Source organism: Hypomesus transpacificus, chromosome 18 (genome assembly GCF_021917145.1).
Source record: "Hypomesus transpacificus isolate Combined female chromosome 18, fHypTra1, whole genome shotgun sequence".
Classification (NCBI taxonomy): domain Eukaryota; kingdom Metazoa; phylum Chordata; class Actinopteri; order Osmeriformes; family Osmeridae; genus Hypomesus; species Hypomesus transpacificus.
The window spans coordinates 1,473,563-1,605,237 of record NC_061077.1 but is presented as its reverse complement, the minus strand read 5'-3'; the positions used below and the strand labels follow the sequence as shown (position 1 = coordinate 1,605,237).

The 131,675-nt window shown below is 44.7% G+C and overlaps 2 protein-coding genes and 1 long non-coding RNA gene across 3 annotated transcripts; 2 read left to right on the top strand and 1 right to left on the bottom strand.

The window, feature by feature from the left end:
- Nucleotides 1-10,274: 10,274 nt before the first annotated feature.
- si:dkey-178k16.1 (protein 4.1) lies at nt 10,275-48,099 on the top strand. The gene is made up of 21 exons (XM_047040907.1): nt 10,275-10,445; nt 21,546-21,634; nt 21,912-22,067; nt 28,117-28,221; nt 29,127-29,169; nt 29,374-29,449; nt 29,690-29,908; nt 30,491-30,578; nt 30,887-31,039; nt 31,992-32,089; nt 32,449-32,624; nt 34,059-34,351; nt 37,565-37,717; nt 41,002-41,052; nt 41,485-41,868; nt 42,375-42,584; nt 42,839-42,898; nt 43,381-43,470; nt 43,616-43,696; nt 44,123-44,239; nt 44,321-48,099. Exons 2-21 carry the CDS (start codon nt 21,563-21,565, stop codon nt 44,324-44,326), a joined length of 2,631 nt encoding a protein of 876 aa, XP_046896863.1. The 5' UTR covers nt 10,275-10,445; nt 21,546-21,562; the 3' UTR covers nt 44,327-48,099.
- A 1,657-nt stretch (nt 48,100-49,756) lies between these two features.
- Nucleotides 49,757-112,967, bottom strand: cntn3a.1 (contactin 3a, tandem duplicate 1). Its single transcript, XM_047040842.1, has 23 exons — nt 112,505-112,967; nt 105,586-105,708; nt 98,510-98,642; nt 94,404-94,579; nt 85,288-85,383; nt 78,643-78,846; nt 78,120-78,222; nt 76,763-76,947; nt 74,116-74,255; nt 69,922-70,051; nt 68,648-68,798; nt 61,352-61,479; nt 59,217-59,392; nt 57,060-57,177; nt 56,669-56,827; nt 56,051-56,200; nt 55,622-55,692; nt 54,967-55,201; nt 54,467-54,582; nt 53,277-53,463; nt 51,937-52,049; nt 51,258-51,426; nt 49,757-49,923 (listed from the first exon to the last, which is right to left on the bottom strand). Exons 2-23 carry the CDS (start codon nt 105,638-105,640, stop codon nt 49,832-49,834), a joined length of 3,087 nt encoding a protein of 1,028 aa, XP_046896798.1. The 5' UTR covers nt 105,641-105,708; nt 112,505-112,967; the 3' UTR covers nt 49,757-49,831.
- LOC124481075 lies at nt 74,157-76,908 on the top strand. Its single transcript, XR_006957612.1, has 3 exons — nt 74,157-74,244; nt 75,411-76,159; nt 76,830-76,908. It is a non-coding gene; the product is annotated as an uncharacterized LOC124481075 (long non-coding RNA).
- Nucleotides 112,968-131,675: the final 18,708 nt, after the last annotated feature.

The following is a 131,675-nucleotide window of genomic DNA, read 5'->3' as shown; positions in this document are numbered from 1 at the left end:
CCGTCAAATGTATCAAGTCAAGTTTTACAAACCTCAGGCTTTCTCACTTGATTTTTTACTTTTTTTCTTCTTTTTTTTTAGGCAAGCCTAGCCACACACCTTGATTCCATGTGGATCTGAAGTGCAGAAGTGTCTTGCATATGCAGCCACGGAGGTATAAAAAAACACATTTGGTCCTATATTATTACCCCCCTGAATCCCTTCCAGAATCCCTTGGGCTTGGGTTTTGTGCCATACTTCAGCTCTCTAGTACGTTCCTGGGACTAAGCTGAATTCCACACAAATCAAGACCATATTCTGTTTTCACTGCACAGGCCATGGCTGTGGAGACAGAAAGTTGCCGGAGAGTGGTTCCCTGAAAGTGAATGCGGTTTGGTGGTCAAAAATGACATGTGTGTGCACCCTCCCTATGGCGTTTCTTTACATGACAGACCTTTGATAACTTTTTTTGCACTACTGTGTATGACGATGTTCACTCAATTCCAGTGCATGGAAAATTCTGCCATGTGAAAATTAAAAAACAGACATTTATTTTTAGGCCACAAGGGAGCATGTCTTACACATGCATACAGCATGTTTCACATCCAAATCACTCATGTAGAATTTATGACCCTGTGATTATCATGCAAAATAGACCCTCTTCCATGTCAATTTTTAATCCCGCTGCTTTAAATATTTCACAGTGTAATTATGCCCTCCTGGCATGTATCTGTCTTGCAGTGATAAACTGTGCTCTGGGACGTGAATTTTATGGAGTGTAATTCATTTCACTAGGAAATGGGTTGTTTTCTTTGGCTGTGGCCAGTGTTTTAATAAAGAACACTTTGGGAGGGCAAAACCAAGGGATTCGTCAACTTACTGTTTTGGGGCTGGGTGGGGTTTAACAAAGGCTTCATCGTTTATGTGCTGTGAATGAAACACACGCACAGACACAAACAGACACATGCACACACACACAGTTTAAATGCTTTAAAGTAAATCCCTCAAGTAGAAATGTTGCTGTGATTTTACATGTGAACGTTTCCAGACACTTGTGAGAACAAACACCACTGTCTCCTCCGCACTGCCAAGCGGCTTGTGACAGATGAAAACATCTCCTTCCCATACTTCCTGTTGTTTACACATCGAGAGGAAGTGTTCAGTGAAACCTGTCCTTTCTATGTCAACACCATTGGATGGGAAGCAAGGTTAAGATGGCGTCAGTTGAACATTCTGACAGCAGGCCTTCCAGGGTCCACTCCCACAAGGCTTGTTACATCATTTCCTGTTCGCTTCATGGCACATTGCATAGATGGCATGCCTCACACAACAACCTGAACACTGATGTTCCCTATTTAATTACTGGTAAAGAGGGACCTATTACTTAAGGAACATCATTTGACGTGAATTATTGGGTAGGACACCATGGCTGACTTTAAGAAAATGTGCCACTACCCTGAGCTGTATATTCAGGAAGTTCACTTATCTAAGCTCAGCATAGATGTAAATTTGTTCCGTGTACTTATATGTTATGTTATGTCAGGTGCTTGCCTTGTCTTGTCTTAAGAATGTCAGTGCCCAGTCTAACCTTGTGTTGTTCTGTGCATCTGACAAATAAAAGACTTGAACTTGAACTTGAGCTGTTACCAACAGCTCTGATTAGATGTTAACTGAATTTCATTGACTCTGTACTTGTACACAGTGAACAATGACAATAAAATTGAATCTATTCTAATATAATCTAAACACTCTTTCATACACTTCAATGAAGTGCATTTTGTTTCCCATCAATTACACATTAATAATAAAAACGACAACAAAACAAACCAAAGACTATCATTCATGAAGCAACAGTATCTTCAGAGTGCAGAAACATCCAACACAAGCGTTGAGAATCTCTGAGTCTTTGAAGCCACAATATGAGTCAAAGGTAAAACATCTTATCTCACACCCATCCAAGTTCAAATGAAAACCTTGCCCACAAATAGCACAGAAAATACCACAGCCTGGATTTGCTGACCTTGTCTGTGGCCTGGGCGTTATCACCACTAGAGAATGTGATGACCAGGGCATGACCTAAGAACCTGTTCATCACAATCTGCCGAGGAATGAACAGCGCCTATAAAATAAAAATCTTCTGGTTTTGGGATTCATCTCCAAACCCACACAGTGTTGGTGAGCATTGTAAATGGGGTTGTCGACAGTGGCTCATTCGGGGAAAACTCTGGATGTAGATGGATATTTTGATACGGGACAGGCAGCTTTGGTTGGAACAAAATCTAGGATTGCAATCCAGACAAAGCCATGGTTGCAGGTTTCAACAAGATCACACAAAAACAAAATCCAGTCCAGTACATGTGAAATTACACTGTGGGTTTAACATAGTGGTGAATAACTAAAGTGTTCACCGACATATAGCATCATAGGTGGATTCAATTGTAGACAGAAAGTACGAGTCTCTGAAGTATGTCAGATGGCTGAGTGGGTAGTGGCTAGTAGAAGGTTGCCGGTTAGATTCCTGGCCGTGCGAAATCACATTGTGTCCTTGGGCAAGGCACTTCACCCTACTTGTCTCGGGGGGAATGTCCCTGTACTTACTGTAAGTCGCTCTGGATAAGAGCGTCTGCTAAATGTAAATGTAATGTAAATGTAAGTATTAACTGCCAAGCCAAAAGCATCCTCTTTTACACAAACTCCAGAAATCTAGTCAATTTCCTCAATATGTGTTGCAATACAGATCTCTGCATGATCTTTGTGGCTTATGAAGTTATTGAAGCTTTCAAAAAAATAAAAGCCAGCGTTAAATTCTTGAGAGGGGGATGAAAAGAAAACAGATTCTTAAGAGAAAAATTGCCCAGTGTACCTCCTCGTGTGGCCCTGGGCTGAAGAGAGGGTAGGTGGGAGTGTTAATCACACCACCGTATTTCGACACCCATGTGCATGTGAAGGAGAATGAGTATGGTCATCAAACAATAACAATGTGGCTGGATCATGTTGATGAACAGGCAACAATGTGGTAAACCAAAACACATATCCCACATTCTGAAACGCCCCTTTCAGAATCAAAACTTGTCCAGATATGACATTGAACGTTTGTACTTTGATCGTTGTAAGAAATTGTGGCACCATGGAAAGAGTCAGGTGTGGAGCACAGGGAAAACATTAACACAATGTCTGCCCAGATGAAAGGGTTATAAGGGATGTTCTTACTCAGTGGGTTAGTGTAGTCATAGCCGCGGGAACATATTTGATCAGGGGGGTGCCGCCGTGGTGGATTTTCAAGTCATATCATGCAGCCCCCCAGCACCGCTAGATTCCGCGGCCATGAATGTAGTTAACCTTAACCCTAACCCTAACCTTAACCCTAACTCAAACCTTAACCCTAACCACACCTACCCTAACCCTAACCCTAACCTTAACCCTAACTCAAACCTTAACCCTAACCACACCTAACCCTAACCCTACTGCAGTAGGTTGTGCAACTCACAAGTTCAAATCCCCCTGTGCTCTACATTGCTTTGGATAAAAGGTTAAATGAAAAAATAATACTATGCTTTGTGTGTTTGTACTGTAGGCCCATGGTCTGGAATTGCTTGGCAATTGTTATGTATAATACAATCTATATCCCACTCTCACAATATCCATTTCCATCAGCGAGACATGCCACCCAGGAGTTTAATCATTACGAATCAATCTTGTTAATCTTATATTATCACAACATCAAGCATAAAAATAGCACATCTGCCTTTATTTCATGTGAGACATTTCATATCTATACAAATTGGTTAAGATGGAATGTCTTCATATTAAGTACATTTATTTACACTAAGCTGTCTGAGCAACAGAGGCCCAGAGATCGATTTGCAGACATAACAGGCAGAGTGCCAGCGGACAACTCATCCATTAAACAACGAGTAACTGATGGTATGGTTAGACAAGACAATTAGCATGATCAAGCTAATTGCTTTGGACACACCAGTTTACGCGTCTCAGCCAACTGACGTTTCAACCTTAGTGAGTCCTACTGTAGGCCTACTTTGAGCCTGTAGAAAAACAACCCTCGAACTCTCCTTTAGTGCCTATGCCTCGTCCTGTACTTACATTTAGCAGACACTTTTATCCAGAGTGACTTACAGTAAGTACAGGGACATTCTCCCTGAGGCAAGGAGGGTGAAGTGGCTTGCCCAAGGACACAACGTAATTTTGCACGGCCTGGAATTGAACCAACAACCTTCTGATTCACAGCCCAACTCCCTAACTGCTCAGCCATCTGACCTGTACTTAGCTCCGCACAGAAGAAGAAGAGACTGGTTTCCAGACAGGATATCCCATCAGACCACCGCTTTGCTGTCCATCAAGGACGCAGATCTCCAGCTGAGAACCAGAAGGACCCGAGGAGGTGGGCTCTTCTCAGGCTTTGTTGGCATGCCAAGCCATACATCCCCATGTCAGGTTTCTGCAGTTGTACCACAGACCCACAGGCTGTGGAATTATTTACATCAAAACCCACTGTGTTTGTTTTAGAGGTGGGTGGCAGAGAGAGGAAGAAAGGGTATACAGCCTGGGGAGGTTGTGGAACCGGTGGTGGAACTCCGATGAGACGTTTATTTACCTTTGGGTCGGGAATTCGAGTGTAGTGTTATCTCTTCATTAAGCAGCCCTTACAGTAATGACTATAATAATGACTTGGTGTAACTAAGGGCTTGTTGTTGCAGAAAGGTAAGATGGTTCAGTTACAATACATACATCAACATGGGCCGAGCCTTGCCATAAGGCAGGTTTCACCGTGCGGTGGGAAAGGGCTATCTCAACTCTCTACCAACACTGTAGCAATAATAGAACCTTTCAGTTAGTGTGAATTTGCCTTTCAATTTTTTCGCTACCGCATGTTTTTAACACTGTGTTCCAACGAATGGTGAGGTGACGGAATGAGGTCCTGGGAGGCAGCCATATTGGGTCGTGACGTTTGTGGGTGTGTCAATTGTCAGTAAATGATGCATTTTAAAAGAAGTGATGCAACATGTTCAAATTACCACATTGAACCTGTTGTTGACCTTTAACCTCAGTTGAGGCATTGTGATGCAATAAGAGAGGTCATATGACATCACAGTACTATCAACAAGGAGTGTGTGTGCCATGTAGGCTGAGGCCTTATTTCAGTGACCTGGAATCAAATCCAACCTTGGCCCTTTGCTGCATGTCTTTCCCTCTCTCTCTCTCTCTCTCTCTCTCTCTCTCTCTCTCTCTCTCTCTCTCTCTCTCTCTCTCTCTCTTTCTTTCTCTCTCTCTCTCTCTCTCTCTCTCTCTCTCTCTCTCTCTCTCTTTCTCTCTCTCTCTCTCACTCTCTCTCCCTCTCTCTCTCTCTCTCTCTCTCTTTCTCTCGCTCTGTCTTCCTCTCTCTCTCTCCCTCTCTCTCTCCCTGCCAGTCCTGTCACACTTCACTGAATATCTGTCTAAGAAAGCATGAAAGATGCCTAAAAATATGTATTAAACTAAAAAGTATGACAAGGATTAAATGATCAGACATACCCAATTCATAACAACAACAAAAAGCACATTTGATCACATTTTCCTTTTGGATAAAGGTATACTGGAAGATCATTTGAAACTGAATTGTTGCATTGAATTGGAACCATAGCTGAAAGCTGCAGTTATTCATGGAATACATCTATCTCATGGAATGTGTAAAACTGAACTTCCAATAAGATCAGGCTGAAGTTGGCTGCCGTGGTAGACATCTTGAACGAGCCACTTACTCCTATTATAAATGTATGGTCTTGCGGGAGTTAGATATTTCAAGGGAGAAGCGTCCAGAATTCCAGAACCGCCTTGAGGCGCGGATGACAGGTCACCGCAAAGAGTGATACGGAGACAATGAGGGTGGTCAAAGAGTGATTCAGCGACAATGAGGGAGGTCAAAGAAAGGAGGAGGACATCTGGAGTCACATCTTAGATGACACCAAAATCAGCTGAAAACCACATTCAATCCAGATCTTTCCAACAATCCAATCTTTGAAAGGGAATGCCAGGATTGAGACGGATGAATTTCCCACCTCTGCCAACAGTACATTTGGACCTCACACCTCTGAAACTGCACCTGATCTTCCACCTGCAGAATTGAGTTCAGTTAGTTGTTGTGCTATAGCAACTGTTATGGGTGGATTCTGGGTAAACCATTTTGAGCTCGAGTTTCACGCCTGAGGCTGTTATACTCGGCTCTTCCAACAGCAGGGACTGCCACCCCAGAATGACAAGCTCAAAGGATTTAGCTGTTGGTTTAAAGTTCCTTTGGAATGCCCAAGCTCATTTATTGGAATGAAAAGAACTAGTAACTATGGTATTCATAACGGTAACTTCACAATTTGATTTAAACCTCTGTGGTGCTGAGTTTGAAGTTACGCTGGGAAAACGTTTCCAATTTTGACACTCAATTCTCTGATCAACAGTGATTTATCATGCTGTCTCCACGGTGCCAAAACACAACAGTCATTCCAAGACTTGTTTTTACAGCTTACCTTGTCTCAACATTCATGTTAAGAGAATAGAACTCAAATTTGCTTTTAGCACTGGCCCATCTATTATATTTGATTCGCATGAAGCAATTAGATTTCCTTTCACTCTCCATCTGCATAATGAGAAATAATCTGCTCATAAGAGGCAGGTTAACAGTTTGGAGTCCAGATAAATTCATTTGTGTCTGGTCTGTGATTGGTGAAGTGAGTCAGCCAGGGACAGTCAAATGTCACAACAACACAGTGTATTAGCCCAGGTTGATAGAAAAAATCCACCTTGATTAGAAATGCTCAGGATGTTGTGTCTTTTCATTGTGAGACGTCTTGAAATTATTCTGTTTTCAAAACCTCTTTGCATCCAAAGCAACCATGATAATAGGATTCACTTTGCTCTTCGGTGAACCAGTAAGTCCTCTAACGAGGAATGTTGAATAATTCTTGTCCTCATCCAGATTTTACAAGTCATTCCATTGAAGAAGCTTTTTAGAGAAGGTTTACAATGTATTTACCTCCACAAACCTAAGTAAGAATTACATAAATGTTGAGAAAATGGGTCTTGCATGTGTTCCAACAGAAGTCAATCTAAATGCCACATGGATAGCCTTGAAAACAAAGGAACGTGTGTTTAACATGGGATTTTATGTAAATAGTATAAAAGTAAATCATCCTAAAAAATCTGAAGGTAGAATTGTAATCAAGCATGAGAAGGCATAGTTGAAGAGAATACCAGCAGTTAATGTAGTGGGAAATACTTATGCGGGTCACGGTTCTTACCGAGTCCAGCGGCCTCAGTGGAGACAAGATGGCTACACAGACGATCCGTTGACAGACTGGATGAGAAGGAACTCCACAATCTACATTCTGTCAGATGGGGTCAAGGGGGAAGAGCAGTGCGTGTGCGTGTGTTTACATTCCTCTGTGTGTTTGTGTATCTGTGAAGAAGCTCTGTGGCCCGTGGTGGCCTCAACGTTCTGCCAATCCACTAATCAATCAGACTCCCTCTGACTCTCGCTCACCTCGTGCAGGATGAAAAAGCGTTCAGGCTGATTCATTCTGGAAACAACCAGGAAAGGGAGGAGAGCAGTTTTTGGCCCGCAAACAGCTCATCAGCATTGATGTTGGATAAAAGCCCCTTGTGGTGCTGTCACACTCCCATCTCCTCCCACCTTCATCCTGACCTCCGTGAATATTTGTCTGCATTAGCTCACCTCCCACTTCACTGGTGCAACCTTACCTCGAGGTATCTCCTTGTTGATCCCATGCCCTTCTCTCCCTGTTCTGACCTGACCTTCGACCCCTAGCCTGAGCACTAACCATGGCGTGTTTCAGTGACCTGCGACCCCACACGTAATGAATCTTCTCAGACCTGTCATGTGACTTCTCCGCTGCCCTTTCAAGGCAGATCGGTTACTTCCCTGGGTGTCCATCTCGACTGTCCCAGAACTCCTCACCCAGTGTCCAAACCTCCGTTCCTTTTCCTGCCTGTGCTTCCTCTCAGATGAGGAGGGATCTGCGTTGGTGTGACAAAGGTCGAAGGTTAAATCAACTGTAGCAATATGTCTCATCTGAATGTGGACTCACACCTCACAGCAGATTAGCCTGAGGGGTATGATGAGTGCTAAAACAAAACAATCAACACAACACCTCGGGGCTGTTTGTGAATCTTGAGGGTGAAATTAAAACCATTATTTTATATTTGATGTACTTTCTTGGGCCAGGTCGTTGGGACTGATGCATTGTCACTTACAAAATCCATGCTGATGAAAAGGAAGATTTAAAACTAGTTCAACATGTAGCAATGGTGTACAAATCCCCTTGAATGCGGCAATGATTAGTACCAACACTCGCAACTGAGCACTATTTGCAGCAGTGTTACAGCTCTTGTATAATCAAATCTCAATGTATTGTATTTCTTCATAGTGAATCCCTACAAAGGTAATCAATTAGGTAATATGATGTCACCGATTAGCTGTTGTTTTTCTACTGTCAAATACTATTATTATTAGGGTTTTCCCAGGCAAATAATTAGAAGTTTCAAAACATGCAGACCAACTGTCATTTGTGGTCCAAAAAAGAACAGACTGTGGCAATGCTACAGATGGTACAACATCGCCCCTCTGTGGATGAGGATATATTCTGTATCTGTAAAAGAGTAAAAAAAGGAGAGACAATTCCACACAAATTAATGAAAAAATTATGTTTCTTTCATAACTTTTAGCATTTTGCAATGCTATCTTGTCCACTGAAACCTGAGGACATAGAAAAGTAAGAACAGATTGGAGTTTAGTTGCATGTTCCAAACAAATCCAATTCTCTGTCTCCCAGGAACCAATTTTGACATACAGAATTATTGGTTGAACTGCCCACTTCTTCCTGCACAACAGCTTTTCCAAATGCCATCATGCCCTTGAAAGCTCGGATGCTCCGGTGCTTAGATGCTCAGCTGTGCATATGTTTGGAGCAACTAGAGGAGAACCACCGAACCGTGACTGTAATTGATTTCCTCTATGCATTTTTGCATTTCCACAGTAGTACACCAGAGCACAGAAGCCAAGAAAAGGCATTCATTATCCAGGCTTCCTATGAGTCACCCACTGTAGCACAGTACATTCCCCCTCTTAGGTTTTTTGTAACTTACTGTTGCACTGTCGACTATTGAGAAGGCCTAGAAAATAACATGTTATTTTAAAGAAGCGGTCGGTATATAGCAATCATAACTAGTCACTCAACTAACACAAATACATCTGCCTTTGTACCTAGACGCTAGATTTGATGTTATTTTCACTAATTTTAACACCAGGATTGGCTAATAAGCTTTACAGATCTCATGTTTGTTCCACCATGTCTTGTAATTCATTGAATATTTTTCCAGAATAATAGTACTGGCAAATCTATCCATACATTCCAGAGAATATCAATCAGATTAACCGTTAACTTTATGCAGAGTGATGAGGATTGATTCACCATTAGGGGATGTCAAGTGTCCATGCATCAAAAGCCTGCATGTGGATTTGTAGCTGTGCTGTACTGACAGGTCCACAGATGAGGTCTGAACTGGCATCGGCAGGCCGCTGTATTGTTCTTTATTGCCCGGCTAAGACATCTGGGCTAGGTGAGCTAAATCACTCCGGCAGAGTGATTATGTAGAACCCAGAACTCAGCAAACAGAAGGGTTGACTCAAGTCTTGGTCAATTTGTTACAAGCAGGGGAGTAGCTCTCACAGACCGGATTGTGGGTAAAGCCTGTGGCCGCGCCGTAGCAGGATAAATAAATAAACATCGAGAACGTGTCAACAGAACGTGAAAAGGTTGCTTAATAAATCAAGAAGCCAGAAAACAAAACTTGCTATAGAAAAAATCGGAAGAATGTCACTTAAGCAACGCAATTTTGTCAGTTAATGTACTGTCTACATTTTTGTCTTAGTGTATTATAAATGATATCGTGAAAATGCTAGAAAATAGTCATCTTTCCAATTCACTAATGTGTCATTTAGGTTTGGCTACTCAACTATCAGTTAAGGACCGGTGTCAATCTGACGTGTAGGCTAAAATGTTAAGACACCGGCATATTTTCCGAATTACACTTTCTTGCTTCTGTTACATTGCACTTTGAATTTACGCGATTGATCATCATTTAACCCGGTGCCAGATAGCCCACTCTGACTGACCAAGATGCTCATGTCATAACCGGTAGCCTAGCTGTTCATAAACCACGCACGACGCAGGGAGTTCCCTTGAACCGCAAAAAAACGCCCCTCCGTCTCTGCCCCTCGCCTATCTCTACTGCTATTCTTGCCAGTTGATTTTCTCTGCAATTCTCCCGGGTTATCTCCCGTGACGGAGAAAAGGAGCTCCGGGGCGGTGGCGGCGTCCGTGTTCCGTTGCTTCGCTGGCCTGTAACCTCAATGGTCCAAATCAGGACTGAAGACTTGACATCCGGACCTGACAGGACAGGTAGCTCGCAGTGTATTGTGTATTTTCGCTTTGTTAATCTGCACGGTTGTCACAGGTAGAACCAACGGCACCGTTTTACGACTGCTGTGGTCTAAAATAATGAGAATGACATTGTGGACTAAATTGAATAGTTCAATTTTTAGATGAAAAGCTGTGCTCTAAACCGTGAGCTGACACCTTTCAAAAATACGGTAGCATAGCTTACAGTTTGTATGCAACTGCCAGGATAGAAGGTGTTTATCGCTTGAATTTGTGCTGCTTTCGTTGTTCGGTTGGTGATTGCATAGGTTAATGCATTTTTTTATATCTTGGTTTCGTTTGTCGATGGACTTGTGTCACATACATGCTTTTAAGGCGCTGCCAACGAAGCAGGTGCAGGGTTTATCAATGGGCGATTTTGAATGAATTGTACAGTAGGCTACTATTAGCCTACTTCCAGATGACTGTATGGTTTAGAAACGCTGTTCATGGGTCAGGACTTTCTTTTGTGTCCCTATTAGAGGATTCATTATTCTTAGCGCCCATCTGGCGCTCTCGCTAACGAGCTAATTGGAGTCTAAAGAATTGGTGCGGGTGTGGCAAAGGGGACAGGCATGCGCGCGCCGGGAGGTAGAGCGTGAATAATCCTGCCGGGCGCACCTAAACGCTACCGAGGAAATTGTTGCACTTCACAAACTCGCGCTAAGGGCTGCTTCCGTTCATGAGGTGAAATTGTGTGACAGCCAGGCACACTGCAACAATGACTAGCCTGACTATAAGAATATTATGTAATAGCTAACACCTAGCCGTTTTACCTCAAGTAATGCAAGGAACTTAATGTAGTCATACAGTTGCCTACAATGTGGTTATAGTTTGAGGCTTATGGTCATAATTCTTTCAGCGTGTATTGATTGTTTCCTCATATGGGTTTGTAAAATGTATAGCTTATTGATTACCTTAGGGCATGAATGTGAGTTAAGACTGAATCCTACCCAAACAATACAGATTCTATGATTTCATTTCAAATCAGGCAACTCATAATTGAACTAGGCTTTCTAGATTATTTTCAGACAAGCGAGTATCCTATTATAATCGTTACTAACAGCCTGCTGCTAAAGAAACAAAAAATCCACCTGAGCTTACTATCTAGAGTAGCTCTCCATGCCTCCACAATCCCCACAGGCCAAAACCTATTTTCTGGGTGTCTTTGTGTGTTTAAAGGTGTGTGTGTGTGTGTGTGCGCGCGTGTAAAGGTGTGTTGTGTGTGTGTGTGTGTGTCTGTCTGGGATGTGCCTGCTTCTGTATGGGATCCCCAGATTTTCTGACTTCCTCAATGTATTCCACCAAGCGTCCTTCCGTTGTTGTGTACGTGGATGATGTTAGTAGCTAGCCGGTGTGTCTGTGGAGAATGTCTGTGGAGAACTGCACTAGAGGGCTTTACCCTCATCTCTTTATTCTTTAATTGGAGCTTGTTCGACTCCCTTCTCTTTCCTCCATCTCCCTGCTTCTCTTCTCTCCTGTTTCCACTTCCTTATGTATGTTTTGCATTCTGTGCGTAGTCCTCCAAGCTAAACAGGAGGGAGGGAGCTGAGGGAGTCAGATGGCTGAGCGGTGAGGGAGTCGGGCTAGTAATCAGGAGGTTGCTGGATCGATTCCCCGCCGTGCCAAAAAAATGAAGTTGTGTCCTTGGGCAAGGCACTTCACCCTACTTGCCTCGGGGGGAATGTCCCTGTACTTACTGTAAGTCTAAATGAATGAAGCTAAATGACTAAATGTAAATGTAAACAAGCCAGCCACTTCTCATAAGTCCTCCCTCTCCTCAAACTTCAATTGGACAGTTGGTCAGCTGGAATCAAACATCAAGAATCAAAAATTCTAGCTAGACATTACATTTCAATTAATTCAATGGACGATTTTATTCCAAACGACATACAGACAGTGCAAATAGAAGGTGTAGCAGGCGATCAAGGGTCAAAAGTGGATAGTCTGGTATTTGAGTGGTCAGTTGTCATGGGACTAATGTGTAAGTGTCACGTTGAATAAATGTGTTTGTTCGTCTGTTATCACTGGTAACGGTAACATGCAATCACTTAAGGATTGAAGTGGTGTTTTTTCAGGATTAAGGGAACATTTATGTGTACAGTACGTGCCTGCAGTTGATGTGTAACCTGCTGTCTGCAATCTGTCATTTGTAAACAACTCTTGAAGGGGACGATTAAGTTGTGAATTTTGAACAACAACAACAAACTCTATGTGTGTGTGTGCGCATGTGCACGCCCTGCCAAGGTAACAGTCAAACACAATGTCTCCCCCGAGTCCCATTTTCATCCCTCCTCCTGTATGATCGATTGATATTAGTTCATTGAGCCTGTGCCAACAGCCAGCACCAGAGCATCTTGTTGAGATGGGTCGTTCACACAGCTGTGTCCTAAACACTTAACTTGACTGCGTAAAACACACACACACGTTTGCTTTATAGCTCTCTCCAACGACCTGTTATCGAAATGTACATTCTGTTCAAGGCAATCCCCCTTCAAAATGAGAAGCACGCCTTCAAGGACTAACAATCCATTTCGCCACCGGCGCAGCAACAGTCCACAAGCACAGAGGATGGACTGTACTGTACTGTGCATCATTTGAGCCTTTGCTGTCAGAAACAGATGACCTCTATCTGAACCCACATCCAGAGCAGTTAACAGATAATAAACGACTCCAGTCACCACCGTGCCCCTCACCAGGTCAACCCAATTTGTAGGAAACAACCCTTTCAGTCGGTAATCTACTTCCTCGTTAGGAAAAGGCTTTGATGTGAAGGGCTGCCGTCCTGTTCCGAGCGTCACAGCACTCTGCGACAGACTCAGCATGGCCTGCAATGTGTCCTGTGACCATCTGAATGGAAGCCGCCACAGACAGTGCCCAGTGATAGTTTCTAGAGAGGGAGAGGGATGGAGGTAGAGAAGAAAGAGAGAGGGAGAGAGAGAGAAGGGGAGAGAGGGAGACAGGGAGAGAGAGAGAGGGGGAGGGAGAGGGATGGAGGTAGAGAAGAAAGAAAGAGAGAGGGAGAGAGAGAGAGAGAGAGAAGGGGAGACAGGGAGAGAGAGAGAGGGAGAGGGAGAGAGAGATAGAAACAGGGAGAGAGAGGGGAGAGAGAGGGGGAGGGAGAGAGGGGGAGGGAGAGAGAGGGAGAGAGAGATAGAAACAGGGAGAGAGAGAGAGATAGAAACAGGGAGAGAGAGGGGCAGAGAGAGATAGAGAGGGGGAGGGAGAGAGAGAGAGATAGAAACAGGGAGAGAGAGAGGGAGAGAGAGATAGAAACAGGGAAAGAGAGAGAGATGGAGACATGTACGTCAGCCTCTGACAATGTCTCCAGGCTGTTTTCTCAAGTAATTTTCTGATGCGCCCGACAGACCATGTTAGGGTTGGGGTTACCATGGTAACTGCATCCTTAACAAGAGCTGCCTCTTTGTGTTAACTATCGTTCCTGGCCTTTCTGCCTTCCTTCTCTCCCAACCTCAGCCAAACTGAGTTACAGGGCCGGTGCTGTCATTCTCTTGTCACAGGGAGCGAATGTGAAAGTATGTTTTATTTTATTTTCTCGTTCCTGTGGGCTCTTGTGCAAATGATTGACTCTCCAAGTGAAGGCCTGCCATTGTGAGGCATCTGAAGATTTTTCGATTTGCTTCATCTGAGTGGCAAGACAGTGACAATAGGGGACTTGAGGGAGTGCCAAATGGTAGACAGGCGAGAGAGAGAGAGAGAGAGAGAGAGAGAGAGAGAGAGAGAGAAGCAATATAGCAAGGACATTGACTACTACCACACAATCTGTGCGAGAGTGCTCATCCTCGGGTACATGAAGCGTGACTACAACCATTGGGTTCAAGAACAATGCACTCTGGGAGATGTTGTCCAATATGTGGATCATAGGCAAATGACCTTTTACTCTGACACATGGATCGGCCCTTCGTAGTTCTATGCAGTATAGTTCCCTGGAACTACATTTCCCAGGGTGACAGGCTCATTAACATGAAGAATGATGGGATGCGCTGGAATGATTGGTAGGGTTATCACATAGCCGTCCTTGACATTTTCACAGCTATTGACTGCCAATGCCATCACCTTAAGTCGAGGTCTTCGTGTCAAACCCTCACTGAATACAGTGCCAGGAGGTTATTTGAGTGTAATAGCTTTCCACCCATACCTTAATATCATGTAAGAGTAATATGAGTTAGCACTTTTTAACCATTCCCCCCCGTGTTCACTTTTTGTTGGATGTGGGGGATTGTTTGGCCTTATTTTGAATTCCCTCGTTAGCTATCAGAGAGATGGTAGCTGTTGGCATGCTGAAACGAGGTGTCTTCCAAACTGTGCCTGTCTCAGTCTGCACCAGGTCAGTGAGCGTCATGTACAGAAGCAGAAACCCCCTCAGAGAGAACAAAAAAACGTTACAAATACACAAACCTCCACTGTCCTCCTGCCTCTCATGGGAGGCAGGTTGTAGGCTGCTGAACCAGGCAACACAGCACAACCCCACCAGGCATGCTCTCAACTGGCTGCCTGGTTGTATTTGCTGTCTGCTCTCAATGACTGCCTGCTTGTATTTGTTGCCTATTCATACTGGCTGCCTGCTGTTCCTTGCTGCCCATTTCCCCTGCTCAGGGGATGATGGCACAGTCTCATTGGCTAGGCCCTGATATCATTTGTCTCCTGTTGTGGCGTGACACAAGTCGTAGCCAGCAGACTGCTTGTGCTTGTACAGACTCTGCTCTCCCCAAGACTGCTGAGCGCCAAAGGTTTTCAGCATGCGTCTGTGTGTGTGTGTGTGTGCATGCGGTTTTCCCTCCAACAAGGACGTCTCACCATTCCTTTCCCTGCCCCCCCCCTAAACCACAGGGGCTGAAGCCAACCTCCACTCAGCCCAGATTGATGGACTGGCTGTAAACTCCATTAGAATAAAAGTTCTGATTAATAAAGCTCTGAGTCCGCGTGGGCTAGCATACTAAGCAGGGAATGTCATATTTTTTTTGTGGCAGCTCCCTTGATTGACCAATGTTCAAATTACAGGGTGTGGTTGGACTCTAAATGACAGATTTCATTAATGTTTTCAGTTTGTGTGTTACTGGACTGTATTGTATTGAAGTATGCAGCGCCTGTGATAATAGTAAACCTTTCGGCAGTTGGGTAGAAGTAACGGTGCGCCATTGTTATAATAAGGCACTCCATGGCATCAGGCATGAGTCATGTCTCCGTACCGCATTACCCATAATGCTTCTGCTCTCCAGGGCTGGCTGGCCAATCGGGACAGATCAGGAGTCCCTGTGCAATGGCCACTGTGAAGAGCTATGACAATAAACACAGAGGTTAGTCACTGTTAATCAAAGACACCACAGAGAGATTAGCAAGCGCCAACAAAAAAGAGGGGAAAAAAGCCATTTCTGTTCTAACGCCCACTATAGAATGACAAAATATACTCATTATCAGTATAGTTTTACACAGGGGCTGAGAAGAGAAGGGACGAGATGCCTTCAGATTCGAACGGTGTCCACAATGCCAATCGATTGAAGTTTGTGTCTCAAAGTACCCTGTAAATTGAAGGGATGCTGTCTGTTGAGAGAGAGAAGCCTTTTTCCGGAGCACTAGATTCCTTTCACCTTCATCAGAATCTCAGTTCTTTTTAGGTGGAAATTGAATCGCACTGAAAGGATAAGCCAGGGGTGATTTTGTGGGTCAGAATATCGAGACCCACAGGAAATGTTTATCCTCCAGCACTGCTGTGACACTGTGGGCATAGTCTTTCTGAGCAATTCTGTATAGTCACTACAACAAACCATTTAGCCAAAGTTATTTTTTGGGGGGGACGAAACGTAGATGACAAACGGTGTTTGACGACCTGCCGTATCTACCCGCTGTCTTCCCCGCGTCTTCGCTCTGCTGTGCGACGCTTCAGCTTCGGCCCATGTTTGATGGATGCCTCCTGCCTGCCTGCCACGCAGATGAAGGATAGGCCCCGGGATACGGAGACCCGCCCTAGCAACACATCCATTTATGGAGACCTGCAAATTGGCAGGGGCTCTGTGAGGATGGGCCTGGTGAAGACAAACGAGGCTGGCCTGGACCATGACGAATGTTGAATCATAGCCGACATTCCACCCAGAATGATCCCCCATCATTTCGGTTACCTTATAGGCATTTATCTGCGCGACCTGCCATCGATGAGTGCTGCTATTGTGGCGCTACAGTGCCCGTGCCCTGTATCCACAGTTGAGGTGGCTGGGGTCGATGTTTCCATAGCAAGAGTCTCAACTCCTGACTGCTACTGCTGATAGGGTTTTGCAGCCTGTCATTGATACTGAGATATCTATTCAGCTGGCGCTGGGTTTCAGTTGGAGGCTGGGCAGTGACTACTATCTCATCTTTGACTCTGGAACATACCAGAAAGAAAGGTCATTGCAGAGATACAAGGCAGACATGATGACGCTGACAGCAGTGACGGCGGCTTAGATCTGCAAACTCATAGCGGGGGTTTATGCAACAGTCAAGACGGCATGCCTTAGATCTGAATTCAGCATCACAGCCAAAATAGCCTACGTCTCCTGACTTTTGAATGTGTTTTTTAAGCTTGCTACAGAGACAGTTTATAAGATTTCCATTCAGAAGCAAAATGGTTCTTATCTTGTTAAGTGCCTTGTGATAAACATCAATAGGCAAAAGCATATCTCAAGAAAAGGAAAAAAACAAAAGGAAGTAATTGTTTTCTTATCTTTGGTGGTAGTACATTACAAGGCCCCTTCAAGGCTGAAACTGCTGTTCAGCTTCAGAGATGCAGAGCCAGAGTCCAGCCAGTATCTCATACCAAATACATTACTACTGAAATAAAGATTGTTAAATAATAACACCACCAAAACAAATTAGATGTGTGGGTATACTAGTGATATAATTTGTTTGCAATAAAGCTGATAAAAGTAGCAAGTCGGTGTCTGGCATGGCCGCTAGTTGGCTAATGCAAGTGTGTAGCAGGTGTTAATGCGTTTTAACACAACCTATCAAATCATCAGTGAACGAATGCCTGTGGATAAACAATGAGGATGGCTTGCAAAGCCTTCTTGATTTCTCTATTGATATGGTATTGACCTTCAGATGACGCTGTCTAATCTTATTATAATCACCTGGAGACCCTTTAGCATGATGAAACCTTTTGTTTGGTTCCCTGCTTACACTTTTCATTTTGACACGTACACACACACACACACAGACACACACAGACACACACACATACACACACACACACACACGTACACACACACACACACAGACACACACACATACACACACACACACAGACACACACACGTACACACACACACACACACACACAGACACACGCACACACACAGACACACACACATACACACACACACACACACACACACAGACACACACACACACACATACACAGACACACACACAGACACACACACACACACAGACACACACACACAGACACACACACACACACACAGACACACACACATACACAGTCCTACAAGAGGGTTAGTGTTAGCATTAGCAAATTAAGTCCTTATATTCATATAAAGTCCTGATGATAATAATAATCCCACCAGCATTACTCAAAATGCCAACATGTGTTTTGGATTTATCCAATATGCCAAGTTGGCCCCATTTTGTGGCACCTTCATAGCATCATTTTTTACCTAATTCTGGTGGGGTATGCTAGATGAAACCACAGATCTTTCACCTCAGGCACTGAAAACACCTTGGTGAGAAGTTTTGTTAAATGTTCTTGAAACCTGTTTACAAGGGTAAATTAACAGGAACACCTGTTGCAGTGAACAATCAAGTTTGTAGAAATGCTTCAAAGGATTGGATTTTTGTTGTTCCAGGACATCGTAGACCTGGGATGTTGATACAATTCCCATAATGCAACAGGAAACTACATTATTTCCTACTCTGGTACACATTTCAACAGTTTCTATGTCCAATTACAACCGTTTTTATTTTTTATACAGAAAGAATTTAGAGTTAACGGAAAGTTTTCAAAGAGAGAGAGAGAGCGTGAGAGTGAGATTATGTTTAATGTCAAGGAGGTTCTTTGAAGACAAGCTGTCAGCGGCTCGTTGAGAAGCCTCAGCAGAAAGAGAAAACAAATCTGTCTGACTATGATTACGTACGCCCTGACCAGAACAGGCGCGGATGTCATTTGACTCAGTTGCAACGTGACCCATATTAGACACCCATTAGCCTTCTTCACGTCTTCCTGACGCGTTTCAAATAAGCACCTATCCTCCTCCAAGTCCACTTCAGATCTTCCAGTGGACGTTTATGATAACTACAGGCTTGGCTTTGTCCCTGGGTTTCACATGAAGCCATAGAATGGATTTTAGAAAGATGTGATTGACTTTTTAGGGAGATTATTACATTGGAGAACACTTGAACTGGGGCTCCAGCACACTTTGTGACAAGGTGTTGAAATGTGAAAGAATGTATACCTACACAGCTGTTCAGTATGGAACTACTTTTTAAAGCTACATGCTCTGTCTGAATTTAACACCTTCCATTGAATAAACATGAGGTGGGACAATTGTATAAATAAATCAACATAGTAGTACTGTGTAGAACTAAATCAACATAGTAGTACTGTGTAGAACTATGTGAATAGGCGACTGGAAACTTCTCAATTCCCAAGAAATGAACGCATTCAAGAGTCAGAACGTCTCGTCTGAAACAAAGAAACAGCATCAAAAATCCCCCTTTGGGCTTTCAGAGCTCATAAAAACAAATGCAACAGTTGTTTGGTAGAGCTTCAACCACATGAATGTAAGGTGATAAGACCTAATTCATCTTTCAAAATGACCAGTTCTCTGAGAGCCCCCCATCAGCACCACTAAGAGAGGGAAGTTGCTGCTGGTGGGACATCTGCATCCTCTCCAGAGCCTGTTAAAACCAGCCTTTGATCATCTCTCATTATGCAGAGATGGGCGATATCGTTAAGGGGGGCAGAGTAGCGGGATGACCAAACCTCTCGAACGGTTAACCCAGAGACACATTCAGACAGCTGGCGGAGGAAAAATGTTAATCTTGGCTTCCTGCTCACGTTTGCGGTGACTCACCACCATGTCGTCCATTGTGTGTTTACAAGTGCGCCGGTAATTATTGAGCTGAATTAAAACATAGCTTTCTTCCCTTTCCAATTAAAGTTGTCCTACAGTTAACGTTTTCATCCTTTCATCCCAGCACTTTTCCTTTTCTTTAATCCCTCGTTCTCATTAGACACATCATCTCTTGTTCCTCCCTGTTCTCTTGCAGGGGCTTCTCATTAGCGCTAATCGGTTATTCACGCCAAGAACACCATTGGATCCCATGTAAAACTCTTACCTATTAGAGAACTGCTCAATAGGCGACAGAACCGAAGCACAATTTTCCATGCATTTTATGTCAGTTTGACACAGTACAACAGTTAAATTAGCAGTTGTTTACATGCTTAATATCCCGATTAAGCTCCTCAGAAGCCCCTTGCTTGAGCAGTCCCTACCGAGAGGAAAATCATACAAATTAAAAAGTAAAGTGTTTTTATCAAGCACACAATACAGTCAAAGTCAGAAAACCACTTACGGTAATCCTGGACTGCCAAAGCATGCAGAGAAGCATTGCATACAGTTTTTCTTGCAAGAAAAGCAGTTTGCCAGCATAGAGAAGTGAGCACCAAATAACACAAAAATCAAGCCTACTGAACAAGGAATTCATTATGGCCCACCAGTTATTTTTAACATGACAAAGAACGACCCTCTATCTTTAAAAAAAGGGGATTAAGACTGACCTCCGGACGAGGAGGAAATTCATCTATCTTCAGAAACATCAGCTGAAGCATAGGAAGGCTAGCAGCAGGCCCATTACTTCCCTTCCTCTTAATAATGAAGCCATAGTGTAACTGGAGGCTTTATCAGCCAGAGAGAATTCATCTTTCTGAGCTGTATAGCCACATACGAAGATCAAGTCTTTTTAATCAGGGAGGAAAGAGAAGCACTTTTTCGAGAAAAAAAAAGTGCAAGAAATGGTCACCTTCAAATGACAGGCATCATCTGTCTCCCTGTTTTCTCTTTTCTCGCTCACACTTTCTTTCTCTCTCTTTTTCTGTCACTATACGTTCCTCTGTTTCTTTCCACCATTCTTTCTCTACCCCTCTGATCTGGAAGATTATGTTTCCTGGGCTCTTCACCTCTCTCTCTGCCTCTCTACCTGTATCCCTGTTTGTCTCTGTACCTCTCTCCCTCTTTCTCTCCTTCCCTCTCGCTCTCTCGCTCTCTCGCTCTCTCGCTCTCTTTCTCGCTCGCTCGCTCTCCCTACCTCCCTCCCTCCCTCCCTGCTGTCTTGTGCTGTGCTGCAGGGTCTCTATCTGCTGTAATTTATGCTATCTCTTCTCTGAGTGTGAGGGAGAGGCTCCCGAAGCCAGCACTCTTCATGCAGAGTGGTCCTGTGGGAGGCTGAGCCCTGCTATACAGCCCCAGACCAATAGACTCTCTCTCTCTCTTTCCCTCTCTCTCTCTCTCTCTCTCTCTCTCTCTCTCTCTCTCTCTCTCTCTCTCTCTCAGTTTCTCTTTTAATTTAGTTTTTTACTCACTCACTCACTCACTCATTCTCTCTCTCTCTCTCTCTCTCTCTCTCTCTCTCTCTCTCTGCCTCTTACTTTCTTTCTCTCGTATCCCCTGGTTTTCTCTTTCTTTCTCTATCTTTTCCTCATGTATGCTCTCTCTTTCTCTCACCCCCTCTCTTCCTTCCTCCCTACCTCTCTCTCCTTCTACCTTGCTCTGAATGTCTTGGCTGCACATGTGAAAATCACTTATGCCGGCTGAGACTAATTGAAGCCACTACACAATAGCTGTCAGTCTTGTAGCTGATTGGACTTGACACTACCCTGTGTCTTTTCTGGACAATAATTGTAAACAATGTGACAGTGTTTTAGCACAAACAGTATTTTACAGAGGTGGGGACAGATGTGACCGTCCAGAGTAGAGTGAGGTGTGTTCACCAGCCAATGGGATGTGGCCTGTTGATAATACGGTGAGGACTGTCAGAAGTGTGCGAACGTGTGTTTATGTATCGTTTCAGGATTGTGAGCCATCACCATGACGACCGAGAAGGTTTTGGAAGGGGAGATAAAGGGTGCCATGGAGGGTGATTCTAGGAGAACCAATCAGGTACGAGCATCCATCATTCTGCGCGCCTCACATCCAATCATTAAGGGAGTATCCGGCGTAGAGATTGATATAATCCTTGAGCCTGTTTGGTTCCCTGGGGGCGAAACATGCATTATACATTTATTTTATACATTCGAGCAACTCGCACTCAACATCCAGTGAGTGAAGAACATTGCACAAACAGTTGGCTCAGTTTCAAAGGTAATAGTCAACATTCAAACTGTAAAAAAAATTATATAAATAAAGTCACATTTGAAACTGTGCCACTTATCCAAAGGATGATGTCACTAAGGTGTCAGATGACATGGACGACAGCTCAGACAAGACGCCCAGCAAATCCTCCAAGTCGCCCCAGAAGACGAGCAGGAGACCCAAGACTGTGCCCGTCAGAGTGACCCTGCTGGATGGGTCAGATTACGACTGTGGAATGGAGGTACGTACTGCGGCATCCTGCAGTGAAGGTTCTCTAGAGTCTAGAACAGTGGTTCTCAACCCTGGTCCTCACGTACCCCCTGTCCTGCACGTTTCAAATGAATGGTCGTTAACAGGCTTCTGCATAACTAGATAATGAGCCATTCATTTGAATCGGGTGTGTTGGAGCAGGGAAACATCTAAAACGTGCAGGACAGGGGGTCCCTGAGGACCAGGGTTGAGAACCACTGATCTATACCAGTGGTTCTTATCCTTTCCCTCAGGGAACCCCTGTTCTGCACGTTTTAGATGTTTCCCTGCTCCAACACACCCGATTTCAAATGCATGTTGACTATATAATGACCCATTTATTTAGATCAGGTGTGTTGGAACAGGGAAATATTTAAAACATGCAGGACAGGGGGTACTTGAGGACCAAGGTTGAGAACCACTGTTCTAGACCATTCCAACTGAGGGAGGGGCAACCAAGCTGGGGCCATGTGTACTGTTAGAGGGACCACTTACAGTAAACATTGTTGTCTGTAGTTTTCTTCACTGCAGTGAAGAAAACTACCCCCCCCCTCCCTTCCCCCCCTCCCAGACTGTGAGGAAGAAGATGATCCGACACTTTCACGATCATTTAATGCTGTGTACTCTGTTAGGGATTAGGTTTTGTGTTTGGGATACTTTGAAGAAGCTGGCTGTTAAAGGGCTATAATCCATCCCAGCACTTACATGAGGTCTCTCCTGGAATTTAATTTCAAACACATCTGAAGAGTGTTTGATTTGTTTGTCTCCTGTGTTTCACCCATGTCTGCACAACCTGTGAATTAGAAACCCGGTGAAATCATTAGACTTAATTGCTGTCTATCTACAGTGACATTAAAGGGACTACAGAGATAGAAGAATACAATGAGAGATAGAATTAGTGCCACCCACGGCAGCACAGTACAGTCTCAGTATGAAGAAACATCCTGTGGGAATTTAGCTTTACATTCACGATATGTGTGTTCCAAGAACTGGATCAAGTTTACATTTGAAAACACTGTGATGTCCTTGGGTTCGCTGGATTCTTGTTACCCAAAAAGCCAGCAAATCAATCCAGCTAGTGTCAACCGTGAAACAAATGCACCGCTTGTAAAATATTTTGAAACACTCTCTAGGTCTAATCGATTTTTCGTAACAGAGCCAGTTCTGTTGTGTTCTATATTTTGATGTAAAAAAAATATATAGCGTGTTAACCGCAATTTAAATATCTACCGTAAGCAGTTCCGCTTTGAACCGGTCTTTCTGTGCTCCGTGTGCTTGAAATTCATCCCCTGTCGTCCCTGGAGGAGGGGCAGGGAGGAGGCCCTTTCAGGAGATTGCTTACAGCCCTGCCATATCAATAGAGCGGTTGACTCAGCAGTACGAGCCCTCAGTGGGCCTCCCAGTCATGCTACGCACGCTACTGACTCAGGGAAACATGCTCTCCTCCTCCAGGGTGGAGAGGCAGTTTACACGGTTAGTGGGTGAGGTGAGGGGTGAGAGGTGGGGGTGAGGGGTGGGGGTGGAGGGGGTAATTCAAGTGTTATCGCACAGAAGGGTTTGTATGTTTGTTTTCAACTGTGGGTGGGACAGCTGTTGAATATGATTTTCTTAATTAAAAAGGGTAAAATGTCTTGGGAAATTGTGAGGTGTACTTGCGTCGGTTGCAACTGGGGGGATATTCCTTTTCATGTCAAAAAACAACAACAAAATAAATCCTTCCAGAATGCAATACCCTCAAATGCAACTTTCGTTTTATACACATGCGCAACTGCTCTTGCGTCACCCCCATCCACACTTAGAACTTGAGTCCCAATGTTACATTAATAGCTTACATAAAACCACAATAGACATTCTCAAACTGGTATATTATCCACTGGGGGTAGGACTGGGCGATATATCGAATATTGGCAATAATATCGCAATATTTTTGACGGCGATGTAAAATATTGTGAATATCGATTAAAAAAAATACAAAATTCTGGTCCTTGTGTTGCTTGTGTTTTAAGATCACCGTCTGGCTCCTCTGTGTTCACACACACACAAACAAACACACACTTGCACTCTCTTCTGCTCTCTTATTGTCCTGTCACATAAGGACCTCCGCATGAATCGTTCCATGTGAGGTCCATTTTGTCAAGTTGCAAGTACCATGTTATGGCAACTGCTTAAATTTGCACTACACATTTTGTACTTTGTAACAATAGCTGTTCTATCTAATTAGTTTTTGTTGTTTTCTAATGGGAGCGATACTGCAAAATTTGGTATCAGATCCTATACCAAGTAAATACAGGCAGTATTGCCAATACCAATATCGATACTTTTTACTTAATAAATCATCTTATTACTCTACTTTCATTTATGGGAAAGCTATGCCCCATAAATTATGAAGTGAATGCATCATCAATATGCAAATAATAACATTTGAAAATTCTAATTTTCATGATCGTTGAATGGTTTTGAGATTTGTACTTTAATTAATTGATCAGGATTATGGTCATAATAAAACACAGGACAAAGAGGTTTGTAAAAAATACTGTCAGTGTTTGCGCTAAAGTAGACTAGGTAAAACCGCTTCGTGCATCTAGCGATATCCACTCCAATCGTTCGGATATTTAATGGCATCGATTTTTCTTACTGATGTTCTGAGTAGGTCAATGCACGTAGGTTTTTGTGAAGTTTGTGACTATGTGACAGTGGCTGGCTCGTTAGCTACCGTTTGCTTCACTTTTCGCCTCAAAAACTTAAATTATGCCTAAACCGTGCAATGTAACCTAGCAACGTTTTCGGGGGGAAAAATGCACATTGACACCGACACAGTGTAGTGCTAAAACTGATGGACTCAAGGGATAATAATAATTACATAGTAAATATATTGAGATAGAATATCGCAGCGCCGTCAATAACCTTGAATATAGGTTGTGACAGATTTGCCGTCTTCAAAATGAAACATAGCCACGTTGTGAAATGAAACCCTGTCGCACAGTCATACCCCCCTACCTACGGTAAATGTTTTTGTTTTTTCTTCTCAAAGAAACGGTCTCAAGTTGTTTGAAAAATGCTATGGCTAATTAACTGCCTTAACGTGTAGGCTAGTAATCAGACAGGAGCCAGGGAAATAACGGAGCGGGGCTCAGGCAAGGCGGGAGGTGACGGGAAGCTTACAACAGACAGTGGGACTTAACACTATGGATCATGTTGGTGTCGGCATGGTAACCCTGGCCGCTGCTAAAGGTGACAGGAGTGTGGAGTGAGGCCGGTGGTGGAGATCTTGTTGTCGATGCCGGCTTGACCTCACCTCGTTCCTGCACTGCCCCATCGTCACCACGGTGACCTCCATGCAGAGTCTATGCAACACTGACCCACCCCTAACCTCCCCCCCTCTCTCCCTCTCCTCCTTCACACCCTCTGTTCTGGCATCAGAGACATTAAGCCAGGAGGGGAAATCCATACAGCTGATATATGGCTGCTCTTACTGTAGGTACAACCAGGGAGAACATATAATAGGGAGTCAGATGGCTAAGCAGTGAGGGAGTTGGGCTAGTAATCAGAAGGTTGCCGGATCGATTCCCCGCTGTGGCAAATGACGTTGTGTCCTTGGGCAAGGCACTTCACCCTACTTGCCTCGGGGGGGAATGTCCCTGTACTTACTGTAAGTCGAGCGTCTGCTAAATGACTAAATGTAAATGTAAATATAGTATGGGGGAAGGGAGGGATGGAAGGGGGTAGAGTGTGTGTTGGAATGTGAGTATATGTGTGCTCCTGTGTGTGTGTTTATTGAACCTACTGCATGTGGGAGATCAAATAAACCACAGTGTTGTACAGATTAAAAATTCCCAGAAGTCCATTAGTGTAATTGCATTAATGATGTGGAATGCCCAGCCGTGCTGTAATGATCTACACCAGTCAGGTAGCAGTCCACATCTTCTGGGATTGATGTTCTAGCTCTTAACATCAGGAGGTATTGAGGGAGCACAGCGCATTGTTTAATCTGTGACCTCAAGCCTCACAAACGCGACAGGAAATCTGGGGTTCTCGTCCTGCATCTCCCTACTGCACTGTCTCCAAGCTCGCCCTCTGATGAACATTACTGCGCACACACACACACACACCTTGATAGTGAATATTAGCGGCTTAATGTTTTTGGCTGCTCTTACCTTCCTCCTGTGCTGCCAGAGCGAACAGTTGAATTGATTTGATCCATAATTAATTACAGTTATACCATTAATATATGATTAATAAGAAAACAGCGGTCTGACTCAAATGAACCCAGTTGAAGAGACATCCTTTTCGTTTGAAGGTCTTTGTTTTAAGCCTCACCTTGAAGCAGCTGACAGCCTGGGAGCAGGCTTTAATATGACCAGCTTGTCACACAGCCTACAGTGATTTGCTGTGTATCTATGTTCAATACTGACACATCCTCTTAGACTGGCTGTGAGTGTGCATACACACACACACTGTCTGCTAGTCTGCGCACACACACACACACACACACACACACACACACACTGCCTGCTAGTCTGCGCACACACACACACACACACACACTGCCTGCTAGTCTGTGCACACAGACACACACACACTGTCTGCTAGTCTGCGCACACACACACACACACACTGCCTGCTAGTCTTTGCACACATACACACTGCCTGCTAGTCTGCGCACACACACGCACACACACACACACACACACACACACACACACACACACACACACAGTCTCCTTTCATCTTGTTTGCATGGTTCATGCAATCTTCAAAATAGATTTCTAGGATTACTGCAAATGGCTCCTTAAACAGAGAATAGAACTAGTGTATCAGAAATGTGATTGGACCCGGTTTGAAACGACGGCAAAATCTCATCACCAGAGTTGGATTGGCTGCAACGCTTGGCAGACCACCTCAAATGTGTGTTGCAATTTCATTTGACGAGAAAATCGAATATGTTTCCAACATTTCACAACGTTAAGTTCTGTTTTGCTACCGTCTCTGACACATCTCCTGGCTAATGTGTTTTGCACTGGTATGTTTTGGATTAAAGTAAATTCTCATATTTAATTAATCAACTGCCTAATTAATGCTTTTCATTTCGGCTCGCAATGACTGGCTACTGTACGGCTTTCTTAAACAAGATCCGAACAAAGCTCTGTGCCCTCACTACACTAGGGCACACACAGAGACAGACACACACATACACAAAGAGAAAGGCCCTATTACTTCTGTTTCCATGGTAACAGCTGCTGGGTAGCTCTGTCGCCGTAGGAGCCAGGTTTCCCCGGGAGACGAGCATGGCACACGCGCGCGCGCAGCATCTGCCAAGGCTGCATCTGAATCCCACTCAGTTGACTGTGGAAGCCCTGAAGGGTTGACGATAAGGTGTGGTCCTCTGACACGATTCCAGTCCTCTCCCTTATATAGACATACGGAGGCCCTGGTCCCTCCCCCACTCCTCAGGGAGGAAAGCCTATTGGGCCGTGAAAGTGTCTCTCAGCCAACGGAAGGGCGGGGTTTCAGTTTTTTCGGTAACGTTACAGTGATGAGAGAGGTTTTATGAGAGAAGCGGAAAGGAGATATGATGCTGTGAGGCGTGAACACATCTGCATGGTCTCCTCTGGTGCTCAAGCGGTCCTTAATGTAATCTGTCACATTCTGCGGAGGCTTTAATGGAGCCTCGTGGCTGTTGCACGACGAAACCTGAGACTGTGCTCAAATGAGAGACTGTTGCTTTGCATTTGTTTCACTTAAATGTTCTGTTTCATGGGTCCTGTTCCCTGGTGACTTCTGTTTGAAGTCTATGAATCACCAGATGAGTGAAAAACATCACTTGGATTTGATTGCTACTGTGTTGTTGTTTTGTCCCATCAGTGATACGATGTGAGCTCAGATGGTAGTAGAGATACTCAAGAACGTCTAAAGCATTTTGGATCATATCATGAGATATGACGACTTGCTTTCCCAAATGGGGCCAAATCACAGCAACCGTACGGCTTTCTTTAAAATGTGTGTGTTTGTGCGTGTGTGCGTGCGTGCGTGTGTCTTTGCAGAAGTTTGCCCGAGGCCAGGCCCTGCTTGACATGGTGTGCGGCCATCTGAACTTGCTGGAGCGGGACTACTTTGGGCTCTCCTTCTACGACACAGACAACACCAAGGTCAGATCCCTCCGCCCGCCCCCTCCATCCACCCAGGCTGGTTCAGACAGACCAGATCAAATCACCGCTCTCAGTCTCCCTCCACATCACTGAGAATCATCAATACTCCATTAGAATCATCCCTGGTATATACATGTACAGTGCTTTAAGCAAGCCCTCGCAGTCAGTAACGATGAAGTTATGTGCAGCGTTGCTGAACATGTATTGAAAACCGGAGGGAAACTGAAACTCCGATCCAGCTCCAGCTGTAATCTTTAATTTAACGATCACTCCAGAGATAAAATAATATTCGAGCTGCATCTGAAGGAGCAATCAGTTCCATCAGTCATACCTTTCATCAACAAACAACAAAGGAGTTGGGATAAGAACTGAAGTTGTTAATGAGCCGTCGAGACAAAAGAGAAAAATCATTAGGAGGTAACAATAGGATCTCGCCGAAAGTCTCGACCAAAGCCTGAGGTAGAATGACTCTTGGAGGTCACAGGAAGTGATACTGTAAGTACTGGTTGCCCTTTTAACAGGCAATTGGTGTGGTCTTCCCAGTGGTCACTCCCAGTGTGGGAGAGACACAGAGAAGGTTGCCCTTTGAATTGTGATTAAATGTGATTTGCCCTTTTCAAAGTACTGCGTGGTTGGTGTCGCCGTGCACTGGAACCGTCTCTCTGAAGACTCCAGTGACATTAAACCATGCACACTGGGCTTAACTGCCGTTTATTCCTCTCTGTCATGAAAACATAAAAGCAATGACACCGCTCATGGAAGAATCTGTTTCGTTTCGATCTCTTTAAGTATATTTTTGACCTCAAAAGATATGGTGACTCCAGGGCCTGTGAGAGAGGGAGTCCACTGCAGTGTTTCCCTTTGTCCTCTGAGGGTTCTTCTCCTTCATGTATCGTCTCTTTCAGAATTGGCTGGACCCTTCGAAGGAGATCAAGAAGCAGATACGAAGTGAGTGTATGAGTGTATTCTACCATACCTTACACCCTTCCTACCTAATACACACACACTCGCTCTCGCTCTCTCTTACTCTCACTCTCTTGCTCTCTATTACTCTCACTCTCACTCACTCACTCACTCACTCACTCACTCACTCACTCACTCACTAACTCTCATACTCATACTAAATGAACACTGTCTGATGTTTGTCCACAGTAGGCTCGTGGCACTTTGGTTTTGCAGTCAAGTTTTACCCCCCCGACCCGTCCATACTGATAGAAGACATCACCAGGTGTGTGTGTGTGACAGGTGTGTGTGTGTGACAGGTGTGTGTGACAGATGTGTGTGACAGGCGTGTGTGTGTGACAGGTATGTGTGTGTGACAGGTGTGTGTGACAGATGTGTGTGACAGGTGTGTGTGACAGATGTGTGTGACAGGTGTGTGTGTGTGACAGGTATGTGTGTGTGACAGGTGTGTGTGTGCCTGTGATGGCGTGTGCCCGTGCTGACCCCTGAGCGTGTGTCTGGACAGGTATCACCTGTGCCTGCAGCTGAGGGATGACATCCTGTCCGGCCGGCTGCCCTGCTCCTTTGTCACCCACGCCCTGCTGGGCTCCTACAGCGTGCAGGCTGAGCTGGGGGACTACGAGCCGGACGAGCACGGCCCCGACTACGTCAACGACTTCTGCTTCGCCCCCAATCAGACCCGCGAGCTGGAGGAGAGGGTGGTGGAGCTGCATCGTCAACACAGGTGAGGGGGGGGGGGGGGAAGGGGGTTGGAGTTGGGGGAGGGTTGTGACTTGGGGGGGGTTGTGAGGAGGTGGGAGGGGAGGAGTGGGGGGTGAGGGGGGGGGGTTGGAGTGTGAAGTGGGGGGAGTTGTGAGGTGGGGGGGTGGTGGAGGGGGAAGTTGTGAGGAGGTGGGAGGGGTGGAGAGAGGGTGGTAGGGGGGTGGAGTTGGGTGAGGCAGAGGGGTGTGACTTGGGGGGCGCTGTGAGGTGGTGGGAGGGGTGGTAAGGGGGTGGGCTTGGGGGAGGGGTGTGAGGTGGGGGGTGTAATGATGGTGGCTTGGGGCCGGGCTACAAGTCTGACTACAGACTGTTGTCATGGTTCTTGTTGTGATTTCAGTCGTTTTTACTGTTGGTTATGATTTTGGGGGGTTAAAGGTAGCTCAGCCTTTATCTGAAAACCACTTGAGCTGTACTGAATCATCCGTGTCCTACAGTTTCAGTGTCTCACTAATCCCTGATATCTGTACCTGTCCAGTCCTAGTGTGTGATGCTACAGCGTGTATGAGACACTTGACTGTAATCTCTACTGTATGTTGTGGCCTAGGGGCATGAGCCCGGCTGAGGCTGAGGTGAACTTCCTGGAAAATGCCAAGAAGCTGTCGATGTACGGAGTGGACCTCCATCATGCCAAGGTAGGGCCAAGCCCTCTGGAGCTCACCTGCTGACCCCGCTCTGACAGACTCGGACACACACTGTAGGAGTACACCACTAAACATAGACAGGATTGAGCACATTTGTATTGGATTTAACATACAGTACCAACCAAATACGTACACGATTAAACATCTGCAAGATTGTCCAAAGATGTACACGATTGAGCAAATTACAGTAAATCATTTGACCGGATGTTTACTGGATTGACTCTCCCCTCCCCCCCCCCACCCCCCCCGTTAGCTTCACACAAACCCTTCTCTCCCCCGCGCTGCTCTCTGATTGGCAGGATTCGGAGGGCATCGACATCATGCTGGGCGTGAGCGCCAACGGGCTGCTGGTGTACCGCGACCGCCTGCGGATCAACCGCTTCGCCTGGCCCAAGATCCTGAAGATCTCCTACAAGAGGAGCAACTTCTACATCAAGATCCGACCAGGAGAGGTGGACCAGACAGTAACGTCGCTCTTCACACGTGTTGTGTTCTACCTGACCTCACTGTTACACCACACACACACACATGCACATACACACATACACACACCTTGTCTCAGCACGTCACAACAGCCAGACTGACAATGACATTTGAAAATCGTTCAATGATTTTTATCCTCATAAATGTTAAAGATTTTTTGTTATAAATGTCTTTACTTGAAGATGTGTTGACGTTTTGGACAGTTACAAAAGGTTCAACCACAGCCGTCTGTGTTTCGGCTCCAAACGCTGTCGTGACTTGTTGTGCGAAGCTGTGCATACACATATCAGGTTACTTGGCTCGCTGCAGAGGAAATCAACACTTTGATGCTGTTATTTATAGAAGTCCAGATACTATTCTTACAGATGAGGCAGATGTGTTTTTGTGCTTACGGAGAAGAGAAGGGGAAGTCTTAGTCTGTGCTGACTTCAAAGCATGGTGGGCTCGGTGTAAAGATTTGCTTTCATGGTGTTTTTTTTTTTTTTTCAATTGACGTTGAGTTAGCGCCTCTCATTCGGCCGCTCTGGTTTCCAGCTCTTAAAGCGATTACGCGCCTCCGGTCCTCCTCTGTTCCCTGTCCGTCAGACGGCTAGCGTGCATGCTAATCTGACGCTAACATCTCCATACTGGATAGCGGAGATCTCCACTGCCTGTTCCTACCACTGTAGGGAACGACAGAGGAGAGCAGCCAGCCAACATGCTAGTCTGAAAGCTCTGCGGTGTTGATCAGGGAGGGCTGTATTTCTGCCGCCCTCACCAGACAGCAGTGCTGATGTCAGCCGTTCACAGTAAACAGACGGTAACTCACCAAGCAGGCCTCCACTCCTCCCTGCACTCCCTCCGTTTACTCCTCCTTTCTCCTCCGTGTCTTCACTCCATCCTTCACTCCCCTCCTCCTCCTCCTCCTCCGTGACCCCTCAGTATGAACAGTTTGAGAGCACCATTGGCTTCAAGCTCCCCAACCACCGTGCTTCTAAACGCCTGTGGAAGGTCTGCATAGAGCACCATACCTTCTTCAGGTAGGGAGACACACACACGCACACACACACAAACACACTCTACACACACACATACCTATGCGCACCCTCACAGACATTCCTACACGCACACGAGTGCACGTATACACACACTCGCACACGCACACCTACATGTGCACACGACACACCCACACGCATACTCACGCATGGCACAGTGCACGCTCCACTACACTGCAAACGCTCAGCGTCTCCTTCTACCTCAGTCCACTCCCCCCCCCCCCCCCCCCCCCCCCCCCTCAAAGAGGTCACTTTACACACACACCCACACACACACACACACTGCACAGCAGCCTGTATGAGTGGCGGCAGCCATGTTGATGTAAAACGAGCCTCTCCCATAGGCTGGTTTCCCCTGAGCCTCCTCCCAAAGGCTTCCTGGTGATTGGCTCCAAGTTCCGCTACAGTGGGCGGACCCAGGCCCAGACCCGCCAGGCCAGCGTGCTGATCGACCGGCCCGCCCCCCAGTTTGAACGCTCGGTCAGCAAGAGGCACCTGCTGCCTCGCAGCGTGGACGGAGGTGAGGCCCCCTGGTGGACCAGGTCTCTGGGCCGTGTGTCGCAGAGAGAGCTCCCAACCCTGTTCCTCACCCACCTCAGGGAATTGGATTCTGTTATTAATGTACTATTGATGGATATTGTCCGTGAGGCACAGCATAATATAGTTAAATTGAGTTCATAATAATCTATCTTTAGGTTAAAAGTTTAATGGAATTGCTGAAAGTAATTTGTGATTAGTTTGTGTCGTATGTGATGCGTGTAGCATTATAATGACCCATGCTGAAATGTTGACCTCTATGTACACCACACATAAACAGTTGTGGGGCCCAAGATGATGTCCTCACAAGGTACATTCTTTTTCTTTGTTTTCTGTCCTTGTGGGGACTTGTGGATCCTACAAGGACAGTTCAACAAGACCACACACACACACAGACAGATTGTCAATCCATCAGCAGGTATACTGTAGATTAAATCCCAGGCAGGGTAACCAGAGCAGAGGCAGGGAAACCAGACCAGAGGCAGGGAAACCAGACCAGAGGCAGGGAAACCAGACCAGAGGCAGGGTAACCAGACCAGAGGCAGGGTAACCAAAGCAGAGGCAGGGTAACCAGAGCAGAGGCAGAGTAACCAGACCAGAGGCAGGGTAACCAGAGCAGAGGCAGGGTAACCAGAGCAGAGGCAGGGTAACCAGACCAGAGGCAGGGTAACCAGAGCAGAGGCAGAGTAACCAGACCAGAGGCAGGGTAACCAGACCAGAGGCAGGGTAACCAGAGCAGAGGCAGGGTAACCAGAGCAGAGGCAGGGTAACCAGACCAGAGGCAGGGTAACCAGAGCAGAGGCAGAGTAACCAGACCAGAGGCAGGGTAACCAGAGCAGAGGCAGAGGCAGGGAAACCAGACCAGAGGCAGGGAAACCAGACCAGAGGCAGGGAAACCAGACCAGAGGCAGGGTAACCAGACCAGAGGCAGGGTAACCAGACCAGAGGCAGGGTAACCAAAGCAGAGGCAGGGTAACCAGAGCAGAGGCAGAGTAACCAGACCAGAGGCAGGGTAACCAGAGCAGAGGCAGGGTAACCAGAGCAGAGGCAGGGTAACCAGACCAGAGGCAGGGTAACCAGAGCAGAGGCAGAGTAACCAGACCAGAGGCAGGGTAACCAGACCAGAGGCAGGGTAACCAGAGCAGAGGCAGGGTAACCAGAGCAGAGGCAGGGTAACCAGACCAGAGGCAGGGTAACCAGAGCAGAGGCAGAGTAACCAGACCAGAGGCAGGGTAACCAGACCAGAGGCAGGGTAACCAGAGCAGAGGCAGGGTAACCAGAGCAGAGGCAGGGTAACCAGACCAGAGGCAGGGTAACCAGACCAGAGGCAGGGTAACCAGAGCAGAGGCAGGGTAACCAGACCAGAGGCAGGGTAACCAGAGCAGAGGCAGGGTAACAGCGCTGTGTCGTCCCCCAGCTTCCGCTCTTGGAGACAGCATGGACCACCTGTCCCAGCGCAGCTCCAGCGAGCGCACACAGTTCCTGTCCCGAGAAGACCTGGACCAGGAGGGCAGCCTGGACCTGGAGCACGACCACTACCAGGACCAGGACCAGGACCAGGACCAGGACCAGGACCAGGACCAGGACCAGGACCAGGACCAGGACCAGGGTCAGGGTCAGGGTCAGGGTCAGGGTCAGGGTGATGAGGCCTATGGTGTTGCCATGCCTTCTAAGACCATGGAGATGAAGGTACAGTACGAGAATAGAGCGGTACGTGTCTCAATACTCTCAGATCGTTCCCTCTACCTGTCTCTTCTCTCTACCTCTCTTCCCTCTACCTGTCTCTTCTCTCTACCTGTCTCTTCTCTCTACCTGTCTCTTCTCTCTACCTGTCTCTTCTCTCTACCTGTCTCTTCTCTCTACCTGTCTCTTCTCTCTACCTGTCTCTTCCCTCTACCTGTCTCTTCTCTCTACCTGTCTCTTCCCTCTACCTGTCTCTTCCCTTTACTTGTCTCTTCTCCTTTCTGACTGCTGAGTAGTGAACGTCAGATTTTTCCCACTTTTTCTGTCGTTTTTGAATCAAATCAGAGCGGTTGTGGAGGCCATCTTAGTGACCACAGTCTAGGCTCCCCTTCCAATTCCACACCTAACCTGCTGGAAAATCCAATCAAAATGCATCTGTATGGCTGTTTTCATAAGCAATGTCACAGAGGGCTTCACATATGCCCGTAGAACTGCACCACTGCCACCCTAAACCCACAGAAGTCCATCTGGTTTGACACAGTCGCAGTAGTCTGCTCTGCACCCTCAGTGCAAACACAGAAATAAAGCTTGCTCGTCTGCACCCAAACACTCCTTATCCCTCTCTATTTCTCCCCTTTGATTTCAGACAGTAATCCCTGTGCCATCTCACTCTCGCTAACTCTCTCTCTCTTTGTCGCCATCCTCTCCCCCTCTTTCTCTCTCACCCTCTCTCTCTCTTTTCGTTTCCAACCTCTGTCTTTCTCTCTCCTCTCTGTCCTCTCTCTTTCTCTCTCCCTCCCTCTCTTTCTCTCCCTCTCTTTCTCTCTCTTTCTCTCCCTCTCTTTCTCTCTACCCCTCTCTCCCTCTCTTTCATTCTGTCTCCTCTTTCTCTCTCTTATCTAAAAGTGGTACTTCTCTTGGCCGCGTCTTCTCCCTTAATCTGCTCCCGGTGTGTCTAACCTCCCCAGTCTTTCTCCTGACCTCTTTTCTTCCCGCTGTGCCCTCCCCTTTCCTAACAATCCTTTTTTTTCTTTGTTTCCTCGCTGTAAGATAACAGTACGAGCCGCACTAACTGCTTCTCTCCCCCCCCTCTCTCTCTCTATCTCTCTATCTCTCTCTCTCTCTCTGTCTCTCTCTCCTGGCCTATAGGCTGATGAGGCAGGCTCGCCCCTAGACTCAAAGCCAGAGGTATTTAGTCTGTGGTCACCGGAGTCTGTCTGTCTGTCTGCCTGCCTGTCTGCTCGATGGTTACAGAGGTAGCCTTGTGTCATCGTTGAGCATGGCCGTTCTTGTTTCACGTGTCGTAGTTCGAGGTGTTTTGTCTGCACAGTGTCATTGTTCATGCGTCTATCACGTCATGGCTGTAACGAGGCTCCATAGGATGCAAGTGTGGACAAGACCTGGGAGTCTGACTGTTGGGAGTCTGACTGTTCCACCTCTAGGTTCACGGTGGGATACTGTAGGATGAGCATGTATATATTGAACGTTGGGGAGAATCTCCCATACTTCCACCTGGTTATTTGGCATTCATCATTTGGCTTAGGCCATTAGCAAATTGAATGCGGTGCGGGCTAATTGTGGACAACGTTCTGTAGCGTTTACAATCCTAATGTTTACATTTCTAATGGAGGGATTAACTGGTATTAGAGGGATAAACAGAGGGTGAAGCAATGCTGTTCATTGGAGAAATGATCTGTAAACATGAAAGCGGTTTGATAAACATACAGTCGTGATCTCTCGATGAATAAAATCACATTATGGGTGTTATGGGGTTTATGTACGCGTTAATTTTATTTTCTGTTCAACAGCTCAAGTACTGTTGGAACCTCAGTTGTAAATATACACCTTTTACTGATTGCCTCCATCCGTCTGCAGGCATAGAATGCAATTAAACACATACTGCAGGGAAGTGTTGGTGCTGATTACATCAAGCAGATACGTGTTGCGGTACGATCATGCATACGTCTGTGACTCGGTTTATTCATTGTTATTTAACCGTCGGTTGGGAGAGATAAAACAGCCCTAAGATCTCCCACTCCAAACCTCCTGCACCAGTCGTGACGTCTCCGTTTCCATGGCTCCAATCACTGTCTCTGGGTGTGTGTGCGATGATGATTGCCTCTCTCTGTCCGTCCATCTGTCTGTCTTGTCTGTCTGGCCGCCTGCCTTCTGGAGTAACCTGCTGCCTCTCTGTCTCTGCGCGCCCCAACGCCAACGCCTGCCTCCCCCAACACCTACCTTTTCTTTTCCCTCAACCCACCCCCCCCCCCGTCCTTGCTCTGCCCCAAGCCCCTCCCACCATCCTCCCCCAACCCACTCCTCCCCCAAACCCCTCCCCCCCTTCTCCCTTATTCCTCCTCCTCCACCAACCCTGCCCCCCCCCCTTCTCCACTGACCCCCCCCCCCAACCCACCTCTCTCACCAATCAGCAGGTGCAGCCCTCCCCTGCTCGGTGCTGCCTGTGATCCACACCAGGGTGCTCTGTACCGTCGTCCTGTCTGTCAGAGCACCAACCAGCTGCTGCCTCACTGGACGTTTTAGTCCTGTCGCATGCTTTGGCTCCTCTTCAGGCTTCGGCCTGTGGAACGCACACCGCAAGCTGTTCCATCCGCTGACGTCCACCTGTTTCACACCAGGGGGAAATGTCTCTTTGATTAAATAGACGAGGGGCTTTTCATTGGTTTCACCCACTGAGAAAGCGTCGAAATGCCATCCATCACAATTGTATAGTCTCCAAGGCTCTGTTTTATTAATATGCAGGGGCATCAAACCCCCGAGGGAACACATGGAGACTTCATTAACTTTTAGTTGTGCTGATGAAGACAGATGTTATGCGATGACTGCACCGCTCAGGAAAACATCAGTTTGTTACTAATCTCCCTTTCACTGCATTCTAGTTCTCGTTCAAAAGCAGATCCAAAACAATGCGAAAACAAACTTGGGGTTTGAGAGCCGTATAATGAGGTCTGTAAACATCCAGTCATTCATCTGTCCATGAAGAGTCAGCATTAGTCTCATTGGCCTGCAAAGGGCAGAAACAGATTGGACATTTGTTGTTGATGTCGTCAACCAAATCGGAACGGACATGGAATTTATAATGAAAAACAGCCCCCGTAACTCACTGTGAAAACAGCACTTTCAACCCAAAGGCCATGTCCGGTTCGATTTGCTTTTGAGTGGCTCGCTAGCCTGCGCGTCTCTGACCTCTGAACTCTGACCTCCCTCTGTGTGTGGCAGCAGTTCCTGGACAAGCCGGAGGACGTTCTCCAGAAGCACCAGGCCAGCATCAACGAGCTGAAGAGGGCTCTGAGGGAGCCCAACAGCAAGCTGTCCCAGAGGGAGAAACGCCTGTCCTCGGCTACCCCTCCTGGAGGAACACCGGAGAGGAAACTGGTAAGAGAGCCGGAGGGAGGGGGAGGGGGAGAGGGAGGGAGGGAGGGAAAGGGAGGGAGGGAGGGAGGGAGGGAGGGGGGGAGGGAGGGAGGTGGGGAGAGAGGGGCAGAGGGAGGGGGGGAGGTGGGGAGAGAGGGGCAGAGGGAGGGAGGCAGGGAGGGGAGAGGGAGGGAGGGGGAGAGGGAGGGAGAGGGAGGCGGGAGGCGGAGAGGGAGGAGGGAGGCGGGGAGAGAGGGGCAGAGGGAGGGAGGGGAGAGGGAGGTAGGGGGGGAGGGAGGGAGGCGGGGAGAGAGGGGCAGAGGGAGGGAGGGGGAGGGGGGGAGAGGGGCAGAGGGCGGAGGCGGGGAGAGAGGGAGAGAGACAGACAGAGAGAGACACAGAAAGAAACACAGACACAGAGAGAGAGGGAGAGAGAGAGGGAGAGAGAGAGAGGGAGAGAGAGAGAGAGAGGGAGAGAGAAAGAGAGAGAGAGAGAGGGAGAGAGAGGGAGAGAGAAAGAGAGAGAGAGAGGGGGAGAGAGAGAGGGAGAGAGAGAGAGAGGGAGAGAGAGAGAGGGAGAGAGAAAGAGAGAGAGAGAGGGGGAGAGAGAGAGGGAGAGAGAGAGAGAGAGAGAGAGAGTGAGAGAGGGAGAGGGACAGAGAGGGAGAGAGAGAGAGAGGGAGAGCACCTCTCTGCCGATATGTTCCAACACTAATGCGGTTAAAATCCTTTAGACCATAACCAGTTCTATTTTTATTTATTTTTCGGTTCCCTGATGGTTATGCTGGAGGAATTGGCCTGTTGTTCGTGTCACTCAAACAATCTCCTTCCATCTCCCGGAAACAAACTCTGTCATGGAGGTAGTGTGAGAGTAGTGCATGTAGGATAACGCAACTGTTTACTTTATGTCAACATGTAGGCCACTGTGGAAGCCACATTGAGCGGAAAGCACCAGGGTTATCAAGGAAGCTTGGTGTCTGACTGGAACTTGGAAAAGACGTCCCTCTCCACACGGCAGTCCACTGCAGGGGAAGACAAGTTCTCAACCGAGGCTTGGCATGAGGTGACCTCTGAACATGGGCAAGCGGGCGTAGGAACAGAGGTGACCCTTCGTCAAACACCATGTGACTCTCTGGGAGCTGGAACAGTCAGCATGGGGTCAGAGTCCCAGAGAAAAGCACCCGTTTCAGCAGAACTCAAGGACGACACGAGCACCCAGGAAGACACAGCAGGAAATGACACGCATCCCTGCGACTCCGTGTCCTCGGGGAATTCCTGTCGAGAGAACGGCTATGACTCCCAGTCTGTGGAGAGCTATTACTCCAAACAGAAGATCGAAAGGGAAAACCTGAAGCTGAGGCAGAGTCTGCAGCGGGATGTTCATCGTCCTGAGAGGACCCGCAACGCCAGCGCCCAGCGAGCGACGGACTCCAACGATCAAAACCAAAGTAGCGACTCTGAGGGGAGCCGGAGGAGGGCGGAGACTGACGCGTCGGAGAAGAAAGAGCAGAGCGCAACGGGAGGCAGCCAACCCGTCAAACCCGGGAGCGTTCCATCGGAAGTTACCAGAATAGTTCCCCTCAAACCGCAGAGATCAAAGAAGTACCTGAATAAAGAGAACAAAGGGGTTGTAAAGCCTAGCTCCCCGGCCCCGACTGAAGAAGACGGCGCCGTGACCCCAGGGGCAGCTCGGATGATGACACCTACACAGGGCTCTGCTGTAACCGTGACGACGGCAGACGAGTTCACCTCAGTGTCTCCCTGCGCACGCTACTACACTCAGACGGGAACATCCGCCAGCAACCAGCGAGCAGAGATGTCGAGCTCACCTCACCGGCTGCAGACCAACTTCCTGTCCCAACAGGAAGTAGGGGTCATGAGAGAAGGCCCGGGGTGGATCCACTGTCGGGACGGTGACCGACACCTTCATGAGGACCACCTTCACACGTACCCTGATTCGAAGGATCCGCTCCCCTTCAGCTCCAAGGTCTCCGCCCACCACACGACCACGACTCCACCGTCGACCCTCCCCTTGAAGATGCAGTGGCCCTGGGACACGTGTGTGCGGAGCAGACACAGCACAGCCAACATGGACACCAGCCACATCCACTACCGGAGCCCCTGCCAAGAAACATCCAAGAGGAAGCCAGCGGTAACAAGTCGTCTGCCTTCACCTGCCTGTCCGTCATCGGGAATCCAAGCATTGCATGTGCTTCAGGCGATGCCCCACTTCCCACAAGCCTTGTGCCTTTTTTTTTTTTGTGTCTTTTTTTTTTTTGTGTCTTTTTTTTTTTTACCACTTCAATACACACACTTCTAAGCCCAGTGTATAAAAAGAGTCAGGTAAAAAAAAAAAAAGATCTCACAGCACTACACATCGCACAACGGCCGGGCGTCATCTCCAGACGGGACTCACGTTCATGACCCCGCTGGGCGGACGGTGTGTTCACTCCGCTTTCCCCCCAAAAAAGCTTCACATCTTGCTTGCACATTTCAGAACCCGTGGGCCTTACTAAGCAAAGTTTCCATTGCTTAAGCTTCTGGCCTCCTCCTCTCCCCCCTAACGTCTCCCTGATAACAGCTGGTTTCTCCTTCCAACATCACCCTCTTTCTTTCCTGACTAAAGGTGGTTGCTGTTGCAACAAGCCCACACACCTCCCACCATCTTCTTCTTTTGAAGCCACAAATGTTGTGAATGTTCTTTGTTTGCCAACAGCGTTTGGCCATTTGGACCGAATGTTCAGCTTTGGCAACTCTGCAGCTATTGACGGTAGTAACCTCATTACGGGGCTAAATACGCTGGCTGCAAAGCTGTCAAGTTATTCAGGGCTGAAGTATTCTTGCGCTGTGGAAGATTGTTTGTGTGTGAATACTTGATTCCTGAAACATCTCCTTATTAACTCCAACAGTGCATGGCATTACCATTGCACTCGCAATATCGACCTTGAAAATACATTAGACATGCATGCGACTGGCAGTAGCCTCAGGTAATGCTCATTTCATGTTGATGAAATTTAGCAAAGATGAATTATGACAGCATTTCTGTGTGTCTGTTGACTGTTATGGAGAAAAAAACTCCAGATACTAGTTAAAAATGTATTTTGCCAATCATATAATTCCTGGTAACATACAGTCAACATAAGTTTGACGATCAATGCAAACGATTCAATAGATCATAGTGGGACTTCTCTCTCTGAAAACACTGTAACGTGTAACACAACTCTGGGCATCACTGTTTGTGGAAAGCGACTTGCTTTTCATGATTAAAACATCCTTCTTTTAAATGTTCGCCTTTCCCCTTGCAGGAGACTCCTCCCACACCTGCAATTCATGAGGAGCCTCTGGATGAAGCTATGGTGAGTCAGCGCTCGCTTTCAGGGCTTCCACTTCATCCTCTTCTTTAGTCTCTGCCTCCGGGACAACACAACAAAACACAACTGAAAAGTGTGTTTTCATTCCCAAGACTCATCACTGTCACATGTCTTTCCTGGGGCGCCTGGGGTAGCTTAATGCACGTATCCATGTAGGCTGAAGTTTTACCGCAGTGGCCTGAGTTTCAATCTGGCCGTGGCCCTTTGCTGCATGTCTACACCTCTCTCTTCCTGACATACTCCATTTACAAACTGTCCATTAAAGCATGAAAAACGCCCCCCCCCCCAAAAAAAACAAACAAACACCTAATTTATTTCATTTTTTGGGCCATTACTTGTATTCCTTTCCCTGTGTCATATGTTTTATCCCTCCGTGTAACCCTCCCTCCTGCATGTCGTTCCTCGTCTGTCCTCCAGAGGGAGCCGTGGGAGCGACGCCTGGGCTCCGTGTCGGAGGACGACCCCGACCACGAGACCCTGTACCTGAAGGAAACCCACCTGGGCATCGAGCGCAAGTGCTCCAGCATCACAGTCAGCTCCACGTCCAGCCTGGAGGCGGAGGTGGACTTCACCGTGCTCATGGACCTGCACACGGGGATGGAGGAGTTCTCCAAGGGCATGACGGAGCTAGGAGGGAGGGACACGTCCCCGGACGGCGGCCTCAGCCTGGGCATCGACCTGCTGCAGGAGCCCTGCGAGCCCCCGCTGGTGGCGGTCCCCATCCCGGCCCCCCGGAGCAGCCCCCCCATGAAGAAGCCCCACCCCGGGGAGGAGGTCAGGCACGAGGGCAAGCGGCCGGAGGTAAACGGACACCGTGGGGTTGTGGGTTGGCGTCGCCGTGGCAGCACTCTGTTGTTTTGGTTTGAAGATGGATGGGTGGGAGTTTGTTGGTTTTGAGGACGCTGTTTTAGTCTCACTCAAGACTGTAAATTCAAACTTGGTGCATATTGTTGTTTCAAAATGTGAATTTAATCTAATGGTCATCCAAAACCTTTTAGCTTGCCAGAGCAAAATAATTCATCTTGCTATCATTTTCTTTCCCTCTGGCTTAGCTTAGCCCAAGCAAAATAACAAATACATTTAGTCATTTAGCAGACGCTCTTATCCTGAGCGACTTACAGTAAGTACAGGGACGTTCTCCCCGAGGCAAGTAGGCTGAAGTGCCTTGCCCAAGGACACAATATAATTTAGCACGGCCAGGAATCGAACTAACAACCTTATGATTAATAGCCCGACTCCCTAACCGCTCAGCCATCTGACCCCCTCACACATTTTTATCCGTTTTTTCCCCATCCTCTCTTCTAAAGCCTGTAGTTCCCAGAAAACCAAAGAGGTCGGTGCCTGTCGACAGAGAGCCCTCGCTGAGAGACGGTGGTCACATGACCCCGGGCCTGGCCCTGAGCCGGGAGGCCAGCGACGTCATGGCGCCCCACGGGCCCAGGAAGACAGACGTCCGCACGGAGACGCAGCCCAACGGCTCCGAGGTCACCACGACCATCGTGGAGTTCACCAACCAGGTACCTCCCGATCGCACAGCCACTGTCTGGAGACGGATATATGAACGTATTCTGTCAACATTCCTCTTTATTCATAAGATATGACGGGCAGGTGGTTGGATGAGTCTTTTCTAACGGATGGGATCAAGTGGAATGGATCATTCGCTGTTAATGTCATGGCTCAAACCTGTAGGACTTTGAAACGCTGATAAAACAGATGAGTGACTGTGCTGTGTGACTGGTTTGTAAGTGTTCAGGATTCCTGTGTGTTTCAGGATCAGTGTGTGACTGGACTAGGAGAGGGGCCCTACCTGACGAGAGACAGTGTGTCCCCTGTGAGTACAGACGCTGTCTGATCTGTCCCATTTGAACTCGTCGGCACGCTGAGCCAAAGGCCTCTGGGGCCTGAGCCTACTTTTCCCTCAGTGTTGGAGTGAAATGGTGAACCAGGGACCTGAATTCTGAATGTGGGCCTGGCTTTGTGTGGCAACTGTATCAGAATCAAAATCAGAATTGTGTTTAATCGCTTTAATAAAGTAAGTGGTCACAAACAAGGAATTTACTTTGGTGGGCAGGTGCATACAGTGAACATTTAAACATAATGAACAAAATAAAAAAATAAAAAAGGGCTATACAATAAAATACTAGGGCTATAATATAAAATATAAAAAGTATGTGCGTAGGTGTGCATGCACTTTCAGCGTGTGTGTCTGTGCGTGTGTGTTGGTGTGTGCACGCATTGGTGTGAATATGTGAATACCTTTGTGTGTGAATGTGTTTGTGTGTGTGTGTATTTACCTGTGCTCCATCCTGACAGGTGCACATGGGTTCTTTGGGAAGAGAAGCTTCCGGATCTCCCATACTGGTCGCTGAGAACGTTACCTCGGCAACCACACACGTTACCAAGGTAGCGATTAATTACATATATGCTAATAATCTTGGATACCTTTAGCTGCATTCTGTTGCTTCCTAATGTTAGACAATTCAGTGTGTTGAATAGGACTGTGTACATGGTGTGTTGAAGGTAGTTTTGTACCTGTGTTGTGTTGCAGACCGTGAAAGGGGGCTATTCAGAGACCAGGATTGAGAAGAGGATTATAATCACAGGAGACGATGATGTTGATCAAGAACAGGTGAGATGTCAAGTCTGCACTGCAACACATCCTGGGATCTTAGGGAACACAAGGAAAGCAACCCCTTAGGTATCCAGCAATATATAAAAGGATGAACTCTATATATGTGTCTATATAATGTAAATAACATGATACCATTAGCAACATGTCTACCATACGTCATTATCTTAAAGCGTCCTGGGATCTAAAGGAAGACTGAGAGGCCATAGAAGGTCTTGAGATTTGTAGTTCTTTAGAGTTCTGTAGACGGTTAAGTATTGCTACTCTGTCTGCTAAACCCTCCCCCTTTTATTTGTGTATCTCCCCCTCCTCTCTCTCCCCTCCCTTCTCTCTCCCCTCCCTTCTCTCTCCCCTCCCTCTCTCTCCCCTCCCTCTCTCTGCCCCTCCCCTCTCTCTTTCCCCTCCCCTCTCTCTCCCCTCTCACAGGCCCTGGCTATTGCCATCCAGGAGGCCAAGCAACAGCATCCTGACATGCTGGTCACCAAGGCAGTGGTCGTCAGGGAAACGGAGTCCTCGACGGAATCTCCGCGAGGCGTGTCAGAGGTACGGCGGGTCAGAGAGCTGTGGTGTGACTCAGCTGGAGGTCAGTGTGGTGACGCCTGCTTGTTTTCTTCTCTCCTGCAGTCATGATTCCCAGAGACAACAGCGCCCCCCTCAGGACCAGACATGTCAGTGCTGGACCTGAGGCTACAGTCCTACACACCTGACTACTGCCTTTTGAGCTCTGATACACACACACACACACACACATTCACAGACCCACACTCATACAGACTGACAGACACGCATACACTCCACACTAATTCCATCACACTGGAAAACTCAAATAAGCCAATATTGTTCCCGGATGTATCTACCCCAGAAGCAACATGACTCATTAAAAGAAAAAAATCCCTTTATTGGTTAACCTTTCCCTTGCTTTATGCATTATCTGGCAGTGAATGGGTTAATCACAGACTGCAGTGGCTCGATGGACATTTCAGTAAGAATATTAGAAGGAGGAGGAGAGGGGGGTTAAATACAAAATATAATTTGAGCTAAAAGAAACTACAATATTGTTTAACATGTTAAAAAAAGAAAAGAAAATAGGATTAACCTGGATTCCAGATAACTTTATCTACAAGTATTCCCCCTTTAGAACCTTCTAGAGACGTAAACCTACAGTGAGCAGTGTGTTCCCGCAGTGTTACCTTACCTGGTGTGGATGAGGATGATCCACACCCAGGACTGGAGTAGTGAAGGCGGTGAAGCAGGGTTATCAAAGATGGAGTCGCACTTGGAGATTTTCTACTCTCTAAACTGGCTATGTAAAGAGCAGCCCCACCACGCCCTCCTCCTTCCCTTCTCTCTTCCCCCTTATCCCCTCTTCCCCTTTGGCCCTCTTCCTCCTCCCTCTCTCCCTCTCCTCAGTCCTCCCTTTCAATGTTCCCTCCAAAAAGTTTTTGCACTGAGCAAATATAAATCTGTCTAAGCGCAAACCTCAGTACTCTGAGCAAAGTTTGCAGAGAACCCCGCTAGCTTCTTCTTAGATAAATATATCAGAAAGCTTCACCATCGCTTGTGACCGTTTGAAGGATTTCATCCAGCCATTCATGTTGAAATGTAAAACTGCCCCGTTTTTTGGGGCGCCTGTAAAGGTAACGTTTCCTGATGTTCGTTACTAGTCAAAGGCTTGAGCTGAGCCCCACGGTTGTTGTTCTGTTAAAAGCTTGCGTGTAGCCTAGAGTGACATTGAAATGCATGAAGTGGACTTCGCCGCATTTGGCCGATCAACTGAACATTTATAGTTTTTCTAAAATAATCCTTAAAAAAATACAGATTTTATTTTGTGCGCGGTCTGAAAAATCGAGTGCGCGGGTCCTTCAACTGGTCTGCGCGGCCGCGGACGCATGCAGCTTAGAGGGAACATTGCTCCCTTCCCCCCTCTTTCCCCTACTCCACTCCTCCCCTCCTCCCTCCCCCTCGCCCCCCCCGCGTCTGACAGTGACTGGTAAACTGTCCGAGGGAGGTCCAGAGGATGCGTGAGCACCTGCCTGCGACGCTGAGGTCGCTGGGACGGACGCCTGGCGGGTTCCGGAGCGCCAGATGGGCCGAGGCGAAGGCGTGACACGGCAGGTCACACGCCAAGGTCGGCGCCGAACTCTTCTCTCCGTCAGCCCCGCAACTTCCTGCTCACGTGCACGTCTTGTTGCAAGGCTGATGTGGGTTACATTCAAAGAACTGTCACCTATTATATTGTTAACCCCCCCCCCACACACACACACACTCAAACACACATACATACACACAACCAAACTAACTACCAACTGTATGGTGGAATCTCAGCAGTTACTACCCTGGACAAGTAGATTATAGATGTTACTGTATTCTTATGGATTGTTTTCATATTGCAGATGTTGTAGGTGTGAGAAAGTGGATTTCTGTGAATGGAGTGGTCATCGCATGGCCACTGGTAGATAACAGATATTATGTGCCAGGTGTGTTTTCATAAAGTGGTGAATGTGTGACTACTGAGCATGTCTGCTCCTTGGTCCAGACAGGCACCTGAGATGCAGAGCATTCAGCTGGAACACAAGTTTGTAGGCCACCGATTTATCAAGTTCAAATAACGTAGATTTAGAAAGAACTTAGCCAAATAGGCTCCCATTGACACAAAGTATTTTAGAAATATCCTTGCATGACGAATACTTACATTATGAAATTGAATTGCATTATTTGATAAGATAGTAGGAAAATTGTTTTCTTCTAGGTAACCCCAGTTGTAATGCGTAGAGCAGAACATCCAGAATGCTGTACAGAGGATTGTTTTGCCTCCATCTGCAGTAGATAGGTTTGGTATGTGGATGAAATGTTAAAATATTATGTTATCCTCACCCTTGAATTTAGCAACGTCAGATCTCAAATCTGCACTGTAATCTTTGAATCTGCGCACAGGAAATTGATCTCTACAACAGGAAATTACACATATCAGCGAACGGCGGCATTTGCAGTTCAGAAATCGAAAAAGATTGATGACTACACTCAGTCCTTATGTGAAAGGGATATTGCTAATCATCTTTATTTCTTTTTTTTTACCAAACAAAAAAAAACAGACATGGGACTGTAGCCTTTTGTCTCTAGAATGCTGTTGGTACCCACCTACAAACCAGTGCTGCAGTGCATCTTCAACTAAAACTGCAAACTCTTTACTTGAAGGAGCACTGGTCAAGTTCATGAGAACATCTATATGCATGAAGGGCGACAGCAAATTATCTTTCTGTGCTGGTATTTAAAGTGAGGATAGAGAATGTGTGTTTGCCGTTGTAAGTGATCCAGATAGTTCCTGGGCATCTTTTGAATGAATTTATCCTCCTTTAAGGAAAGTGTTACAAGTGATAAGAATCGGAATCTTTCATTTATTTTCAGTGTTTGTTGGTGTGTGTGTGGTTGTACTGTTAGAAGGAGACCATGGACCTTGTTTACTATGACGTGTGGTGTGCCAATGTATGGTAGTAGTAAAACTAACATTTTTGTATGAAGAACTGCTTCCGACAGCTTTATTATCAAGGATTTACTATCCATGAACGATGAGCCAGAAATCTGACCAGGCTCCCATCTGGAACACAGTGGAAGGAAAAACCTTTACGGAATTTAGGAGAAAGTTTGGATAGCAGTACAACAAATCCACTGTGTGTTCTGTTGGCTACCAGACACGAGTGTGTGTTACTATAGTTACCGTGGCACCAAATGCAAGCGTGTGGGGCCTTCTAAATGTATCTGTCTCCAAGGACAACCATGTGGTGTTTTTATATTTCAGTTACAACGTCTCTTTCAATGACAGTTGTTGATGCCAGGGTTTAATGTATAGTAGGGGGTGACAAAACAACAACAACCTATATCCACAGGCTTGGTGAGGAAGTGCCATCTGTTGATTATACTGATGTACACCAGGGGGCACCCTTTCCCCAAATCGGAAGCTGTTGGTGCAATCTCCTCTGGTAAGAGGTTTGCCTATGAAAATGTCAGCAAACTAAGTCCTTACCTTAAGTCTTCATCACGAGGGATAAAAACACATTGACCTTGAACTCTGTGGTAACCTCCTCCACCTCCCCTTCCTCCTCCTCCCCCTCCCCCACCTCCTCCTAGAAGGAGCAGTCCACTCCTGGACGCCTGACAAGTAATCAAACAGACCCTGATTAAGAGACACTCAGCCAACGCTCTGTGCCAAACTCTGATTGGACGACCTCTGGCTGACCCCACCTCACCCCCCAACTCTTGCTCTTCCTGTATAGCCCTGCCCCTTCCTCACTTCAGTTCTCCTGTCTTTTGCTCTGTGCTGCTTCCCATCGCTAGGTGACGTGTCTTTGCTGTACAGTGTACCTGCATTACTTCTAAATGAATAAACAAAATTGAAGGAAACAAGATCTTTCTCACAATCTTTTCTTTTTTTTGTGCCTGTTGTTTTCATATGTTGTTTTTTTTATGAATTTCTTCAGAGAAATTAAGCTGTTGAGAAAGAATCGTTTTATGTTCACCAACAGCTCAAAAAATGTAATAAAAGGTTGTCACATTCTGCCATGTTTCTAAATTAAATTGGAATTGATACTCTCAGTATCAATGGACACACAATGGAAAATAAATGACAATATTTTTTTATTAAAAGCAGGGTTATCCATTCGAACATCCTAAGCCACACTGATCAGAATCATGCCAAATAGTCAACTGTAAAACACCATCTCTCACTGCAATTTTGAATCGAAGCAATGTAAGAAAACTCAGCAATCACGGCCACTTCTTTCACAACGTATTATGGCAGGAGAGAAAGGCATATCTCACTGAGCAGAAAAGCTCAAAAACATACGATGGAAAAGTTTCAAATAAATACGAGGATGAGAAACAGCCAAACAAAAACAATAAAAGAATCGGAACAAAAAATAAATATATATATATATATCTGGAGAAACAAATCAACACATGATGACGTACTACCACTAACAACATGGACAAAAAACCATGACAGACTTAAGGCTCATTTTGGACCTGAGGGTTTCATACATACAATGTACAGATGTTGCTCACACCTTCTAGCGTGGCTTTTATGCACTTATATAATGGAGGGAAAGGAGAGGACCGTGGGGGAAACATCCATCTATCAGTGGCGTTAAATTGAAGTGCTTACTGGCAGCCATGTTGGATGGCAGTGCATGTTTTTGCTGCACCGTGAGGCCAGGTGGATGGGAGCCATTTTGGTTCAAAACCCCAGTTGAGCCCAGTCCATTTGCACCACATATGGATCATCAACAATAGCAATGGTCTTAAACTAGACCCTAACAATGATGCGGTTAGAATAAATTCCCCGGTTGTTAAATTCCTGCGTGGCTGGCGAGCTTCAGTCTGGCACTGACTCACTTCAACAGGAAGCTGTCGAACATAGATCCCATAGCGACAGGGTGCTTATTCCCGTTTCCCTATCTTAGTTAAATATGGTGCCTTTTACAATCCTGGTGCAGATGTGGCCCAGGTACCAGAAGCTCTGGATGGGTCCGCTTGATTTATCATCCCAGTCAGTGCAGTCAGGGCATCAAATACAGTAGTCCCATAGTTCTCCAAGAAGTCCCTTAACACAGCTTTGATTGCTCACACTGAAAGCTGGGTATGTAAATCAATCAGCATGTGTAGTTCTCTCTCACCAGCCAGTGATGTGCTGCTATTGAACGCATATCCAGAGGATGCCCTAAAGAAAGACATGGGCTTGCGTTCGACAACATTTCGGACTCAAAACAGACCAAGTCCTCGTGGACATCACTGCTCGCTTTCCGAAAAGGAATCCTTTAGAAAAGTACAGTATGATATGGCAGAAGCTAGAAAAACAATCAAGACTATAACAAAATCAAACCGCGGTCACATCCATCCAGAAGCAGCTTTTGTAAGGAGCGTTGGTGCTTCCAAACGTCTCCTTGTTAAGATTTTTTTTTTTCCAAAACGTTGAAAGAAAGCCTCCACTTGACGGAGGTGGTCTTTGTAAGAAAACGATAGATTAGCAGATAGTGGAGAACAAAGAGACGCAGCTCTTGTGTACGTCTCTCCCTCCCTCCCTCCCTCCCTCTACGTCTCTGTGCTGCCTTCTGGAGAACTGTGGAGTCCTCAGAGCGTCGGTCATAGCAGCGTCCAGGCTGTGAGGGCGAGAGTCAGCACGCTCACCGCTGAGGAGGCCGGCGACGTTGCCGCCGCTCCAATGGCCAGCGAACCTGCAGGACAGGAAGATTCTAGAATATTCAGAACAAGAAGATCCTAGAACATTTAGAACAGGAAGATTCTAGAATATTCAGAACAGAAGATTCTAAAGGTTTCTCAGGCCTCAGACATGTACAATATCACATGAGATAATACAGACAATATGATATATTTGTGTATATATAAATGGGACTACTAAAACTGCCTGCAGATGGAGCTACAGCATTGGTCTTATTGGCCGAGCTGTATGTCAATTATGACTCAACTCACTGTAAAATGTTCCTCACGTTGTGTGAGGAAATTTCACATTTCCAGATGGCAAGATAGATGTGTGTATTAAGTAAGTCCACGCATACAAAGGTCTAAAAACGTCATGATGAAATATCACAGAAAATACTAATACAATAATATGTCAAGTTCTAAGACTAATGGAACTAAATCCATTTTAATCTGCACTTTAGAGTGTTCAGGTCTAAAATAACAACTGGTTGAGTGTAATTACTCTTAGGAGTCAATAGGTGGCACTGCTGTGCTACACTGGATATTGCTCTTCATCTATTGCATGGAGTCATTGTTCTGGAAATTGCTTGTCTATTTTAAACTTTCACATAAGCTATTTAGTTTTGTTGCCGTCTCCAGCGGGTGCAATACCTCGAACCCAACGTGTAGAGAAAAGAAACTCATTATCAGGCGTCACAGGAAGGGGCATCACATTTTGCTTACAACTTTTTACTTTCATTCCTTAATTTGTTTGCCCAAATATCTGTACTTTTTACTTCCTGCACTGTTTTTTCACTGTTATGATGTTGTTATTAAACTGTTGATACACTTATGTCATTACACTGTTGTTACACTGTTGTTATGCTGTTATTACACTGTAGTTACACTTTAATTATGTTATTGCATTGTTGTTACACTGATTATGTTGTTATTACACTGTTTTTTACCCTGTTGTAGAGGGAGTTAGTGATGTCTACAGGACTGAGAACAGAGCCATCCCTTATCACCCATGGCCATATTGGAGAGATTTGAAATTGTCGGCGTCAAAAAGGATTCCTGGCGAATGTGGGTGGAAATGTCTATAATGTCTCTGATGTAAGGTCCAGTCACCAGCGTGACACTAAAACAGGTATTAGTAATGGCTACTTTTTACTTAAGTATATGTCACAGCCCATACTTCTTTACTTTAACTTGAGTGAAAAAGTGAAGTCAGTACTTCACCTTTTACCAGTGACTTTTTAAACATGAGTATCTGTACTTCTACTTGAGTGAATCACATGTGTACTTTTGGCATCTTTGAAAGGAAGTGACATCACGGCAAGTGATGGCACAGGAAGTGACGTCAGACCTGCTATCCTGGGGATGGTGATCTGCCTGCTGCTGAGGCCCTCCCCTCCCTCGCTGAAGGGCTTGATCTGGATGACGTAGTCCTGGTTGACTGGCAGAGAGAGCTCCAGAGAGGTGCTGTTGGTCTTCACCACGCTGGGCTGGCCATGCCTGTCCTGACTGTACATCACCTGGGGGACGACACACACAAACACACGTCTCAGAGGGTTGCCATGGCGGCCTCGGGCACGCACGCTCAACTGCTGGGTTTGGTCGGTCGGACTGAAACCCCGGGTGTGGATCAGGGAAAGTTCAGCAGTGAGTGTAACCCCGTAACTAACACTGAGATGGTTAACCAACCCAGAGAAAGGTTAGTTACGAGTTTTGTCCTCTCGATTCTATGGTGAGAAGCCTAGCACAGTCACAACGGGGGAAGCCGACCCCCTCTCTGGTCCTGGTGGGTTACTACACCCGGAAACATTAAATCACTACACACACATCAAATCACATCAAATCATCCAGAATAAATGGAGGTCTCCTGACAGGAGAGGAGGCACTGTAGCGTTTTCAAATCTCGACAGGGAATCTGCTGGGCTTACAGTACAGAGCCACACATTATCTTCCAGTGGACCACAGAGATGCGGACCGCCGAACACCAAACCTTCCTGCTGCTACACCTTGTTTATTTCCCCCCTCCTCACTTTGTATCCGGTGACCTCGGACTCGTTCTCCAGCGCTCTGACTTGGTCCCACTTCAGGATGACCTTGGAGTTGGAGGTGTTCCACATGATCTTCACAGGAGCCTGGCTCGGTGCTGCACGACGCAGAGGAAGGGAGAGATTAGGGAGGGGAGGGAGGGGAGGGAGGGGAGAGGGGAGGGAGGGGAGGGAGGGGAGAGGGGAGGGAGGGGAGAGGGGAGGTGAAGTGGAGAGGCAAGATGAGGAATAGGAGGTAGGGAAGGGAGGGATGAGGAGGAGGGATGAGGAGAGATGAGGAATAGGAGGCAGGAAAGGGAGGGATGAGGAGGAGGGATGAGGAGAGATGAGGAATAGGAGGTAGGGAAGGGAGGGATGAGGAGGAGGGATGAGGAGAGATGAGGAATAGGAGGTAGGGAAGGGAGGGATGAGGAGGAGGGATGAGGAGAGATGAGGAATAGGAGGTAGGGAAGGGAGGGATGAGGAGGAGGGATGAGGAGAGATGAGGAATAGGAGGTAGGGAAGGGAGGGATGAGGAGGAGGGATGAGGAGGAGGGATGAGGAGGAGGGATGAGGAGGAGGGATGAGGAGGGATGAGGAATAGGAGGCAGGGAAGGGAGGGATGAGGAGGAGGGATGAGGAGAGATGAGGAATAGGAGGCAGGGAAGGGAGGGATGAGGAGGAGGGATGAGGAGAGATGAGGAATAGGAGGCAGGGAAGGGAGGGATGAGGAGGAGGGATGAGGAGAGATGAGGAATAGGAGGTAGGGAAGGGAGAGATGAGGAGGAGGGATGAGGAGAGATGAGGAATAGGAGGCAGGGAAGGGAGGGATGAGGAGGAGGGATGAGGAGAGATGAGGAATAGGAGGTAGGAAAGGGAGGGATGAGGAGGAGGGATGAGGAGGAGGGATGAGGAGGGGGGAATGAAAATGCATTAGAACTGTGGATCAACGGTTTTGTTGTTGTTGTTGTCAGTTTTATTTTATCTATATTAAACACACACAAATTTATTCATAGAATTATGCAATACGTTTCCTGACAAGTAATTGAGTAAGAGAGAGAGAGAGAGAGATCAGCTCATTAGACAGGAATACAGAAGAAAAGAGAGAGATGTGTACAGAGAAAGAGAACAAAGACGACAGAGCGAGAGAAAAAGACAGAAAGGCCCACTGGCAGACAGACAGATAGAGAGAGAGAGACAGACAAAAGAGAAAGAATGAGAAACCGAGAGAGAAATAAAGCGAGAGAGAGAGAGAGACTGAGAGAGCAAGAGTAAGAAGGTGCAAAAACCCCACAAAGACAGCAAAACAGACAGAAGGAAGAGATGTAGTTGTGGCGTATTCCTACGTGGTTTCTTGGTGGTGATGTTGACGGTGGCGCTGTGTGGGCCCAGCCCAGCACTGTTGTAGGCCCTGAGGAAGAGGTGATAGGTGGTGCTGCCCTCCAGCTCTCTGATCACCACCGACGTCTTGTTCCCCAGGGTCCGGACCACCCGCGCCTCCTCCTGCCTCTCCCCCTCGCACCAGTACCTCAGCTGATACACACAGGAGACACGCAGTCAGGCCCTGTCTCACCTCCGCAGTCAGGCCCTGTCTCACCTCCGCAGTCAGGCCCTGTCTCACCTCCAGAGTCAGGCCCTGTCTCACCTCCACAGTCAGGCCCTGTCTCACCTCCAGTCAGGCCCTGTCTCACCTCCAGAGTCAGGCCCTGTCTCACCTCCGCAGTCAGGCCCTGTCTCACCTCCACAGTCAGGCCCTGTCTCACCTCCGCAGTCAGGCCCTGTCTCACCTCCAGAGTCAGGCCCTGTCTCACCTCCACAGTCAGGCCCTGTCTCACCTCCACAGTCAGGCCCTGTCTCACCTCCATAGTCAGGCCCTGTCTCACCTTCACAGTCAGACCCTGTCTCACCTCCACAGTCAGGCCCTGTCTCACCTCCACAGTCAGACTCTGTCTCACCTACATAGTCAGGCCCTGTCTCACCTTCACAGTCAGACCCTGTCTCACCTCCACAGTCCGGCCCTGTCTCACCTTGCTCTTCAAACACAATGATCATTCACAAGAGAAAGGAGCTGTGCAGAGATAATACAAGTTTGCCCTTTTCTACTTTTTATGTGTTGCTACGCCTTTATTTATAACAAGATTTGCAAAGGTTTACTCTATTATGTGTCCTTTTCAATGGAGTGTGTGTGTGTCAGAAATGTGTCAAATGCTAAATGACTAAAAGACTGCTAAAAGCTTGAGTGCACTTGATGCATCTTCTCCAGAGTAATAAAACCAATGGATGACTCCCTTAAGGGGAGAATTAAACGCCCCACAATTACTTTTAAATACTTTATTTGATTTGTGTAATTGACAAAGGTCGGGTTTGCCTGTGTGCGTGTGCGTCTGTCTGTGTGTCTCCATTGTGTGCGTGTGTGTGCGCATCAACAGTGTGTGTGAGTTTTCAGTGTGTCTGCGTGAATGTGTGTCGGTGTGTGTGTGTGTATGCGTGCGTGTGTGTGTGTGTGTGTGTGTGCGTGCGTGTGTCCATGCTCTACCTCGTAGCCCAGGATGCGTCTGCGGTTGTTGCTCCAGGGGAGGGGCTTCCAGTTCACCTCCACCTGCGAGGACGACACACTCCTGGTCCTCAGCCGTCCTGGAGCACTGGTGGGCTCTGCACTCACACACACACACACACACACACACACTCACACACACACACACACACACACACACACACACACACACACACACACACACTCACACACACACTCACACACACACACACACACACACACACTCACACACACACACACACACACACACACACACACACTCACACACACACACACACACACGTACAAACAAACACACACTCACACACACACACACACACACGTACAAACAAACACACACACACAGGCAGCATCATGCGTAGGTGCACAGACACACCAGCACAGACAAAATACACACAAATGAGCGACAAGAGTCAAAACAGGTCAGGTGAATGGTGTTGTATGGGATTAAACGCTCTTGACGGTATCAACGATGACCTCACCTTCCTCCGCAGAGTGGATGGTTGTCACCGGGCCGAAGGGCCCCTCCCCTTTGTTATTGTACACGCCCACTTTGACGTGGTAGGGCGAAAAGGGTGGAATGCTCTCGTTCTTGAAGACGTATTTGGAGGCCTCGGGAGAGGTGACCGCCGCCTGCATCCAGCCCTGTGCCCCGTGAGGGCGGAACGCCACCACGTAGCCAAACCCAGGACCACCCTGCTGCTCCTCAGGGACTGGCTGGGGAGGGGGGGAGGAAAGGGGGGAGAGGAGGGGGGGGGAGAGGAGGGAGAGGAGTGGGGGGAGGGGAGGAGGGATGAGGAACGTGGGGAAGGCAGGGGGTGGTGGTGGGAAGGAAGTAAGGAATAGTGGGGGAGGGAGGGGGAGAGTGAGGGGGCGGAACAGGACAGGGCAGGGGAGGATGGTACGGGGAGAGAAGGGGGGGAGGGGGGCAGGGGAGAGAGGGAGTGCAGTGGAGGGAGGCGGGGAGGAACGGGGCGGGAGGAAGGAGCGGAGGGGAGAGGAGGGGGGGGGAGGGGGTTGAAGGACACAAGGTTATGCTTACGGTAATGCACAAACCTCTCATGGTAACACACACACAAACACACACACACACACAAACACACACACACACACAAGGCAGGGCGCTGGGTGACGTACCTCCCATGTGATGACGAGCTCTGAGCGACCTCCACCACCTCCGCTCACTCTCGCTGGAGTCACCTTGGGGGCTGTGGAATCAAAGTTGCTTTCAGACGCCTTCCTCTGCACTCCTTTCTTCCCGTCTCCATGGCAATATTAAACTACATTTTCTCATTATTTTTATTATTTCTATTTCACACAAATCCCCCTCTTCCTCTTCCTAATCACAACCATCATCATCATCATCTAGCTGCGACAAAGAGAGAGACAAAATATTCCAACAACCTCATACCTTATGCTAACATTACTGTGTAAAGAAGCCTTGACTGGAATGGCATCGCGAGGGGAACACAAAGTACTACCCAGAGGTGAGAAATGTGATTTCTCTAGTCTCTGAGTGGGCTAAATGTTTTGAGATAGTGAGTGTGTGAAAGCTTAGACACGTACGCATGTCTTTGGTGCGAGCCTTCTTGGAGGACTTGCTGGGTTCTCCAGTGCCGATGGCGTTGGTGGCCAGAACCCTGAACTCATACTCCACCCAGGGACTGAGGTCCACCACCGTGGCTGTGAGCTGTCTGCCTCCCAACAGCTCAGGCACTGACAGAACAGGAACCAGGATATAACCAGATAAGAACCAGGAAGGAACCAGACAGGAACCAGGAAGTAACCAAATGGGAACCAGGAAGGAACCAGACAGGAACCAGGAAGTAACCAAATAGGAACCAGGAAGGAACCAGACAGGAACCAGGAAGTAACCAGATGGGAACCAGGAAGGAACCAGACAGGAACCAGGAAGTAACCAGATAGGAACCAGGAAGGAACCAGGGAGAAACCAGAGAAAAACAAAGAAACAAACCAGTCAGTCAACAAGCACTGCTATTGGAATGTAGATGAACTGCACAACAGTTGATCATGCTCATGCTACTTCAACCAAGTATTAGTATGGAATGATCCAATCCTTAATCATTCATTGTGAACACACACTTTCACTCCCTCTATCACATGCACACACACTCACCCCCAAAACACATTCACACACTCCTCCACACACACCTGCGTCCCTACCTGTGGTTCCAGCTTGCCAGCCCAGGGAATAGGGCGTGCGAGCCTGGATGGTGTGGCTGAGGACTGGGCTGTGGTTGTCAGGGCCTGGGCCCCAGGAGAGAGAGGCGGTGGTCTCAGCCACGTCTGTCACCTGGAATGCCACCGGAGGACCTGGGGGACCTGTAAGCCAGCAGCACCTCAGTCACAATCACCACAGACGACTTGACCGAAGAGAAAAGTTGTGCCCCTTCACTTCTAATCAGGGACAGAGGTTTCATCGTACAAACTGCTAATCTATCCTATCTGTCTTCCTCAGGTATTAAAATGTGGGTACTGTCCCACCCACATTGGAAAACAAGCTCACACCACTGGTTCAGATTGTATCTGATTTCTTTATTTAGTTTAGATGTACCTCTAACCACCACGTCAGTCGCTATGGACACACTGTCCACTTTGGTCTGGACAGCACATGTGTACTTCCCAGCATGCCTCAGCTGAATGTTCCGGATCATGATGTCGCCCGCGGAACGCTGAAGGAAAGAACAATGACGCGATGACATGACAACGACACTTGGGAACATTCTAGATTAATTAAATGATAATAAACCTTTTATTTCTGCTGAAACGTAGAACAAGCTTCCTCAAACATATGACGACTATTGCTCAGGCATTAAATATCACTTATTTCTCCATGCAGCTACAATGCGAGATGTTCCAGGCAGGATTTCAAAGTGTAGACCAGCACTGCTCTCCAATCAAACCTTTCTTGAAGTGTCCATCCAAACCTCTAAGACTAAATTGTATACTGTACAATCACAATCTACAGAAATTAGACTGACCTTTCATACGTTAGCTATGTCCACTAGCAACCCCTTGATCTGGTTAAGAGGCTAGACTCACCGCTGTCGCACTTTGAGTAAAACTTGGGAGTGGACAAGAATATCAATGAGCATAAACCTTGCTATCTGAACAAGCAAATGAAGACAGCACTAAAACAGTATTATGCAGTATTTATGTAAAAACTTTAATTGGTTTTCAAATTCAGAAAAACTTTCAATCCAATAAAAAGCACTGGAAAAAACATACTTCCCTTTTGGGCTACATTGATGGAGGATGAAGAAGGTTAGGTTAGAAATCAAAGACTTCAATTGAAATTATTGGATGAAAGTTTTAATCCAATTCTTTTTTTTTGACATAAATTATAAAGGCTTTCTTTCAAAGAGAATCTAAGCGCTTTTATTCTTGTCCCTGTCTATACCACTCCATATAAATCTATACTGTTATAATATGTGGGCCTATTAACAATGACCTTTAACTGTACTGAAAAACGCATGTCAAAGTAACGTCTGTCTAAGAGTGATGGGCATAAAAGATTTCACCAAGGACATTTTGTCAGAATCAAAAGCCCAGACTCTAAGAGACATCCTGTTCATTGGTTAACTTATCGATCCTTCACTTTCTTAGTAAAGAAAGAACCGATCAAATCATGGCACAAATCATAAGCTTTCAGACTTTATTACTGTAACCTGGGAACTAGATCATAAAGAAATTTTCTGAATTCTTTTTTTAACATTCCATCTAAAGCCATTGATGTCTACAGCAAATTCTACACAACTAAGACACACTGTAATTAAGCCAATTTCTTTTCAACAGTTTCGCAGTTATTTCTATTCATTTTTCATGTCCTTTCCCCAATCCTGAAAGGCATGTCCGTTTCCATAGTTTCCATTACGGAAACCGAGGAAATGTTTTTTTCCACCATTTGTGGCGGTCAACTCATATCATGTACTCTAAATTAAGTTGTTATATTTCTAGACATTAGGTTTTTGTATTTTACTATGTTTACTTTTTTCTTCCCAATCAATTCTGTCAATACTGTAGTTCAGGGTGTCAAGCACTTCGGTAAGACAGGGATAAACACTATCATCCCACGACCAGCACCGCCAATGATCCCACACATTCCAGAATAAACAGAAGGTGATTAAGAACCCAAGCCATCATAATTACTTTACATAATTAAAGGAGAAATGTATTCGGAGGTAGAAGATCAAATGCAATGCTCGACTGAGCAAAGAACGAATCGTCAATTCCGCAGGCACTGCTTTTGTCAATGAAGGAGGTGTTATCAACGAGCATAAAAGGCAAACAAACTCTCGTCAATTGAGATAAATTATGATTCATTATTGGGAAAGCGTGAAATGCTTTGTAGAGCAGAGCTTGAGAGACACTGTAGCTTGAGAGGCAGTATGAAGGTATATGTAACAAACAAGTATTCACCTCAAAGTTTCACCATCTGATCTACCACAAAGTCAATTTAAGGGTTGTGCTCTTTGAAGGTAAACAACTTCAAACAAAGTTTACTAATGGTTTGGAAGTTTTGGAGGGTGTCAAAATGCCCCTCTAAAATAAAATTTCCTTCACTTCAGATTCTTTCAGGAATTATATTCAATGTCTCCCTTTTACTAGAACGAAAAAAGCTTTTACAGAAATCCTACACAAAGGGCAAAAAGAAAGTTGCACATTTTAAAAGCACTGCGTTACAAGAGTAATCCATAAAGAAATCACTCACTCCGCCGACTCTCTCAAAGTACCCCCCATGGATCCCGAAGTGGATGAGCTGCTCGTTGAAGAACCAGGTGAACTTGAGGTCAAGCGAGGGGTCGTGGGCGACCTGGCATGGGAGGACAATGCTCTCGCCCACAGTCACGTCCAGGTGCCCTGCTGGACTGGTGATGATAGTTGGCTCTGTAGGAAGCGAAGCAGCACATTTTCAAGTTATCATAAAAAAACCCGCTCAGGGTCATCTCCTCACCTCAGATAGAGCAGAGCATTCCTTCCAGAGCAGAAATGCTCAGGAATGCTTTTACATTTTTCCTTTTCAACAGTTATTTCTTTCAACCAAGTTTCAAACCACAGAACAACTGTGGGAGGTCAGGGATTGTTTTAATACATATGTATTTAATGAACGGACTATGGCATGTTGTCATAACCACGTGTCTGTGCAGAATACAAATCGATCGGATTGATTTGAGCCCGTTTGTTTGTTTTCCTCGGACTCAAGCAACCAGTTACTTCCACAAAGCCTCACCATGTCTGACTAACGTATCAGAGAGAGAAAAGAGAGCGAGAGGGGGGTGCTCTCTTGCACAAAACACCCTTTCCACAGGTCAGCCCAGAGTCTATAATTTGGTTCCATTTGCGCCCAGACAAACAGCCATCCCATTTCAACCACAGCGTGGGGCGTGTTGGATATCAACATAATCTTTGGTCCGACTCGGTTGGGCATCTCTTTCCCTTCGACAATGCAAGCCGAATGCGGAGGGGGCCCGTACCGCGAGCCCGTGGTGAATTATGCATGCGCATCATAAGCGTCTAATGGACAGAAAAGTCGACACAGCGTGTCAGGGGGAGTAAAGGTCTGTACTGCAGGCTGTCAAAACAAGCTCGTTTGTTTATCTCACACCCCCTGAGGTGGTCTGACTGGTAGTGGGGGTGCATTTCAGGTGAGGTTTGGAAACTAGATTTAGATTTAGACTGAGAAATGAGAGGGAGGACTTCATCAACATCCGGATTCTGAACTCCCACCTGATGTTTGCCTTGAAGATCAAGGGCACATTCGGGCCTACGCCTGTTTTTCATACAGGAATACAATTCAGCTACTGAGGGAAGTAAATGTGGATCAGGAATGTGTAACGTTTCAGAAAGTCAATCAGACAAAATCAACCTGGGAGTTATATCACAGGCTCCTTGCAAAAGCCTGGGATTGATTTCCGTCGGATGAAACTGGCTGCATTTCATGAATACCATATGTAAATATGATCCAAAAAGATGTACTCGTGTAGGAGATAGCCCCATACTTACATGTGAAAGGACCAACAATGGGAAAGGAAAGAAGGTTTCATACAAGGACATTTGCAATTCAAAACTTGCGAAGAATCACCAAAAAGGCATTTTAATAGAGCATTGTTGTTGACTCTGCTATTTAAAAAGGGCTGGGAAATTCATTGCCTTGCAGAAGCATGTGATTTAAATGGATTGAAGCCTTAAACAAACCCAGCACGGCTATTAGCCGGCATACAAAAGTATGAATTAAACATCAAGGCCCGGGCGCAAGTTTAAAGTCAAACGCTTACTCTAACCTTGACCAATCAAGTAATTGTGCAGAATATCTTTGTGGCGTTTGGAAACTAGCTGCTGGTCTCCCATGCTATGCTTAGCATGTGTGGATAACTGTGGTTAGGGAGAACTGTGGTTTGGCTGCATGATGTTGGATATGTGCAGATAGTTAACTTGAAATTCTTCAGATATAAGTGGCACAGCCTGCTTTTCTAAGATATCATAGGAATACAACTAATTTATTTTGGTGCTGTTCAAGAATGATGTTCAAAACATTTGCCAGCTCATTATAATGGCTGAAAAGCAAGCGGAATTATCTTCAAAAAGCTTTTGGAATAAGTCCCACACAACACACAATGCAACCAGGAAATTGGCTGTAAAACATCCTGACTGGCTGAGGGTTAAGAGGAGTCTACTAAGGTTCTAAAAATGATTTACCTTTTCTGTGCTGTATTTTTGGAGACAGTTGAAGAGAGAGACAGAAAAGCAAAGAGAGAGGGAGAGAGGAGAAGACTTAGAGGAAATGACCCGGGTCAGAAATAGAACCTGAGCTCCTGCGTTAAGGGCTTGGCGGACCCTACACCTTACCTTTAACTAAGAGACTCCCAGCACTGCTGGCCACTCCAAACTGGTTCCTAGCCACACATGTGTAGAGACCGGCGTCCATTTTGGAAACGTTTGCGATCCGAAGACTTCCGTTATCCAACACAGTGACCCTGAGGGGCGAGATTAAGAAAGAAACATTTAAACAGAACAACTTATCTCTGCGTTAAGTTAGACTGTGACTGCGTGAGGAAAAAACAGCATTTACTGCCAGCATCAGTTCATAACTGTATATGCTCTAGTGGTCACATGAAATACGTAGGTAGATAACTCGTTACGTGTAGCTGCAAATGTTCTGACTGTTCTACCTCACTCCTCACACGATTATAGGTGAGAAACTTTTCAAAATTCAACTGACAGCGAATTTTAATCCTCTTCTTCTGCGGTGTGAACTTGTGATGTTGGAATTTTTATCAGTTATTACATTACCTGTTAAACCCACATTGAGACTTGGAATCTGTCATCACTGCGTTGACAAAGATGGTATTTTGACAGCTACTCTCTCTAGTTAAGAATAACAACACATGTCGTTGCAAGCTAGCGGTCAAGTGTGTCATCGTTTTTTTGAGTTAGATCAGGAATCAAATCATGTCCAAGTATTGAGATTTAACAAGTAGAGTAACGGCATCCGCAGCAACACTGAACATTTAAAAAAATATTACCCAACTGTACATTTTTGTCGTTTTAGCAAGCGAGGAGGCCACATAGCCTACTTAGATCAATGTATTATATCAATTTATCTTCATCTTAGGTTTGAATATGATTTTGGGTAATTACAACCTCCAGGATAGGCTAATAAGTTAAACTCCTCTCATTTCCTTCCAAGTCTACAGTAACTGGGGAATGCCGACTGTGGGTTCATGCTAACAGCATATCTGTCAATCACCATAAAATTGCAATGAGGCAAAAAAATAAGAAATAGAAAATGGAGTCACAATCTTTTCACCTGTAGGTGAGTTGAACTGTTTGTGATTCACATTTTGAGACTGTTCAAATCAAGGGTTTATTGTTGCCTTTGCATATATCATGACTATTGTAGATTCATAATTAAGGTAAGGTAATCCAGTCCATGGTTCTCATACAAGAACCTGTTGCCGGCTACGATGTCACACGTCTATAAATACACGCCAAAACAGCTGCGGTGATGTTTATACACTTGTTTACTGTTCTACGTACCACAGTGTGATTATCTGTATACTTTGTACTTTTTCGAGCAATAAATAATAAACAAAAAAAACTAACAGGTGCGGTGAGGAAGCGAAAAAAATGGTTTCTAACCTAAAATAATGAGTAGGCCCTACACATAAAGAGATGTTACGTTTTTCTATGGTCACGTTGCCATGTGCTTATCTGACAATGTGAAGCATACTGTAATACAATAGCAGATTTTGTTTCAATCGAAGGATCACACCACATCTCCTTCCAGTTGTCAGCTGAAAAACGCACGCTCCAGCAAAACCCGTTCTAAGCCTCCCTCAGTCATCCAAACTAAAGAGAGTGCCAGAACTGGCCGACACCCAAGGCACATTAAAAGCTTTAATAAGACATTCATCCCCCTGAAACACACTGCCCAACAGGCTAGGTCTTACAAGATCATCAAATCTGACCTACTAAGCTAATACGCAAAGATCCCGCAAATTAGAATGCAGCAGTGTATTCTGTGTACTGTAACTGGTCCCTCAGGATAACCAATGGGGTATTTTCCCCAACACTACCCCTGGGTTTTCTGGCGTTAATAGCCCGTAATAAAGAGTTATGGATATAAGACATCACAGGGACTCTAAACTGCAGTATCTAGCACTTTTCTTCCAATACATCTCTCACAGGGAGTAATAGGATTTGAAAGGGTGAAGAAATTGTTTCCTCTTCTGTTCTTAGTGTACTCTTTGCTCCAGGACTTCTTCGCAACCATTGAGATTTAGTGGAAACTCGTGTGGTTCATAAAAACTAAGACTGGCGTGGAGATAAACGCAAAGATGGCCGACCACATGTTTATAACGTCACAAAACAAAGTCTCATATTTAAACCATGTGCCGTGGGAGAAGGAGTCTCCTTGATCTTGAATGACATTTTGCCAACTCTCTTTGAGATTAAATTTACATTTAGCAGACGCTCTTATCCAGAGCGATTTACAGTAAGTACAGGGACATTCCCCCCCGAGGCAAGTAGGGTGAAGTGCCTTGCCCAAGGACACAACGTCATTTGGCTCGGCCGGGAATCGAACTGGCGACCTTCAGATTACCAGCCCGATTCCCTCACCGTTCAGCCACCTGACTCCCAGATTATAATCTGGGAAGATTCCTACTTCCTGCTTGGATCTGTATAACAGGATTAATAGCTGCGTTCTCGTCTGCTGACCTCAGTATAACAATCGTTCACTCAAGAGGTCTATTTTCAGTGTGACTTTGACAAACCTATTAGTTCAATCTGTTTTTACAGGCAGTCGGACTGGTCAGCATCGAAATGTAATTATGGTAAGCACATTAATGTTAACCTTATCGCCCTGTATAAGTGCGCTGGAATCCTGTTATATTAAATCCTGTTAGAAGTGACTGGCACAGCAACCTGATCTCATATCGTTTCGTCACTTACTGAGACGGTGAATATGTTACCACAATGTTACAAATGTCACCGTTTCAGATATAATCCCAACTCCCTCCAAATTTCATATTTTCAAGGTGACCTGCTCTATCTAAAATATGGACCCACAGTGACAGCAGCCATCGCCTCCTATGGCAGCTGTGTAAAATGTGGAAAGATGACTCAAGTCAATCAACGGATCAGATCTCCAACAAGTCAGGGAAGTCACAGGTTCAAATCCCCCTTGTGTTGTAAATTGCTTTGGATTAAAGCTAAATCGATCCATGATTATTAGGATTATGATGTGAACTAGTGCAGTAGCATGCTTGTGATGGGTGTTGATTTGTAGATCTGGTGTTAACGCATAAAAGAGGCAGTTTAGCAACACAGGAAAGTCTCCGTTGCTTAGTGCAGCTCAATATGGCAGAGAACTTGCTTATATATTTACAGACTTATTAATATTTTGCAGAGATTCACAACATTATTTACGGTATATTCACATCCGACACACCAACATAGAATCAAATCAGACTTAAATAACCAGGTTCATTGCCAATTATAGCTGAGATATTTTCTTGCCACTACCCCCTACTAGAAAACCCCCTACTAGAAAACCCCCTACTAGAAAACCCAGTGTTCTAGTTATTTACAATCGGAAAATACAGCATCCTGTCATGGAAATCCGTGGTTTGCGACTCCTAAACGAATGCATACTTCAGAGGCTCATCCATCATTGGATTCTACCTGCTGCGAAATGAAAACCAGGTGTACAGCAGGGGCGGAGCCAGCGGGGGCGGAGCCAGCGGGGGCGGAGCCAGACGTTATTACAGTATTTTACAATCGCTATGACAGTTTTTTCAATACCTTTAACACGTTTCCTAAACTCTTGACACAGTTAGCACAACCTCCGTCTGTGTTGGCTGTACAATTAATTGCTGCTATCTTGTTGCTTTGACACAAAATGCATAGAGTAAACACACATTTTAAATGCTTGAACTTCTTTTACACACAAGCTCAACCAAGACCAAAACAATCGATTTTTACTGCCCAATTTACCAATGCTTTCACACTGTCAGCGAAACAGATAAAATGTTCAAAACCTAAATTATTGGCTAAAGTCAAAGTGAACACCTGTTTATATTGTGAATTGAAACACAAATATATCCCTTGTATTTTATTCCATTGCTACTGAGAAACAACTGAAGTTAAGCAAATACTGTAAATCACAGCTGATTCCCAACTAGGAAACACTCAAGTGTTGAGGTTCTTTCAATCACATGACCATATGGTATAGACAGTAAAGACAACCTCTTTGGGCTGATCTTGTGTGGAAAAAGAACAATATAGAGCAACACGAAGAAAGTAAGTAATGTACAGTACAGTAATGCCTGCACAAGGGAGAGGGAGACAAGTACCAGGACAAGAGAGTGGAAGACAAGTACCAGGACAAGAGAGAGGAAGACAAGTACCAGGACAAGAGAGAGGAGTGGGACAAGGGAGAGGAGTTAGAATATGTGGTGGCGCTCAGAGAAGAGCCAGAGCTAGGGTAATACTGTAAATAGAAGCTATATTGCATATTTCTTGCAGTAATGTCCTGTTGCAAATGAAGCCTTTACTGCAGCAATTATGTTTATGTCTTCTTTTTTTCAATACAGTAACAGGACATTCTATAAAGCTACTCTGTGATGGGTCATTCATTTTTTGTTCTGAATTTATGCTGCAAAAGAAACAAAATGCCTGCATTTACAAAAACCAACAAAACTAAAATGTAGAGAGGCTTCAAAAGAAACTGCATTGCAAACACAATCTATAATCCATATACTGTGAGACCTGACATATACCTGCCAAAATGAATGCAGTTTCTGTAATTCCATCTGATGTTAGTGTTTTTTATGACATTGTGCTATGATTGACTAAATGTTCCTGTGAAAAGAGAATGTGTGTTAGTGTTTGGTAGACATGGTGTCATATTTAGTGTTATGACAATTAGTGTTTGAGTTTAGTTTACGATGTGTGATTTTGAGCATGAAATTAACTGTTTTGCCAATTGTGTTGTAGGTGTGTTGGTGCGTTAAGAGATTAAAACACTCGTTTAAGGTATTGAAAAAACTGTCATAGCAATTGTAAAAAAAAATTACATCCGGCCCTTGAACCAAGGACCCAGTCAAGGTTGGATGTGAGCTTAGGAACTTCCAAAGGTAATCCAAGGAATAAACACATTCTTTTAGCACTAATTTGAGCACAAAATAGTTTCGTGAGCTTTATGGAATATAAACATTACGTTGGACTCATTGTTATTTGTGCCAAATATTACAATTCAAATTTTTACCTAAAGGATTCAAAGCTTTTGAGAAAACATTCGGGGCTCAAGGCCAAGAAGCACCCCCCACTCCACCCCCACCCCCCCACTCCACCCCCCCCCCCCCCCCCCCCCCCCCAATTCCACCCCCAACCCCCCCCCCCCCCACTCCACCCGTGGTCTACAATAACCTCAGTCACACCTCACAATCACAACCTCCTTTCGTGAGATATCTAAACCAGGCCCATACTGGGAGCAATGCAATCATCAGTTATTATCTATGTGGCGACACATCACGTTACCCGGGAAGGGCAAGGTGGAAGGAGTGGGGAGAGGTGGAGAAGGGGGGGGGAGGTGGAGGGAGGTTGAGGTGGTGGAGGGAGAGGGGGGGGAGGTGGAGGGAGGTTGAGGTGATGGAGGGAGAGGGGGAGGAGGTGGAGGGAGGTTGAGGTGGTGGAGGGAGAGGGGGAGGAGGTGAGAGAGGGAGGTTGAGGTGATGGAGTGAGAGGGGGAGGAGGTGGAGGGAGGTTGAGGTGGTGGAGAGAGAGGGGGAGGAGGTGAGAGAGGGAGGTTGAGGTGATGGAGTGAGAGGGGGAGGAGGTGGAGGGAGGTTGAGGTGGTGGAGAGAGAGGGGGAGGAGGTGAGAGAGGGAACGCCTGCAGCGTGCCATACCGTGGTGAAGATGGATCTCCAGGCAGCACGGTGCCACCCAGGCTGCTGAGACAGCTAATACAATTAATCCCAGATCAAATAAGAAATCCAGGCCCCCCCATCGCCACGCCACATGCACAGACAGGTGTGCTGTTGTGTCTCCTGTTCAGAGCGCCGTCTGCGCAAATTAAGAGGCTATCAAAGGAGGCCAGGAATAGCTGCAGAAGATCACTGCTCTGCCTTGTATATAGGAGGCGTGCTGTAGGCTGTGAGCAATGCAAACCATTCTCTGGAGCTCGTCTTTTTGGTAGTCGATGCCAGAAATTGACGGTGCCAGAACAGTTGAGAATGTGTGTGTGTGTGTATGTATAGCATGTTTGAGTGGGAGGATGTGAAAGTGTTGATACCTTGAGTCATTGAACATTCAATGCACTTTCAGTTTTATCACTCCACTGCTAAACCCCGACAGTGGAGAAGGGCTGTGTGGTTCATGGTCTAAACGAACCACTAAACTCTGACAGTGGTGAAGGGGTTGCAGGGTTTGCGGTCTAAACGAACCACTAAACTCTGACAGTGGAGAAGGGTTGCAGGGTTTGCGGTCTAAACGAACCACTAAACTCTGACAGTGGAGAAGGGTTGCAGGGTTTGCGGTCTAAACGAACCACTAAACTCTGACAGTGGAGAAGGGTTGCAGGGTTTGCCGTCAAAACGAACCACTAAACTCTGACACCGGTAAAGGGCTGTCCACACAAAAGAGCTGTATCACTCCGTGTGCCAGAGAATGCAAGGACAGTTCCTCTAATCCAGTTCCCCCAAGCCCCACCTCGACCAGCCACTCCTCGAAAAACCACCAACGGTTGTCCTCTGAGAGAGATTCCCTTCTCCCCTTCTCCTGCTTTGCATCTACTCGTTGCAAACATCTGCATTCTTACAACGGGAAAAATATCCAAGCCTATTAAACTCGCTACCCACAACGTGGCTACTGCTGCTACAGCACCAGCACCAGCACTGAGAAAGTAGGAACGCGGTATACGCTCATCAGCCAATGATGGATAACGCTAGCTGGAGGCGGCCTCCTCCACCTCCTAAGACTCAATGCCAGGATCGTACGTTCAGGCCTAACAACCCCCTCGACTGGGCCAGCTCCCCAGTAATGAGCGGATGGATCAGCCCATCGATCTGTGTGCCAAGGTCTAGCGATGGCCAATTACCTTATGTAAACACTCAGAAAGCACTTCCAGACCGAGCCAATGGGGAAATGTTCAGAGCAGCTCTATGCAATAAGGGGTGTTGAGGGAGATGTGGGAAAGTGCAGAGTGTGCTGTGTTTAATGCACATTTTCCACAGGAAGGACCATTTTTTAAGTGACGTTTAAACGTTTTGTGGAGTATCACATATTTATACGGGTAAGTTTAATTGATAGCAAGAGGAACTCTCTGACACGCAAAGATGAGCGTTCAAAAAACAAACACAATATTGAGAGATATTACAAGAACACAATATTACACAAATTACGCCAAACTAAGTACACTACATCCTTACAAGGTAATCTCATAACAGCTGTGATCCAAGCTCAAGTGGATTTCCCATTTGCCACAAGTCCAGGTGTTCACATTGGAATTCTTGGTTCCTGCTCCTCTGAACCATTTCCTAGCAGCCTACCCTAAATCCTGTGTCCTGTAGTTAATCTTAATTAGGTGAATCCTAATCCCATGTAATCTAACGTTCAAGCAGCTGTGTGACTGACCCACCTGTGGCTCTCTCTCAGGGCCTCCTTGCCCTTCCTCCAAGAGATCATCCCGTGAGGAGACATCTTCGGCCGGCACTCAATCAGCACGTCTCCCCCCTGCCTGGCCAGGGTCTGGGGCTTCAGCAGGTTCTGGGAGAAGTCTGGAGCTATGGCTAGGGAGGGAGGGAGGGAGATAGAGAGGGGGTCAGAGGGAAGGAGGGAGAAAGGGAAGGAGGGATATAGAGAGTGGGGGAGGGAGGAAGGAAGGGAAGGGGAGAGAAAGAGAGAGAAACGGTTTAATTTACTGTCAGAAAGATGGCACTGCAGAGACGAGAGAGTTCACTGAAATAGAAAAGTAGGACTAAAATTGAGAGAGTGTGAAAGTGAAAGAGTTGAAGAGGCACTGTATCACTGTACTCAAAAACATGTAGAACACAATGAGAGAGAGAGAGAGAGGGGGGGGGAGAGAGAGAGAGAGGGAGAGAGAGAGTGAGAGAGAGGGAGAGCTGCCGTGGATGCGTCTTCTTTAAAAAGGCATAATTTAAGGGGAAACTCAACGCTTAGCACTTTCCTAACGCCTCACAGTTTTCCTTGATAGGCTATAATACATCAAGCATTCAGCCATGGGGTTTCCAACAAGAAAGAGCCGTTGTACGGCGAGCAGGAGGCTTTGTAGACGTTGCTTTAGGCTTTAATTACTGACACCCTATCAGGCTGTTTTGTATGCATGGCGACTCAGAATGCTCTTCAAAGCCAGCGTAGGGCCGAACACTGGTGACAGCGATCCTACACGCTGTGCCTCACAAATGACTCCCTGCCACGTCCAGCCTTGAAAGAAGGAGAGAGAGTTAAACACACACCAATGTCAGCCCTTCCTTTAATACCAACAAGACAACAGATATCGCCATTAAATCCCAAGGTTCCCCCACAGCTGGAAAGGAATGAAAAGCATGTTCCAACACAACAAAAAACCCTCCCAGTCTGGATCTCTCTCTCTGAATAACAAGGCTTTTTGGTGTAACTATAAAGACATGGCAGTTTGAAATGAGATTCTCCCCGGATTATGACCAGGCTCCAGACAATTCATAAACGGATCTGGTGTACTTCCTGAACATACGGCACCATCAGGAACAACTCAGGTGCTTTGGGGGAGTCTGAATTGATCAAAAAGCTCATTGTTTGTTTTTAGAGACATAAAACATGGCTGCAATTATAGACAAATCTACTTCCCATTGAGCAGATGTGATGAGCAGTCAGTGTGTGTCCAGTGTGTGTCTGGTGTGTGTCCGGTCTTACCTATCACTCTGAGCTCAGTGTTGGTGAAAACTCTTCCATGCTTGTTCTCAGCCACACACTGGTACATGCCGATGTCGGCCAGCCTCAGGCTGTTGATGGTCAGGACGCCGTTATTCACCTGAACCCTGTCCTGAAACACACACACATAAACACACACATAAACACACACACATGAACATATTCACACATCAGGTCCAACTGATTCAATCCCATTTAAATCCCTGTTTTGATTAATCCTTACCTTAACCCAAAAACCTAACCTGAACTCTAAACCTTAATGTAATTCTAACCCCATCCCACCTATTACCCACTAGCCATAGTTAAGGAAAACCCCACAACATAAAATAAATTGCTGTCTTTGAGTGGATTTCTGGTCCCCACAAGGATGGTTAAAAACCTAGCTCGTCACTACCACAAAGACTTGATTAAAGCAAGGTTTGCAGTTTAAAGCCAAGATGGTTTTGAACAATTTAGGGAACAAAATGTGATTCGTAACTACCCATTTGGAACATAAAAGAAATCCTATAATTGCTGTGTTCAACATTCAGCATTTAACAATTCAAATCCACAAAGAGGCATATTTCCATTATAGCGTTGTAAATTAAAAAGCTTCTAACATAGCTTCTAAAATAATACATCACATGACAGGGGGAAATGAACCTTCTAATAAACTGTCTCTAGATCCAGCGCAGCCTCATGAAAAAAGGAAACAGCCGATTCTGTGCTTTTTTATGGTTTTAATTAGTGCTATAACGTATAGTACATGGACACTGCTCAGATGCCTAAGTACTTTTCCATCAACACTAGCGTCTCCTCATGGTGGACTGATCTACAGTAATTCCTTCTCTCTATCCTCGGGAGTTTTGATAATTGAAACATTATTTTCCAGGGTTCTAATAAGCCCAGAGAGAATCGTTCTTCAACACCATCCACATCCCCCCCACCCCCACCCCCCACCTCCCCGCTCAGATTCTCATCAAATCATCATTTGAAAATGAACTCTCTCCACGGTATTAATCAGAACAACACAATAACCACCACTACGCTCAGATCTGGATCGTTCTGAGCAGGGTTTCACGCGGCGTCATTGCTGTGAACACGACACACACACACACACTCACACACACACACACACTCACACACACACACACACACTGCTTGCTTATTCTATGTGAAACTCTGTTGTATGTGTCGTATTGCTATGTTGTATCTTGGCCAGGCTGCAGTTGTGAATGAGAACTTGTTCTCAACTAGCCTACCTGGCTAAATAAAGGTGAAATAAAAAATAAATAAAAAACACACACCCACACACACTCACACACACACTCCCCCTGTACTCACCAACCCAAAGTGGATGCCGTTTCGTCCCTCCCTCTCCATCCCTCCCTTCCATTCCCTTTGACCTTTTATGAGAATTGTCACTGCTTTCTACTCCCCCTTTATGGTCGTGTCAGTTAGCGTCTGGGCAGCTCTCATTGTGCTTGCCCTTGATCTCCTCCATGGAGTGCAGGGACAGCCCTTTTTTACATGTTTTTTTAAACCCATTGAGAGAGCAGTTCCAGAGAGGCCTTTGGCGCGTCCGTCTGTTGTCTGAACGCATTACTTCGCCGCCTCTTGAAAGGACAAGGACTGTCCCTTCCCATCAGCGGGTGACCCAGCTGAGCCGTTTCAAACAGACTTCTGACTGAGCCGTTCTTAACACAGCAGAGAGGCTGACCCAGCGCTAGAGCTCACGCCCCGGGAAGGGACGGGGGGAGGGGGAGGAGGGGCTCTACTTACGCACAAGGCACTTAGGATGGCACAAAGCAACTCTCCGGATTTTTTGGGGGGAGAGAGTTTGTGTGAGTGTGTGTGTGTGTGTGTGATTTGCTTGTGTGAAAGAAAGGGAGTAGTGAGAGTGTGTGTGAGTATTTGAAGTGCACACAGCCGTGTGTGTGTACGTGCCTCTGCATCTGAGCTGTGTGTGTGTGTGTCTCCCGCAGGGTGTTTTGAAGTGACCCGACGCACGACCCCAGAGCTAATGGAAAGCGGCCCTGTCAGAGACGGGTGGGTGACACGCTGGGCCGCTCGGCTCCACGCGCCCATTTAGAGTGAAGTCAGAGGACCAGATACTGGGTCAGACTGTTGCTGCCGGCACAGGTGACAAATGAAGCCATACGTCAGCTTCCTGCGCATCGTTAATAAAGCGTCACTCTCCTCTGATTTCAGTGTTGTTTCACTGTGGTGCCGGAGATGAAGGCCGTTCAGGCAGCTTCGGTTTTCATCCGGAGGATTTAACGATCACACAGGGCTGTTTTTGAGAACCATAGGAGGGCCCTCGGACGGAACGGTGCACCGCCCGCCGCGGAAACGTTTTTAACTGCGGAGCCATGGTGTGAAAACGGGGAGGGAAAAAAAACCTGATGTGCTTCAGGTTTTTGTGAAGGGGGGGGGGTTTCTTGATAGGAGTGGAAAATGAGTAAGTGAGAGTGGGTCCTTGTCTCGCAGTGGTTGTATTTTGAAGTGACAGCTCTGCTCGACGCCATTTACTTCACCTGACGGGATACTGGAACCAGGAGGAGTGAGACAAAGACAGAGGAGAGAAGGGAGGGAATGAGAGATAGAGAAAGAGATAGAGAGGAAGAGGTAGAGGGCAAGGGAGAGAATGACAGCGAGCGAAAAAGAATGAAAGAAATAAAGAGGCAGAGAGAGAGAGAGAGAGAGAGAGAGAGAGAGAGAGAGAGAGAGAGAGACAGACAGACAGAGAGAGAGAGAGAGAGAGAGAGAGACAGAGAGAGAGAGAGAGAGAGAGAGAGAGAGAGAGAGAGAGAGGAGTGGATAGATCCTTTGTAATGAGGAATAACAAATGGCACCCTTCTACTCACTCTCCTTCTCCTTTCTCACTACATCTCTGACCTTTGGGTTTGGAAATTGATTAAATGTTGCCGCCACTGACGGTGGCATTTGGAAAATGGTAACACCCTCCCTTATTAATATGGCCAAGTGTACAGGAAGCCTGTTACCTTGCCCTACTCGTGACAGAGATTTAGAATACAATGTTACTCAAAATATCCGTGCTGAACAAGGTGTAGGGACACCGGGTGTAGTGATGTGTCTGACAGGCTGGCATAATCTGGGTCTCTCTTTAGCCTCCCAAACAGATGGACGATATAGATTCAGATTTGAATCAACAAATCGAAAGAACAGACATTGCAGACAAACAAATACCGTTGGTGCTAAAGAAGCAATTTAAAACTCTAATAGCAAATTAGCTGATAACACGGATAACACTAGCGTTGGTTCCAAAGTATGTATTCCCGGTGATTAACCTCTACTGCACTACTAGAAGCTCACACTGAAACTGACCCGCACTTAAATTAAATGTTTTTCACGTGTTTCACACATCTCCTCAAACATGCTCAACGCCATCAAGAGTCTTCGTTTGCCGAGGCCACAAACGCCTTAAAAGCCTCTCACCTCCACAACACACTCTCTCCAGCACAATAACAAACTAAGCGTGAATGTGCGATCCACTCAGTATGATAAGCTTTGCTTTCCTTCCATAGGGGGGGAAAGTGGTCTAATGGTAAAAAAAAACATAGAGAGACAGATAGGGGGAGATTGAACTCCAGATTACAGAGTTTGACGACTAGTGGAAAATTGCATAATTTTAGTACCTTTCACACAAACCCATATGGCAAAAGGGATTTGGATGCCAATTTCAGTTCCTCCTGGGGTTGTGTTTTACCCCTATTGTCTTGCCAAATAAAAGCACCTGCTATGACTTTCGTATGTTCCCAACAAACAAACAACAGTTTCCAAAACATGGAGAGGCTACAAGTGACGTGCTTAGTTTAGTTTGAATTCCACTTAAGCAAAAAAATATGGTCAGAGTTTTCAAAGTACACACGGTTCTGGTTTGGTGGTTCAAGAATAGCTTGAGCAGCTGGTTATGCCATAATGTTCTGCACGGCACCACTATACTCCAGGAAAAAACTAATATACGATAACCACAGCCAGTTAAATCGTTTAAAACATGTGCTCTTATCTATGACAAAAGCCTTTTCAGCACATCCTGTAGCTGTCCTGAAGCAGCCACACTCACTACCCATTTCCCTTGACAACATCCTCATGTATAAATCTACATTTACATTTCAATCTACAAAGCAGCTCTATGAACGAGCGACCTCTGGAAAAGCCCTCCGGTCCTCTTACCTCCATGGGGTCCAGAGACTCCCCGTTCTTCATCCAGCGGTAGGAGGGCTTGGGCTTAGCGCTGGCCTTGCACTCCCAGACCAGGGTGTCGTCGATGGGCCTCTGGGCATCCTCGGGCTTCTCAATCAGGTGAGGCGGCGCTGTTGAGGACAGAGCACAGTCAGCGGGAAGGGCGACAACATTGCAGAGCCCTGCATCTCGCTAATGAATGAAGACGTTGCGCTGTGGGGTGGGTAGGAATTGCAACTGGGTCATAGTTAGTGTGGGAATCGATGGATCAACCATGCAGGCAATTAGTTTGTTAATGAAGCAACCAAGTGTCCCATTAATCAACCAAGTTCTCATTAACCCAAGGCTGACCTCGCTGGGAAAAGAAATAACAGCAATACAAGGTTAAGAGGGGTGGCTTTAACAGCAAAGCTACTGTATTGTTCCTCTGTCATAACCATTTATTGGGCTGCAACATTTCCTACAGGTCGGGTATTGGATGCTAGTTTGTTTGTGTTTCGAAACAGATTTTCAGACACGGAGGTCTTTGTTAGTGTTAAGCAATAACTAGTTAATAAAACTAGCGCTAACTCAACAATTAGTATTTACTAATGTATACAACGTAGATGTATTTCACTGATGCATTTCTTTAAAGCAGTTTTGTTTACGACTTGAGAAAATCCGGAATCTTTTCACAGTGTTGAAATGGTGCAATATTTATTCACGAGAGTGGTTTCTTTGTCACATAAATGACTGCAGTCTTATCTCCTGCAACAATAGCAGAGGATTCATAGTCTGAAGCCTCCTCATAAATACTGCAGCCTCGTCCAGGGTCGGGAAAAGCTCTGTGAAGCCTGAACGTGTGTGTATTTGCGACCGCCTGTATGCCCTATACTTGTGTGCTTCTATACCCATGTGGGTAATTGAGTGTGCATGTGTTTGCGCCGTCAAAACATTGTGGTAAACAAGGAAAAGGACCAAAACACATTAGACTGCTAAGTTTAATACGTACACACTGTGCAATCAACAATACACCACCGTATGCAATTGAAACAATCTCCTTACTTAGCTGACTTAAAGTGTGTTTAATGGGTGGTCTCAAAAGATAGTGTCCACTCAATAAAAAGTGATATAAATACAATTTTTGAGGGACAATTCTGTCTCGTATTTATATAATATTCTCACAAACTCAGTCAGCGGGGGAAGGGAACAAGGACAGAAAGAAGCTGGAAACCAATAAGCCCAAAAGTCTTGAGGGCGTTTCATGTTGCTTATTTTCCCTTTCTGTTTGTTATCTCCTGAAACAGGCTCGCCGAACACATCGCCTGAAGAGGGTTTCACCACAAAGACAAATTCTGCTTAATTCAATTAACATTAAGGCCCTGTAAGAAGTTGTATTTTCGCCTCTCTAAGAAATAGGGATCGAACCAACAACCTCTGTCTCTTTTCCTCTTCTGCACAGTAGCCTACTACCTTATGATGAATGCTTCAGGAAGCTTTTAGACAATGCTAAATTGAAAATACATTACTTTACAAAAACAGATACCAAATGACAACCACCCAAGCTATTACAAATGGGACCACCAAGGATTAGATAATGAAAGGAAGACGGCAGAACTTCTTGGAGTCAATTTGATCCGGTGCAGGCCCATTCAAATGCATCTGACCACTACATGGTTTTATTTCATAAATTATGTGGAACTCGGAAGAGCTATTAAGTGGGAAATTGAAAGCACTACACCGCCCCATATGGAGCAGAAGCCAGCGGTGGGTCCTTACTGGGAGCACCAGATCCCTGTATTGATTCTCTTATTCTGCTATAGAGTTGATGGATGTCTCACAGGCACCCATCCATGGGAGCTCAAAATGAGATTACAGATTTTTATCACCTGGCAAGGAGCCAGTTTGTGTGGCTTTGAAAGAAGACAGCACCGAAAGTTAACAAGGACAAACAGCGCTTCCCATACAACTAAAGCTGAATAAAGCGGGCTTTGAGACCAATGTCAAGTGTTTGTGCAACAGCGGCGAGAGGAAGCTTCTTTCATCTGACTTGCAGGTACAGAGAATGCATATTATCATATCAAAGGCGCTTCCTTCGGAATAACATTTCTAAAAAGATGGATTCGATCATTTTAAAACGAGCACATCCCAGCAGGGCTTGGTGGGCCATCATCAACGCATTAACAGTCAAATTAGGCTTTGAAATACCATTAAAGCTTTGGTGGACACCTTCCAAGCTTTCTCAGTAAATGGCCAATAACTGGAGTGGTAGGGGAGACAGAATCCTCTCTCCCTGAAGTCAGGTATAAATCTGTGGGGGTCTACGCTTCTGGTTAGCCTCTGGCACAATAAAGAGGTTGTCAAGAATGAACTATTGATAATACTTTAATTTACAACACCATTTCATTCTATGATGCAGGTATACTGTAAATAGCCAGTGATAAAAGCTTCCAGAGTTTACAACAAATGGGACTTCTGTCAGAAATATGACTTTTTGACAAAAACGATTAGACAACAGTGCTATAAATTATCTAAATTATATTTTTGTTTATAGTCCCTTGATAACACGCCTGTTCCAGTGCGACACATTTTCATAGTATCATGTTCAGATAAGACCCCAGCCTCGAATCCCCCCCCCCAAAAAAAAACACCAGCCTACCATAGAACGAGAGCTTTCCTTTGACGGTGTTCTTTCCTCTGCTGTTTTCGGCCACACATTCATACAGTCCTGCATCTTCGGCCTGGAAATACGGGATCTCCAGAACGCCGCTGGCCTTGTTCACATCCACCTTCCGGCCAAACGGAACCTCGTCCACCCTCCTCCAGCTGACAACGGGGACAGGGCTGGCAACACAGAGAGATCAAAGTCAACATCAGACGCAACTGAATGTATTTACTAACCCTAACCCAACACAGAGAGATCAAAGTCAACATCAGACGCAACTGAATGTATTTACTAACCCTAACCCAACACAGAGAGATCAAAGTCAACATCAGACGCAACTGAATGTATTTACTAACCCTAACCCAACACAGAGAGATCAAAGTCAACATCAGACGCAACTGAATGTATTTACTAACCCTAACCCAACACAGAGAGATCAAAGTCAACATCAGACGCAACTGAATGTATTTACTAACCCTAACCCAACACAGAGAGATCAAAGTCAACATCAGACGCAACTGAATGTATTTACTAACCCTAACCCAACACAGAGAGATCAAAGTCAACATCAGACGCAACTGAATGTATTTACTAACCCTAACCCAACACAGAGAGATCAAAGTCAACATCAGACGCAACTGAATGTATTTACTAACCCTAACCCAACACAGAGAGATCAAAGTCAACATCAGACGCAACTGAATGTATTTACTAACCCTAACCCAACACAGAGAGATCAAAGTCAACATCAGACGCAACTGAATGTATTTACTAACCCTAACCCAACACAGAGAGATCAAAGTCAACATCAGACGCAACTGAATGTATTTACTAACCCTAACCCAACACAGAGAGATCAAAGTCAACATCAGACGCAACTGAATGTATTTACTAACCCTAACCCAACACAGAGAGATTAAAGTCAACATCAGACGCAACTGAATGTATTTACTAACCCTAACCCAACACAGAGAGATCAAAGTCAACATCAGACGCAACTGAATGTATTTACTAACCCTAACCCAACACAGAGAGATCAAAGTCAACATCAGACGCAACTGAATGTATTTACTCGGCCTGTGTGTCTGTCAACAACTTTATAGACTCTGTACAGTTACAAGCTAACTTTATAGTTTTCTGGGAAACTATAAGCTATAACTTTACAATGCTGTCTGGAAAATAATGCTTAGAAGCAGAAGTAGTCTTGCTAATTGTGTATGATAGCAGTAATACTGCCTTTTTCATTTGACAAAAAATATATTTTTGATTCTATTAATCTAGCAGACGCTTTTTTCCAAAGTGACATCCAGGTACAGATGCCCTGTCGGTGCCCTTGTGCCAGGATACTTACTTTCCCAGAGCGAAACACTCAAGCTTCACCGTAGAGCTCTTTGCCACTGGCACAATCTCTGGAAACTGAACCTCAATCTTTGGCTCATATTCACCCATGATGCCTTGAACAGTGTAAACAAAGTGTTAATCCTTACAGACGAAACAAATGCACGCATTCAGAATCCAACATTTTTCATAGGATTATTTGTGTGGGTTTTATGTGCTAGCGGTTTAATTGACAATAAGGCCACCACTGATTTCAACAAGGTATATTTAGGCACAAAGGAGTTTGTGGTTAAGTAATTCAGATGTTATTCCTGAACTGTAGTATTTCTGTTGACTGTGTCTGGTACAGTAATATTACTTAGCAAAGCAACGCTTTCTTGACTGACTGCAATACTAAGAACTATGCACTTCTTATCCTTGATATTCTGCTGTACATTTAGTATATGCCCCAGAGACATAAGTTTTATTATAGCCCCCTTTTATAAAAATCCTAATAAAAAAAAAAAAAGTTGAGTACAATAGAGTAAGGAGCCCACCATCGACGCGGAGCACCAAGGGGGCGGGGGGTCCTTGAACGCTACTCTTTGTGACCGTGTTGGTCACCACGCAGGTGTAGTTGCCCACGTCCGAGGGCTCCACCTTGGCGATGTACAAGTTGCCCGTCTTCTGGGAGACAAAGCGCCGGGTGTCCTGAGTCACGAAAGACGGGTACTCGTTGAAGATCCACGTGAACGTGAGCTCTGCGGAAGGTAGGGAATGTCAGGTGAACGTGAGCTAGAAAAGTTAATTTTTTTTAATTTTCCAGAGTCTAGTTAGAGTCTAGTTTCCAGAGAGCCAAGTGTGTTGTGGACCACGCTGTCACATATTGTGAGGTGCAGAGGAATGACAAATATGATCTACTACTGATCTGCCCCTGTCGGGAACACATCCCTTTATGGTAGGCAGAGAGGAGACCAGACTGTAAATTATCTCAAATTTGAGTTGTTATGACTCACAGAATCCATATGTGAGGCTCATGAAAGCAGATATTCTCTGGTTTAAGATGAAGCCTTCACAGTTGGACATAGCATTTATCATTTATGAGGGCAACAGCTTAATGAAAATGGCAGAGATTCTCTGACACTGTGAACATGGAGGAGACTCGTTTTTTTCCTCCTTCTTTTTTTGCTATACCCAACCAGAACATTATAAAAAGGAATGATGGTGTTTTGACATATTGACACTGGGATAAATTGCTCTGGACCAAGTTGCATCCCTGTCCCAAAAGCAATCTTTGCTGTTGATCAAAACTTGGGTCTAAACGATGACTCCGCATTATTGTATTGGGAATAATTGAAAGATGAATTGAGCATTGCTCCGCACAAGCCCTGAGCCAGAGTTCTTCAGTACTAAGCTACAGCACCTGCCAATCAGCCAACCACGAAACAACGTGCATTAGTGCTGTTACTGAATGACTTCACAACCACATATACTATTTTACTAAACAAGTTGATGGCAATTATACTGTCCAATACCATGCTAGATTAAGTTTGTGGATAGTTATCCAAGCTCTAAGTACAAGCCTTTGTACGCATCACAAAGTTATACAGATTTTAAAAGACTGGATGACAGGATATAAAGTATGTAAATGACTTGGGCTGTTTTCACAATACCCAATGGGCATAGCCTTGCTTAGCATCTGTGAGTTGCAACATCTTTATTAGCATGATACATTCACTAAGAGAGACAGCTGTAAGATATTCCTCTGCCATTAATAAAACATACCCCCTCATCCTGACAAAATGATGCATTTTTAATGGTTGTTTTTGTAGTTTTTTTTACAATATTTTCCAAAGGTGCTGGGCAGTACAAAGTGGTACAGCAGGAACTGAAAGGTTACTAATTGGGACGGTTAAAGTTTAATGATAGGAAAGAGGAAGTTGGAAGTAGATACATTATCTCTGCCAGGACACTTGAGAGCTTTGGTAGATGGACAACAGTGTAATAATGCCTTAATGAATGACAGTGAGGGACAGATATTCATTCGTGGTTCTGATTAATGGTTTATATGGAGGGCAAAATCCATTTTCTTTTGATGATTTATGGTGGACTGAATAAATTGAACATGACAGAAAAGTGTATTGATATTACGTATTTCCCTTGAGTAAAAACGTGTCATTTCAGCACTGAATTCAAAAGTGAAGTTAGCTTTTTGAAATAATACAATACAAACATACAAATATGAAAAAACCCTCAACATCACATACAAGAAGGACCAGTAAATAACATAGGTTAGGTAATCTACTGGTAACAAAACTGCCTAGGATTCATACTACACACCTCCATCCTCTCTTCTGGGCTTGTGTGTGAGAGAGAACAAGAGATTTCTGCCTTGAGGAAGCCTGAAAGGTCTGCTTCCATTAGTGAAAGGAGGTCGAGTGCATTAGGTCCCACTCTGAACATGGAGCCACTCAGAAACGACAGAAGGACACAGAGCTTGTTGACAGACAGACAGACAGACAGACAGACAGACAGACAGACAGACAGACAGACAGACAGACAGACAGAGAGACGGAGAGATAGAGACAGAGAGAGAGAGAGAGAGAGAGAGAGAGAGACAGACAGACAGACATGCAGCCAGACAGACAGACAGACAGAGAGACGGAGAGATGGAGACAGAGAGATAGAGACAGAGAGAGAGAGAGAGAGAGAGAGAGAGAGACATGCAGCCAGACAGACAAGAGAAGAGAAACAAAAAAATAGAGCAAAAAGAGTGAGTACGGAGAGAGAGATACAGAGAGAGAGAGACTGGTTCCTAATCCAGGCTTTAGGAAAGCAGACAAGACTGACTTCTCTGGACTGGCCATTATCATTTTGGCCACAGCGTTAACAAAGTTCACGTCCTGCAGCATTCTTGAGGTTCCTCTCCAACGGCATCATTAACATGAAATAATGGCGTGTTGAATAATACATGAGTCAAGCTTTTAAAGGGTGACGGGGCACATTTGGATTCCCGACGCTGATCACGCCATCCATGCTGATCCTGGTGCTGTCGTATGTACAGTTGCTTTCAGGGGCATAGGTTTGTCTTCAAATGTGGGTAGAACAGGATTTATAATAACCGAGGATGCAGCTGGGAAATTTTATTTTCTTAGTTTTTAGAAAACAGTTGGAGGTGAACAGCTTTGCCGTTTTCAAACATTTTCAAAAGGTTTCATGTATACTGAAACCTGCGCCCGTGGTTGCATTGCGTTCGTCGTACAAGTGCAATATTTGATTTTCACCATTCATGGGAATGGGACGTGAAGACGACATGAGTTCTTGGACTCCTTTCTTATCTCTCTGTTCCAGACTGTCTCTGTTCCAGACTCTCTCTGTTCACTCTCTCTGTTCCAGACTCTCTCTGTTTCAGACTCTGTTCCAGACTCTCTCTGTTCCAGAATCTCTCTGTTTCAGACTCTCTCTGTTCACTCTCTCTGTTCCAGACTCTCTCTGTTCCAGACTCTCTCTGTTCACTCTCTCTGTTCCAGACTCTCTCTGTTTTTTGACTCTCTCTGTTCCAGACTCTCTCTGTTCCAGAATCTCTCTGTTTCAGACTCTCTCTGTTCACTCTCTCTGTTCCAGACTCTCTCTGTTCCAGACTCTCTCTGTTCCAGACTGGGAAGTTGCTGAATCCTTGGGTGAGGTCTCTCACATCTCCACTGTTCTTTGCTTGCCCGCTCCCACTTCAAGAGAGAGAGAGGGAGGGGTGTGTGTCCTGGGTAATTAGGGAATAAATCACTCTGAAGTTACCCTCCATGCACTCCGCACCTCACTGACCAATCAGAGTGTCTCTGTCCTTGTTACAGGAAACCAACGGCAGCGGTTGCTGGTTCATGGACGAGTCTATTCTGTCTTTCTCAGTTTGGGTTGGTATGCGAGTCAAAGCTGGTGGAGTTAAGTACAGTATCTGGCGTTTTGGGTCTTAACTGACTGTTAAATGGTGTAGGAAGCGGGAGAGGTTCTTTCAAAATAAAGTTGTTTATTTACCACGTAACTATGGCTATGTGGATATGGAAGTCCAAAGTCCCAGGCATTCTGTGCAACAAACTTTAACACTGTCAAAGAAAGGATAATAATAATAATAATAATGGTAATAATACACTTTATAACACCCTTTTCTTGACCCAAAGTGCTATAATCAACAGGTCATAGATCAAAACCACAGGAAACACAGCAAGACTGGGTCCTACAAGGATACAGGAACATACAGGATGTTAATGATGATGTGTCTACTGGGGTTTGTTCCGGGTGAAAGTATGTGAATAACGCTGAACAGGAACGGCGTGCATTATTGTCATGGCAGCTGTGACAAGACGAGACTTTCTGCAATGATGGTGGAAAATGGAAGATGATTCATCCTAAAGCACACATCAGCATTCTCAACATCTCCATCAATAGGCGTAATCTACTCTGACAGGAGGCAAAACCCAACAAGAAAATTGATCATTTCGGCTCCGCTTTCAGTCTCGAGGGGACTGTTACAATCCATCACAACATGAAAGGCTAAATGGGCAATTTGAATAAATGAAAGCTTTACTGTATTCTACGGCTCTCGTGGCCAAAACAACCTCCAGTTGCATCTGGAGAAGAAACCTTCATGTGAAAAACACTTGTGAACAGAGAATCTCAAGGCCAGTTCAAAGAAACGCCAAATTTCAGAAAGTTTCACTCTGCCAAGGAACAGCAGAACCGGTACAGTGAAACATCTCAGTGTTGGAAGGCACAAGGACGAAGACATCCTGTAATACCGGAGGTATATCAATCAGCAGGAATTATTACAATGATGTACATATCAAAGGATATCTGATAAACAAACACCTAAAAATACAGTACTGGGTTTACAATAATGTAATCTAGAATTCCTCTGTTCCAACAGCCAAACAAAAACGTCTTTGAAGTGAGAAATTGTCAAATATGCAACGCAGTCACCACCGCAATGCAGTCGGCAGGCACGAACAAAGCGAGAACAACAAAAAGCCAAGGGAATCTCCTAGACGTTACAAAATCGAGTTTAAAAAGAAAGATGTTTAAATTTTTTATTCAGGATTTGAAAGGATGTGCCATCCATCCTCACCCTTCACCATGGTGCTGCGAGCCAAGCTGCGCGTGAAGACAAAGAGTAAAAAGGCGCCCCGCTGTTTTGACCATCTGTCAATTCAAAGTTTGCAACGAGACATCTCATCTCACATGCAAGAACAAAAGCAGAATGGAAAGAGCACCACAAGTGGGCGGATGACAATACCGCTCTGTGTTAATCCGATCCGTGCGATTACATGAGGTGAAACCTCAAGAAGTTTACAGCCGGCACATTTGGAGGAGTGCAGAATGTTAAAAATGCCACGGTTTCTGCTGTTCAAAGCGAGCCACAGACAGAACAGGAGATCTCCCTCTCTGTAGCCCTGACGTCTCTTATAGTAATGCAGTTCAGACCCTTTAAACATGCTAATTAATATGCACAGAATGCTATTCTTATTAACATGTTTTACTTAGCAAGGGCTGGCAATAATTGCTACAGTAGAAGTCATGTTAGGCAAGTAATAGTCAACATCTACACAGATAACATCTATACCAGACGATTTTGTCCAAAGCAAAGTACAGAGGGGGATTTGAACCTAGGACTTCTGGATCTGAAGGCAAACACTCTTCTACTGAACTATGTCCTGTACAGCTGATGACACGTTGTATTAAGCTCTGACTGCTGTGACCATTATAAGAAGTATGTCATGCACCACCGCATGATACAATACCTGACTAGCATCTCAAAACAACTCCTTTTTAGCTTCCTGGCAAACATGATTGCTATTGTTTGTAAGGTAATGCAGTTGTTTTTAAACAGTGACAGCCAATATATATCTTAAATGTAATTTCAATGAAATCATAAAAAGTGTAAAATAAAAAAATAAAAAGCTATCACAACCAATGGAGGACACTGAAATATGTTTTTTTCCGCAAGTCTTTGGAGAGATCCCAATGTTTGCCCACAATTCATTGCCATCATCAAGGGAGTCTGTGCTCTTAAGTCTTTGACACAGTAATTTCCCACATGAAGAATAACCATACTCCAACAACTTGGACATATAGCATACAGAAGTCAATTATTTGTTTAGAATTGTGCCATAAATCAGTTTTCACAAAACCAGACCTAACTAATTTCTAAGTAATTTCTATAATGTAACCCTAAAAGGTCAACATTACCTTTACTATACACGTATTTTCTATCTAAAAGCACCAGCAAGTGACATAAAAACAAAATTTTCGCCACTTTCCAACTTCAGTGAAGTGTTCTGTGATTACTAGTCAAATTTGTTGTCATCAATTGAAGACTAACTACTTTCTGGGAAAACTGAACCACTGCATGAAGCACACGATTAAAACATCAAACTTGTCAGCACATAATTGCGCCCACCCACAGTTATAAAAAATATATATATAAGCACCCAGACTCACAATATGGTGTCTGATTTGCATTTGATAAGGCACAGCAGAAACCCATTGAATTGAAGGTAAAAAAATCAAATGGAAAAAAATTTAGGAGATAATTATATTTACCCCGTTTGCTTGAATGACTGAAAGGCCATCTCCACAAAAGCCTTCTAGAAGTTGTGAGTTAATAGCACTGGACGCTAAATCCCCATTGATAATGTCATGGTTACAGAGGCTGATTGAAAGGCAAACAAGACACCTCGAGACAGGAGCTCAATTAATGACACCGCAAAGTCAGAGTTAGATAAAGACCGTCCAACCAAGTCTGTGTGCCCAGGCCTTTCCTGGGCTCTGCTTTGAGACCAGACTGACAGCCGAAGCTTCCCACTGAGAAACGTCTCCACTGATCGAAAGAATAAAAGTTTTTCAGCCTCTGGGTAAAAGATGACAAGTCTGACCAGATTTGGAAAAACTCTGTATCCCTATTCATAGATAGATTTACTCTTATTAGAGCGAGATATCAAAGTCAAAATATATACCTTTAAAAGTGTTTATAACCAGAAGACACATGTATAACTGGTAAGTTAATGTGCATAGAATATTGAGACCATAGTTGCTAAAATGCGTTTTGCATATAAAATGTTACAGGACAATCATTTGAGGATTTTAGAACATACAACATGACTGATTGCATTGACAAAGGGTAAAGGTCACACTTTAAATGTTGGTGGTCTTACCTCCAGAGTAGGGAGGGGGTCCACACAGCAAGACCACACCTTGACCTTCACGAACCCTCACAGGACTCCGTTTCTGGTTCTTGAAGTTCTCCAAGTCTGTTTCAGAACACACACAGAGAAAAATCATGAAACTGAGACTGAACCATCTTTTCATGTTCCAATTACAATATATAACCTTTGCCATTTTCACACCCCAAAACATCGAATTACCAGAAGTTTCCACAGGTTTTGCCATGCAGTTGTCATACATGGTATGAATTGTCTACAATGTAGTATTCACTGATATATAAGTCGTGTCTTTTGACTGGAGTTTCCCAATCGTGAGGGATGCAAACACCTGAATAATTACATTAAACCTAACAATTTAATCTCAAACTCTTATCAACCCCTCCTTGAGTCACCACCTTACCGCGGTGGAGGGGTTTGCGTGTCCTAGTGATCCTGGAAGCTATGTTGTCGGGAGCTTCATGCCCCTGGTAGGGTCACCCAAGGCAAACAGGTTCCAGGTGAAAGACCAGACAAAGCGTGGCTCAAAAAACCAACCATGAAGAAATACAACAATGGTTCTCAGTTGCCCCTGCCCGGAAGCCAGGCCCGGGGGTGGGGCTCGATGGCGAGCGCCTGGTGGCCGGGCCTTTTCCCATGGGGCCCGGTCGGGCACAGCCCGAAGAGACAACGTGGGACCCTCTTCCAGTGGGCTCACCATCCGCAGGAGGGGTCATGGGGGTCGGGTGCAGTGTGAGACGGGCGGCGGCCGAAGGCGGGGGCCTTGGCGGTCCGATCCTCGGCTGCAAAAAAAGCTAGCTTTAGGGACGTGGAACGTCACTTCGCTGGCGGGAAAGGAGCCTGAGCTGGTGCGCGAGGTAGAGAGTTTCCGGCTAGATATAGTCGGCCTCGCCTCGACGCACAGCGTGGGCTCCGGAACAAGTCTCCTTGAGAGGGGCTGGACTCTCTTCCACTCTGGAGTTGCCCTTGGTGAGAGGCGTCGAGCTGGGGTGGGAATACTGGTTTCCCCTCGGTTCGGCGCCTGTACATTGGGGTTCACCCCGGTGGACGAGAGGGTAGCCTCCCTCCGCCTTCGGGTGGGGGGACGGGTCCTCACTGTCGTTTGTGCTTATGCACCAAACGGCAGCTCAGAGTACCCACCCTTTTTGGAGTCTCTGGGGGGGGTGCTGGAAAGCGCTCCTCCTGGGGATTCCCTCGTCCTCCTGGGGGACTTCAATGCTCATGTGGGCAATGACAGTGAGACCTGGAGGGGCGTGATTGGGAGGAACGGCCCCCCCGATCTGAACCCGAGTGGTGTTTTGTTGTTGGACTTCTGTGCTAGACACGGTTTGTCCATAACGAACACCATGTTCAAGCATAAGGGTGTCCATATGTGCACCTGGCACCAGGACACCCGAGGTCTCAGTTCGATGATCGACTTTGTAGTCGTGTCATCGGACTTGGGGCCGCATGTCTTGGACACTCGGGTGAGGAGAGGGGCGGAGCTGTCAACTGATCACCACCTGGTGGTGAGTTGGCTTCGATGGTGGGGGAGGACGCCGGTCAGGCCTGGCAGGCCCAAACGTAATGTGAGGGTCTGCTGGGAACGTCTGGCGGAACCCTCTGTCAGAAGGAGCTTCAACTCCCGCCTCCGGGAGAGCTTCGATCATGTCTCGGGGGGGGCCGGGGACATTGAGTCCGAATGGGCCATGTTCCGGGCCTCCATTGTTGAAGCGGCTGACCGGAGCTGCGGCCGCAGGGCGGTCGGTGCATGTCGCGGCGGTAACCCTCGGACCCGGTGGTGGACTCCGGAGGTGAGGGATGCCGTCAAGCTGAAGAAGGAGGCCTATCGGACTTTATTGGCTGGTAGGACTCCAGAGGCAGCTGATGTGTACCGGCAGGCCAAGCGGAACGCGGCTTTGGCGGTCGCGGAGGCAAAAACCCGGGCATGGGAGGAGTTCGGCGAGGCCATGGAGAATGACTTCCGAACGGCTTCAAAAAGGTTCTGGACCACCATCCGGCGGCTCAGGAGGGGGAAGCAGTGCTCTGTCAACACTGTATACGGTGGGGATGGTGCGCTGCTGACCTCGACGGGGGACGTCCTGGATCGGTGGAAGGAATACTTCGAAGACCTCCTTAATTCCACCAACACGCTTTCCGACGTGGAGGCAGAGTCTGGGGACATCGGGGGGGGCCCTTCTATCTCTGGGGCTGAGGTCGCCGAGGTGGTTGAAAAGCTCCGCGGTGGCAGGGCCCCTGGGGTGGATGAGGTCCGCCCGGAGTTCCTTAAGGCTCTGGATGTTGTAGGGCTGTCTTGGTTGACACGACTCTGCAACATCGCGTGGACATCGGGGACAGTGCCTCTGGACTGGCAGACCGGGGTGGTGGTTCCCCTCTTTAAAAAGGGGGACCGGAGGGTGTGCTCCAACTTTAGGGGGATCACACTCCTCAGCCTCCCTGGGAAAGTCTATTCAGGGGTCCTGGAGAGGAGGGTCCGTCGGATTGTCGAACCTCGGATTCAGGAGGAGCAATGTGGTTTTCGTCCTGGCCGTGGAACAGTGGACCAGCTTTATACCCTCCGCGGAGTCCTGGAGGGTACATGGGAGTTCGCCCAACCAGTCTACACATGTTTTGTGGATTTGGAAAAGGCGTTCGACCGTGTCCCTCGGGGGCTCATGTGGGGGGTGCTCCGAGAGTATGGGGTACCGGATTTCCTGATCGGGGCTGTCCGGTCCCTGTACGACCGGTGCCAGAGTTTGGTCCGCATTGCCGGTAGTAAGTCGAACTTGTTTCCGGTGAGGGTTGGACTCCGCCAGGGCTGCCCTATGTCACCGATTCTGTTCATTACCTATATGGACAGAATTTCTAGGCGCAGCCAGGGTGTTGAGGGGGTCCGGTTTGGTGACCTCAGGATCGGGTCGCTGCCTTTTGCGGATGATGTGGTCCTGTTGGCTTCATCGGGCCGTGACCTTCAGCTCTCACTGGAGCGGTTCGCAACCGAATGTGAAGCGGCTGGGATGCGAATCAGCACCTCCAAATCTGAGGCCATGGTAATCGACCGGAAAAGGGTGGAGTGCCATCTCCGGGTCGGGGAGGAGATCCTGAACCAAGCGGAGGAGTTCAAGTATCTCGGGGTCTTGTTCACGAGTGAGGGAAGAATGGAGCGCGAGGTCGACAGGCGGATCGGTGCGGCGTCCGTAGTGATGCGGGCTCTGCATCGGTCCATCGTGGTGAAGAAGGAGCTGAGTCGCAAGGCGAAGCTCTCTATTTAGCAGTCGATCTACGTTCCTACCCTCACCTATGGTCACGAACTATGGGTAGTGACCGAAAGAACGAGATCGCGAATACAAGCGGCCGAAATGAGCTTTCTCCGTAGGGTGTCCGGGCTCTCCCTTAGAGATAGGGTGAGAAGCTCGGTCATCCGGGAGGGGCTCAGAGTAGAACCGCTGCTCCTCCGCGTCGAGAGGAGCCAGCTGAGGTGGCTCGGGCATCTGATTAGGATGCCTCCTGGACGCCTCCCTGGTGAGGTGTTCCGGGCACGTCCCACTGGGAAGAGGCCCCGGGGAAGACCCAGGACACGCTGGAGGGACTATGTCTCTCAGCTGGCCTGGGAACGCCTTGGGGTCCCCCAGGAAGAGCTGGCGGAAGTGGCCGGGGGGAGGGAAGTCTGGGCCTCCCTGCTTAGGTCGCTGCCCCCGCGACCCGATCCCCGGACAAGCGGCAGATGACGACAACAACTCTTATCAATTGATTTTTCTTTTCTATTAAGTTAAACTGCAATACAATTAAGCATTTCACCATGCAGCTTCATCATGTAATCAGTCTCTTTCCACACACAGCAGCATACAATCTTAACCACCTCTGGCGAGAAAAAGAAATTCCTCAAGTATAAGTTTCACATGAGTGGTTTTAATTGGAACTATGCCATTGTTATCCCTTTCTGTGTTTCATCCATTGCACACAGTCAAGTAACAATTAAATGACTGAGATTGAAACGTTGTTTGTATGAAACTGGTTCCTTGACGACAACCTGCAGGGAGATTGACAGAGAGAAAATACAACAGACGTATTTGTGCTGCTGTCGAAGCTCTTGGATTTCCAAGAAGCTCCTGTCGAAGAAACAACAAAACAAAAGTGAGGATCCAAACAGTGAGAGCTTGACTACTGCAATCTCAACACAGGTTCCACTTATTCAAAAAAATTATAATTTGGAAAAACCTACATAGGACTGAAGTTAGACTGCTAGGAATTTTTGGAGTGGAGCATGTCCAAGAATGTCAATTTCCCTGTGACGTACTGGGGGGTATTCCAGAAAACAGGTTGTGTGACATACCCGAGTAAGTTAACTCCCCAGCTGACACCCAGCGTTGTAGCAACATTTCCACTAGGTTGCTGCAACATTGTGAATCAGCTGGTAGGTTAACTTACCCGGTTATGTTGCATAACCTACTTTCTGGAATACCCCCCTGTTCTAGCAAACGGTAAACAAACTACAAATGTTTACTCTTCGGTCTGCAAACACCTTTGTAAGCAGAGATTTGTTAAAACATTTGTTAACCGAGACCGTAGGTCGAGAAACAAATCGTTTAAACAAATCGAGGCAAATCTTGAATCTTGAACATAAAAGGCCCTATCTTGCACCCAGCGCAATTAACTTAGTCAACGACGCAAGTGTCATTCCTAGTGTGTACTCGACGCAAAGCCGACTTTTCCCTCCACAGACGCACGTCGAAATAACTTTGCGCTCCCGTTCAGCGAAAAAGGAGGCGTGTTCCGGCGCAAACATTCCCTAGTGCTATTTTGCAGTTTCCAAAAAACAATTCCGCCACTGACCAGGAAAAACGTGGTCTGAAGTCAATGGCGCGTTATTCAGATGCTATTTTAAGGGCCCAAGCTTGGTCCATGCGCACTGCTGGCGAGGCCAGGGTCTTCTTTCTGCAAAGCTATGTTACATTGTTTTGATTTATGGCGTGTAACATTTCTTCAATGATTATAAAAAGATTTTCAGAAGAACAATTGTGGCAATTTCCTCCCAAGCCTGTTTAACCGAAGCTAATTTGGGGGGGTTTCTTCTCCAATCGCCATCAGGCTCAGAATCAGAATTCGGTTTATTTGCCATGTAGCCTATGTTACACAAACACAGAATTTAATGTGGCAGGAAGGCGAGAACAATAAACATATAGGGCCTACCGGTCTTAAATTAAGTTTAAAAAAAAGTACAATAGTTAAACAAATTCTAAGAACTAAACAATTTAAAAATATAACAATTTAAAAAATTAAATATATATAAAAATAAGAATTTGAATGAACAGCATGAGCGGGCAATTTAGTGCAATGAGAAAACTGCTCTGCCTTTCCCATACAATGTAATAATCTTTTACGGCCCTGACGAGAACGTCGGTCTCCTCGGCTGTGAACCGCTCCTGGCATGCGCTTGGCAAATCCGCCGTTATAATAGCAATCCGCCATGGAACAAGCGCTACTCTTAAATTGAATGTGAGATGATGCTCTGATTGGTTTATTGCACGTTACGCCCAAACCACACCCATTAGTAATGTAGCTCCTTGAGACCAACCCATTTTAGATCTGCGCCAGGCGCAAAGTCATTTATCCCGCCGGTATAATAGCAACAGCGGCGGAGTCACGCCCACAAAGTTACTTGCGCTTTGCGTTTTGATACTTGCGTTTCAGATCGTCAAAATAGGGGGGAAAGCCTATCTGTATACAGAGCAGACGCCTGTTCTTCTGGCCCTTCAGTGGGCAGTGGAACTCCACTACTCTGTGGTACACAAAATATAAATGAGAAAGACTCTTCTTCATTCAGCACATTATACGCTGGAGATAACTACGATTCTGGGGAATCATTAGGCCCTTTATGGTCTTCCAAAAAAGGTTGAATCCAGATCTGGGCAAGTCTTGAGGGGCCTCTACTATGACTACTATGGTGAAGCACTGCTAATTCATCTCTAACATTATGTGTGATTAGTTCGGCTGGAAGAAGAGGTTTAAATTGGAAATTGCATAGCTCTGTAATTTATCAAGAACATGGTGAGGTGAGGTAATGAGTGTCTTTAAGGCAATGGGATAAGTCAATTACAAAGCTGGGATTTGCTTACCTCAGATCCAGTATTTGCATATAATAAAAAAGGTGTGCTATCGGTAAAATTAATAACTTTATATATAAAGTACAATTTTCCACGACAGAAAACTCCCAACACACTAAAACCTTTCAAAAAACGAATACAATACATACTGTGCAGTGCTTAAAATGATCAAAATGATCCAATCTGAATAACGAATGAGAACCACTGAGGTGAAAGAGCCAAACGATCAATATTCTCATAGTGTATCGTGAAGCATAAATAAACTAGGCACACCAAAACCAGCAATGCCTGACAGGCCAGGCTGCTCTGCAACCCACGGATCGTTTTATCAGGCCTATCACGAATATCCCCCTCCCTGGTCTGTTAGCCTACATTGCAGGGTCCAAGCTATTTTGAGTGCTTTGAGATCCATGAAATTGGATGTAAATTAGCATTTTTGGGCTAGCTACCCCAATGTGACCCATTTTAATGAATGAGAGGGGAAGTTGGAAACGGAGAACATGGAGAGATTGTGGTTGTTGTGAGAATGACACCCATTGATGTTCCGTCACGTCAGAGTTAGTGGTGAGTTTATGGACGAACCACAGTTTAGGTTCTGAAACTCCATTCTGCTCGGTAGAGAGAGAGACAAAGAGAGAGTGAGAGAGAGAGAGAGAGAGAGAGAGAGAGAGAGAAAAAGAGAGAGAAAAAGAGAGAGAAAAAGAGAGAGAAAAAGAGAGAGAAAAAGAGAGAGAGAAAAAGAGAGAGAGAAAAAGACAGAGAGAAAGTTTATGGTGGCCGGCACCAACTATCACCCACCAGCTCACTCCTACTTTAAATACTAATATACAGAGAATATAATAAGAACAGAATAGCTTCAATTCGAAACTAGCAACAATTCTGCTCCCGCTGCTCACACTGCACTATAGTGTACACTGCAGCATTCAAATACTGAACGCTTCCTCAGTAAAATATTTTTCGTTTGAAACCTAGGACCAGGTCTTAGCAGGGGACAACCCCTGAGATCAGTTTTTGTCCTCAAATCAGAAGCAGCACGACTAAATAAAAACTTTAGAATTTTCACCTGATGATGAAGCGATTGAACAAAATGGCTGAATAAAAAAAGGGAGACTAAATGGGGGGGGGGGGGGAAGAGTGAATCTTCTCGTTAAAAAATAAGAGATAAAAATCACATGCTTGTGAAGTAATTACACAGATAACGGTGTTATGTCAGAACGGGCAAAGGCAAATATTGCATGCAAATTATACACAATTATAGATCCGCAATGTAGGAATGTAAGACCTTAACACCCAAGACGCATGAGCTGTGGCTCCTGTGCTGTCTTCATAAGTACAGCTATTTCACCCTTCATTAAACACAGAGCTAAACCACAATGGTGAGCAGGACTGAATGTTGCATCTGCTGCATGGCTTGCATTTTGTCATGGATTTGCATTAAAATAATATCCCTGTAAAGCGGCGGTTACAATCTGTGGTGTAATGTTATATCTTACAACAGGGAGAGCCGTTTCAATTATGAAAATCCCCAGGAGATTAGAGGACTCAATCTGGCCCTTGCAAACCAACAAGATTATTCCAGCACTCACAACAGCCAAGAAGAGAGCTTTTATACTTTTAACCCGCAGTATTGTCAGAGGGATTGTCAATCTATATGAATTCTGACGCTTAAGCCACTATTAGTTGATCAAAAAAACATATTCCATTCCTCAGTCTACAAACAGGGGAAAGATATATCTACAATGTCATGATGCCCTTACACCTTCCATCCCTTCAAGTTTGATGTTATGAGATAATAATGAACAAACCGTATGAATTCTGATGAGCCAACAAGCTGTAATATGAATCTTGATGTTTGCAATTAATCGTAACATAATTTGCATGCCACGCAACATCGAAACATGATTACATTCTTGTTAGTTTAATGAACTATCTCCATCTTCACAGCACCAACATAGCACTCGCGTAACCTTATCATGGTATTTCAAAGCTTTTGGATGCACATAGTCTAGATACACCCCACCCGACCCCACACTATTTCAAAGTGCACGCCAGGCTCCTAGTCTTCTTACAAATGACACAATCCCCCTTCATCGCAGGAAGCTCCTGGATGAATTATACCTCTGACCTGGGGCCACTCCATCACCCAGCATGGTTAATTAAGTTAAACCAAGAGCAATAAATAAGACGGACCACACTACATCAGCCCTCTGGTCCCCCTCAGGTAACAAAAGCCACAGGTCAAGCTAGGCGGAGGGGGAGGGGGGGGAGGTGGAGGGATGGATGAGACCAATCACAATGACAAACAGTGTGGGACTAACTTGTAAAAAAAAAATGAAAAAGGATTGCACGCATGGATATGATGCACTGCCTTGTAGGGATTTGGGTGGGGGTGGGGCAACTCAGGACCGAATGGTGTCCTGTACGCAGATGATATACTGCTCCAGGCACGACACACACCAACACTCCAACTGTGGGCCAGATGAATGCCCCTGGTGCTCTCCCCAACAAAGATCATCCTTGGGACTGCTGGAGCAGGGAAACAGACGTCAGAATTCAATCTGGATGCACCATCTGTTCGGCGATATAGCTGCTGTCATTCGAGATGGGCTGCCCGTCACAAACAGAGGACCAGAGTTCACCTTGCCATCAGAGGCGGCGATGACTCTGGTCTTATAATACGTGATGGATGAAGGCTGTAAAGCATCAGGTATACAGGACTCTGTCAAGGCCCCCCCACTCCCCCCTCTCGCAATCTCACCGTCTTCATCACTGGCTCTATGGTGAGCTACTCGTAGGACCTCCAGACAGAGTCAACAGGCTTAAACCGGTTTAAAGGATAAACACATCGCGTGACATCAGCACGCATGTTAATTAACTTTCTCGTTGACGCTCGGCCCTTCAGTGTTTTTCCATTAGTACGGCAAAGACTTCCACTTGGAAGAGGAGCTCCCAGATTAATTACAATGGAGGATTTGACTTTTTTTTACTTAATAAATATTTTTATTATTTAATTTGTTTAGAACTCACAAGCGATATGCAGACTGGCTTCTCTGCTGACGACAGTGCCAAAGGAATTGGAGGCCAGACACTGGTAGATCCCCACGTCTTGGTCTTTGTTGAGGTGGCTGATACGCAGGTTCCCCCCGCTGAGGACGTAGCGTGACCCGAGTCTGGGGACGATGAACGAGTCGTTCAGCTTCCACCTGCAAAAGGAAGTGACACGGGTCAGTGCGGCAGGAGAACACGACACGCGGAGAATCAAACTCCAGCAAGAACTAGAGAATCTAATAAACCAAGAGTAGTCAGGTTTTTTTTTTATTCATGTTAACACTTTGCACAACAGTGTTGGATAACACATTCACTATACAGAAGGGGATATCTGAGTTTAGCTTCACTACATAAAATTCCCCCCAAATCCCCATATTCTGTAAGCTGAACATTATCATGAATGCATGACTGGAAAGCAGTCAATGCGAGCCAACACATCGTGGCATGTGTCCCAAATATCATGTTCTACTGCATGTTGCCCAGCTCTGGTTCATTATTCATGCGATCCATACCGTCGAAGAGCATAATGACACGCTTTCATCATGATCAACCCATAATCTAAACCCAAACACCACACCACCCTTCCTTTAACTCAGATGAAATTAAAACAAATAACAGCCGTGTGTGCTTCACTGCCAACGACATTGACTTTAATTGAAGTGGGAGGTGATCAGTGAGAGGCATTATTTAGTCTCAATGATAATTCATCTCTTTTCACGTCTGTGCCTATCTGAGGCTAAAGTCAATAAGTACAAACACTGTAATCTTTTTATATTTTTTATACATTAAACCCCCACAATGAAACAATTCCAAGGCACTACATGGTTTGCATTTCATACGATGCTGCTTCATCTTCATTATCATCATTGCAAGTGGGGATTCTGGGTTCACCTTTACCCAGTTAAAATGTTCCACTGACAGAAGAACAGGAGGTCTTGTCGAACTAGGCTGCTATGTGTAGGACATAAATGATGTTAGTGGCTTTTGATTAAAGGTCACAAGACATACAGCCTACAGAGTATAATAGCATGTACCAAGTATTGCAATCAAAAAGAAGAACTGGAAAGGTCGATCTCTTGAGAATAAATTCAGGAAGTGATGGGATGTTGAAGGAATGGTTGAGGAATGTACTTCATTTGGTGACATGTAGGAATTGGGTATGATAAAATGAACTATGTATAGTTATTGTTTGGAAGTATTGATCATGCTTGTGAATGTCACCCATTTCGCTACAATACTGTGACTTCACAGGATACCTAACTTTTTAAGCTCGAGCCAGAACTTCACAGCGAAAAGAATTCAGCGCTTCAGATTTGACTTGCTAACTGTCGAGCGTTTCCATTTTGTCGTCAACTTAGCAGCACCTGAGAACCCACGACAAAAAAAAGAACACCATGAGATATTTTGGGTTTCCGTGACTGTGGAAAAGACACTTTCAATCTCAAAAGAGTTCTGGGAGACAAAGACAAAGAAAATGAAAGTATGGAGGGGAGCCAAGAAAGCCTAACAAGAAAAGCCATTCTCGTGAGAGTCGGCTCTTGAGAAATGGCTTTTCAGGGGCGGGATAAGGCACAATTAGATTGAGTATTAGTCCCGTCGGGCTGATTGGAATTTCACAACTGCTTGAGCAAACTAAGCATGAAGTTTTCTATTTTTGTTGGGTCGAGAGACAGACAGAATCAGTGAAAAAGAGCAAAGAGAGAAAGAGAGAGAGAGAGAAAGAGAGAGAGAGAGGGAGAGAAAGAGATAGAGAGAAAGAGAGAAAGAGAGAGGGAGGGAGAAAAAGAACGAGAGACTACGTTGCAAAATGGAGCATATTCAGTGGAGCGGTGCTCAACAGCAGATTGGCTGATAAGATTGATTCAGTGATTGGGTGTTGCAGCTGGAAAAGATCCAAAATCTCCAGACGAGACGAATCAAGGAGGCCACAGTGACAAGTTAGAGGAGGGAGGGTAGTCTTAGATAAATTAATTTGTCCTTGGCGGCTCTGAAATAGAGCCTCCTACTCTGAACTGCCTTCCACACTCTCTCCAGACTGGCGGGATCTTCTGTGGTCCCCTAAAACCTTTCTCAAAACCAATTTCAAATGCAGTGACAGCTTACTTTAATGTAGAAAGGTGGTTAAGCTTTCGCACAGTGCAATTTCTGTAATGTAATGAGTAGGGCCACTCGATGCTAACAACACTGTGCCAAGTCTACCGGCACAGTACCTTCACACCCACATCAGATAATCCCTTTTCTCTCCCAGTTACCGGTTCCTTGTTCTCTGTCTGTATATTGGTATTGCTCAGACTAATTAAGCATACAGTGCAATTTCTGGGTTAATTACGATATGAGCAAGCCTAATATTTCAGTAGCGAACATCTTGAGGAGCAAATAAGTTGGCGACAGAGTCACATAACTCCTTCCCAAACTCCTCACCTTTTTATCTAGCACAAAATATCAGATATCGGAAGCTTTCAAATGTTTTGCATTCAGGGGAGGTGAGATAGAGGTGCTAATTGTCAAGAAAATCAAATCATTGAGACATGGCATCAGACACATACTGTTAAATTAAGGCTCATTAAAGTAAATTTAAGTAAAAACTTGGAAGCATTTTGAAATGCAGTGTGGGATGCCATTTTAAACAGATGCACAAAAGAGCCAATATAAATCCTGATTGAAGTATTCTTTTCAGTCAAAGGAGTACGTTTTTTTGTACGTGCGTTTCAATTTGCGCACATTAGGCGTAACTCTGAAGATCTTCAAGTTTCATTAATAGATGAACCTAACAACGTTATGTGGGGCTGTTCCAAACCTCTTAGGCCTACACATTAAATGCTTGGTTTCGCAATTTGCATTTAATGAATGAGACGGGAAGAGAAACGACCACAATGTTGTTTGCTAGATTGTAAATTAATAGCTTATATGTTGTGCTTTAAAGCAAATCATCGTTTGTCATCTGTTTTCATTTGTCGTCACTTCAGCCTCTGATGCACAAAGCTTTGATCCGTTTGTAAGACAAGGCAGCCAGGACAACACATGCAGAGGGGTTGGCGGGGGCAACGTGCCGAGAATTAAACTGTGACATTGTATAAGGAAACGTTAGCCTTCAGATCAATTAAGTGATTTTTGTTATTGAGCTCATCATGCCACGATAATCCCTAAACGAGTCTTGGTGCGTTGTCTGGAACGAATTGTTTGGCGGAGAGAGTAGATGGTTGATGCTGTTGGTGAAAGCTGGCAGAGAGAGTAGATGGGTGATGCTGTTGGTGAAAGCTGGCAGAGACAGTAGATGGGTGATACTGTTGGAGAAAGCTGGCAGAGAGAGTAGATGGGTGATGCTGTTGGAGAAAGCTGGCAGAGAGAGTAGATGGGTGATAATGTTGGAGAGAGCTGGCAGCTACAACAGTCTGATGGAAACCTCCTTGTTCAACCGACATCCCTTTTGGAGATCCTTCAATTGGATGGCACAGAGATTCAGTAGATCTAATAAATAGAACTGGTATTATTTTTTATATAAATGATCCATCCCTTGCCAATACGAACATGCCGGTCCAGCAGACCAATGGATAACACAATCCTGAAGTGAAGTCCTAATTCTACCCCACGTCACGCTCTGACATCCCCAGCTGCTATTCCATAAACATTTTGTCTCGCATCGCATCTATTGCACGTTACACTTGATCTCCCCAGACACTACTTCTGAGTGTGTGTGTTTGTGGGAGGGGGGTATTTGCTTCCAGGTGTAAATCTTGGAGGTGTTAACTGTAAAAGGTCTGAGGGCTTGAGTGTGTGTGTATGTGTGTGTGTGGTGTGGTGTGGTGTGTGTGTGTGTGTGTGTGTGTGTGTGGTGTGTGTGTGTGTGTGTGTGGTGTGGTGTGTGTTTGTGTGTGGGGGGGGGGTATTTGCTTCCAGGTGTAAATCTTGGAGGTGTTACAGAACCAGTAGAAGGCCTGAGGGCTAAAGTGTGTGGTGTGTGTGTGTATTGCATGTGTGTGTGTGTGTGTGTGTGTGTGTGTGTGTGTGTGTGTGTGTGTGTGTGTGTGTGTGTGTGTGTGTGTGTGTGTAGGTGTGCTTCCAGGTGTAATGCTGGGAGGTGTTACCTGTAGAAGGGCTGAGGGTGTCCCTGGGCCTCACAGCTGAACACCACCTCCCTGTGGTTCTCTGCGGGGTGGAGAGGGAAGACTACGCTGCCAGGCTGCTTGATGAACACAGGCCTCAACAGGACTCCATTCCCTGTGGAAGACAAACAACACACACACTGGACCTCAGAACTATGACCGTGACAAGATTCTTAATCAGACCCGCCAAGGTCAAAGGCTATGCAAATGGTTTTTAACACTGTTAATACTTTAGCTTGACAACTTAAATAAGAAAAAACGTATTAAGCATTCCTTACACTAGTCGTACATAGTGAGAGTTATATATGTAACTTTTTAAAGCAATAATTCATCCCCCCAACCCCTGTACTTCAAAGAAAATAGCTATTTAGATTGCACTGACGGCCCTGCACTTTTATATCTAATATCAGGCTCATATAAGTTATCACCAGAGACCCATGGGATATCACCCAATATAAAAGCTGGAACAAAATGTCAAAACAAGTTGGAAATAATACAGACTCGTTTGACACTCATTCCTGCTGTTGAAAAAAGGGCCTTTGGGGGGTTTTAAGTGGAAGAAAATACTGGATGCTTTGCTGAGTCCTTGATACACAAAAAGCAAACAAAAGAAGCTTGAATGTTAAAAACACATTCATTAACTACCGCTATATTACTAGATCCTTATTCACCAAATTAGCAGATCATTACCCATCCTGCTTTGCAAGAGATTGATGCTTTAATGACTGAAAAACAACTGCAGACAGCAGTTCATGCAGTTGATTGCCTGACTGTTACGTGAGTGAATATATAAAGGATATGTAGCAAATTACTGTTCTTTGGAATGACGATACTGTACATCTCAAGTCTATGACTGCAAATGCAGCCCAACACCCTTGCATTAAACATGAGGTGTGGAATGGTTTACCGCAGTTGGTAAAATCCTGGTAAAAAAGTAATTGTAGTAAAGGTACTCCCGTTAATGTCTACTTTTGAAAAAGACATTTTCCGTAACACCGATCTTTCTTAAAAAAGGCAACAGATCTAATACAAGATGACAAAGGCCTATTCAAGGTGACATTCCTTTCTCTGTTGGTTAGATACACACACAGCTCTGGGCGTGCGTCTGTGTCATGATCCACTGTGCTGAAGAAACTAACAAGTGACCCCTGAGACAGACACCAGGATTTGGAATAAACATGTCTTTTTCTGGAAGAAAGGAAATTAATTTGCCTTTTTTTTCTTTCTCAATGACGAATTTGCATTTGTGCAACACAGAAAAGGTGGATCCTTCAGGTAATTTATATGGAAAGTAGACGGTATACTCAAGTCTCAGAGAGAACAGGTTTATCCCTAGGACTGAAAAAGAGAGAGAGAGAGAGAGAGAGAGAGAGAGAGAGAGAGAGAGAGAGAGAGAGAGAGAGAGAGAGAGAGAGAGAAAGAAAGAAAGAAGCAAGCTGTTTGACAGGGACCTTGTGCACCGATTGTTCCCCACCTCAAGGATAAACCTTGTTTGAGAAAGTTACACAAAATGGAAGCCGGCCTAATTATAGTCTTTGCTCGGTGGAGCGTGTCCCCTGAAGCTACGCTGAGAGTTGATTGATTACTGGAGGACATGTCTCACCGAGAGCTACTATGCAAGCACAAATAAGCCACTGTACACAACACCGTACCAGTATGTAGGGCCTCTAGTATACACTGTCATGAAATGAATTGACGTTTTGCTACAGTATCTCAGGGAGTGTGACAATGCATTGACAAATGGCTCGGCTAATCAATGCATACAAGCTTGCCTGGAGCGTACATGTCTTGTGTAACTAGCGACATTAAGAAACCATGTACATAATACTTTTGGTGCTATGGGATCCAACAGCTTTAGGCAGTTATATTGTCTAAACACTTATAATTTTTTGATTTATGTGGAGAGTCACAATAAGGTTTTATTATTATTGTATTATTTATTGTATTATATTATTATATGTTTCATTTTACAACACCATACAGACCATATTGATCTTGAATCTTCTTTAATCCGCAAAGGATTTTCTGTTACTTCAGGATTTTGTCAGTTTATTGTTTTAGACAGGTGCTGTCTTGAGTCTTTGTCAGGGAGCTGTTGATGGACGCAGGTGGCCGTCATCGCAGAATTCAAGGATTTGTTCAGGACAAAAAGAGAAAAGTGCGTGTCAAAACTCTTCCAGACACACAGGACATGAGATCACAGCAACTCCAAAGGATGTGTGGACGGTTTCGTCAGTGCTTAGTGGGAAAGTCAAGTGGCTAGGGAATCAGGCTAGTAATCTGAAGGTCGCCAGTTCGATTCCCGGCCGAGCTGAAAATGACGTTGTTTCCTTGGGGAAGGCACTTCACCCTACTTGGGGGAATGTCTCTGTACTTACTGTAAGTCGCTCTGGATAAAAGCGTCTGCTAAATGACTAAATGTAAATGTAAACAGGCCTCCTTCTGATAAGAGCTACAGGCTTTTAATTGTTAATTTGATCCAAATACCAGTCCAGTAGGGCCACCTATGGAGAGGGAACAGCTGTCCTCCAGAGGGACAACCTCTGAGGCTGCTTGTAATTTGATACGCAGTAGAAGTTGCTAAGCATCACGCTTCGCTGACCGAGTGCGCGTCTTACATTACAAACGTTCCTACGATAGCGAGAACACACTGCAAGCCGCTCAAGCACATCAGAAAAATAAGCTTTTGGTCTGTTCCGTGTTCCTAATCAATCTCAAAGTGGGTTGCGGTGTGGCCACGATTTCCATTAATTTATGGGAAGATTAATCATCATGAAATCGGTGTTTGGGTCTCAACAGGTAGGCTACAGTGGAGTCGAGCCCACATGATCTTTGGAAACACCATGGCAACGGTTATCACGGTGAATAAGTGAAGGATAATGAGATGGTATTGAGTTCTCGGGGCTGTGCCTGGAGCCTTAGTCCAAAGTGATGCAAAGTCTGTGAAACTCCTCCGTTATCCGATGGGAATTTCTGCAGCACACAGTAGGGAGGGTTGGAATAATTTTCAATCTTGCTTTCTGGTAATAAAGAGAACACAAGTAGACCTTGACGCACTCCAGTGCTGTTAAACTTGGAATAGGCTACAAAGCTTCACGTGAGGGATTTTGAGGAATTTGAGAATCATAATTCGAGAGCAACACCTAATGTAAAGATGTTCCTGTGTTGACCAGATACACAATAGTATGTTTGAGAGAATATGTTTGTGAGAATTCAATCTGGGCTCTTCCACCTACTCAGTGGCAGCTTTGACCTCTGAATATGCAAGGTCTTGCCCATCGTAAGTGTCTGAAATCAGATCGAAACAAGAGATCACATCAAGTTCAACCGTTTGCACAATCGAAATGCCCACACAATCAGATTTTAGCAGGCCGCACCACGAGTGTCTGTGAAAACAGACAGGAAGCCAATGAAAGGTCACTCGGTCGGAAAGCTACTGTAGCCGTCGCGAATGCTAACAGAAAGTTGACGATACAAAGCCTCGGGACTGAGATGGAGGTCATTATAAAAGTGGCTTTTTTTTTTAAGCGACTGCCTGCCTCGTATCTCTCAACTGGTGCCAGATGGCGATACGTACCGGTGCTGGACCTAAAACTACACACACGACCAGCGACCAAAGCGGGGAGGGAGAGCAAAGCAGAAAAAAAGGGGTCTGCTTTGGAAGGCTGAAATAAAAACTAATCTCAAATTCAATACCGACTGACAGCAAATGAATTCAGTGAGCTTACCTCAGCATGAATAAACAGCCACATGGGGAGCCGACTGTGGGGGAGGCGTCGTCGTTTGTGAGGTCCCCAATCCATTCGCTTCAGCTCTGGGGTTTTATGCATCAAATGAAAAAGGCAATCTTGCTTTTTAGAGCATCTTTCCCCTCTGTCCCTACTGATAAGATACACCCTAAAGGTCTCTCATTGAGGGGCTTCAAATGTTATTCTTAGACAGGAAGGAGGTTGGGCTGGGTTAAGGGAATTATAGATACACGGCACAGGTCTTGCTGCTGTGATTTTGAGACGGAATTCTTGAGGGTTTTTCACCAATGGACACCTTGTGAAACTTTAGGGGTGACAGCTTGAAAAAAGTGTTTTTATTTCGGAGTGTTTTTTATAGTTCAACGTGTGTAGAAATATGTTCAGTATGTTTAGCATGGTGCGGTGTGGGAGAACTAATTAGCAGGTCTCATGCAGCTGGAGGTAATTACCTTTTTAATGACTTTTTTCATTTTTATCTATCACTGAGTATTCTTACCTAATACACAAATTAGTCGCCAAGCTAAATTAAAATAAGTATTATGTCTTGACATATGGATCTTCATTCTGTTTATCCTCCCAGGCAGTCGATACTCCTTATGATTAAATCAAATAATTTACTTCAGAACACAGTTACATACCTATGTAAAAATTGGAAATGGGAAGACAGCTTCATGAATGTCTCCATTAAAACATGGCTACCTTCCTCTTGTTTCTACCATGCTTAGCAGGTTATTTGTCATCTAGAGTATAGCAGTTACTGTGGGCCACACTAATAGTAACATTTATCATGGTTTCATGTGTCTAACTATACAACCTTCCAGAATGCTTGATTATAGCGTTTGTAGATTTCATTTACAATTTGACAGTAAGAGAGAACACGATCATGCATTCTAGGCTTTTTAATAATTACTGTATCAGAAAGAAGGAAAAAAGATGCGTTTGTCGAGTGTCACATATCGATTGCTTTCCTTGTTTCGAGATTGTGTTTTTTCTAGATTTATTTTTTTAAGAAATTGATGTGTGATGCTTCCTGTCTAGAGCCATCTGAGGATGTGATTGGCTAGTCTAGCTTGCGTGCCCAGAATCCAACGCCATACAACCAATCACTGCTCCCCTGCTGAAACACTTGACCCCTACCCCACGTTTGTTTGCTCAGATCTTTGTTTACTTGTGTATGAAATCCTTTTCAGGTTTTCTTTATTTGTTTCTGTTTAATCAACCACTTTAAACTGGGGTTTGTCTTTTGACAGTGTAAGTATACGTTTCCACTGATCCTTTTAACGTCACACTGGACGACTTCTCTTGCTGTGTAAATCACAGGAAAACTCAAAAAGATCAGGTTAAAACTAAACCATATGAAACACAAATTGACTTTATTCAGGTTGGCAATTTACACTTATGTAAAAACAAAAGTGACATGCTATGCATGAGACAAAACTCCTTTGGGTGTGCACTTACTGAACAAAGCATATGACATGAAATCCTAACAGATCAAGTTATGAATACATTGAAAAATAGCAGTGTTAAATATTTTGGAAGTGAGCTGAGCCATTATTTTGGTGGAGCAGAGAATAATATAGAGGATACATCCACCAAAGCAACACCAAGAAACCGACACCCAAGCCTACACCACAACCAGAACACACACCAGGAACCAGGACTAAATAACAACTCCTCCTCTTCTTACAACCGTGACGTCATAATAAATAGAACTAAGAGATTGTTAACCCCCTATTGCAATCTTCACCTATCATAAAACGCAAATACATTTTTTTCCTTCTCAGTTTTTACTCAGTCTTGAGTTATCCGTGTAGGACCTGCCCCCCAGACCACCCTCCCACCCCCACCCCCACCACCCCCTCCCGCCTGAGGGTGTCCAGACTCAGACGGAGACCTGGGGGAGGCAACTCCAGCTGAACTCCCAGTGGGGATGTCTTTCATTGGCCTCACACCCTCCGACACAGAACGTGTAGTATAACCGATCTGCCAAGTTTGAATAAATAACTGGCATTACAGTTCCTCACACTCTCAAGCTGTGTTTTCTCAGTTTGACAGGGGATATTTGCGCGTGTGGATGAATACTAAAATGCTTATCATGTCTCTCTTGGAATAACTACGCTCTCCACTTTTCTGCTCCCTTCGCAAAAAAACCTAACAAATGCACTACAGCTTATACTGCATACTAAAGTGCAACCAACTCTGTGTTTCAACAGCGAGGCAAAGGTTCTGCTATGTGTAGGCAAGCGTTGAACCCAGCAATCTTTCTGCTCTTAGGAACAGACACTGAACAGAAGGAGGCTGTTTTGGGGAATTTGCTAGGTGACTAAACTGGGGTGGTGGTAAAAGTCGACCATAGCAATGTAAACCTGCATGAAATCTCATAAACATTCAGAGGTATTAATAAGATCATTAAAAGGATTAACAGATTAGTACCACCAATTGCAATCTTCACCTTATTTTTTTCTGTAAACTATACGTGTTACTAATCTATATGTCAGGAGCATATGTTCAGGCTACAAAAACCTGTGAGATTACTAATCCCTTGTTGAGTCACTCCCCCTGTAGCCTCCCCCCCCCCCCCCACCATCACCCTCATTAGCCAGCCACCGATGCACACTGGATCCAGTGATAAGTGGTGCTAATTGCTATATCTATACACCAACCTGCTGTTGCCGAGCGCCCGACTGAGGCGCGCTCTAATTGTTTTCAAATCCCAACTGTGATGCTGGAGTCTGACTCTGAGGAGAGGCAGTTACCCAAGGACATTCCTCCATGGAACCTCTGATGGAAAACCAGATTCCTCTTCGTGTAGTCATCTAATACCGACAACTAGTGGAGCATGGTGTTTGACCCTTCCGTCTTGTAAGAGAGAGAAATTAGGCCGCCTCATTAAAACTAGATCAATGGAAGGGCTCTCGTTCGGCCGGCGTAGTCTCAATTAGGGTATCAATTGTGCCGCGCTTCTAATGAATGACTGCACAATCTAACAGCGGATAAGGCTGTCTAAGATACTTCTAACCCCACATTTTCTCTCATATCAGAATTCACATGGAGGATAAAGAATAGAGTTCACTTAGCAAATGTACAACTTGTTCAGCCTTGAGAACAGAATGGTCAATTCATCAGATTGAACCTCAGACAAAACGTTGTCCGCGATTCAATTTAACAGAATAGTTTAGTTTGGTCTCAAACAAAGTATGGAGACAAGGAACGCAACTTTTCAGAGCAGCGGGTATAGGCAAAGCAATCCCCCCCCCCCCCCCCCCCCCCCCCCGCAACAAAAGAAAAAAAGAATCTGAAGGTTCTTACCTGCAAGAGGCTCCACCAATGAAAACAGCAGCATCAGTTTCCATAGCAACTCCATTTGAACTGTTTGGGTCAATCACAGGTATGTAGAATCTCTGATTTGTCCTTTCCGGCACCTTAGCTGGCCTTTTGTCAAAGCAAAGTAGAGCAGACAGAGTGGTAGAGAGAGAGAGAGAGAGAGAGAGAGAGAGAGAGAGAGAGAGAGAGAGAGAGAGAGAGAGAGAGAGAGAGAGAGAGAGAGAGAGAGAAAGAGGTAGAGAGACAAAGAGGTAGAGAGACAAAGAGAGATGTAGAGAGGAAAACAAAGATAGAGAGAGAGTCAGAGAGAAAGGGAGAGAGAGAAACAGAGAGAGCACATTAGACATTCAGCACGTGTGGTCACTGGTCAGTCCGGGTGTTTTAAATCGCAAGGACAGTAATTGTCCATGTTCCCCAGGCAACGATTCCAAGACGAAAAGGACAAGGGGAAGATGAAAATCCATCTCATCCTTAAAGTCTTACAGGTATAGTTTTGTTTTGTTAAGCCTTTGAACTCCCTCCACGTCCACAGGTTACTTTCTACATGTTATTTCACTGCTACGTAGGTACGTTTTTACCCATGAGAATGATTGTACTGCAGTTATTTTAAAATAGCCCCAGGAAAGTAAATATTTCTATAACAGACAAACCCTTTCTGGTGACTCTTTATTCGATAATATAGAGACATGCACACACATTACTCTCTCAGCACAATCTAAACCAAATTATTATTGCATGAAGACTATTACTCACTTTGAACACTTTTACAAAAGGCTAGAATATTGTAGTAAAACATGATGGGTTTTTATTCAGTTAAGCTGATGCATTGCTCACGTTAACATCTTAGTATTGAAGATGAGAGCCATGCTCACCCTCTGGAAAACTAAGGCAATTGTTTTTCCTAAAAGCCCAAATGAAATTCTCAACTTCTTAAAACTCAGAATCACAAACCAATAAATTAAATACCAAACAAATAACATGGCAAAAGAGCCTCTCATGAACACTGGTATAGTTTAATGAGGGAATACTCCGTTTCTTTGTGTTCACTGTTGCTGTAGCACAATATGTATTCCTTTAAAACCATGTTAGAGATTTGACAGATCTTACAGATCATTTACATTGCGTCATTTAACAGACGCTCTTATCCAGAGCGACTTACAGTAAGTACAGGGACATTCCCCCAAGGCAAGTAGGGTGATTCATTTGGCTCAGCTGGGAATCGAACTGGCGACCTTCAGATTACAAGCCCGACTCCCAACCGCTCAGCCACCTGACTCCCTAGACCAACTACAGCCCGCGGGCCGGATACGGCCCGCCAACGCATTCGGACCGGCCCTCTGAACAATGCCAGTCTTAAAAAAATATATTAAAAAAAAATATATATAAAAAAATATAAAAAATATTTAATTTTATTAGGTAGATGTTTTGATTTCATTAGCAATGAATATGAAAAAAGTTATTTGCAATATTAATAATGCTCTTTTAAAAGGCTGTGATATGTACGAATGTACGGTGCAAAACATAGTGATAAACTAATCTATCATAATAAATTAAATACATTTAAAATCATAATAAAATCTCCACAATAATACTGGTAGTTACTCCGGCCCAAGTAGTTTTCTGTTCCGACCCGGCCCCACATTGAAGAAAGGAAAATTAGGTGGCCTTCGCAGACAAAAGTTTGGGGACCCCTGCCCTAGACTATCGAGTCCAGAGTACGCGCTCCTCATCCTCCTGAAACGAATTTACTTGAAAATTTGGATATGCAGAATATTACCATATCCTGGGCAGTCAGACACAGAAAAAGCTGCTATATTTCCACTTATCAGCTCTGACGATACAGCTTCTATCTGTGAGCTTCTTTTAAGCATACCGATGCTCATTTGAATACATCAACTGTATCCCTGACACGTTCGCCTGCAACCTCCATTCTGTATGTGCTGAAACATTAAAGACGACATTTTTCCTCATGAATCTCGTTATGGTGATCGGGCTCCAAGTGTCATATTTGTTCAAAGTTATCAGGCAGTTATTTGGATGCAAATGTCAAGAGTAACTGGGGGTTTTTGATAGTAAATCGCTGAGACCTCACCTTGAATACCAAGCTACAGCAAATTAATAGGGTATTCCCCCTCATTTGAGGGGTATACAAGGTTTACAAGTTGATGTAAAAAAACACAATCCATATGAAATTACTCAACCCAGTTTCTTGGGTTAGAAATTCTTTAAAGTGAACAATAAAACATCTGACAACCTGATTATTTGTCCCTATCACTACAATGGACCAGCCATCAGACAGTTAAAAACAATACCTAACGATAATCGGAACCACAAAGAAATGATTACAACTTATGGGATCATACGTGCACTAATAGTTGCTGTTGTGAAAAGCTACTGATGTAAACAGGGTGAGACAACATAACTTAACATGAGTTATTAGAAGCTATAGACTAAACACAGAACTCTCCTCCTGACTGTTTGAATGAGAGGCGTGTTATGATATCTCAGACGAAAACCTTTTTCTTTTGTTAGAATTTAGTCATCTACGGTATGACGTTTCATCTAGACGGATGTATGACGTTTAGAAAGGACAACATTTACACATACAGATTAATTAAATACTTGAGTGATCTGGGAGGAGATGGGACCTAAAACCCCTTTCCTGTAGAGTTACCTGCTATCTGGTATTCTTGGAGCCTGGTAACACCTTTGACAGTTATCTCTTGATCTCTATTACTGAGAAGCCTGATACACGAGACGTCAGACACAGGGTTAGGAGAGGGGGATGAAAGACGGGCTTTTGATCATTGGGGTCTCATCCTCGGATGAGGGAGCCAGTCTAGGTGTGTCCTTAGTCCTCCTTGACTTCGTCTACAAATTAATTACCCTCATGACCTACTACAGTGGCTACAAAGCCTACAGTTTTTCTTTCATCCTGAGGTGATTCTTCCAATAGTTCACAGCTCTGAATGCAAAGCAAATGAAATTATGTGGAAAAAAATGGAACTGCATTCAAGCTGCTGGAGTGTGGATACATGATTCATTAGCATGGTGTCGCGAAATCAAAGTGTGTGTCACGATAATGTTTTCAGCAAAAGCGAACTCACCCAATATTAACGACAACATGAAAATACAGACACTGTTCGTTTTCAATATTCATTCGAAGTCACTCTAGATCAGAGATCTGGGAAAGATAACGCAACACCGTCAATGTTCTTGACTCGACATTGTGTGCACAGAACAACCAAGTTGATAGAGGCCTTCACAATGTGGAAAAAGCATTAAACGCAGGAGGCCATATTGTCCTCTGCTGACTGAGAATATACTGTATCTGATGTTGTCCCCTTAGGAGGCATGATTGATCCCTGTTGGACATCTCAAACCTGCTCACAGGACATGGCCACTAATGGAACCTGACGTGGAGCCATCTCTGTCTCCTCTAATGATGGTAAATGTGCTTCCATTAGCCTCCCATACGCTACAGAACTGGCTGTGTCTCCGGGCGATTAGAATGTTCTTTTTGATCCGAAGCCCACTACCTGTGGATGGGAGATACAGTTTGGACTTGCAGAACCTCCAGGCAAACGAGGAAGCCTACGGGTGTAATGGGTTAGCGGTTTGGAACTCGCTTCTGCTCGCGCCTTTAGCTCGCACGCATCTCTGCAGTGTTCTTTTATCGTACGGTGGACCAAGTTACAGAGGGGATTTCACAGGAATAGAGGTCGAAGCTCAGACGAATTGAGCGTTTTTTTGTGCCTCGTTAAAGTTGGCATGGTGAATTCGAGAACAAAACAAACACACTCCGGCAGAGATGCTTTTATCCATGACATGTACTGTACAGGGGGGATTGAACCTGCAACCTCTTGAACTGCACCACTGAGCTACAGCCTCCCCTTCAATACGGAGTCTGTTGTGCCGTCCCCACAATTTGTGCCAGAAATTTATCTGAATAGATACATAAGGCCAAGATCTCAAACTAAAGATAGTGTCGGGCCCTTCTGGTGAGCACGGCATTAGAGTTTCCTTCATTCGGTTTATCGAGCCTTTTAGATCTTTTTGATGAATGTAGCCACACACCAGATTCACACCATCTGGCCTCAAACTGGGCCTCAGTTGAACCAGAGACAACTTCTGAAGGGCAGAAAATAGTCTGTTTGCCCCACAAAAGCATGTGAGCTCAAATTCAGAGGCACTACTCTATACATTCAGTTTGACCTTTATTTGTGTAAAACTATAATTAGGTTTTATGTAAACATAGTCATTCTTACTATTTATTTTCAAATAAATAGTATCAGTAGAGAACATAAAAATATGAAAGTGTAAAAAGCCATGCACGGTACAACTCCATGTAGAGACATATAGATGACGTATAGATAACGTATAGAGCCGTTGATTTGACCGGCCATACTTTAAAGTCCCAAAAACCATCAATCTTTCAAGAGCACATGCATTTGTGGAAAAGCACTCCTGGAGGTCTTGCTGTGGAGGAGCCCAGATGATGATATTCACACTAAAATGCATGAGTACTCCCTCCCAGCCTGAATCATGAATGATCCAGCTTCCCACACTCCTCCGTACAGACAAGAGCAGGAAAAAAAACATGGCATCCAATACTACATCTTTAATCAGCTGGGCCTTGACTTCACTTGATCCACAGACACCGTCTCCATCAGTGCACCCCCCGCACACCATGTTCATCTCACCGCTCTAAGTGCCTCAAGTCATTTAAAATTCATTCGCCAGCGTAGATCGGTTGAGTCCAGTAGGGAAAGACGACAGGAAGTTTTCCCCGAAATCGTGTGTACTTTGATTCAACTCAAACGTATATAAAAAATTCACTGAGCTGCCAGACTGTACGGGAAGTTGACAGTCGATCCTAATTAGGCAGTGAAACTGTAATTAAGATACTCCTTCAAAATGGAACGGTTACTTCTTCTCTCCTTCTTCCTCGCCACCAACGCATCATGACTCGGGGGTAGAAGTCGTGCCAAGATAATCCCCGGCCAAGAAACTGCTGCGAAAAAGTGGCACTAGACAAAGAGACTAATAGTGTTTTGATCTGAGCACACACAACCCACAGGCATGACATAACACAAGCCAGCTTCTACGTCTTTACAGACCCCACTGGGAGCGCTCTGATGTGCTCCTACCTTCTCCCCTGTGACAGGAGAGAAGCGTCTAAATATGTCAGTGGGTACCCCCCCCCCCTGCTCCACGCAGTACACAGTTCTGCCTGGGTCTGCAGCTATTTCTAGATGCTAATACCTTTCTCTACAACTCCAAATGGAATTCATGGTTGGGTTCACACTCAAGGGGTGTAACTTTTTACTTTCAAGGAAGCTCATCTCTTTCCACTCAAGTTCTTTGTTTTTGAACGTACAGAGATGAAAAGGAGAATCGAGTCTAAGAACCCCCCTATCTGTTTGATATCATTCAACATGCATATATCAAACCAGCCATGAATACCCACCTAGAGTAAAGTGACTGCAGCTATGTCTTCTGGCCTTAATAACATCAGATTCAACTGGAGTTGTGACAGTAATCATTTAGTCATTTTGCAGACGCTCTTATCCAGAGCGACTTACAGTAAGTACAGGGACATTCCCCCAGAGGCAAGTAGGGTGAAGTGCCTTGCCCAAGGACACAACATCATTTGGCAACGAACCAGCGACCTTCTGATTACTAGCCCGATTCCCTAACCGCTCAGCCACCTGACTCCCAATCATGCTCAACATTAACAATAACACACGACTAAGTCCTTCTCTCTCCAGAGGGTGATGGGGAGTTTGTGAAGCCTACTTTTCAGACCCTGGAGGCTTTGGTGGGATGGCAGTTGATGACATCATCATTATGGCAGTTGATGACATCATCATTATGATGTTTAGTTGTGATTAAATGTGTCAAGACTGTGGCTTGTTCAGCTTTGGGTCGTGGTGTCACAAGTGAGTTTTTCTTGAGTTGACATACTGATTGACACTTTTTGAATGAAGCACGACTCACTGTATATTCACTATAATTAAAAATGCAGTCTATATAAGGACACTTCTGTGCAACTGAAATAGCATGGGGTCCCTATATTATCCATGTGTCAGGGGCAGGCATGGCCTCTTTACACTTTACACATGAATAACTAAATTGAGTGCATTATACAGAATGGGTTTGGGAAATGAAGCCACAATCAGGCTGGAGGCTTGGAGTTACAGACAATCAAAGAAAGGGACAGATGTTTTGACTGGAATCAGTCCAATCCCCTGTTGCTCACAAATGCTAAACGTGTTCCAGACCGCTACAATGTATTTCAACGAAGCCGACTTTTCATAAATAAAAGCATATTACATACAGGGGAGATTGGGCGTTTGTCGTTTTTGAGAAACTAAGAGGCAGATCATTAAATAAGAGAGAGAGAGAAAGAGAGAGGAAGAAAGAGAGAAAGAGAGAGAGAGAGAGAGAGAGAGAGAGAGAGAGAGAGAGAAATTAAACGAGATTGCGGAGGTGAGAGAAAAATGTTTCAATTGATCATCTATGACAGTGGAATATGAGGGTCCCTCAAGTTGGATCTTGTACGAGCCAAGCCTTTTTACATTGCTCAGAATGATTACCTGACTAAGTAAGGTTTGAATAAATAAATTATGAAGTGACAAAACATACCATATTATAGTTATACACATTGTATAAAGCATTTGTCAATAAAACAGCCGTTGGTGCAAAAGATAAACACTCCCTTTGTAACTTAAATAAGCATAAAGTGAGAACAATCCCAGCCTCCTATCACTGCCATAACGACCTTTTAGAAGGAACTTGAAACCACGACTAAATATCAGGTAAAAAAAACAAACTGAAGAATATAGAACAGTTCTAAGATTACAGAGCACACAGATGTGTTAGTGTTAGCAGTCTGTGTTACCTGAACGCTCCCTGGAATTTCTTGGAACGCTTATTCTTTTCCCGACATCCATGGTCCTAGCATCTTCTCTCTCATTTTCCCAGCAGAATCCAACATCGATGCCAACGGTGGAGTTTGACAGTTGGAAATGATATACTAGACGAGCAATTGATATACTAGACTGTTTTCTTATTTATTCTTGAATCGATGGAAAAACCACTTCGAATTCTGCCTGAAGTGCGACAGTCCAACAGACCACTTGATACCTTCTTTACTAGGCACTCACATCCGCGACCGCCAAATAAATAGAGGAAGCAGAAAATCCCTCTTTTCGTGCCACGACGAAAACAATCCCGCAGGTAAAAACTTACAGATGAATTTTTGCTTTTCATTCGCAAATTATTTCGTATTTAGCACACAACTATGGGGAAGAGTGCGCACTGTCAGCCCTGTCTCCCCAACCACGCGACTACTTGATCAGGAACAGCCCTACTGCACGCGCGCGTTGGAGGTGTCGCACGGGACGCTCCATGTGGCGACGTCTCCCACTGCAGGTTCATTACGGACCGTTCCTTGAATAGAAAAGATAGTCATTCCATTTAACAAAAAAACTGGTTCAAACTGTGAGATTTTTATTATTTCACCTCCTGTGTGTAGAGACACAAAGGGGAACAACTGGCTACTCGGGTAGTAAAGGTTGTTGAATTGTAGGCTAATTCGATGTAGTAGCATGTAATGAGCTTTGGTTACAAAGTATTGCGGTTTGAAAGCGTCTTAGTACAGGAGAGTAGTCTACAGCCACACCTCAGAGGGCAGCTAGGGTGGGACAGCCTTAGACATAAACACACTTACAGTATGTCTACAGGAACAGCGGTGGCCCGCCATTAAGTTAACTCAAATGGTGAAATAGATTGCCATTAGTCCGATACACACAACATTATTGAAGTCACGGATAGATATAGCCGAGGTGAGATAATGGCAAGCCTGCGTGCTTAATGAAGCCTTGGCCATCACTGCAAAGTTTAGAAATTTGGTTGGAATACACTTTTTAGTTATATTCAGTGAAAAATTGCGAATGAACTACCAATCTCAAATACAAGCCTAGTGAGTAATAGGATTAGCATATTAGCCTATGTTAGACTTCATTTAGCTTATGGGCTAGTACCACAGGCCCATTATTCTGTTATAAGCTTCAATTGTACTAAGTGGGTTTTAAAAGAATGTACAATTTTCATAGAAGATCATTGAAAAAGTCACAATGAATTAAATTAATTACTCCCCTGCTGGGTTTTGGGGAAGGCAATGGGAAGGAATAATACATGGCTTGTTGAATTGAACATTGTTTGGTGGTCATGTTGCCATGGAATCCTACTTAATTGGACCACATTAAACATGACTTACATTTTAAGGCTATGTATTCACAAATGTCATTAGACATATATCACATTCAAGGTATCACAATTCACACTTCTGTTCTGTTCACTAATGGCAAAAGCATGGTCTATATTTAACTTAAGCCACGTTTTTTTGTGTTCAGCTATTTTGTTGTTTGCATTAGCATTCACTGTTAGGCCCTACATTAATTTTTCTTCCAGCCGAACCCTATTTGATTACTTGTATTCACCTAGAGGCAATAAATGAGATGCTTAAATTATCAACAGCTTGTCAAAGCTGCCAGAAATACGAAAGACAAACACAATTTCATCAGATTTTATTTATTTATTTATAAAATACAAACCACAAAAGTGACAGAATGTGCTCTATAGTACTTTCTTAAAAGCACAGGCAGCTTAGGGGTTCATCGTGTTTCATAAACAGTTTTCATTATTGTTAAGAGCGTTAAACTCCAGCCTGTTCAACAGGATCAGTTGGGTTCATTCATTTCAGCTCATTCATTGAGAGGAATATATAGCTAAATAGATCTGAAGCCACCCTTGGATAAGTACCTTTATTTGACCAGTTGTGCTAAATAGGATGCTTACCATGCCTAATGGCAAACTATGAGAATGAAACACTTCATTGTATGCCTTTAATTGAAAAGTTTTTTGTCCAATATCGGTAATCGACAGCGCCCTTCCCCCCCTCCCCTTCCCCCCTCCCCTCCCCCCCCCCTTCCCCCCTCCCCCTGCCTCCCCCTCAACGCTCAATTGTCTGTGTGCGATATCTCTCCAAAAATCAAGAGTTGTGCCTTTTCTGTCTCACCTGGCTCCCACTTGCTGCACACTAATGACTGTCTTGCTAAACCGTTTAACCTTGAACCAATCTGTCTTTTCACTTATAAAAGGCAAGCTCCTGAACCATGAAATGGAGGCAGTTGCCCTTCTTAAAGGAGGGTTACAATCCAGACTCTTTTCAAGATAAATCAATTATAGCTGTTTCAAATGTTAAATAGTGGTGGGTGGAGTCATAAACCCAGATTAGGATTACCTCCGATAGGTCGGCTGCATTGCCACAGTGTCATGTTTATGACTGTAGGTTTCATGTTTATGAAATTATTCAGATAACCAGTACACACAAAAAAACTACTCCGTAGATGCAATACAAAAACAGGATCTCAAATACAACTAGCAAAATAGCAAAAAAGTTTGACAGGTACACGGATGTGTAGGTTCTCAGGTTTATAACCTTGATGGGAAACAAGCCATGGATATTTAGCAGCTACAATACTTATCCTTACAACTGCAAATTGTGTATTTGTTTCAGAAAGCAACACACATTTCAAAGTTTTCCTTTGATTGTATTTGACGGATAGCCGAGTCTGTTTGCAGTATAGGCCAAACCTATGCACAACCAGGGATTACTTTCAGAGACCTTTGTCTGAGTCAGAGTGAGTCAGCTGCTAACCATTATTACTGCCTCTCACAAAAGGTATACAGGAGCATGCATGCTCCTCTACCGTGCTGCCACAAACTGATGGCTTCAAAGTAAATTCACAGTGATTCATGTATGGTTATTTATTTATATATTTACAAATTTGTTAATGAATAAAAAGCTACATTAAAGTAGGGCAACTGTTTGGAAATGGTCTAAAGACAGAGAGAGAGAGAGAGAGAGAGAGAGAGAGAGACAGAGAGAGAGAGAGAGAGAGAGAGAGAGAGAGAGAGAGAGAGAGGGAGAGAGAGAGAGAGTATTTCAAAGAAAAAAATGACATCTTGGAAGTTGTCTTCCGTGACCACAAGTTATAAATGAGTCTCTGGTTTGAATCAATAACAGGTAACGCAAAACGACTATGACAAGTTCCATTCCACCTGGTGTAGAACAGGAGTGAAAAAAACTGACAGGGTATTTGAAAGCATGCACGCGCGCCGGTTGGAGGTTACTTAATGAGTGATAAGTGTCTGAAATCTTTCCTCAGGCTGTTTCATCTTGCATACATACACTAATACCTTGGAGGTTGCAAAAAAGGCCATCCACTTGTGAAAAGCGATAGCTGCGATTGATATGTATTTTCATATTGCAAGCAATGTGTTTAAAACAAAACTGAAATTACAATCTGTATCAAAGAATTGTGTGGATAATTGCTTAATCTCTATACTAATATGATATTTCATTACATTTTCTTTCATTGTCTCATTGCTTGATATAGGCTGCTTGATATTACTTTGGCACTGGAATTAAGTTCCAAGAGGCTGTAGCATCTGTAGTAAGTAATTTTTATTCTTTCAACGTAAACCTACAAAAAAATACAAAAATCCCATTTAAATTAATTTAACTATGCCCAACATTGCCCTTCAAGTCGATCTGTTGTTGGGATGAATCCGACCTGTCTCCCCCCCAGATACCACATGCTCTGGGACTGGGACCGACGCTGATAAGTCCTTACTCAGCACACCCGTTTCAGATATCCCTCAGGTGTTGTATCATACCCGACCTGCCTCGGAGAGCTAACTTCTACGAGTCGCATTACTCCTGCTCTGAGATTTAGGGAGCGATACGGTTAAGCTTTTACACTCTCCGGCTCCAGCAAGGTAGCGGATTCGGTGGGCGACACTACCTCTCCTGTCTGATGAATAATGCACACTAAGACACCCAGGGTTATCCAAGACCAGGCTTCTCTCATCCTTGTTGGAGTGCATTGATTTCCTTGCTCTCGACTGTCTCTGTAGAGGCTTAAGGGTTTGCTTACGTGTAAGGGAGGGGATCAAAACAACAACAGAGAACGGCGCAAACAGACAAAGCGTACTCGTGAACTCTGAAGCGCTATAATAGCGGGAATTTTTTCTTTCTCCCTAAATCTCCATTTACTTCTCTTTCACGCTCATCTTCAACGCAGGAAGGAGTACCTGCACGGATGAGGCCAAGGCCTTCATTTATTTCTAGTGACTGAAGAAGTTCTGTATAATCCTTTGTAATTAACTGATGGCATATTAGTGCTGATCCTTCGATAAGGATGGAGAAACAGCCTTTATTGTTCACTGGGAAGCACGTCTCATTTATCACGATCAGTATCATCACTCACCCAGAGGAATTAATTACATGCAACATCTGTTTTAATCAGACTTTCATGGAACACGAAGAAAATTGTGTAGATACCGTGTATAAAATGTATTGTCTTCATTTAAGAACTTGTGAAAGACAGAAGGGACAATGAAACCACTGCACTTTTTAGTCTGGCTGAAAATGAATGTTTGGGTAAACAAATGGAATACTAAATAATACTTGTACTTAAATATTAGACAACGGTTTAACTGACAATGCAAAACTTGCCCATCCTTAACTAGAAAGAGCTTTTGTTCTTTGATAGTAAAACATTAGTTTTATGAAAGACACTGTTGAATTTTAAAGTGTCTTTTCAGCAGAACTACAGTATATTCACAAAAGGTAATCTACGCTACAGCATAACTAATTTATCATGAGTTAGTAAGAAGATGACGGCTAATGAACATTTCTTGTCTGAAAGTAATTTCTATATCCTCCATAAACATACTGCTCACTTTGCATTATATTATTTGTGCAATTACATAGGACAAAATGAATCAGAATTTCAATCTTATGTCGAATGGTGATGTCACATGAGGGGAGGAGGAATTGAGAGAGAGAGAACACAAAGGATAGCCGAGCTTTAAAAATTCAAGGTCTTCCTCCCACCAACTGCCACCATCTGTCTCATATTTAACAATTTTAGATTAAATCAATATTAATCCCACAGTGACCGAATGGGAGTTCTCCACCATTCAAACAAACCAAACCAATTTGATAAGGAGCCCCGTTCTTGGATAAGCATGGCAAGAAAATCAGTTCAACATACTCTGCATTGGAGAATGATAATGTTCTCCTCCTCCTTGATTGCTGAGTGACTTTGCAGAGAAAAGTTGACTTGAGTTTCCTCACTGTAAGGGGCCAGTACTTTCGGATGTCTCTTAAAACAATTAAACAGATGCTACCTGTACTGACCTGAATAGGAACACTCTACGGTGTGAGTCTATTCTTCAGACTGTAAATGGAAGTGATTGGTCTTTGCCAACTGCCACTAACAGTTTTCACTGTGCTCCAAAATACACAGAAATCAATATGTAGTCAGTACCATACACTGGGCAACATTCGAGAATGTGACTATACAGTACAGGATAGAGGAGCCTGTCTACTTGAGTGGAAAGTTGAAACGTTTTAGACACAGGCATTGTGTTGTGTGACTGCCTATGCAACCCTTTCTAATCCTTTCCCACTTTGGTCCCTTCACAGCCCTAGCAACCAAAATATTCAGCTCTCCCAGCCTCGTCCCACAGTGTGAGATTTCTTACAGTATGTCTTGTTACCTATCGTTCAGATGTACAATAACTAAGTTAATCTCTGCCATCTCTTTTGGTCTCTTCACAGCCCTAGCAACCAAAATATTCAGCTCTCCCAGCCTCATTCCACAGTATGACATTTCTCACTGCATTTCTTGTTACCGGTCTACCAGAGGTACAATAACATTAAGTTCATCTCTGTTATTGCACTTACAGCATAGCAGCGTCCAGGCTTGTGATCACTGGACTAATTCACATATTCATACACGGTGCAAAATAGTCCTCGGATGCCTGGAAGAGTTGGCTCAGGTTTTACACAGTGGCTGCTTGCTCGACGTTCACAGTCTGAGGCACACATCTTGTGCTAAGTCTAATAGGTTTTGCTCCACTGAGTGTAGGTAGGGCTTACAGGTGTCTTACCTTCTGGCGTATTCCTCAGTAATCCTACAGCACGTACACACATACACGCACGGAAATACACAAGTACACACTTTTTCATTTGGCACTCATATACTTTGCATGCTACTTATTAAGTTGTAAGTGGGCCTGAGGCTGTACCATTTTAACGTCTCAAATGTTCATTGTTTTTTTTTTTTTTAATGTTTTTTTTTCTTACATGACACCCACTCGGAAAGGAATTTGCAGCATACACACACAAAAAAGGATGACATGCTTCTGAACTGCATTTTATTACTCAAACTATGTCAGTAATCTTGCTAGAAGGTGTAATCCGTTTCCTACAGAGAAGTGATGAATGCTTTATTTAGAGGTATAGATGAGCGATGCAGTGGTCTGGAGAGGTGGCTGACAACATGTCACTGTTGCCACCGAGCCAAAGGACTAGTGAGAGACAGGCCAGCTTGCCTCACAGTTGGTTTTGGCGCAAGCCTGCAGGGGTTAGCAAAGGTCAAAGCGACCACATGCTCCATAACCTGCAGTCATGCGACTGATGAGCTTCCAATAGCCAAATGAGTGACAGAACAAAGCTCCAGTGAATCCTCACTGATTCTGATATTTAGCTGCGATGTGAACAAAGCTTGAATGACATATCCTTCAAACGGTGTATTTCAGCCAAAGAAGTGACTACCATATATATGATACAACTCTCTCACTCTGTTTCTGTTCCTCCTCTCTCTCTCTCTCTCTCTCTCTCTCTCCCTCTCTATATATATATATATATATATATATATATATATAATATGATACAGTGTACAAATACAGCATGTAAAAAAAACTTGTGCTCTGAGGTTGAAATCCCGGCCTATTCAATAGAGAAGGGATATCCTCAAAGCACAAACATCTTATGACCACTGAATGTTGCAACCTCAAACAACGTCATCATTTTAACCACTTGTTATGTCTTTGGTTCTCACATGCCAACAGAGCCACGCGTAAACATGATACATGCATGTCAGTTCCACACGGTTCACATGTGCCCCACATCAATCCCCCCCCCCCCCCTGGACCACATGATGTTTCCAAAGACTGGACTGGACTGGACTTCTGTTTGTGTGTTTGATACATAAGCATCTATAAATCCCCAACAGGCAATGCCTGCAGGTTTAGTCCCAAGATTAGTATTTCCTGCACGTTACTGTCCCTGAATAATACAGGTTTTGTCTAGAAAAAGACCCATGTCGTGATGTAAAACAAAAACCTATTGGAAATGTTAAGCATTGTGTTCTGTTCTGATGTGTAATGAGCATTTTATAACAAGTAATCGTTTGGTTTTTAAAGATCAAGGTTTAGTTGTGTGTCTTCATTTCCCAGAGTTTTAATTTTGATCACGCAAGGTCAAAGAAGCCTAGAATATATGATACTTCTGGATGTTTGTCTCGTTAGTTGAGACTTCTAACAGTCCCTAAGTACATTCTGGTGATTTATCATTTTGAAAGAAACAACACAATTAGTGTATTCTCTGGATAATGATTTTATTAAACCAATTCTCAGAGGGGAGTTGAGGGCATTTCCTGTGTCATACTGACCCTCATTATTGTAAAAAAGAAAAAAGAACAATATATATAAGAATTATATTTCATCTATGTGTTGGTTTTGAACATGGTGATGGAAGCTAAAACAGTGTTCTCCATGGAAGTGGAAGGACAGAGATGACATGGTGCCAGAATGGGTACAGGACTCCATCAAAATCCAAATGGAAAATAAGGGTCAACTCCATCTAGACACACCCTCATCTCTCTTTCTCACTCTGTTTCTCTCACACTCTGTCACCCTCTCTCTCTCTCTCTCTCTCTCTCTCTCTCTCTCTCTCTCTCTCTCTCTCTCTCTCTCTCTCTCTCTCTCTCTCTCTCTCTCTCTCTCTCTCTCTCTCTCTATCTTGCTCTCTCAGACTAACAAGGCGGACAGCCCCTCAGGCTACAGGAGATCTAAAGGTAAACGCGGACTGAGTAATGTTATAATGATGTTTGTCACCATAGATGATTCAGCTTGAGTGGAGCCTAAGAGGGAGATGGAGACTAGTCCACGTTCTTAATGGAGCAGAAAAATTGACATTAGAAAGCAGATTATTAGAAGCACTCTGGATTCTTAACACGGGGAAAAGAAAACTATTATTCATTGAGCCTTCGTCTACAAGATGAATTTGCAATCGATAAATGTGTTTCTATACAGTGTGTTTTATATGCAAGATGCGTTTATATGCTTTTGAAAGATGAACTCTGTGAAGTAACTGTGAATCAGTTTGAAGATGATGGAGGGTGTGACGACATTGGCCTTGAAATGCAAACTGTACGTCTCAAGTTCAAAAAGGAGCTGAATTATTTTCACATCCTAAAGCCTATCCTGAACCTGAACCACTCAGCATTGCATGTGCTTACTCTAACTTAAACCCTAACCCTTGCTACTAAATGGTTAATGGCAAATCTCGTCTGTAACTTGCAGCAAATGGAATAATGTCAGTAAGTTTTACAGGAAAGTGTCAACATGTATTATGAACACATCGCAGTAGGATGACGCTGGATTAGGAATTACTGTCTTTCATTTATGATGAGTTTACGGATTATGCAAGTTGTGTATCGGAGTAAACTCCACGTTTATGCAGAAGAACAGGGTACATATTTTAGAAATAGTTTGTTTTGTTTGTTGTGACTCTTGCGCGCTTGGCACCCCAAGTTTATACTTGTGTGTCGAGACAATGTGCATTACTTTACTCCTTACACAGGTCGCCTAGCAACCTGTCAGTTCTAGATTTTGTGTGAAGCCATGTATTACTTCGTTGGCCCCATTCAGTCCAATCCGCTACTGGCTAACCTTCAGGTTGTTAGAGCCCCTGGAACACGATTGGTGAATCCCCGGTGTAATTTCACCCAATCAAAACAATTACTGTTCCCACACAGCCCCAGTCTGTACAGAGCCGAGCGATACAACTAGATGGACGGCCTCAAGACATCCAGACGCCTCTCTGGGATCTGCTGCGTGGTGACACTGGAGGAAAAAAACAAAAGATTCCCTTATTAAAGTGACATCCTCTCATGAATGGATGCTATTTCGAAACGTGTCAAGCCACTTATGAGACAGAAACCGTCACTCACCCGTGTTAAAAAGAGTGTGAGGGTGAGACACTGTTTAAGTTGTGACCAGAGGTGAGAGAGAGATGGGCAGGAGAAGCAAAAACTGTTCGTAAAATCAAAAAAGAAAAGAAAAACGTCCTATGAGACCGTTGGTATCGAGGCCATGGCAGAGGTGATGGATTTGACAGGAAACATCAGATCACAGAAGTTAAACCCCTGACTGTTGGGGATAAGTTGTCAGAAGCACTTTACCAAGCCTGAAATAGAAAGTTACTGTGGTACTGTATATCATCACGGAAGTGTTTAAAAGAGAGGCCAGCGGCTGATTTGAATATCCGCTGGGCGCGAGATGAAAAGGAGAACGATTTGGTGCATATGATTGTGAAGGTGGGCAGGAACCATAGCAGAGCTGCACAGTGATTAAAGGGATGTTGTTACTTAGTGTTTCTGAAGAGGCTACACCTGGTGCTTGAGCCTGTGGGGTAGCGAGGACCGGTCGTTTCAATGAGCCTTTGTTCACCGACTTTCAAAGCCTGATTGAAATGTTGGTTTCAGTATAAGTCTCTTGAGAGTAAAATGTATGATGTTGCTGTCTTTTAATGTGTGAGCGCACGCATTTTAAATGGTTATGAATCCTGAATGATAGAATTAACGTCCCCAAGTTTTAATGATGGTCACTCCTGAACTTATATGGTTCATGCAAATTAAGCTTTATTCGCCGTAACTACATGTAATGCATTCCCACCCCGTAAAAGCTCAAATAGAACGCTCAAATAGAACGCTCAAATAGAACGCTCAAATAGAACGCTCAAATAGAACGCTGGCAAAATATTAACGATTCACATGTGCATTTGCTGCCACTAGACAATGAACATGCTAATACAAGTGTTAAACCCAATATCATCATAAACAAACAACCCTTGTTCTCCATACAACTTGAGTGCTTGTAATAATGTGGCCTTCTTAGTAACGTTATATATAAACGTATTTGTTCTTTTTTCATTCTTTTCGTACCGTGAACGTGTACCTTCGTTTTCTTTCTTCTCCCATCTACTTCTTGTTACCCACAAAACTGCTTCCTGTTACCCACAAAACCATTGATAAAACTCACATTTCAAATTCAAAGGTCACTCAAAGGCCACTCACAAAGTGCAGCGATAAACACAAACAAAATGAAAGTCGCAATAAGCTGTCAACCTCTCCTGAAGTCCTTTACAAACTAGTCTTTGAAAGAAAATCCAGACGTCAACCGCTAGGCCAGTGTCATTTTCAAAAATACAACCGGCGCTATTTAGGCATTTTAAATCACTGCTAAGGGTAATCTACTCATCACACAAAAGCTGTAACAAACAACCTGCTTGCGTATCATATTCTTTTAAAGGCTGTGACCTAGTGGGGAACTCCACGGTGGACTTGTCATAAACGTGTCTTGAAACTGAGACGTTTGACTGCTCCATTAGCTTCCAATTGAAAACGGAATGGAGTCTCCTTGAGTATAGTTGGACCGATCAAAAGGATATCCTGTTGTTCCATCTTTCCTGTTGTTCTCCGTGCTTCCCACCTGTTCTACATTGTCGTCAGATCCCAACCGTGCGTCCAGTCACTTAACGGCACAGGAGCATGAATAAATAAAATCTCATTTTGATTTACATTTGAGTTCCCAGTTGGAGTAATTGAGGACGTTGGTTATAAACAGAAAGAGGCCATGCAAACTTGATAAGGTTAAATCACCTTCTCATACGAGCCAAACGTGACATGTCTCCCCTTGATTTTACACTAGGTTAATGAAGTATGAAATACATCAGCAAAATCACGCAGAGGCTGTCTGGGGTCAAGGGTAGGCCCACATCACAGCAGTCGTCCTCCATATCAAGTGCTCAAACGGCTCTCAACATGTAGCCTAGAGACCGACCACATTCCCAAATTGCTTCTAAAATCGTAGCTGCTTTGCTCCATGTTTCAAATGTGACGTAACGGTTTGCTTTCACTGTGAGTTGCCTGTGACTGTGTCCCTGTAATCCTGGATTAAAGTTAGTTTCCGGTGGTTTATATTCAAGGGTTACCTATGAGTTGACAGGTGGGGTAGAGGGATCAGAAATGTGCAGATCAGAAATGTGCAGACCAACTGGCTCCTTTGTAGCCTAGTATTTGTGCTTGTGTCAGTACAAAGATAGAAGATCAGAGGCAGTCTTAGATTTTCTGTGATTTATGTGACATTTTCTTGAGACTTGACTGCTGTCACAAAAAAGTTTGGGTTCACCTTTAGTAAAGTCAAATTGGGATTATTGTCGAGACGATTTTGTGGCAAAAGCTTCCTAATTAGCACAAGGTAAACCTAAATCGATAGCTGCTAATCAGATTTGTTCAAGGCCGAATCTAGCCAAAACTCATAGGGCCAAACAGATAGCTCATTTTGAAGGACTCATCTTTGTAATATAACGCACAACAGCTTCATAGACTTCAGAATGTTCCCCGCGCGGCCTTGGTAGGCTCTGAAAACCCTTTTGATGTGTGTCAGATAGCCTATTTGACGCTGCGCTTTGATAGTGATAGGCCCTCATGGGTGGCGTCGAAGGAATCCTGTAAACCAGCGCAAACAAAACGGCAAAAGAGAGCACAAATGTCAGAAGTGACATAATGAGGACAAAGGGAAGAGTTGCTCATGCAGCCGTGATAACACGCAGACACGAGTCGTGATTAAGAAATGATGGCCATCCGTGGGTATAGCCTTGCCTCCTTTTTTTAGACTACTGTCTAAAGCAACTCTGTGGACTTTAACACCATCATTACCGTTCAGCCTTCAAACATTTATAGTTTTAGAAAGTTGTAGGCTTTATCTTAAATAAATAAAAACTCTATCTTAAATCACTCTTTTCTGATAGTTTTTCAGATTGTTAGACTACTAGTTCAGGGCCCCTGTAGGCCCCCGTGTAAAACAACCCCTGTTCCCACCACTGGGTTATTTCATTTGCACAAGCATCAGCAATAGCTCTCTGACCATTACTTCTATCCCGAATCATAGCCACATTTTACATAAACTTTAGTGTTTTGGGCAAATGTGTATCCATTGTCATTCATATTTTATGTCATTCTTATTCACTTTGTTCACCACAACGTAAGTAGCCTAATAGGTATGAGACACCAAATAGGTGTCTCATAGCAACTGCTGCCAATTCCAATAATCAGTTTTGACTACATCAGACACTATGGCTGTTCACATTTACATTTACATTTAGTCATTCAGCAGACGCTCTTATCCAGAGCGACTTACAGTAAGTACAGGGACATTCCCCCGAGGCAAGTACGATGAAGTGCCTTGCCCAAGGACACAGCGTCATTTGGCACGGCGGGGAATCGATCCGGCAACCTTCGGATTACTAGACCGACTCCCTCACCGCTCAGCCATCTGACTCCCCAAAATTGTGTTCAAAACACAATTACCTCTTAATAAGCACATTGATGGAAAACGTGTCCTTAGTTGTTCTCTGTAATGACAGACGGCTATGTGTTCCATAAATGCATAGCCTACATAAATGGAAGGTTAATGGGCACTGAATGACAGATGACGAATGAAAACGACATCACAGAGACTTATTGAGCAGTAATGAGTCACAGAGGCGCTTAGTGATGTCGTCTCAGGCAGAGCAGGGCTTTAGGATTCCTCTTCAGAGAGAGTTGGGACCAGGCCCTCCGACATGCAAGAAAAACAACTGCTACGTGAGTATTAATGACATGGGGGCGGATGTTCTTTTCTGCACTGTATTTGATCCAATACATTTCACTCGTTCTTTTAGCTTTTTTCAACAGTTAGCACAGCACCTTGGTTTGGAGAAAGATCAATAAGCACGAGTGTCGTTTTGAAAACGTAGCCCAGATTGTGCCAATATTTTTTGATGCTTCAATAGGCAGCCAGTGATGTGTCAAATGACTTTTTCAACAATTGCAAACATGCAAGACAGAATCTAGACGTGCAATATTTGAAAAAGAAAATAAAGGCCTCTTCAATAAATCTGACTCCTGCATTACTCAAAGATGTGCTCCGCGCATCAGTGAGCTTTCAGCTGGATATTGGGAGCGGCGCCTGTGATCAAAGTAGGCTTTTGTTTTGGGTTATGACTCGATAAGGTACCATTTCACAACTAGTGACAGAGCAGGAAGCCTGGAGCAGGAACGAAGTGAGGTTCTCTGAGAGAACAACAATTGGGAAGGGCAGGGAAGGAACAGAAGATAAGAAAAACAACAGAAAGCATCTGGCTGTTTGACAGAGTGCTCCTCTGCAACTCTCCGCAGAGCTTTATCAGTTTTTCACATGTTTAATTTCCGTGAGGGGAAGGAGGCGCTGAAAGCTGAAAGTACACATGAAGATTCTCCTTTGTCGCGTTGACACCTACACAAGAGGCTGTCTGGAGATAACGTTTTTTCCCCCCTTTGCCCTGTTCTTTATCTTAGCTACAGTACCCGTGTTCAGAACAACACAATAGACAGACTCATTTTTTTTCTCTCTCCAGCTACCAATAATTTGTTTCATCACGTTAAAGAATTTCACAGTTCAAACATTTTAATTTCTAACTTCTCCTAGTCCTCCAATACTTTCAAAAAATATGCACTCCCACACACATACAGTACACACACTGACATACTAACAAATACACTCTACACACACTCACAGGGCACACACACCAGCATCAGGACGGTAGCCCCACCGGCGACCACTTGATTGGATTGATGCGGTGATGTCAGTTTTGGTTTCGGTGGAGGATGTCTTGACTTTGCAAGGGGCCAAATTGATCGAGGGACTCCAGATGCATGCTAAAGTGCCAGTGAGTGGACTGGCATCAATTATTTATCCCCCTACCCACCATTAAGCCTGTAATGAGCTAGTTTAATTCACTGGGCAAACAGGTTTACAGCAGTCATGTATCAATAAATGTTAATTATCCGGGCTCCTGGTCGCGTCTGGATACTCCCATGCATCAGCTTGATTGCCGGAGGACAGAATTCAATATGGAGGATGTCAATTCGGAATCAAATAAGGACTGTGAGCATGCTGCGTTTAGTCAATTAGGGTGCCACAGAGCTTTTTGCTGTAGCATAACCAGCATGTACTGTATGGCTATGCGATGCTGGCTCACCTCAATCTTTAACATCAGCAGTGTTATTGATCCAGGTAGGATCAGTGTCAAACGCACAACATCTTATTGCCTGGGGTCCTCGTGGAGGCCGGGATGCAGCACCCGACGACACCAGAGACATGCTATCAGCTGGTCCTCAAGGAAGGAAACGATCGTAAAGTATTAAAAATAAGTTAAAGTGATGTTTGTCACTGTGTATGTTTTTTTAATGTTTTTTGTTTTTTGCTTCTTGGACACAAATGTGATATATGTTGCCTCCAATCCTATCATGTCTTGGAATGAAGCTGGCAGTCTGTGTGGATGACACATATGGTCCGACTTAGATGGTACATACGAACAGTGGCTTCATACGCTGGCTCCATATGTGTGAAGTGACACCTGTCACAACATGGCTTGACAGTTAATTGGAGTGGACTTCCTCTGCCTGTGACAACCAACATACACAATGGCCAAAGCACTGAGACTTGACAAGTTGTTGAACCAGTTGGCCCAGATGTAAGTGACATTGCATACACAAAGTCCTGTATCACCTTTTACAACTAACTTCAGTATTGTCCACTTGCAGAATTAAGTCTGACAGAGGTTTGACCAACAAACATAGTGTAATACTCATGGCTTAGCTCTTAGTCATTGGATTAGCTTCTGGAGTTTAAGACAAGAATTGTTGTGGAATACATAACAATATATCTCAATGTACAGGTGACAAACAACAGGTTATACACACAAGCACACACACTCAAGAATTCAGACACACACATATATACATTTAGTGGCACCAGGAATAGTCAACCAACATTTACACACAACATTTACAGACGCACAACTGATTGACAAAAAGAAACCACCACCAATACATCAATACAAAAAAAAAAAAAAAAAAAAAAGACCAAACTAATCAATGAACAATGTGAATTCCCCCCTCTTACATCACGGTCCACTAGCAGCTGCTACTACATATCCCAGACTTCCTTCACTGAGTCCTTTAGATAGGCTTTGGTTTAACTGCTTCACTTCATTCTCTCCAGTTCAAGTGCAGTTCAGACTCAGTTTCTCACTTAGACCCGAGGGTCTGGCCAAAAAGAGCTGGATGATTCATAAATGGCCAATGAAGCACATTGTGAGCTATGGCAGTAATGATATTTAAGTACTTGAAAGTATGAACAGAACTGTATGAAACTGGAGAACTTAAAAAAAAACAAAAAACTGTGTTTCATAAGCTTTGTTACATCCTGACAACACCAACTATGTAACACGCAGAAACCACTTCAAGAAAATGTAATGGTTGTTCTTTAAAAGCATACGGCATAACATTTTGACCATCTTATGTGGTGCCCAGTACTGTGCAAAAGCCTTAGGCACAAAAAGTCATAAAAAAAGGGGCAATGAAATGCTTTAAGATATAACAAAATGAAAAGACTGAACACAAATGTTCTCAGCATTGTACTTTCATACCCAACAGAAGACAAAAATAATAATATTTAAGACTATATTATTTCTATATATATATGAAGTCTTGGGTGCCCAAAACCTTTGCCCAGTACTGTATATTCATACAATCCGAAATTACTGGCACAAAGTCTGTCTGAAGCATCGTGCCAGCAGTAATTGAGGTGCCTCACTGTTGTGCGGCATTCAGTGCTGGCTGGTCCAACTTGTCACTGTTGTTGTGGTTTGAGAGTGAAGGAGAAACCTAGCCCTCTGGCCTTTGCAATTATCTGCCAATTTTCTCTCCGTCACTTGGCTTTATCTTTTCCCTCAGATCTCACCCAGAGGTCAGAGACTGTCACTCCACGACACCTCGATCTCTCAGCACGAGGCCGGGTGAAATGCAGAAGGCCTCGCGTTGACCTCTGCCAGATTCTGTTTGTTTCCTGGAAACACGAGACTCGATAGCGATAAGGGGAGATTATCAGTTTGGCGATCTGTACAGCTATTTAGGACGCTTCTCCTACTGAAGGAGAGAAATGAAAATGGTGACAAGTTGAATTAATACTTTTTTCTTTTTTTTTACAAGCTTGCTAAAAACAAATTTTCTAAATATACAGTATTGTGTACAATGTGAACAAATGAAATAGATATGCCCACTCTATGACCTCAAATGTTCTTTAATGACTTGAGAATAGACATTTTAGCAAAACATGCTTTTTAAAGCAAAATAGCTTTTCTTCGTGCTTATTTTGGTTTGAATCGTCAAGAGAGCATATGACATTTAGCAGTTAGATTTCCGGGTTAGAGTGCCATCAATAGCTTCATGCTCCTGTGGGATGTGACTTTCACCCCTACAGACTGTGACACAAAACTAATCCCCCATCTGATGTGACATTTGGACAAACAAACCCATACGAGGAAGGAATTAAAGAGAATTATTATTCGATGGGACACAATGTTCTTCCCATCTAAAACTACAGGTCAAACATGAGAAAGTAATCCCACAGAAGGCTTTTAATTGTCTCAGCTTCGTGATTCAAAGTGTCACAACTTTATTGCTCTGAAAGACCCCAGGGAAAAGGTTTAAAATTAGCGATTATGTTAGAGCAAAGACGTAACATAATTGCATCTAGATACCTTTTCTATTGATTTCCCCTCTTCTTTGTGAGTGCACGATCGAGGAATGTGTTAATTCTCAAATCAAATGAAATGTATTTGTATAGCCCAATTTACACGCAAGCATGCCACAGAGGGCTTCACATACGCCCCATAGAACTGCCCCTGAACCAACCTAAAACCTCAAGGAAGACAAGGAAAAACTCCCAGAAAAACTCCCAACAGGAGAAAGAATTGAAGAAACCTTGGGAGGAGCAATTCAGAGAGGGATCCCCTCCTCCAGAGACAGTTGGTGAGAGAGTTGTGGATAAGAACCATGTCAGCGTCGGCGTGGGTGCAGAGGGGTGAGTCAGTTGTCAGTTGACTTGTTGAGTCTGCACGAGGATTGTGCACTCACATTTCTAAGGGAACGTTAAAAGCCTCAAAGCCCTATTAAAAGTATGATAAACAGCTCTCTCTCCCTCAGTGACAGACGATAAGGGAGTCTGGTGTCACATGGGTCAGTCTACCGGCATTATCAGCCAAATAGCTCCCTGTCTAAGTAAACTCTTTTTAATTCCTGATATAGCTGGCTGGAGGATTCCTACATATGGCAGGATGATTATGATACACGTAATAATTCCATCTATAAAGGCTCTTTTCCAGACGCCAAAAAAACAGATCTAAGACCTATAAAAAAAAACGAACTAGGCCTAACATCCTTTCGGGTTACATTTGAAGGCGAGTAAACAGACAGCACATTTCGTCCCACGTCATGAGCACAATCGCCCCCTTCTAACCTTTTTATGTTACGCACAGTGCATCTCCTATCCAATAGCTATCTGGGAGAGATCCTTGCAAATGCTTGAATGGGTAGACGTCAATTTAGGGGCTATTAAAGCATTGAGGTCTTTTGTGTAGAAACGGTTTTTCATGACGTTGATTGCAGGTAGGTTTGCTCAAGTAAGTGGGGCTCTGACAAGCATGATTGCTGTGGGGGGTATTGTCTGCATGACGTTCCCACGGAAGCCTGAACGGAACCACCTCCATCTTCTCTCACCCCTCTGCACCTACACCGACACTGATATGGAGCTTATCCATACATTTCTAAAATAGCCTATGCCATAAAAATATTGAATGCAAAACACTGTTGGACCTCAGAAATTGTACGTTCAAATGAACGTCAGAAATATTGACAAAGAGTAAGTTATTGACTACGATGTTACTGTCAGCAGCAATCGTGGAAGCTCTTTGTGTGCTTTGCAACCTTTAAGACTAAATTATGACTTCATGACACTAGACGGTCCCCTCCTTCAATGTCACAGTCTGCCTGCCGTATCATCTGGAACAGCACGTCCCCCACTGAAAGCCTGTTTAACATTATCTCATCTATATTTAGTGCCGTAATATCAACTGGTGTTGACACTCCCTCCTCTCATTACACTCTTATCTCAACCCCGCAACCTTTGAATTAATTAGCTGCCTCATGTCAATTAGCCTCCGCCAGCAATCACTACATGCCTGCCAAAACATTCGCTTCAATTCCGGGCGCTCTGACGATGGGATTCCAAACGGAAATTTAACCTTGAAATAAGTTGTAATAATATTTATAGTCGGCAACTGTATTATTGAACAGGTAGTCAACATTGTTAACGCATGACTAATGATCTATCTGCAACTTTTTTCACCAGATTCTCAAATTGTAAAGTGTACAAATCATGTTTCTGTGATTTTAATGTTTCCTTATAATAAACCCAGACATGTTATGTAACAGTAAACCACAATAGCATAAAGGAAATGCTAATGATGTATTAATACATTGGGACGTTGGGGAAATATTTATTTTTAACAATCTCTCAAGTTGCAAAGAACCATAGGAAGTAGATCACTAATCACAAATTCATTTCTCTGTAAATAATATTAAGACTGTTACTTTTGTACAAAACCAAGCAGCCTTGAATGTTTATTTATCCTCTTGTTTAAAACATTTTGGAACGAAATGACACACGGTCATCCAGACCGGATATCACATAACCCTTACTCAACAGATGCAGTCCATCCATCCATGTTTACATGACCACAGCAATCTAGTTGGTTCAGTGAGACATTATGGGCTGAGGCCGTGTTGGTTTCCATTACAGGCCTGCGTTTGTTTTGATTTGAACTGAATGTGATTGTGCTGCTTCCCTATGGTGAACTCTCAGCCTAGGAATCCAATCAGAAACATCCAGCTGTGAACTCAGTCCCTCTGACTCATGTATTAAAAAAGTATGCAGTAGTT

Coding starts and splice junctions, on each gene's coding strand:
- si:dkey-178k16.1 (XM_047040907.1), top strand. CDS start 21,563: ATGACGACCGAGAAGGTTTTGGAAGGGGAGATAAAGGGTGCCATGGAG. Junction 30,579..30,886: donor TGGACCTCCATCATGCCAAG/GTAGGGCCAAGC, acceptor TCTGATTGGCAG/GATTCGGAGGGCATCGACAT. Junction 41,869..42,374: donor ACGAGGGCAAGCGGCCGGAG/GTAAACGGACAC, acceptor TCTCTTCTAAAG/CCTGTAGTTCCCAGAAAACC.
- cntn3a.1 (XM_047040842.1), bottom strand. CDS start 105,640: ATGGAGTTGCTATGGAAACTGATGCTGCTGTTTTCATTGGTGGAGCCT. Junction 68,799..69,921: donor CACTGAGCTCAGAGTGATAG/GTAAGACCGGAC, acceptor CTCCCTCCCTAG/CCATAGCTCCAGACTTCTCC. Junction 61,480..68,647: donor GCCCTGAGAGAGAGCCACAG/GTGGGTCAGTCA, acceptor CTCGCCCCTCAG/GGTCACTGTGTTGGATAACG.